At 39.0% G+C, this 119,964-nt stretch overlaps 10 protein-coding genes, 4 long non-coding RNA genes and 1 pseudogene across 17 annotated transcripts; 10 read left to right on the forward strand and 5 right to left on the reverse strand.

Moving 5' to 3' along the window:
- The first annotated feature begins 685 nt into the window (after positions 1 to 685).
- On the forward strand, positions 686 to 2,458 carry LOC103405179 (uncharacterized). Its single transcript, XM_008344144.4, has one exon. The coding sequence runs from the start codon at positions 825 to 827 to the stop codon at positions 2,238 to 2,240; it is 1,416 nt and encodes a 471-aa protein (XP_008342366.1). The 5' UTR covers positions 686 to 824; the 3' UTR covers positions 2,241 to 2,458.
- A 12,567-nt stretch (positions 2,459 to 15,025) lies between these two features.
- Positions 15,026 to 17,302, forward strand: LOC103405178 (uncharacterized). The gene is made up of 2 exons (XR_524403.4): positions 15,026 to 15,273; positions 17,022 to 17,302. It is a non-coding gene; the product is annotated as an uncharacterized lncRNA (long non-coding RNA).
- A 1,333-nt stretch (positions 17,303 to 18,635) lies between these two features.
- LOC103426057 (xyloglucan endotransglucosylase protein 1-like) lies at positions 18,636 to 25,449 on the reverse strand (annotated as a pseudogene).
- Positions 25,450 to 30,651: 5,202 nt separating this feature from the next.
- On the reverse strand, positions 30,652 to 32,071 carry LOC103405181 (brassinosteroid-regulated protein BRU1-like). Its single transcript, NM_001293979.1, is given in 3 exon segments — positions 30,652 to 31,186; positions 31,411 to 31,604; positions 31,715 to 32,071. Coding segments are annotated over 3 exon segments (885 nt in total). The 5' UTR covers positions 32,000 to 32,071; the 3' UTR covers positions 30,652 to 30,780.
- An 11,156-nt stretch (positions 32,072 to 43,227) lies between these two features.
- LOC103417259 (xyloglucan endotransglucosylase protein 1-like) lies at positions 43,228 to 45,629 on the forward strand. Of its 2 annotated transcripts, none has more exons than XM_017327298.3 (3): positions 43,228 to 43,481; positions 43,573 to 43,752; positions 45,289 to 45,629. In XM_017327298.3, the coding sequence occupies exons 1-3, from the start codon at positions 43,228 to 43,230 to the stop codon at positions 45,596 to 45,598; spliced, it is 744 nt and encodes a 247-aa protein (XP_017182787.3). In that variant the 3' UTR covers positions 45,599 to 45,629. The 2 variants fall into 2 exon arrangements, with proteins under 2 accessions (XP_017182787.3, XP_028953297.2); XM_029097464.2 differs by having other exon boundaries at positions 43,228 to 43,456; positions 43,560 to 43,752.
- A 1,192-nt stretch (positions 45,630 to 46,821) lies between these two features.
- Positions 46,822 to 49,701, forward strand: LOC103417228 (phosphatidylglycerophosphate phosphatase 1, chloroplastic/mitochondrial-like). The gene is made up of 5 exons (XM_017327302.3): positions 46,822 to 47,576; positions 47,654 to 47,731; positions 47,900 to 47,973; positions 48,067 to 48,174; positions 49,466 to 49,701. The coding sequence occupies exons 1-5, from the start codon at positions 46,892 to 46,894 to the stop codon at positions 49,580 to 49,582; spliced, it is 1,062 nt and encodes a 353-aa protein (XP_017182791.1). The 5' UTR covers positions 46,822 to 46,891; the 3' UTR covers positions 49,583 to 49,701.
- Positions 49,702 to 49,985: 284 nt separating this feature from the next.
- On the forward strand, positions 49,986 to 52,307 carry LOC103417227 (probable leucine-rich repeat receptor-like protein kinase At1g35710). 2 transcript variants are annotated; one of them, XM_070816751.1, is made up of 2 exons: positions 49,986 to 51,550; positions 51,701 to 52,307. In XM_070816751.1, the coding sequence occupies exons 1-2, from the start codon at positions 51,343 to 51,345 to the stop codon at positions 51,985 to 51,987; spliced, it is 495 nt and encodes a 164-aa protein (XP_070672852.1). In that variant the 5' UTR covers positions 49,986 to 51,342; the 3' UTR covers positions 51,988 to 52,307. The 2 variants fall into 2 exon arrangements, with proteins under 2 accessions (XP_070672852.1, XP_070672851.1); XM_070816750.1 differs by having other exon boundaries at positions 50,830 to 51,574.
- Positions 52,308 to 67,432: 15,125 nt separating this feature from the next.
- On the reverse strand, positions 67,433 to 68,639 carry LOC139193907 (uncharacterized). The gene is made up of 4 exons (XR_011578446.1): positions 68,430 to 68,639; positions 68,015 to 68,225; positions 67,834 to 67,901; positions 67,433 to 67,590 (listed from the first exon to the last, which is right to left on the reverse strand). It is a non-coding gene; the product is annotated as an uncharacterized lncRNA (long non-coding RNA).
- A 4,691-nt stretch (positions 68,640 to 73,330) lies between these two features.
- On the forward strand, positions 73,331 to 74,203 carry LOC139193817 (uncharacterized). Of its 2 annotated transcripts, none has more exons than XR_011578314.1 (3): positions 73,331 to 73,512; positions 73,597 to 73,694; positions 73,870 to 74,203. It is a non-coding gene; the product is annotated as an uncharacterized lncRNA (long non-coding RNA). The 2 variants fall into 2 exon arrangements; XR_011578315.1 differs by having other exon boundaries at positions 73,597 to 73,744; positions 73,870 to 74,016.
- An 8,989-nt stretch (positions 74,204 to 83,192) lies between these two features.
- LOC139193813 (uncharacterized) lies at positions 83,193 to 84,046 on the forward strand. Its single transcript, XR_011578308.1, has 2 exons — positions 83,193 to 83,414; positions 83,551 to 84,046. It is a non-coding gene; the product is annotated as an uncharacterized lncRNA (long non-coding RNA).
- A 167-nt stretch (positions 84,047 to 84,213) lies between these two features.
- LOC103405299 (MDIS1-interacting receptor like kinase 2-like) lies at positions 84,214 to 87,328 on the forward strand. Its single transcript, XM_017324100.3, has 2 exons — positions 84,214 to 86,793; positions 86,882 to 87,328. Exons 1-2 carry the CDS (start codon positions 84,342 to 84,344, stop codon positions 87,181 to 87,183), a joined length of 2,754 nt encoding a protein of 917 aa, XP_017179589.3. The 5' UTR covers positions 84,214 to 84,341; the 3' UTR covers positions 87,184 to 87,328.
- Positions 87,329 to 87,405: 77 nt separating this feature from the next.
- On the reverse strand, positions 87,406 to 89,054 carry LOC103405300 (taxadiene 5-alpha hydroxylase). Its single transcript, XM_008344271.3, is given in 3 exon segments — positions 87,406 to 87,738; positions 87,828 to 88,015; positions 88,094 to 89,054. Coding segments are annotated over 3 exon segments (1,482 nt in total).
- An 8,058-nt stretch (positions 89,055 to 97,112) lies between these two features.
- LOC103405183 (protodermal factor 1) lies at positions 97,113 to 99,106 on the forward strand. The gene is made up of 3 exons (XM_008344150.3): positions 97,113 to 97,824; positions 97,949 to 98,339; positions 98,549 to 99,106. Exons 1-3 carry the CDS (start codon positions 97,665 to 97,667, stop codon positions 98,880 to 98,882), a joined length of 885 nt encoding a protein of 294 aa, XP_008342372.3. The 5' UTR covers positions 97,113 to 97,664; the 3' UTR covers positions 98,883 to 99,106.
- A 3,068-nt stretch (positions 99,107 to 102,174) lies between these two features.
- On the reverse strand, positions 102,175 to 103,215 carry LOC103405301 (uncharacterized). The gene is given in 1 exon segment (XM_017324036.3): positions 102,175 to 103,215. A coding segment is annotated over 1 exon segment (1,041 nt).
- Positions 103,216 to 110,925: 7,710 nt separating this feature from the next.
- On the forward strand, positions 110,926 to 115,481 carry LOC139193371 (uncharacterized). Its single transcript, XM_070816368.1, has 2 exons — positions 110,926 to 111,288; positions 115,062 to 115,481. Exons 1-2 carry the CDS (start codon positions 110,926 to 110,928, stop codon positions 115,479 to 115,481), a joined length of 783 nt encoding a protein of 260 aa, XP_070672469.1.
- Positions 115,482 to 119,964: the final 4,483 nt, after the last annotated feature.

Here is a 119,964-nt window from a genome sequence, read left to right on the forward strand (position 1 = left end):
AACATCTTTTCTCACTCCGTTTCGTCCCGTCTCACGTACCAAACGGTACCTAAGGGACCATGTGAGGGGTCATCTCAAGATTGTGAAATGAGGGACCATGTCCTAAACATTAATGGAAACCTACCAAGTCTAAAGTTGTCCTTTTATTGTATTTTTATATAACAATGTATTTACAATAAAGTATAGAGATAATTATTGGATCGAATTTGTTATTTATAGTAAGGGATGAAGATTTAAACTTAAAATTCTTTCACTTACAACTGAAGATAAATATCACAATGAGAAAGGCTAAGCGGTCCTTCTCAAAAGTAGCACTCTCTATGGACTCTATGGTATCCTATGTTTTTTGCACATTGTTTTATAATGTTGGCACGAAAATTGACGTTAATGTGTGAGATATCGAAGAGTTTCATTTTTGAAAGAATCCTCTTAGCATTTCTCATATCAATACCGTAGTACTAAGTGGCACTCCAAAACTGTCTTAACTAATTTTTCTCCATAACTACCATGATTGGAATTTGAACATACCTTGCCATGATTTGCTTTTTGTATTGAAACCAAACAAGGCCTAAACTTAACCACTTATTTTCTCAGCCCAATTATAATTCGGGCCAAACACAAGAATCAATCAAACCCTACTGAACCCCATTTTTAGAGCCCAAATCAACATTACAATTCTCAATCCCTACTTTCTCCCAAAAACCCTAAACCCCCAAAAAGGTCATATCCTTCCACAGTTTAATCTTCCTTCTCCTTAAAACCCTAGCAAAACATCGTCCCTTTATCTCTTCCTACTCCACTGCTTACTCTCTTCCTCCGCCTCCATGGCCGCCACCACTCCAGCGCCTCCACCTTCCGCCACAAAACCCACCAAATCGATCGCCCAAACTGTGCGGAAAGCCGTAAACGCCCTCATCAAATGGCGGAACGACAAGCTGCAGACCCAGAACCCCGATCTCCTGGAATCCGACGAGTTCGCCTACCTAGTTCTCACCCTTAAGAAAATCCCGCCAAAGGGTCGCGTCAACGCCTACAAAATCCCCCTCCCAAATCCCCTCCACTCCCAACTCTCCGAGCTCTGCCTGATATACGACGACGGACCCAAGTCCGACCTCACCAAGGACTTCATCGAGAAGAAAATCAAGGCCGAAAACATACCCGTGGCGAAAATCTTGAAGCTTTCGAAGCTCAAGAGCGATTACGTGCCCTTTGAGGCCAAGAGGAAGCTGATGTATTCTTATGATATGTTTCTGGCTGATAAGCGGATTGTGCCGTTGCTGCCGAAGTATTTGGGGAAGCACTTCTTTAAGAAGAAGAAGATTCCGGTGCCGGTGGACTTGCAGCACAAGAATTGGAAGGAGCAGGTGGATAAGATTTGTGGGTCGGCTTTGTTGTTCTTGAGTACAGGGACGTGTAGTGTGGTGAGGGTTGCGAAAGTTTCGATGAGCATTGATGAGATTGTGGAGAATGCGGTTGCGGCGATTAATGGGATAGTGGAGATTGTGCCGAAAAATTGGGGAGGTGTGAGGTCGTTTCATTTGAAGTTGTTTGAATCGCTTGCGTTGCCGGTTTATCAGGCGGTTCCAGATGTGACATTGAAGATTGAGGGAGAGAAGGGTGTTGTGGAAGGTGAGAAGGAGGTGAAAGAGGTTGATAAGAGTGAGAGCAAGGATTTGAAGAGTGAGAAGAAGAGTAAGAAGAAGGGTAGGATTCATGAAGTGAGGTATTTGGATAGCCATGTTGGCGAGGTGCTTGATGATGATGATTTCGGTATTGTTGGTGGTGTGGACATTGGGGAAGGTAAGCAAAGCGAGAATGATGAACCAGACAGTGGCGAATTGGGGAAGAAGAAGAGGAAGAAAGAAAAAGTTGCTGGTGAGTTGAAGGGTGAGAAAAGGTTGAAGAAATCAGCTAAGGCGAAAGATGATACTGAGTTAAAGGGGGAAAAGGTTATTGGTGAGAAGAAGTTGAAAAGGTCGGCGAAGGCAGGAGAAGAAGATGGTGCCACTGTCAATCATAAGAAAGATGGGTTGTCCTTGAAAGAGAAGAAAAAAAATCTTACAAAGAAGAAAGTAGATGATTCGTCGGCTCGAGGAAAAGAGTCTATTGGAAAGAAAGAGAAGAGAAAGAGTAAAGAGTCTGTTGGAAAGAAGGAGAAGAGGAAGAGTGAAGATGAAAAGTTGAAGAGCACAGAAGCAAACCTGAAGAAGGCCAAGAGAAGTAAGAAAGCAGCAGAGTGATTCGGGATAACAGGCTGCAGGCGAATGACAGGCTTTGCGGTGGGATTCAATACATCCGGGCAAGTATGGCTATCCATATTGAGTCGTCTGGAAGAATTTTGATTGTTGTGTATTTTATTCTGGTATTGAAATGATGATCTTATTTGTTAGTTTATGAGTTGACATTGCCTATTTACTTAGTTATAACTTATGGAGATCATGCAAAATGTTTACTTTTCCATCGTGGTCTTTCTGCAGTCCCTTAACTCTGAATTTGAACTGAGATTGTGTCTCTATGAGTCTATGACTTAAACTTGCATCCCCATCTCCAGTTATAAATGAAGATTTTGCATCAACTTGCATCTCCATATCATGAAAATCTTTCGTATTGATTAGATTTGATATTCAAATTCAGTCAAAGTTTTCGTGAGTGGGCTGTTGATTTGTTTAAGGTCTACCTGCGGCTTTTGTGAAACCCTTCTATCAGCACTTTCATCTCTGTTTTGTGCTATACTCTAGCAGACAGAAGTGCAGGAACGTGTAGCTTCATATCATCGAGTGATTAGATTCGATAGACAAACTCAGACAGATACTTATTGAAGTCCAAATATCTCTTGATTACACTTAGAAGTAGTTGAACGCATAAATCTTGCAACTTCAAGCAGGAGAGAGCATGCCTTGTCTAGCAGCTTGGACTGTACTGACTATTTTAATCGGATAGGATAAATAGTCACCGATAGTATTGACTAAGGGCTTGTTTGGTATTGCTGTGCTTTGAAAAAAAGCTGCTGTGAGAATAAGCGGTTGTGCTGTGAGAATAAGCGGCTGTGAAATAAATCAGCAGAGTGTTTGGTAAACTTTTTTGTAAAAGTGCTTTTGGAAAAAAAAAACAGTCTGATAGTGGGTCTTTTCATTAAAGGAGCATTGTAGCTTCGTGTGCTTTGAAAAAAAGCCAGTTTTCCAAAGCTGCAAATAACAGCTTTAGCTTTTTCCTTTGATTTCAGCTTATTCTCACAGCAGCTTCCAAAATAAGTCTTTTTTTTTTCAGTTTACCAAACATTTAAAATCCTCACAGTTTTTTTTCCAGGGTGTTTTTTTTTTAAGCACATCATTCCCAAACCACCCCTAAATTAGTCCGGCGTTTGGTATACTATCATACTAATGATTGTATTATTTACACTGTGTTTGGCAATCGGATAAAAAAGAAAAAGAAAAAAAATGGTTTTTGACAGGAAGCACATCCAATCTTCACGATAGGAAGCAAATGAAAAGCCCCCAAATTAGGGCAAAACCTAATGTGAAGAAAGGGGAAATTAAGGATTTTCCTTTGGCAGCGTTCATCCCCCAGTGGTTTGCAGTGGTTCAAAGCAATTGGGTCTTGTGCGATGTGGGGGTGACGCAATTGATTTTATGCTTTCTAGGTTTGGGTTTGTGCAGTGGTTCAAGGCGGCAACAGTTCGCAACCATGGGATCTCGTTTCAAGATACGACAACAATGCATGGCAGACTCAAGTGCAAGATAGGATAAATTTTTTGGGTCAACATGACTCATCACCAACAATATCGATATTATTCATAATTTAATAACTTATTACTATGTGTGAAATTTAATCATAAAGGATTTCGATGATATTAATATTCCCATAATTATAAATTGTATATTATTTTATCCATTTAGTACTTCGGTCCAGTGGTGTTTCTCTTCATTTGTAAGTGAGAGGTCTTAGTTTGTAACGACTTGTCCCTAAATATTACGGTTTTTATAATTTTAAAATGTGAAATTACGAAAATGCCCTTCGAGGTAAAAATGTTGACTTTTGTTAACCACATTGTTGTGTCACGTAAGATCCATTTTCTTGGCATATCCTTATAGTACTCATCGCTACGAACGCGTGGGCGTAAGCGAAATCAAATTTGGAGTTATAACGAAAGAGTTATTAACGAACGAAGGTGTTGAGGGCAAAATGGTCATTTGACCATAAATCTGGAAGGCGCCAGATTTTGTTGGGGCATAATCTAGTGCCATGTGTGTGGCTGTGATAGAAATAAGAGGAGAGAAAGGAGGAGAAAACTGCCCAATAGGGGAAGAAAGGAGGAGAGTGAACCAATGAGAGATGAGAAAAATGAGGGAATGGAGGGAAGGGAAGAAATAGCCAACCCGGACCTCCCTTCGACCTGCGACCTGGCCCGACTCCCCCATCGTGACCCAGTTCTGACCCGAACACCCTGCTTGATTTTTCGACGCCATCTCCAGCGTTTTTCCGACGATTCGCAGCCACCTACCACCTAGAAACTTCACATCGGCCTTCCCTCTCCATTTTCCACCTAAGATTGATGAGGTTTTGGTTCCATATCATAGAGAACGACGAGTGGGGTTTGAGAGCGCCACGAACGGCGATTCACCGATCTTGTAGCCTTCATCGGTGACCACCACCATCAATCCACTCATCTTAAACCCAGGAACAAGTCCCAAGTTTTGGTTGGTGCGTCGGAACATCGGGGAAGATGAATCAACAACCACCCATTTCTAGGGTTTTGATGGATCGAGGGTGTTTTCATGCGTTTCCTTGCTGAATTGGACTTCGGCCTAGGTATGAAAGTTATTCCCCTTGATGAGCTCTACATTCCTGCAAAATTTGGTAATTTTTGGAGTTGGTCGGAAAATCAGATTTTTGTCACTGGAAATTGCCGCTTGCTGCGGTGCGTGGCCTTCCGGGCAGCCGCTTGCTGCGGTGCGTGGCCTTCCGGGCAGCCGCCTCGTGAAGGCTCATACGGCGGCGCGTGTGGGGAAACCAAGGTCCCTTCATAGGTTTTTTGATGTGTTGAATCCGAATCCACTGTCCGTTTTCCCAAATTCTAACGTTTTAGTAGAGTTTTACTAAATGGTCCCTATTTCTGTTTAGGTGTGTCGGTGTGAAGTGACACCAGTTCGAGCGGTTCTCCAGTAGTGGAATACTTGTGAGTGGATCCCTTCTTAATTTGCATGTTTTTATAAAATATTAGGATTGCATTCACGAAAAGTATGATTTCTTGATTTTACACTTATGCATTAATTATGATTTATCGAAATTACGTTTTACTAAAGGTTACGAAATATGGAATTTTTGTATATGAAATTTTATGGATTGCGAATATGATTAATTTTATGGATTTATGATTATGACTTACTATGGATTTATGAAATGATGTTTTGAGCTTTTGAGCTGTGGTGTTTTAAAATAAGATTTTGAGAAATGTTTCTATGCTTAGCTAATGGGTTATCATATGGCACATACACACAACATGGGTATGACGTCTATGGCCATATGACACAATAGAGGAGTAGTGAGATATTTATACCCCTAGCTTCACTGGCGAAACTAGTGTCGGACAGCTTCACTAGCCACGACTAGTTTATGTGTGTATGTTATGCTACATTATTTAGCTTTACCTTCGGGTGATGGATATGTTATTTAGCTTTACCTTTGGCTGATGAACAAGTACTGCCTTCGGGCGACTATTGTACCCCTAGTTGAGTATCTCATTGATGTGATTGACAGAGGTTTTATGGATTTTCCTTCGTGGGGCGATAACACCATTGTTGAGCATTGTATTTCACATACATGATTTATGAATGCTTTTCATGGCATGCCAGAGTTTTCAGAAAACTTACTATGTAGTACTATACACGTGCTTTCAAAACAGGGGGTTAGTATGTTCATAAAGAAAATGATTTTCCTATTATTAGTATTATTATTATAAACTTTGGTCCACTAACCTTTTTGGTTTTGCGCCCCCTCAGGAGTTAGATTCGAGGCAAACGATCTCGGCATCAGGGCATTTCCGCTTAGGTATCTTCGAGTCTCTTCTATGTATGACTCATTCCCTTGTTCATACCTTTTATTATAATTCTTTCATATTATTCGTAATTGGTTGTATGCTCTGAACATGTTCATGCATCAGCATTTGTCTTTCTAATTACATATTTTCTTGTAGGCATGTAGAAAATGGCTTCGTCACCCTCGGGTGTTGGCTAGCACGTGCCCATCCTGATATGAGAGGGATATCGGGATCGGGGCGTGTCAATTTTTGCAAAAGGCGAATTTGAACTACACTATCTTTTGCAAAAATCTAACTACATTATTGCTATCAAAGGTCAATTTAAACCACATTACTGTTTGCCCATTGTGAGGCTAAGCTCACCAAACCTCCTTAGTGTATATACTATCATTTATTAAAAAAATATATATTATTTGTTATATTTTTTTCTCGATAATATTATTTGTTATATTTTTGATGTGAGACTAATACTTAGCCTCTACCTAATAAATATATGTCTTTCTCTCCCCTGTTGAAGTAGCTTTTTTGTTATCTATTTTAATATATCTTTCCCCTTGGATCCAATTAAAGTCTTCTTGCATGTAAGTTTCGTCAAGTTCCCTCTTGTTAGTCATATTGCCTTTGGGCTGAAGCTCATACAAAATCAGCCTGGGCTCCTGCATTCGGCCCAATGATTCTCTTTCTAATGTTAATTCAATTTAGTTTATGTTGCAGTCATATTTAGAATAGGAATGTGATTGTGTAAATCCTAGGGAATCTGGGAATGTATCTTATATTCCTATTAGGATTAGATTACCTATTAAATGTTGTAATCCTAAAGGGAAATGTTTTACCCTTCCTACTACTATAAATAAGAGCACAATGAGGTGAATCAAACACACCTCATAATTAAATCAATCTATCTTCTATCTAATAGTGGCCGACCCCCTCTCTCTCTCTAAACCCTAGATCGTTCAATCAAATAGGCCTACAACACGTTATCAGCATGCTCTTGCCAAAAGCTAAGGGATTGACGCATTGTTAGAGGAGGCTATCATCCACCAAATTCACAAGCTTATTCGTATTCTGCTAATCAGGTACGCTTAAAATAAAAGAAGATATTTGAAACGTCCATGAAGCATGAAAACATTCCCAATGATGCATGAGCCCCTCTATGTTTATATTTTCCTTTCGATATATATATATATATATATATATATATATATTGTATATGTTCATATATTTGTTTCATACATCGCACAATTAAATTGTTATGTGGAATTTGTGAGTCAAAATATAAAATTAAATTATAAGCAAATTAAGGGTTTTCTGAAACCTTAGTTTTGACAATTGGGTATGTTTTTTGTCTCACCATGGGATGGCATCACCCTGATGCCCTTGGACTACTTGCGCAACCCATGTAGGGCTTGATGCTTCACAACCACGGGCTTGTAGCCCTAGTTTCTGGTCCACAGCCCACAAGCCTAGCTTGCTGGGCCCCTTGTGTCACGGCTTACATCATCAGCAGCCAGCCCATGCGCTGGGCTTAGCTTCTTGTGCCCACGACCCAGGTCCTAGCCTTCGCTGGGCCTTCTTGAGTGCTCGCCCACAAGCCAGCGTGTGCTGGGCTTGTTTCCATGCCCCCTTCACGATCCAATTTCAAAACCCAGCTTGCGGCTGGGGTTTCATCCTTTCACCGTGGCCTGCAGACCACCCCAAGGTTTTTTTTTGGGCCTTGCCTTATGCTAAAGGCACCTACACCCGTGCCCTTACCCACGACACCAAGCCCAAATTATTTTGGGGCTATCTTTTTCGATCCAATAATGTTATTTTAATATTATTTAGCTTCTACAATCGACCCCGTATGACCCGATTTAATGAATTAATTAAAAGTGACCTGCAGTCCATTAATCAGATAATGAATCTAAAATTATTGACCTGAAGATCACTTTTGGACATTAACGATTCAATAATTTATTTTTATACTTTGAACCGTCACATACTTTCGTAATAACGAAGCTTTCACAATTGAGTTCCCAAAGAACCTCAAATCCACTATATCCAAATTAGTATATTGCATTCTATGTTTCTTGCAGGAACCTCTCATTATGAACTAATTGTTCATAAAACTAAATTGAACCTGTAGTTTCAATTTTAGTGCCTTTGAAACTCAAAGTTTTCATTCAAAACATATCATATGAAACCAGTAGATTTCATGCATAAATTAAACCACTACATGTCTATAGAACCTGTATGTTCTACGATATATGTCTATAGCTTACCATATGACTAATCACGTTTTCTCCCTCTGTTTTAAGGACATGTTGAACTTGAACAAGCTCAATTTCTTCGTTTTAGAAGTCTATGGAAGAAACTATCTGAAGTGGGTTCAAGACGTGAAGCTCTATCTTATTGCAATTAGAGCCACCATCGAGGCACATATCACTAACAAACCTGTTGACGAAGCTCAGAAGGCTACTGCAATGATCTTCATCCGAAGACACATTCATGATGCACTACAGACTGAGTATCTCGTTAAGAAGGACCCACGCACCCTCTGGCTTGCTCTGGCCTACCGTTTCGATCACTAGAAAAACATATACTTGCCTGAAGCAAGACACGACTGACAGCATCTTCGCTTCCAGGATTTTAAGTCCATGAATGAATACAACTCTAAAGTTTGTAGAATCTGTTCTCTGTTGAAATTTTGCAAAGTGGAACTAACCGAATCAGATCTCCTGGAGAAGACCTATTCAACATTCCATGCCACCAATATTGTCCTGCAACAACAATTTAGGGCATAGAAATTCACCAAGTTTTCAGATTTGATCTCTGTTTTACTTCTCGCTGAAAAGCAAAACCAGCTTTTGATGAAGAATCATCAAGCTCGACCCACTGGCTCCAACGCCGCGCCTGAAGCGTATGCGACCTATTATAGCAGCCTAAACGACAAAAGAACCGTCGTGGCCATGGTAATGGGCGGCAAACCCAACCACATGCTGGTTCTACTGAACTGGACATGTGTTATCGCTGTGGATCAAGGGATCGTTGGTCACGTGTATGCCGAGCTTCCCCTGAGGTTATTGCCAAGTATCATTCTTGTCGTGAGTCTAACTTTGCACATGTGGATCATCCGAAAGATGCAACTACATCAATGGAGATATCGGATTTCCATGAGGCATCAGTACCTATGGATGAATAAATTAGACATGTTTTTAGGGTGTTTACCCCTAGTGACCGAACCCACTAGGAGTGGTCGGCCCTACCCCCTATTTTGCTAGGTTTCTGGTTTAATTTTGAACAATTTTTTTAAGTATTTGGAATAATTTGTTTGGTTTTTGGTTAGTTTTGAATTATGGATTGTTATTTGAATGAATATTATTTTCTCGAATTGCTTAATTGAATGAATGGACTTTTATTTATACATGTGACCAATTCAATCAATTTATTTCTAGGTATGTCTAGTGGGGAAGTTAGTTTTCTGGCAGATAGTGCAACCACGCGAACGACACTATTTTACTAACTTCATACCCAAGAAAACTCATTCAACAACTCTCTCAGGCTCATCCAACCTGATTGAAGGATACGAAAAGGCACGTATCATGTTGTCTAATGGTACAATTCTGACCATTAAGGAGACATTTTATTCTCCACGTTTCGGAAGAACATTGTTGAGTTTTAGAGATATTCGGCATAATTAATATCATCTTGAAACCACTGAAGATCATGGTTCTAAATTTCTTTGTAACACTTCGTATGAATATGACCAGAAGCATATTCACGAGAAGTTGGAACGCTTGTCGAGTGGGTTATACATCACAACCATTTGTGGCATAAAAGCCCACAGCGTGGCCGACCCTATGCCTGAGTTACCGGATACTTTATTGCTTTAGCATGATCGTTTGGGACATTCTGAACGTGACATGATACGTCATATCCTTAAATCTTCACACGGGCATAAGTTACATCTCTATGTTGGACTCCCACCATGCAAAACGTGTTCTTTAGGGAAGTTGAATACTCAACCCTCGTATACAAAGATTATTCACAACCCCCCTCAATTTCTTCAGAGGATTCAAGAGGACATTTGTGGACCTATCCAACCAACTTGTGGACCATTCAGATACTTTATGGTGTTAGTTGATGCATCGACACGATGGTCACATGTTTTCTTGTTATCCACACGCAACGTCGCGTTTGCTAAACTCCTAGCTCAAATCATTAAGCTAAGGGCTCACCACCCCGATTATCTGATCAAGGCGATTCGATTGGATAACGCTGGAGAGTTATGTCACATAATTTTGACGATTATTGCATGTTAGTAGGGATTAATATGGAATATCCTGTACCTCATGTTCACACCCAAAACGGCCTGGCAGAAACTTTCATAAAGCGCATTCAATTGATCGCTCCGACTTTGGTTATGAGAACCAAACTGCCGGTATCTTCCTGGGGCTATGCAATATTACACGCAGCTATGTTGGTCCGCCTGAGGCCTATCGCTACCCAACCACATTCACTGTTACAGTTGGTCACTGGATACGAGCCTGACGTTTTGTATTTACCGGTGTTTGGGTACGTCATTTATGTGCTAATAGCGTCACCGCTACGTACCAAAATGGGTCCTCAGAGAAAAATGGGAATCTATGTCGGTTATGATTCGCCATCAATTGTTCGCTACTTAGAACCTTTGACAGAAGATCTCTTTACCGCATGTTTTACGGATTGTCACTTTGATGAGACAGTCTTCTTGTCGTTAGGGGGATATAAGCATGCTAACGTTCTCGTAGAACGCTGCGAATTGTCGTGGTATGCTTCTACTATGTCTCATTTAGATCCTCGCACTGCCCAGTCTGAAACTGAGGTGTGTCGAATTATAGATCTTTAGAGCTTGCCAGATGTTTTAATGATCTAGTAAAGGTGACAAGATCACACATACCAGCTGCAAACACACCTATAAGGATAGATGTACCCCGCATACGTCAACAACCCGACTGGGAAGGCTGGACCGTCCCCGAAGGTGGGGAGGCCGCACCTTCCACGCAGCAAGGTACATTGGCGGCTAGCCAATCATCTGCTCCGACCCTGAAGCGTGACAGACCCCTTGGTTCAAAGGATTCACAACCCCGGAAGAGGAAAATGACACCAACTAGTGACCCTAGTTTGAATCTGACCATCACTCACTCATCCATTCCAACGCATGAGGTTATTCTAGATTACGGTGATGCTTCATATGAAACCTGCCGGCCTCTCTAGAATTGCGAGATTTCGGTCCACTACACAGTATTGGATGAGATTTGGAATAGGAATGAGATGATAGTCAATGGTGCATTCTCGTACTCTGTAGCTACTGACATCATGTTTAGCGATGACATTGAACCACATTCTGTCGATGAATGCCAACGTAGAATTGATTGGTCAAATTGGAAACAAGCAATCCAGGTCGAACTCAATTCGTTCGTGAAACGTAAGGTATTCGAACCTATCGTTCCTACACCACTACGTGTGAAGCCCGTTGGCTACAAGTGGGTTTTCGTGAGGAAGAGTAATGAGAAGAATGAAATAGTGCGATACAAAACATGCCTCGTAGTGCAAGGTTTCTCTCATCGCCCAGAGATTGATTACGAGAAGACGTATTCCCTCGTAATGGACGTTATAACGTTCTGCTAGCTAATCAGTTTGGTAGTTTTTGAAAAACTAAATATGCAGCTTATGGACGTGGTAACCATGTATCTCTATGGGGATCTAGATATGAAAATTTATATGAAAGTTCCCAAAAGACTTCCATTGATGGGTTCAAATAGTTCTAGACCACGTAACACTCTCTCAATTAGGTTGAGGAGGTCACTCTACGCATTAAAACAATCCGGGCGGATGTGGTATAACCATCTGAGTGAATATTTGACAAGTTAGGGTTATGTGAACAATGAACTATGCCCATGCATGTTCATAAAGAAGTCACATTCCGGATTTGCAATCGTTGCAGTTTATGTCGATGACATGAACCTCATTGGGACTGTCACAGAGCTTGAGGAAATTGCTACACACTTGAAATCGGAATTTGAGATGAAGGATCTTGGGAAAACTCGATACTGTCTCAGCCTGGAGATTGAGCATTGTTCAGATGGAATCCTAGTATATCAATCGAACTACACCCAAAATGTGTTGCGACGTTTTAATGAGAATAAAGTGAAGCCTTCGAGTACACCCATGGTCGTTCGGACTCTAGATGCCAAAGAGATCCCTTCCGTCCAAAGGAGGATGAAGAAGAGATTTTGGAACCCGAAGTTCCTTACCTATGTGCAATTGGGGCTTTATTGTACTTGGCTCAGTGCACTAGACTCGACATTTCCTTCGCTGTGAATCTATTGGCTAGATACAACAATGGACCTATATGCAGGCACTGGAATCATGTTAAAGACATTTTCCGTTACCTTAAAGGTACTACGGAATTAGGTTTGTTCTATACCCGCGAATCTCCAAGTGTTGCCGCCCTTTATGGCCATCATATTGATTCTCGCCTTGTTGGTTATGCAGATGCTGGATATCTGTCTAACCCATATAGAGCACATTCTCAAACGGGTTATGTCCTTACCGTTGGAGACACTGCTATATCTTGGAGTTCTACCAAGCAAACGCTAGTTACGACTTCGTCAAACCATGCTAAGATGCTCGCTCTACATGAAGCATCGCGTGAGTGCTTTTGGCTGAGAGAAGTTATGGAACATATTCGAAGCACTAGTGGTCTTACATCAGTCGTTAACCTTTCTACGACGATCTTTGAAGACAATGCAGCATGTATTGAGCAGTTGAAAAAAGGATACATCAAGGGAGACTAAGGGTGGGCACGGTTTGGTTCAGTGCGGTTTTGAGTGAAACCAAAACCGAAACCAAATTTTTTTACGGTTTGGTTCGGTATGGTTTTGAAGCCAAAACCGAAATGAAACCAAACCGTTTGGTTCGGTTTGGTGCGGTTTCAAATGGTTTCGGTTTGGTTTTTAAGAAAAAATGTACAATTTGCAATTTAACATATTAATAAGCATTTCCCAGTAGCAATAGGAAAAAGACATTTGTTATATAAACAATTAGCATGTTGCATGCAGTTGTGATGTTAAAATATGTTTGTGTAACAAAAGGGTGTCCCGTACAAGGTATAACATAAAACAAGTTGAATAACTTTGAATTCATTAAACATGAGCGAAACTTTCATACTATAATATGTGATATCATGCTTCAAATGAGTGGACTTCATTAGATCATTGTTTGGCTCTTGATAACAAGATTAGTCCACCCTTGTACATATATATGTGTGTGTGTGTGATGGTATAAAATAACAAAGGTCCTTCAAGTTAATAAACGAAAGAAAGTGATGAATGATGATATTCTAGTGTGGTTGTGTCCATACTAAGTGCATGGATTCTAACAAACAACCAATTAAAACATGAAATTTAATATGGACATTTAATTAAATGTTTATTAATATTTACGGTGCGGTTCGGTTTCGATGCGGTTTTCAAAAGCCAAAACCGAAACCGTTCCAAAACCGCAAAACCAAACCGTTCGGTGTGGTTCGATTTTGTTCATGTTTCGGTTCTAAGTGCCCACCCTTAAGGGAGACAACACCAAGCACATAGCGCCGAAATTCTTTTACTCATACCAACAGCAGCATCATCAGAACATTGAAGTCAAGCAAATCCGTTTCCAAGACAACCTGTCCGATCTCTTTACCAAGTCATTGCCCAAGTCTACATTTCAGAAGCTCGTCCAAGGAATCAGTATGCGTAAATTATCTGAGTTGAATTGCTTGTAGTTCTCTTATTTAGAAGTTAAGTCTAACGGGGGAGTATCTAGAAGCATACTCACATGATCTTAATGTACTATTTTTCCTATGATTAGGAGCATTTTTCCCACTGAGTTAAAGAGGTTTTAATGAGGCACCAATCCTGGGATAATCATACTCCGATGAGTTCACTACCTTTGTCCAGTTTGACGAGTGTTTTAGACATTATGCATACTTTCTTACTTTTCTCCTTAGTCTATGGGTTTTCCCCATGCCTTGGGTTTTACCATAGCAAGGTTTTTGTGAGTTTTTGCAAATGCATACTTCACTTAAATTTGAGACTCGTGATCACCCGTTATGCCGATGACTTCATCAACTATTCTACCTTATCTGCTGAAGATCTAATGCGATGGTTTGTTGAGTATTTACACACTCAAGGGAGAGTGTTGCAGTCATATATAGAATATGAATGTGATTGTGTAAATTCTAGGGAATTTGGGAATGTATCTTATATTCCCATTAGGATTAGATTACCTATTAAATGTTGTAATACTAAAGGGAAATGTTTTACCCTTCCTACTACTATAAATAAAGGCACAATGGGGTGAATCAAACACACCTCACAATTAAATCAAAAGAAAACTAATGAAAAAGACTTGAAAACTTTGAATTTTAACGATAATGACAAAATAAATGGTAAAGTGAATAATACCAGGTTTGACTTTTTAGTGTAAAAATGTGGTTTTTCGTTAAAGTGAACAGTACCGCGAGTTTTTCGTTAAAACTTCCTTAAATCAATCTATCTTCTCTCTAATAGTGGTCAACCCCCTCTCTCTCCCTCTAAACCCTAAACCGTTCAATCAAATAAGCCTACAATAATTTAATATTATTCTCATACTTATTTTTATCTCTTATTCCTATTTTCTCAGTTTTTGATAATCGAATTGAATAAATTTGTAAATAGTAATTTCCTTCAATTTATTGATGTAAAAAAGTATTTTAATTTAAAAAAATAAAAACAAACAAAGCGAATGGGTTCGAGGGAAGTTACTGTAGCTTGGACTGGACTAGTCTGAAAACCAGCCGACAAGAAAATTTGGCGGGAGGTGCAGGCAGAGAGAGAGAGAGAGAGAGAGAGAGAGAGAGGAACAGTCATAGTTAGGGAGTCCTCGTGATGCGTGCAAATCCTAAAACCCTCCTTTAAACCCACAGAATACACCACTGAATACACCGACACACTCACTCCTATATATGCATTACACACACTATGGTACGTCCAGTCTAAAGACTCTGGAGAGAGAATACTTTAGAGAGAGAGAGAGAGAGAGAGAGGGGCATCAAATCAAGGGAAACAAAAAGAAGCAATGCTGCGACTTACTGTTGCTGGAGCAGCTCCAACCCGATATCTTTCTGATGGGTCTTGTTCCTCGTACCCAAGGCACGTCTCGTCGGAAATTTGTTTCCACTCCTCAACAAGGTAAACTGATTTTATGTTTCTGTTTTTCAGTTATATATGTTTTTTGATTTGTTTAACGTTGCTGCCGTTTTGGGTTTGCATTGAATCACCCCAGACCCAAATCCCTATACTTTATTTCACACACACCCGTCCCAAATCACGATTTCGTTCCCCTTTTTTTATTTATTTTGAAATGAAAGATTGCATCTTTTGTCGTTTAGGAATTTTTATTTCAAGAAAGTTTCTCTCTTGTTCCGTATGCTGATTTGGGTGCGTATTAGGAGTCACTTTTACAAGGGATTTCCGCACGCTCTTTTTCTCCCTTGCATCCCCTTCTTTTTTATAGCCGTTGCATTCAATAAATCAAATGACAGAAACAAAGAGAGGGGTGAAGAAGGAGAAAACGGTAGTGCGAAAATCGTTTTTGTAAATCCTACCGAATGCTGGAACAATGTTGCATTTTCTAAAATCTGAATTCTTCGCGATATTCCAAGTATTACGAATCTTTGTTTGCATGGGTCAGGGTCGGTACAATCTGGCGTTGTGATTGTTAGTTTTCGTTTCATCTCATTTGATATACGAGCGGGATCGTCTAGCTGTTGCTCTCTGGAGTTATTGTTTGAGAGGCAGATAAATTGTATACACTTCACAAGGCACAAAAACAAGTGTTGTGTAAAGCTAATGAGCGAAATGCCAAATGTGGTAGTGGCTCCTTTGTTTTTCGATTCAAAACTTTGACTCTAGTTAGTGTCCGAGTGATTTCCAAACACGGTGAGGAGCAGTGGAAATTAGTATCTGCACCGAGCGCATCTGACGATACAAATAGTTCTGTAACATTGGGAGCGAAGAGAAAATCACTGTTAAGACTAGAATTACTTGTGTTGGTGATAATAGCAATGGGGACTAAATGCGTCCTTGCTCAGGCATGTCAAGAAGTGCTGCTGTTTTGCTCTTTCCCGTAGGCAGGCTTACAGTCTTGATTTTTTATGATGGACTGTGGTTTGGTAGATAAATAGTTGCAAGAAGTGCTGTTGTTTTGTCTCTTTCCCGTAGGTGGTCCTTGGCACTGGAAAATGGCATTGGATCATAAATTTAATTTTGGATTAAAAGGCCTGTGAGGTTTCAAGCGAAACAGAAGGTTGAGGCTGGAAATAAAGGATCGTCTCAGTGGTGAGGTCCTTGTTTAATCTTGACTAAGTTTTGTCAGGCTTCAGTCATTGCTTCTCTGTTGGGACTACTATTTTACTATTCCGGATGTCCCAACACCAGAAGCAATTTTGCTTTATTTATGTTTTTGAAGATATCGATAGCTGATGGAGATGAAGGAAAGGAAGAAGAGGTTAAGTCTACAAGGGCTACGCTTAAATTTCGTAAAGTTACGGCGGGAATTTCACGTTATGGTTCTTCTTATGCCAGTCTCACTTCCTCTTTTCTCATTGTGTGATTATATGGTTTGTAAGGGAGTGCGAAATGTTAGGCTTTAAGTCATGATTATTGAAACTTATGAAGAACTAAATTAAATGTTCCGCCAAGGTTACTTGTGAATAATGAATTGTGAGTAAGAAACTATAAATCTCAGAGTAATTTCATGAAACAAACATGCGGTAGTTATGTTTTAGAGTTTATGATTATCTGCAAGGGATCATCGTTCCCCTCTTAAGTCTGGATGAAAAGTTACGTTTGAAGCATATGCATTTTGGGCCGCTGAAGGGGCTGCAGATTGTAATTGAAAATTTTCTCTTATTCATTTCTTTTGTCTTCAATGGCAGAGGGAGCAGTGATGCTTGCTTGATGGACTTTGCACCGTTCAAGTTTCATGCAAGGGTGAACTCACCGTTCTGCACATTGCTGCTGGAGTACATTAACCGATAAGCAGTGTGTGGAGTAGGGAATGAAGCTATTGGTCCGTTGAGCATTTAAAAAATGTTCCAACTTGATGATATCTCTTGTGCAAGAATTCACAGATCTTGACATATAGGCTGATTCTGTAACTGTATCTGCTAAGCTTGATCTAATTCATTGCGAAGAAATCTTTAATTTAATTTTCCCATTCAGCGTTGTCTTTTGCTTTAAGTTGGAATAGTTCTTTTCAGTGCCGGCCAAGAAAGTTTCGTTTCGATTTCTTTTTGCGGTGAGATGTCTTGTAAATCATGAAATAGGATTGTTAAACCCTGTTTTTTTTTTCTTTTCTTTTTTCGAAAATAAAAAACCCGGGAGATCCTAATTTGGAAGATGAGGACTGGAAACGCTCGAGCAGTCTAACAGATTTAAGTTGAAACAGAAAGGAAGGAGCAGGAGAAAGCAGAAAAATTACAGACTGGTAACTGGCATTTAAGTTCATGCTTAGTCATGGAACAGTTAATCTTCTGAAGGCAGAAGCAAAAGCATATTTATATGGTCAAAGGATGACATGTTTTAGTTTTCGTTACATAAATAAGCTTACAGAAAGGATGTAGGATTGGAAGAGAACTGTAGAAGTTGAAGTTTGGAGCCATTTTATGCACAAGCAGAAGCCCCTTTGGAAGTTTAGTCGTTGATGACTGTGCAGGTCAAACCCTCAATTGTTAAAAGCTGGAACTATTAGCATAATTTTCTTTGCAGGTTTGCTGCTGATGTATGTGGTCCTCCCTGCTGCTTGCACTGGAAACTCGTGAGTTTATTTAGACCTGGTTTGGTCTTTAGGTATAGAACTCCCCACAAATAGGTATCGCACTTGCAGATCTGTGTGAGTCGAAACTAAGGCCTCCAACCACGTGAAGACAATCTAGCTACATCGTTTGTGGATCATAAATGTCATTGACGATGTGTTTACATAAGGAGAATGAGAACGTGGAGATGGGAGATTTTGGTCAATTGTAAACAGTTATAATGTGAATCAATTTTATTTTCATTCCGATTCCTGATAGTTAATAAACAATTTAATGGGAATGTCTGATTCCAATTCATGCTTACTCCGATTCCTGCTTACTCTGATTCTTAGCTAGTAAACATGCCCATAATGCATGAGATAGCTACTTTCAAGTTTCAATGTCTGTTTCTAAAATTTCACAAAAGTTTCCCATAAAGAATAAAAAAAAAACAAATGGGGAAGAAGAAAATAACAATTAATTTGATGTTATAGTTTACATAATTAGCACAGAGACAGAATATTTTCACATTTACAAACAAGCGGACATGAATTCATGATTATACCCATATAGGCATGAAGAAGTTGGCTATTTATCCAACATCATGCCTACTTATGTTCAAAGTCGTTTTACGAACTAACAATTTGGTTTCATGAATCTACTCACAATTGACTTGTTATTGTCGTTGAAGGAGGAGAGTTCGGTGGTAAAAAGGCTATGACTCGCTGCAGAAAGGGTGGAAATTAATTTGCCTACCGCAGAAATTAAACTCACTTGTACCAGATTACGTTGTGCCACCACAACGGAGAGGGCCAGCTACAACGATCTAGGTATTGAACTCACCTACAGTATGTTTATATCTTACTTACATTCTTGTTTGTTGAACATTAGACATCCTCCAAACCATCGGAGATAAACTTACTATGTCATTTGTGGATAATATATGTCAAAAGAATGCATGGGATGTGCGATCATTTGGCATCTGGTTTCCCTAGAAGCCTTAGATCCTTGAATGCTTGCATTCACGAGGGAGACCTTTGGTGAACTTAATACGGTCAGTGCAGTAGTCATAGACCATGAACTTGTGCTGCACCCATCGAAGCCTATTTCATTCTGCAGCATTGAGCCCTTGGTTTTGTTGATGTTTAAGCCTTGCAGCTGCCTTGTATTTTGGTGTGTTCTGTTTCATTGTAATTCAATGTCTCTTTTCTCTCTTAGTTTTGAAATGTAAGGCTGAGATTAAATCAAAGCTAATAGGCTAAATATATGTGTGTCTCATGGTATCACATCTCACGGACATGTGAGCATGTAAAACACACGTGAGTTTGTGTAATGGGAATGGTAGTGCGCCCTCAAACGGCTATACCTTCCCCACTCTATGTTTGTAGCCAATTAATCATTTCAGTCATAGCTGAATGAAATCAGAAAATACACAGAGCTCTTCATCTTCCTGGCATCTCCATTTTTCTTTTGTGTTCTTGATAGAAATCAAAATATTATTGATTTCTTCTTGTTTTTTGTACTCTGCAATTCCATAGAACGCTAACATGGCCTCAGAGCCTGGTTCATCGTTTTAATCTGGGCGTGAATCTGTGTTTTCTGGGTTCTTCAGTGAATCGCTGAAGAATCGAGTTTCTCAAATCTTCAAATCGAAGATCTGTGTCTAACATGGCTGGATCAATGAGTTCTGAACTTCGTACTCCCATTTTCAATGGCGAGAACTATGAATTCTGGAATATCAGAATGCGAACCATTCTCAGGTCTCATGGACTTTGGGATCTTGTAGAGACTGGGTTTACTATCCCAGAGTCATCGACTGTGGTTGAGATAGCTGATGAAAAGAAGGAGAAGGATGCAGCTACTCAAATGTCAACAAACGTTGCGGAGATCATAATGAAGGATGCTAAGGCCCTTGGGTTGATTCAAGGAGCTGTGTCTGATCAAATTTTTCCCAGGATTTCTAATGAAGAAACCTCCAAAGGAGCTTGGGATATCCTACAACAAGAATTCAGAGGTGATAAACAGGTTAGAAATGTGAAATTACAAGGTTTACGTAGAGAGTTTGAGTATACTAGGATGAGAGATGATGAATCTTTGTCTGCATATCTTACTAAACTGTTTGACATCATGAATCAAATGAGGAGTTATGGTGAAGAACTATCTAGGGAGAGGGTTGTTCAAAAATTACTTATAAGCTTGCCTAGAAGTTATGACTCTATCTGTGCTGTGATTGAACACTCAAAGGATATTGAAACACTTGAAATCCAAGAAGTGGTTGCTTCTCTGAAGGGTTATGAACAAAGGCTTGATATGCATACTGATCATTCCACTGAAAAGGCATTTGCTAGCCTAAATGTTGGGTCTAAGTTTCAAAAACCCAGTGGGTTCTCTAGTACTCAGAAATCAGGGAAAAGTTGGAAGAACAAAGGGAAAAAGTGGGATACTAAGCCTAATTTTATCTCTAAGCAGAATAATTCTCATGATTTGAACAAAACAGCTTGCAAACATTGTGATAAACTGCACTATGGAAAGTGCTGGTTTGAAGGAAAATCTAAATGCACAAATTGCAATAAATTTGGTCATGAAGTCAGAAACTGTAATGGGAACAAAGTGGTGCAGAAGGCTAACTATGCAAATCAAGTTGATGATATGGGAACATTATTTTTTGCTTGCAACTCTGTGTCTCAGGTGAAGGTCAATAACACTTGGTATATTGACAGTGGTTGTAGCAACCACATGACAGGAAATGAAAGCTTGCTGGTGAATGTGAGTAGAAATCTGAATGCAAAAGTAAAAATGGGAACTGGTGAAGTTGTGAGTGTAGCAGGAATAGGCACACTAGTCATTGAAACCAAGATGGGAAGAAAGCACATACAAGAAGTAATGCTAGTGCCTGGTTTGGACGAAAATCTTCTAAGTGTGGGGCAAATGTTGGAACATGGTTACTATCTGCTATTTGGTGGTAATGCAGTTTGTATTTTTGATAGCTGGAACTTGAATGGACTGGTTGCTAAGGTTCAAATGACTAGCAACAGATGCTTTCCTTTAACAATGATGCCTGCCACACCACTAGCATTAAAAGCTAGTGTATCTCATTGCATTCAGATTTGGCACAAGAGGTTAGGGCACTTAAACACAAGGAGTTTGCTGCAACTCAGGGAGCAAGAAATGGTTCATGGGCTACCTCACTTGGAAAATTCCAAGAATGTCTGTGAAGGGTGTATGCTTGGCAAGCAACATAGAGATGAGTTTCCAAGAGAATCTGCTTGGAGAGCTAAATTTCCACTTGAATTGATACATACTGACATCTGTGGTCCAATGCAAATTGCCTCAAATGCTGGAAACAAGTACTTCATTCTGTTCACTGATGATTGTACGAGAATGACATGGGTCTACTTTCTGAGGTACAAATCCGAGGCATTGGAGTATTTCAAAAGGTTCAAAGCAATGACAGAATTGCAGTGTGGGTACAAAATCAAGTATCTAAGAAGTGATAGAGGTGGTGAGTTCTTGTCTTCTGAATTCAGTGACTATTGCAATGTTTCTGGGATTCAAAGGCAACTAACCATGTCATACACACCACAACAGAATGGTGTGTCAGAAAGAAAGAATAGAACTGTGGTGGAGATGGCAAAATCTATGTTACATGAAAAGGGCATGCCATACCAGTTTTGGGCAGAAGCTGTGCACACTGCAGTGTATCTCCTCAATAGATGTCCCACTAAGGCTTTGGATAAAAAGACTCCTTTTGAATCCTATAGTGGAAGAAAACCTGGAATTGCACACTTGAAGATTTTTGGGTCAGTATGCTATGTTCATGTTCCCATGAATTTAAGACACAAACTTGAGTGCAACAGTCACAAATGTGTGTTTGTGGGTTATGGAACCAGTGAGAAAGGATACAGATTATTTGATCCTATCACTAGTAAGATTATATTGTCTAGAGATGTAGTATTTGATGAGAGTGCTAGATGGGATTGGGATTACAGCTCTGGAAAACAGTCCAGTGTATCGATCACTACTGATATGGCAGAATCTGATCTAACTCAAGGATCAAATGTTCAAGATGGCAGTGTATTCCCTGAAGTTATTTCTGATACTTCACTAGATGATTTGAATACTAATGCTGATGATCCAAGCTCAAACATTGATCTATCACAGAGCTATGATTCTACTCCAAAGAAATGGAGATCCTTAAATGAAGTCATTGCACAGTGTAATGTATGCATTATGGAACCCGAGAATTATGAAAAGGCTGCCCTAGATTTGTCTTGGATGAAAGCTATGCAAGCTGAGCTAGACATGATTGAGAAGAATAATACATGGATGCTGGTAGATAGACCATCTAGCAAACCTGTGATAGGTGTGAAGTGGGTATACAAAACAAAACTGAACCTTGATGGAAGCATTCAGAAAAACAAAGCTAGACTGGTTGCAAAAGGTTATTCACAGAAGCCAGGCATTGACTTTAATGAGACCTTTGCACCAGTTGCTAGGCTTGACACCATAAAGACTTTGATCGCACTTGCAGCTCAGAAAGAATGGCAACTATTCCAGTTAGATGTAAAATCTGCATTCCTTAATGGTGTACTCAAAGAGGAAGTTTATGTTGATCAGCCTCAAGGATTTGTCATACAAGGCAAGGAGGATAAAGTGTATAAGTTGAGTAAGGCATTATATGGCCTTAAACAAGCTCCAAGAGCTTGGTATGATGAAATTGATTCTTACTTCACCAAGGCAGGTTTTAAAAGAAGTCCTAATGAAGCCACCTTATATACTAAGGTTGAAAAGTCAGGGATTCTCATAGTCTCTGTCTATGTAGATGATATTGTGTACACTGGAAGCAGTGACACAATGCTTGACAGATTCAAAAACGACATGATGCAGCATTATGAAATGACTGATTTGGGATTGCTACATCATTTTCTTGGTATGGGAATTGTTCAAACCAAGAAAAGCATCTTCATACATCAGAAGAAATATGCAATGAAACTGCTGGAGAAGTTTGGACTACAAGGTTGTAAGTCTGTGGTAACACCACTGGCAGCAAATGAAAGGTTATGCAAGAATGATGGAAGTGAAGCTGCAGATGAGTCAGAATACAGAAAATTGGTGGGAAGTCTTCTGTATCTTACTGCCACTAGACCAGATATAATGTTTGGTACTAGTCTCTTGGCAAGATTCATGCATGGTCCAACTAAGAAACATATGGGAACAGCAAGAAGGGTACTGAGATACATTCAAGGTACTATGGATTTTGGCATTGAATATGTAAAAGGAAAGTCAGCAGTTCTTATTGGATATTGTGACAGTGACTGGGCTGGGAGTATAGATGACATGAAAAGTACATCAGGGTATGCCTTCAATCTTGGCTCAGGTGTGTTATCTTGGGCATCAGTTAAACAAAACACAGTGGCATTATCCACTGCAGAAGCAGAATATGTAAGTGCTGCTGAAGCAACATCTCAGGACAAATGGTTAAGATTTGTATTGGAAGACTTCGGGGAAGAACAAGTTGAACCTACTGTGCTAATATGTGATAACACTTCAGCAATAGCTATTGCCAAGAATCCTGTGTTTCATCAGAAAACAAGACATATTAGCAGGAAATTTCATTTCATCAGAGATGCAATACAAGAGAATGAGATTGAACTTGTTTATTGCAAATCTGAAGAACAAATGGCAGATATTCTGACAAAGGCACTACCAAAGGAGAAGTTCAACTATTTCAGAGGAATGCTAGGAGTAAAGTCAGCTGCTAGCTTAGAGGAGAGTGTTGATGTTTAAGCCTTGCAGCTGCCTTGTATTTTGGTGTGTTCTGTTTCATTGTAATTCAATGTCTCTTTTCTCTCTTAGTTTTGAAATGTAAGGCTGAGATTAAATCAAAGCTAATAGGCTAAATATATGTGTGTCTCATGGTATCACATCTCACGGACATGTGAGCATGTAAAACACACGTGAGTTTGTGTAATGGGAATGGTAGTGCGCCCTCAAACGGCTATACCTTCCCCACTCTATGTTTGTAGCCAATTAATCATTTCAGTCATAGCTGAATGAAATCAGAAAATACACAGAGCTCTTCATCTTCCTAGCATCTCCATTTTTCTTTTGTGTTCTTGATAGAAATCAAAATATTATTGATTTCTTCTTGTTTTTTGTACTCTGCAATTCCATAGAACGCTAACAGGTTTGCCCATGAAGCACCATCCGCTGACCTATTGGTAGATGTGGAGGCACAAGATGGTCCTTATGACCCAAGGCAAGCGTTTATGTTGAGGTTTCTGTAAGAGGCAGTGAAAGGAGCTAGGCTCCAGTCAGTCCTCACATGCCCACCTTGTGTTGCCCAGTGATCGGCATTCCAAAAAGTTGCATAAATCCTCATGGGTTGGTTTTTAGGGAATGGAAGACCAATTGATTCCAAGTTGTTGAACACTCTAATTGGACTATTATCCACCAAGAATCTGCGTAATAGTATGTGTTCAAGGTGAGTACGATGAAAATATTGGTAAAGATTGTCTTCTTCCTTGTACCAACGAACTGTACTTTGTAATCTCAAGTGTAGGAAAGAATTGTAGATCGGTATTTGGTACCACCAATTAAAATTTACAATGTTGTCAAGTTTATGGTACATGTCGGTGAGTGCTACTTACATAATGCGCTTGGTGTTCCAAACAACGGAGTATGTGTGGAAGTCCTGAGTGGGATCGAACCATACGCGGAATTGTTGTTCCTTGAGCCCTTGTCCTTGGGCGTAGACATTAGTATGGATAGTGTAGGGTTCCCCAGTTGAGTTGCCCAGAAACTCAAAGTCAATCTCATCATGATTTGAACCCGAGGAAGATAACTGCCTATGCATGCATGCATATGTTTCAACAATTAGCAATGCGTATTCAATATTTATGGAAATAATACCGATAAAATTAATTAGAGCTAGAGATTGAGAATTGTTACACAAAATGTGGTGACAGTACCAGCTGAGTTTCCAGGTTGCAACTTGATTTGCATATCAAACCTTCCAAATAAGTACTCATTCTTGGATTTGAAACCTGCTCCAGAGGATTTGTCAAGGGAGAGGGTGACAAGTTGTCCATTTTCGAGTACCTTGGCAAGTTGATCGCCGAACATAACCTCAAAGTCTTGATAGAAATTATCGGCTGAGGCAACCACAGCCACCAGAGAAATTGTGATCAAAGAAAGAAAAAACATCATCGACACCTTAGAAGAAGACATTTTTATTTGAAGAATTTTTTATAGGATTTAAAAATAAAATTGAAATTTGTTAGGAGGATAATTTCGAAACAAGACCTTGAAAACTTCTCAGAAACAGAAAATGAGGAAATGTTGTTTACAAAAGTACTTGAATTTTTTTCTAGATTTTAACTTTAAAAAGTAAAACTAAGAATACAATCTAAATTAATCTTCAGATTGTATCTCAATTTGTGAAAATTGTTTCCGAATCACAGAATGTTGTTTATATGTTGTGGGCAGATCAGTGGTGTGCTGCGTTTGAATAGATCATGCTGTTCTTAGAATATTGAGATTGAATTGTTCAATGTGGTTTCCCTTTGCAAATTGGAATTGTGGCCATGCCACAAACTAGCAACATATTTTTTGGATGATGCCGTTGTAATCAGTCTACGTAACTTCACCATAAATGTTGTTCTTATGACTATATTTAGGATACTAATTAGTAACAGTTATGATCTTCATTACGAGATAATGCAAACACCGTTGACAGATTAATTAAAGAGGTTCGACATAGAGTCAACTAAGACTCGTAAAAAATTTGGAATGACACAACATGACTCAATTGCAACAACAATAACAACAACAACAAAGCCTTTTCCCACTAAGTGGGGTCGGCTATATGAATCCTAGAACGCCATTGCGCTCAGTTTTGTGTCATGTCCTCCGTTAGATCCAAGTACTCTAAGTCTTTTCTTAGGGTCTCTTCCAAAGTTTTCCTAGGTCTTCCTCTACCCCTTCGGCCCTGAACCTCTGTCCCGTAGTCACATCTTCGAACCGGAGCGTCAGTAGGCCTTCTTTGCACATGTCCAAACCACCGTAACCGATTTTCTCTCATTTTTCCTTCAATTTCGGCTACTCCTACTTTACCTCGGATATCCTCATTCATAATCTTATCCTTTCTCGTGTGCCCACACATCCAACGAAGCATCCTCATCTCCACTACACCTACGTGTTAATGCTTCACCGCCCAACATTCTGTGCCATACAGCATCGCCGGCCTTATTGCCGTCCTATAAAATTTTCCCTTGAGCTTCAGTGGCCTACGACGGTCACACAACACGCCGGATGCACTTTTCCACTTCATCCATCCAGCTTGTATTCTATGGGTGAGATCTCCATCAAATTCTCCGTTCTTTTGCAAGATAGATCCTAGGTAGCGAAAACGGTCGCTCTTTGGTATTTCCTAATCTCCGATCCTCACCCCTAACTCATTTTGGCCTCCGTTTGCACTGAACTTGCACTCCATATATTCTGTCTTTGATCGGCTTAGGCGAAGACCTTTAGATTCTAACACTTCTCTTTAAAGGTTAAGCTTCGCGTTTACCCCTTCATGCGTTTCATCTATCAACACTATATCATTTGCGAAAAACATACACCAAAGAATATCATCTTAAATATTAAGTTTGTGATCTTAGCTAGATTGCTCCGGTCATTAGTGTGGATAAGTATGTAAATGGATAGAGACAGGAAGCAAACACAAGATGTACGTGGTTCATCCAGATTGGCTACGTCCACGGAGTAAAGGAGTTCTCATTAATTGTGAAGGGTTTACACAGTACATAGGTTCAAGCTCTCCTTTAGTGAGTACAAGTGAATGATTTAGTACAAATGACATTAGGAAATATTATGGGAGAATGATCTCGTAATCACGAAACTTTTAAGTACCGAAGTGTGGTATCGTCTTCACTTGCCTTATTTGTCTCATAGGTAGATGTGGCATCTTCTTTGGAAGTACTCTTCCTCCCTCCAGGGGTGGTATCTTTAACTGGTGGAGATGCACAAGGTAATGTATCAATTTCACTTGACGCTTACTTGTAGTTTCAGGCTTGGTCAAGCGCGATACAAACCATGTAGTAGGAGTCTCCCAAGTCGCCGAGCTAGGGGATCTGTTGAAAGAGGTGATAGACAAGGTAAGCAATCAGAGCTCCAAGCAATCAGTCCCAGATTAAAAGTTTGATTTCGAGTTTTGGCTGATTGTTATCCTTCTCCTTATCTTGCAGGCAGCATGAAGGATAAAGAGAAGAAAAGGAGAAAATGTGATATGAGATACTTTTGCTTTTGAAGAAGTAACTTTCCACAGGCTTATTCTTGAACTGGGCTGGAGGGTTTTCTGGTTTCCTCCAGAGTATAAGGCCGACTGAAGAATTTGAGGGTCAAAACAAGTCTATCAAATCTAGAGTACGTTCGAACCTGCTGATATGGGATACTTTTGCTGTTGACAAAGTAGTGGATGTATCGGCACGTGTTCTGTTGCGCTTGTCTCCACATGCTTCCTTGTATCCTTCTCACTTGCCCTATTTGTTCCTTAGGCAGATGTGGTATCTTCTCAAGAAGCATAAGATGTTGAAGATGAGTACTCAAGAGCAATGCCAGGTAAGTAATCAGGTAAGGGGTTCCAGGCAGTCAGTTCCGGACTGGAAGCTTGATTCCAAGTGCTGACTGATTGCTCTCTTTCTCCTTGTCTTGCAGGTAAGAATAAGGCCATAGGAAAAGACAGGGAAAAAGCATGATATGGGATACTCTTGCTTTTAACCCTGATGATATGATATATTCTTGCTCTGGTGTAGCTTGTTTGCAGAGGTATTCTCGGGGGAAAAGAAAGCTGAGTATTTCGAGAGGCTTCGTGGGGAGTGCCCTGTCAGATATGAGGAAGGGTTGAGCATTTTTGCAGGTCTGCCTGTCCGTTGAGGATGGAGGTCGACATATATAGGAGTCTTCTTAACAACAAGGAGTAATGCTATTCTTTTACCCTGCTTGGTCATAGCACGGTAGTGGGAGCTGCCAGCTTCACGTGTTTTAACTCTGTTAGAGCACTTTGAAAAAGTGGTCTGTGGTATCTGGAAAGCTGATGTTACGTGTGAAGATTACAGACAAGCTTTATCCAAGAAGATCTGGCTCTCGAAGTTGAGAAAGCGGTGTGAGGATTACAGACAAGCTTTATCTAAGGGGCTCTCGAAGTTGAGAAAGTGGTGCCTCTTCGGTTTTCGAACAAGTAATCCTGTCGGGGATCTGTCTCTCGAGATTCGGAGAACGGTGCCTCTTCGATGTTTGAGAAAGCAATCCTGCTAGGAGTCTGGCTCTCGAGATTAGGAAAGCGGTGTCTCGTCGCTTTTTGAGAAAGTAATCATGTTGGGAGTCTGACTCTCGAGATTCGGAGGGCGGTGCCTCTTCGATCTTGAAGCAAGCAATCTTGTTGGGAGTGTTTTCTCGAATGTAAGTAAAGGTTATGCCTGTTTGCTAGTTTACCTTGCCACGGAGCACAGAGGTTGACACACAAGGACTTTCCAATTATCCAGCAGTGGTCCTGTTCCTTTACCCTTGTGGGTAATAATATGGTAGCTAGACCTTCAAAATTTATGTGTCTAAACTTTGTTAGTGCTGTTTCTTTGCTATTCTTTTACCCTTCTTGGTCATAGCGATGTAATGGGAGCTGCAAGCTTCACGTGTCTAAACTTTGTCAGAGATTTTTGGCAAAGTTATCTGTGGTACCCATGAGCTGATGTTGCGTGTGGAAAGTGGATGATTGAACAGTAACATTCACGTGCTTTCTACTTCACCAGAAATCTTCGACAGAATGCCTGTAATTTTCGCAAAGTTGAGTGTGCATGTGACAGGTGCTGACAAGGCTGAAAAAGCAGGTGCCTTTTCGATTTCTGAGATCGACCCTCGTGGTCTCTGAGCAGCCCAACTTTTGAGAAAGCAAGCGCCTCTTCGATTTCTGCGATCGACCTTCGTGGTATTTGAGCAGCCCAGCTTTTGAGAAAGCAAGCGCCTCTTCGATTTCTACGATCGACCTTCGTGGTCTTTGAGCAGCCCAGCTTTTGAGAAAGCAAACGTCTCTTCGTTTCCTGAGATTGGCCCTCGTGGTCTCTGAGCAGCCCAGCTTTTGAGAAAGCAAACGCCTTTTCGATTTCTGAGCAGGCGCCTCTTCGATTTCTGAAGCTCCATCGAGTGCAGATTTTTATAGAGGCTGGTATTAAGTTCCAAAGCACACTTGAATCTCCACCAGTAGAAGCTCTATTCTTGCATTTCTAAGATCTTGATTTATCCGACCTCTTCTCTCTTCAATACCTTTGAAAATGTCTGGCCCATCCGACCGTCGTTTTGACTTGAACCTTGTTGAAGAGGCAGCCACGCCTTCTCCAGACAACATATGGCGCCCATCCTTCTTATCCCCTACTGGTCCTCTTACCGTTGGGGATTCCGTGATGAAAAATGATATGACCGCTGCGGTGGTGGCCAGGAACCTTCTCACTCCCAAAGATAACAGACTACTTTCCAAACGGTCTGATGAGTTGGCTGTTAAGGATTCTCTGGCTCTCAGTGTTCAGTGTGCAGGTTCTGTGTCTAATATGGCCCAACGCCTATTTGCTCGAACCTGCCAAGTTGAATCATTGGCAGCTGAAGTGATGAGTCTCAAACAGGAGATTAGAGGGCTCAAGCATGAGAATAAACAGTTGCACTGGCTCGCACATGACTATGCTACAAACATGAAGAGGAAGCTTGACTAGATGAAGGAATCTGATGGTCAGATTTTACATGATCATCAGAGGTTTGTGGGTTTGTTCCAAATGCATTTATTGCCTTCGTCTTCTGGGGCTGTACCGCGTAATGAAACTCCAAATGATCAACCTCCGATGCCTCCTCCTTCTAAGGTGCTGTCCAGTACTGAGGCTCCGAATGATCCCCCTCCGGTGCCTTCTCTTTCTGGGGCTCTACCGACTGCTGAGGCTTCTCCTAAGCAACCTTTGTGAAGGCTTCCTCTTGTTTGTTTATTTTGACTCATGTATATGTACATATTTGTAACTTATTGGAGATATCAATAAATAAGCTTTGTTTCATTTCAACGTATTATGTTAAATACACCAAAGCCTTCTTCGCTAAGTTCTTTGAATTTTTCTTTTGTTGAAGCTTGTATGTTAAAGCTTTGTGAGTGGAGCATGTAGGTTGAGGTAGTGTTCCCTTAATTTCCCGAGTGGGGAAAACTTCTTGATTTGAGACTTGAAAAAATCCAAGTCACTGAGTGGGGTCGGCTATATGAATCTTAGAACGCCATTGTGCTCGATCCTGTGTTATGTCCTCTGTTAGATCCAAGTACTCTAAGTCTTTTCTTAGAGTCTCTTCCAAAGTTTTCCTAGGTCTTCCTCTACCCCTTCGGCCCTGAACCTCTGTCTCGTAGTCGCATCTTCTAACCGGAGCGTCAGTAGGCCTTCTTTGCACATGTCCAAACCACCGTAACCGATTTTCTCTCAGCTTTCCTTCAATTTCGGCTACTCCTGCTTTACCTCGGATATCCTCATTCCTAATCTTATCCTTTCTCGTGTGCCCACACATCCAACGAAGCATCCTCATCTCCGCTACACCCATTTTGTGTACGTGTTGATACTTCACCGCCCAACATTCTGTGCATGACTCAATTGCAACACGAAATTAAAATTCTACTAAGATGATTTAACAATGAAGTGCTTTATTGCAGAATCTCAATTAAGCTTACGATGAAAGAATACAACCATGGGACAGTAATGTCACATTACAAAATCTTTATTTGCAGAAGGAAAAAGGAGTGCTTCATAAAATGAAGCTAATTACACAAAAGAATGAATGCTGCGTACATGCAAAAGAGGGAACATGTGATGGCACTATATCTGGATCTTTAGAACCTTGATCTTCTGCATTCAGCTGGGAGGCCTTGTGGGAAACGTTTAAGGTCATTGCAGTAGTTGTAGATCATGAACTTTTGTTGCACCCATCGAAGCCGGTTTCGGCCTGCTGCATCAAGACCTTGAGTCTGCCATGCACTGTCTCCTACTGAATTGGTAGATGCAGTGGAGGCACATGAGGATGATGAATCAGCAGTACAAGCATTGGCCTTGAAGTTTCTGTAAGAGGCAGTGAAAGGAGCTTTGGTCCAGTCTGTCTTGACAAGGCCACCTCTTGTTGCCCAGTCATCTGCATTCCACAAGCTTGAGTAAATCCTCATGGGCTGGTTTTTAGGGAATGGGACTCCAACTGATTCCAGGTTGTTGAACACTCTGATTGGAATGTTGTCCACCAAGAATCTGCACAACATTAATTTGTATATGTATTTAGTTAGTTTTTATTCAGTAGCTAGTTAGAACATTGCTTGGCACATGTTACTTATTCATTTCTCATATTGTGATTTGTCTGCAGGGAGGAATGACTTCGTACTTGTACGACCCAAGCATTTTCCGGTTAATTATATATGAGAAACTTTAAATGAAAATAAATGAATTAACTGTAGGTGTGAAAGTTGCAAACTTACATAATGCGTTGGGAGTTCCATACAATGGAGTAAGTGTGGAAGGCATTTGTGGGATCAAACCAAAGTTGAAACTGCTGTTCTCTGTTCCCTTTTCCTTGGCTGAACACATTGGTATGGAGAGTGTAGGGATCTCCAGATACATTTCCCAAAAACTCAAAGTCGATTTCATCATGAGTTGGACCTTCAGAGGATAACTGCAAAGTTGCATTTGGTTTCATAAATTAGCAAATAAATTATACAATATATATCTATAGAATTACAAAGGATACAAACTAGGAGGATATGTAGTAGTAGTACTACTTACATAGTAGGCAGTGACGGTTCCAGCCGAATTCCCAGCGACCAACTTGATCTGCATATCAATCCTTCCAAATAAGTACTCATTTTTGGACTTGAAACCAGACCCTGAAGCCTGGTCAAGGTTGAGCGTGAGAAGCTGTCCTCCATTGAGTATCTTGGCACGTCCATCGCCAAATGTAACGTCAAAGTCTTGGTAGAAATTACCAGCTGAGGCAGCCATGAGCATCAGAGAAGTTGTGAACAAAAAAAGAAAAAGCACCATATTCACTGGGAGCTTGCAAGAACACATTCTGATGAATGTAGTGTGGATACTGTAGACAGACAGACGTAGCAAGAGAATAATGAGCTTCAAGAAGAAATGAGGGTGTGTGTTTGAAGCTATAATTCGAGCTCTGAAGTCCTTTTATATAACCAGTATGCCGCGTCGAATAGATAGCTGGCGTAATAAAAAAAGTAAAGCTCAAAACTGGCAGTAGGGTTTGCAAATAATTACTTATATGCTTCTAGCTTTATTTCAGACTTTGAGTGCGGCGGGCCGCGGTGCCACAGGAATTGACTACTCGCATTGCCAAACTCAATAATATATATATATATATATATATATATGTATATGTATGTATGTATGTATGTTTGTATGTATATGTATGTGTGCATGTGTATATATGTGTATATGTTGCTGGCTGGAGACAGGTACGTAGACGATAGAGGATTAAAAGAGAGTCAGGAAGCCGCATGGAAGCCAGACGTTTGTTATGTGAAAGGGAGAGTTGAGGTTGTGAAGCATTTTTAATTGGTTATTGTGGTGCTACAACACATGTGGACAAAGAGAAAAAGGTATAAGCCGCGTTTGGTTGGTAACAAATTCGTCTCTTTATTAATTTGATTCATCAACAGCTATGGATACACAGGGTGCACCTAACATTATTGAGTTCAGGTCAATAAATTAACAGTGTAGAAACAATGTATTTCTTTGCCGTTCCCTGCATGCATGAAACAACATGGAACATAGACATAAAATCCAATTGAATTGAACAAATCAAAGAAATTGAATGGACAAAAATGAGGGGAGTGATGTAATTTGGTAATTTAATATACTAAAATTTGATAGAAAAATGGATAAGAAGAATAAACAGCCTCAAAGCTTTATTTTGTGTTTCTGAATATTGCTCAAATGGTTGCAGAGCATTACAAGATGTTCTCTTATCAAGATTGAACCACATTTGTGCTTATAGTTGCTGAAAAAATTTGTGAAACAACATAAAAATTTACATAATAAAGGTAAAATAATAACATATTAATTATAGTTTAAATATATTAATAATAAAATGTTATTACCATATTGGCTGGATTATTGCCACTTTAATAAATTTCTTCCGCTTTTGCGATGACTTCTCGCCAAGTTTTCAAATCTTTATGTAGATGTTTGTACCTACTCGGTAGAGATTGCTCGGTCTGAGTGTGCCTTGAAACCGCTCTACAAATTGTGCATGAATCTTCTTTCACATATTCTCGCACTAGATTGTGCCACGTGTCCGAATGGTAACCTTTTCAACTTTTTTTTGTTGGAAATCCAACGGTCTAGATCATCTGGCCGTTGGAAATCCAATGACTCACAGCAAGTCACGTCATTGAGCCATTGGGCTATGCTGTAGAGAGCCCAACCTTGCAGTTTGTTGCCCACTCTCCAGTTTCGCGTAACACGCGCTTGACATAAAAAATAAATAAAAAATAAGGTGGTTGGCGTTAGCTTGATCGCTGACACAAGGCCGAGCTTCAGATGCTCGAGCATTTGGGTGGCTTTGCTTGGCCCACCATACCTGCCCTTGCATCTTTGAACAGGTGGAGGAGTGTTTTGGGGTTGGAGGGCAAGTTTTGGGTCCCTGCCCTTACCTTTCACCAACTGCTGGATATACTCTAATATTATTTCAACTTAATCATCTATTATTAGATATTAAGTTTTATCACATAAGACATTGATGATATTAAGAATAAAAACTCCTACATATTAATGTATATTATTTTATCATATGCTTCGTAGCTTCTACTTTTGTTGCGCTGAATTTGCAAACCCGTGTCCAGCTTTAACACAAGTTGTGGGCTTTTGCAACAAGTCAATTTTCAGAGAACAAAATCATATCATATAACCCCATACCTAATAATTTGTAACCAAATATATGCTGCCAGTTTTGAAACTTTAATTAGTTTATTAAATAATGACAGCCCTATTATTCACGCGGCATACTTTATACTACTCGCTCGAAGGTTTCCAGCATATAAAGGGCTCTCACAACTCTCAATTTATACCATCAAACCACAAACTGCTTCATTTCTAAAGCAATCAAAATGTCTTATTCTTCTAAGAGCAATTCCACTCCTAAGACTTTGCGTTAGCATCCAACGCATTTATCCACTCAAGTGAACAGTAATAGACCTTAGTAAACAGTAATAGGTCAAAGCATCTCCACCCCTAAAAAATGCGCTGGCACCCAGTCTAAAAATGTGCTGGTACAAACAATCTCCACCCCTACAAAATGCGCTGGCACCCAGCCCATTTAATTTTTTTTTAAAATTTTTTATAAAAGAATAAATAAATAAAATAGTTTTAATTTCGGATAAGATTTTTAAGTAATCTTATTTAGTGTGTTTTTTTTTTATTTTTTTAAAGTTTATATGGTGAGGTTATGTAATTTTATTTGGTGTTTTTTTTTTTAAGTTTATTTGGTGAGTTTAATGTAATCTTATTTGGTTAGTTTAATGTAATCTTATTTGGTGTTTTTTACTACTCATGTGAACGCGATAAAAACTCTTATAATACTTGCAAGAATCACAAGGTTGTTGTAGTATAAACGGATCTCGCAAGGTCGTTCTCCACATGGATTATTAAATAATTCGAAATAAACCAAATTCCAATTAATTATTGTAAAGAAGAAATTGAGATGATTGATTTTATAACCTACTTAAATTAAAAACGAATTTAACTATTAAAGATAGGACAATTTGCAATATTAAAACTAGAGGGAAAAGAAAACAGTTTTGGGAGAAATCAAACTAAGAAAGCACTAGGGTTCCACCATCACCTAGCAATCCTATGAACTTTTACCAATTACTCATGATCTACACATGACACTTTGAAGGTTAGATTTTCCTAATTTATATTCTACTTGGAACCTCTAACATAAAACGTATATCTAACATACAACCCGTCCGGACGTTCGGATCAAATCTGAACATGAAAGACTCATTATGCTTTATGAAAATCATTTGAAAAACCATGCAACCCTTAAGACGTGGTGTTCATCCTAAGTGAAATTACAATTATTAATCACAAGAAGCCAGCGTCAATTTCAGGGAACCATCCGACCAAAATTGCATCAAATTACTTTTTTAAAGATCCTAATGGTGATCAGGCATTAAGACAATTAGATAGTTTTAATGCCGGTGATTAATAATTCAAAGTATGCATGCAATCAATCATAAGCAATTAAATAAAAATCACATATTCATGCTAAGGCTCAAGGCTTCGCCCTAGCAAAAGAATTTAGTTATGCATATTCATAATTGAAATCATAGAAAATATTATTAAAAAAATGATTGAAAACACCTTCAAGTAGAAAATCTCCAAAACCCTAGCAATTCTCTCTGTCTCCAAAATTGCATAAAATAAAGCGTAGAGAAATATTGTAGACGGCCAAGCAATCTATCTGCTATGCCCCCCACACAAACCCTAAAAACAGGTCATTTATTCCCACTAGGAAACTAGAAAAATAAAATAAAATAAAATAAGAAACATAACCCTAAATTAAATGGTAAAATTCGATTAAAATCTGAACAGCCACGTTTTAGACCCATAAGCTGCTCCAAAACTGGCCCAATATAACTGGATTTAATGTTTGGAATATTCTGAACACTTCTCCAGAAGGCCACGAACCCATCCGAGGTCATCTTGGGCTCCAAAAACGCAATTTAAGCCAAAAAACGTCATTTTCCCGCACTGCACATCGCTCCTTTATTTTATCACCAGAAAATAACCGCTTGGTGGAAAAATCCCAAAGTTTGATACGATCAAGCTAAGTGACTCATGAATGTTCTACAACTGGAATTACTCCAAAATTCGTCCATTTGGTAATGCTTTGCTCCATAGGAATTCGAAAGTCCTATATTGAAAATACAATTCAAAGTATCAAAATTCTTCCAAAATATTAACCAAAATATACTAAGATTAGGGTAAAATATATAATATAAAATCTAGTCATCAAAATACCCCCAAACTTAGCTTTTTGCTTGTCCTCAAGCAAAACAAGACTCAAACAAAAATAAAAACTTTACAAACTAGACAACTAGCTAAAACTCAACCAAGACAAAACTTCCACCTTCAAGTTGCAATCCATAGCAAATTTTAAAAACTAGAACATCTTTTCAAAAGTTCCAACCAATCCCACCACAGAGTCTAAACCATTTAGAATCAATTAGAAAATAATTCACAAACTTCCTTTGGTGTAAAGTGAACCAACATAGTTAAGGAGACTCGACTAAAACTCTTACCTCTCATCCTTCTTTATTTCACACATACTAACTTTGAATATAACTATCTTTCTTTTTCTTTTTCAATTTTTTTTTTCAGTAACAGTAATGGTCGTGTAATGTCGGTTCACTTAAACTTTCGATCCAACCCATGTAGTGAGCTTTAGGTCAATGACTCCCAAACCACTGGGGCTTTAGGGTACTATGTGTAGAACACCCCTAAGGACTTGTTAACCTGAGCTGAAAAGGTTACGAAACCAACTAACCACCATTCCCCTTGCCAAAACTCTACCGTTTGACGCAAGAATCACTGCTGATTAGGCAGGACTGGCCCGGTTACTAGGCAAAACCTCGGGTGAGACAATTATTACTTTATAACACAATAATAACCGACTTTACTTAAATAAAAAATAAAAAATAAACTTAGACTAAAAGTAAGTGTTTCAATCACACTCCCCACAAACCATGTTGGTGTGATGTGCAAAGTTCAAAGTATAATCATGAATTAGTGTCTAAGCAACGATAAATAGAAAAGACTCTACTGTGGGATGAATCTTTACCATGTCCATTTGTTTTAACGTTTAAAATAATCTATAGATATTAACTTAAAAAGAATGAAAATTCATAGCTGACATAAAAAAAATTAAAAGCCTAAAATTTACTTTCCCACCCCCAAACTTATTTCACACTTTGTCCTCAAGGTGTGGAAAATAAAAGAAACATGACAAAAATGAAATAAACTTAAACTATAATATAATAATTATAAAAGTGAAAATGATTAACAAAACCAAAGAAAAAGAAAGATATTACCTAGGCTTGAAAATGAAGTTGTTGCATGGCTAGACTAGGTGCAAATGTGGGCCACGATGTGGCTCATTCTAGCAAAAGATGAAACAACCCATTTGATTACCAAGCCCAAATCCAAAACGTCTCAGCCAAGCTTGTTTAAGCTTACTCGATGCTCATTTATCTATATATAGAATTACCCTGGCGCCGTCTTCCCATTTCTCATTTCTCCCTCTAGCTGCTTCAGAAAGCTTCTTTCTCTAGATTCTTCTTTTGTCATCCTCGAGCCCACATCCATTTCTATCTCAAAAACCAAACACATACCCCATAGCCGCACTATACCCCCAAACTTAATCTCTGAACCAGGACCATCCAAGCGCATCTACCACTCTTTTACAACATCTTCCTTCATCATCTCGTTGCCTTCAAACCTCAGAAATCGAGCACCCTCAAACAGTAATATCAACAGCCGCGAAGATGACACCGCATATCACATCCTTCTCTGATTCCGACACATTCATGGGTAATTTTTATCCACATCTCCCTTCGATTTTTTTTTAATTTTTTTATATGCTTAGATTTGGGGGAAAAAATGGATGAAAATTATCTAATGCACGTGTGCTTCTGCGGCAGGAGCTACAAAATGCTGATCCGACATAGAAAAGAACGGTAGATGTCTGGAGCTTATCTGAAAAGGAAAGGTACAGAACATAGATGCCTAACTCTTATTTGCGCATCATGCACGATAATGTTCTCCACATGCTCATAAATCTCTATCTGTGTGCTTGCTTGTACCCACTGATGTATATTTGAGCCCAAAAGTGTGGATAACAGAAACTGTATCCTGCCTTGATGAATCGTGTCCTCTGTGCTACTTAGATCCCTCAATTTTGTTTCTGCACTCCGCACTGCCTAATCTCATGAATGTAGAGGAATTGATGATGAATGTGCTGGGGGAATAAAGGTTGATTGCACCCCCTTAGTTGGGATTAGGCCGAATCAGTTTCGAATGCAACCTGCAATAAAAAAAAAAAAACTAATTAGATAAGTAAAGAAAAATAACAAGAATTAAAAATTGCAATTTTTTTTTTCTTTCTGATTTTTGTAATTAGGAATAAAAACAGGAAAATAAATTAAACGAAATAAAAAGAAAAAGTTAGAAAAATTGGGTTGCCTCCCAAAAAGCGCTTTAGTTAAAGTCTATAGCTAAACGTAGCGGAAAGAATTGTTGATCACGTCACTTGTTCTTTCAAAGTTAACCACTCTTTAATAACGTCATAGAGCACTGTGCTTCCAAATTTAATGGTTGAATTCTTCTTATACGCCTTTCTTTTTGAATGAATCTTTGTAAAGATATAGGTTCCTTTCCAGCTATGTTTATTTCTCCATTGAGCTGACTTAAATCGCCCATAGTTTCCGCACTGGCTGAAATTTTCTACAAGGAACTTGGCTGTCAATAAGCTTCCTCTTTTCCATATAGATCTTTGCCTGTTTCCAGGACTCATCTGGCATTTCTTTGAATTTGATGGGCTGTGCAGGTACACTATCCGTTACCGCCGCTAAAATTTTCTGATCAGTAAGCAGCTGTCCTGTAATTAGATTTGTTAGAGTATTCATGCATTCTTGTTGCTTAGCGGGTTGCCTTGGAGTCTCGGGAGAATGCATGAGTGGCACACAGACTTTTGTAGGAGCAGATTCTATGGAAATTTCAAGGTCATTAGGGGCTGTTTCCTCCTTTAGGCGTGAATAATAGGCAGATGGCTCATCGGTTCCTGCACCAACCTTTTGATCATCATAGCTTCTCCCACGGTTTACTGCTTGAATTTGAAATTCTTGATTGGTTATTTCTATGTACAATTCAGTTGATTCCAACAATTTAGATAGTTTGTCCTCCACCGAAAGCTCTTATGGCACATTAAGCCGCTCAAAATACTGCCCAAGACGCTCTTTCAAATTTTGAGTGTGGAACTCTGAATGGGGATTGTTCTAGTTCCATTTTGAATCGTTTCTCATATTTATATACTCCTGGACATAATCTGGAAAATATTCTCTCTCATGACATTGCAAAATATCATGAGTATTTGAATTACAAAGAGCACAAACCGGGCTTAAATCCATAATAACCCGTTTTTGCTAATGAAACCCAAAACTCGTATAAAACTTGCAAGAATCACAAGGTTGTTGTAGTATAAACGGATCTCGCAAGGTCGTTCTCCACAGAGATTTTTAAATAATTCGAAACAAACCAAATTCCAATTAATTATTGTAAAGTAGAAATTGAGATGATTGATTTTATAACCTACTTAAATTAAAAACGAATTTAACTATTAAGGATAGGACAATCTGCAATATTAAAACTAGAGGGAAAAGAAAACAATTTTGGGAGAAATCAAACTAAGAAAGCACTAGGGTTCCACCATCACCTAGCAATCCTATGAACTTGTACCAATTACTCATGATCTACACATGCCACTTTGAATGTTAGATTTTCCTAATTCATATTCTACTTGGAACCTCCAACATAGAACGTATATCTAACATGCAACCCGTCCGGACGTTCGGATCAAATCTGAACATGAAAGACTCATTATACTTTATGAAAACCCTTTGAAAAACCATGCAATCCTTAAGACACGGTGTTCATCCTAAGTGAAATTATAATTATTAATCACAAGAAGCCAGTGTCAATTTCAGGGAACCTTCCAACCAAAATTGCATCAAATTACTTTTCTAAAGATCCTAATGTTGATCAGGCATTAAGACAATTAGATAGTTTTAATCCCAGTAATTAATAATTCAAAGTATGCATGCAATCAATCATAAGCAATTAAATAAAAATCACATATTCATGCTAAGGCTCAAGGTTTCGCCCTAGCAAAAGAATTTAGTTACGCATATTCATAATTGAAATCATAGAAAATATTATTAAGAAAAATATTGAAAACACCTTCAAGTAGAAAATCTTCAAAACCCTAGCAATTATCTCTGTCTCCAAAATTGCATAAAATAAAGCGTCGAGAAATATTGTAGACGGCCAAGCAATCTATCTGCTAAGCCCCCACACAAACCCTAAAAACAGGTCCTTTATTCCCACTAGGAAATTAAAAATAATAATAAAATAAAATAGGAAACATAACCTTAAATTAAAAGGAAAATTAATGAAAAGGGCTTGAAAACTTTGAGTTTTAATGATAAGGACAAAATAAAGGGTAAAGTGAATAGTATCATGATTGACTTTTTAGTGTAAAAATGTGGTTTTTTGTTAAAATGAACAGTATCAGGTGCTTTTCGTTAAAGTTCCCTAAATTAAATGGTAAAATTCGCCTAAAATCTGAACAGCCACGTTTTGGACCCATAAGCTACTCCAAAACTGGCCCAATATAGCTGGATTTAATGTTTGGAATATTCTGAACACTTCTCCAGAAGGCCACGAACCCATCCGAGGTCATCTTGGGCTCCAAAAATGTAATTTAAGCCCAGAAACGTCATTTTCCAGTACTGCGCATCGCTCCTTTATTTTATCGCCAGAAAATAACCGCTTGGTGAAAAATCCCAAAGTTTGATACGATCAAGCTAAGTGACTCACGAACGTCCTCCAAATGGAATTACTCCAAAATTCGTCCATTTGGTCATGCTTTGCTCCAGATGAATTCGAAAGTCCTATATTGAAAATACAATTCAAAGTATCAAAATTCTTCCAAAATATTAACCAAAATATACTAAGATTAGGGTAAAATATATAATATAAAATCTACTCATCACACCCAGCGCATTTATCCACTCAAGTGAACAGTAATAGACCCCAATGAATAGTAATAGGCCAAAACATCTCCACCTCTAAAAAAATGCGCTAGCACCCAGTCTAAAAATGTGCTGATACAAACGATCTCCACCCTTACAAAATGCGCTGGCACCCAGCCCATTTAATTTTTTTTATAAAAGAATAAATAAATAAAATAGTTTTAATTTCGGATAAGATTTTTAAGTAATCTTATTTAGTGTGTTTTTTTTTTAAAGTTTATACGGTGAGGTTATGTAATTTTATTTGGTGTTTTTTTTTAAAGTTTATTTGGTGAGTTTAATGTAATCTTATTTAGTGAGTTTATGTAATCTTATTTGATGTGTTTAAATAAAGTACAAAAAATAAATTTGAAATTGCATAAAGTTCTAAAAATAAATAAGAAATTACATTAAAAATTACATAAGAAATTAAATAAAGTTCTAAAAATAAATAAGAAATTACATAAAAATTAAATAAAGTACTACAAAGAAATACGAAATTATACAAAGTTTGTGGAGTTAGGATATGTGGTGCTAGGATATTCATTGCTAGGATTTCTGTAGCTAGAACCCCCTCGACTTGTTTCGGCATCTCTTGCACGCCTCCTTCGCACGACCTCTTTTTTTTTCCGATGTCCAAAAATATTTTGAATTCGGAGATAGTCCTACTAGAGGCTTGTTCATAATGTCACGATCTGCTTGGGCCATCCTTTATTCTCTAAGCATCTCATTTTCTCGATGAAGTGCTTCTCTAATCATCTCATTCTCTCGATTAACTATTTCTCTTTGTCTCTCAGCCTTGCATCATGAGCCTTAGTAGCTGCTATTATTGCTACAATAACAGCAACTTTTTCCTCATCTCTAGCCTTTTCCCGTGCTATGTTCAGTTCACCTTGGCGAGCAAGTTCTTCCATATATTTAGTGTAGTCATTTTTGGAAGAACTACCTTTTTTCTTTGATGCCTTTTTACCTTGAAGTCTGAGGGACTGACGAGTCGGTTGGGTCTCCGGCACTTGTTCAGGCGTCCTTTTCGTGTCTTCAAATGTGTTGGCTTCTTGTTTAGCTGTGTATGCTTCTGACGAACTGTGTAGACCCATGCCATGCATGACAACTTCTGAACCAGTTGCCACAATTTTGTATCTAGGGCAATCTTTGACAATTTGCCAACATACCCATTTGTTGAATGATTTGTTTTGGTTATTTGCATTGTAGAATGCTTGTGCTTGTAGTGTCTATAAAAATGTGGGATGAGATAGTAATAAAAAATGTGGGTGGAATGCATATAAATTACATAAGAAATTACATAAAAATTACATAAGAAATTAAATAAATTAAAATATTGATGCGGGTGGAATGCATATAAATAAATAAAAATATTGTCACCTGATCCGCTAAACTTGTCCCACTATGCAGATTATCAGAAGCATGCGAGATGGCGTTTTTCCAACAAGTAAAGGATGTGTTGAGTTTTTTCCAACGACCTTGAAGACTTTGATTAGTTCTGGCGTCTTTTCCATGTACATCGCAAAACGCTTTCGTAATTTTACTCCACATTTCTCGCTTATCCATCTCATTACCCGTAATCGGGTCATGAGTAGTGTGAACCGAACATTCACACAACGTAACATCTTCAATGTTCTTCCACGAAGACATTTTTTTCTCTCAAAGTGTAGAAAATATTGAAATGTAGATAGTGTAGAAAGTGTAGAAAATATTGAAATGTGGTGTAAGGTGGAAAATGAGGGTTAGGTATTTATAGAAAAAAATAACTTTTTTTAAAATTTTCTATATTTTTTAAAAAAAATTCTGTATTTTTTAATAATTTTTCTGTATTTTTTCATAATTTTTAATAAATTTTAATATAGTTAATTAATTTGGACCATTGGATTTGAAAAATATTCAAATCCAAGAGTCAAGGCGTTGCCACGTGGTCAACGGTCATAATTCTGACTGTTGGGAATTTTTTAATTATTTTTATTTTTATTTTTTGTGAAAAAAACGTGGACCGTTGATCTGTGATCGGACGATCCATTTTAAAAGTCAAATTAAATTTTTTTTTACTGCTGGAAATCCAACGGTCTACAAAAACTAGCCATTGGAAATCCAACGGCACTGAGGAGGGCCACGTAGCTCTAATATGGGTGAACACAAGTGGGCTGACAAGCGTGCCCCGCCGCTTGCACCCTTGTCTCCTACTCATGCCCAGTCGTGAGTGTGCTACATGCGCCAGCCAAATAGGCCGGCTTCTGGGTCTGTCCGAAATGGGCTGGTCTGTTGCCTAGCTTGGGTTGGGTGCTAGACTGTTTTGCAGGCTGGAGCAGATTGACAGGGTGCTGGGCTGATTTTTGGACAGGGTGCTGGGCAATTTTGTGTCCGGTTGAACTGCTTTCAGCTCTCAATGGTAATTCTTCTTTGTCCATAACTTGTGTCATGGTCATGGCTGCCTCGGCTGACAATTTCTATCAAGACTTTGACGTTACATTTCGCAATGGGCGTGCCAAGATACTCAACGGAGGACAGCTTCTCACACTTAACCTTGATCAGGCTTCCGGTTCCGGTTTCAAATCCAAGAACGAGTACTTATTTGGAAGAATTGATATGCAGATCAAGCTTGTTGCCGGTAACTCAGCGGGAACTGTTACTGCCTACTATGTAAGTAGTACTACTACATACCCTCTTAGTTTGTATCCTTGTAACTCTATAAATATATTTTGTATAATTGCTTTGCTAATTGTGAAACACAATGCATATATGATTTGCAGTTATCCTCCGAAGGTCCACTCATGATGAAATCGACTATGAGTTTTTGGGAAACGTATCCGTAGATCCCTACACACTACATACCAATGTGTTCAGCCAAGGAAAAGGGAACAGAGAACAGCAGTTCCACCTTTGGTTTGATCCCACAAAGGCCTTCCACACCTACTCCATTGTTTGGAACACGCAACGCATTATGTAAGTAGTACATGCATGCACTCACATGAGGGAATGTGTTGAGAATATCATGATAGGAATTTTACCACCTACAAAAGTAGGGATAAAATCACACAAAATACTTGCAAGAGAACAAGGGTGTTGTAGTATAAATGACTCAAGCAAGGTCGTTTCCGTTGGGATTATTTAAAACAATTTATGAGAAACTCTAATCCTAGTTAACTATTTAAAAACAAAGATTGGAAAATGGTGATTTAATGATCTAAATTAAGAAAAATGAAATTAATTAAAAATGCTAATTAAAATATGCAATTCTTAGAGAAAGAAAAAGGAAACAATTTTTTTTTAGATTTCAAAATGAGAAAATACTAGGGTTCCGCCGTTACCCTAACAATCCTGCAGATTTTGAAGGTTAGGTTTTCCTAAAGTATGCCCTAGTTGGAACCCCCAACATAGAACGTATATCTAATCATGCAACCTGTCCGTGGCGTCCAGATCGAATATGAACATGCAAGATTCATTAAGTTTTGTGAAAACCTTTTGAAAAACCATATAACTCCTAAGACGTGTCGTCCATCCTAAATAGTTACACATGTTAACCACAAGAAGTCTTAGTCAATTTTAGGGACATCCCTCCGCCAAAATTGCATCAACTTACTTTTCTAATTATTCTAATGGTCGCGAATCACTAAGACAAATAAATAGTTTAGAGCACAGTGATTAACAATCCAAAACTTGCATGCATAAATTCATAAGAAAATTAAAAAGAGACTACATATTCTTGCTAAGGATCATAGTCTCACCCTAGCAATAGAAAATTTGCTACGCATATTCATAATTAAAATCAACATAATTATATTAAACTAGAAAAAGAATGGAAACACTTGAAAGTATAAGTCTTGAATTCTTTAATTTTTTCCCAAAGTCTTCTCCCAAAAAGTTGCATCCGTCCCCGAGAAACCCTTGGTTTGCCAAAAGGCTTATTTATATTCCTCTAAATAAAATTCTCCTAGTCAAAGGTCTTAGAATAAGACTAGGAAACTAAATAAATTAAAATAAAATAGGAAACATAATCCTAAATTAACTTGGTAAATTCGCCTAGAAATCTGCACAGCCACATTATGGCCCCATATCAGCTCCAAAACTGGCCCAAAATAGTTGGATGTAGAGCTTGGACTATTCTGAACACTTCTCTAGAAGGCCACGAACCTATTTGAGGTCATCTTGGGCTCCAAAAACGCAGAAACGTCACTTTTTAGTAACGCGCACTGCTCCTTCATTTAATCGCCAGAAAATCCCAAATTTTGACACAAACAAGTCAAGAGGCACACGAACGTCCTCCAATTTGAATTGCTCCAAAATTCATCCGTTTGATCATGTTTTGCTCCAGAAGAAGTCGAATATCCTACATTGAATATATAAAGCAAAATATCAAAATTCTACCAAAATAATTACGAAATTATACTAACAATAGGATAAAATATATAATATAATATTGACTCATCATATCACTTGTTATTTTTAGATACTTTCTATTACAATTGCAAATTTATGCAGATTTTTGGAAGATAACATGCCAATCAGAGTGTTCAACAACTTGGAATCAGTTGGAGTCCCATTCCCCAAAAACCAGCCCATGCGGATTTACTCAAGCTTGTGGAATGCAGATGACTGGGCAACAAGAGGTGGCCTTGTCAAGACCGATTGGACTCAAGCTCCCTTCACTGCCTCTTACAGAAACTTCAAGGCCAATGCTTGTACTTCTGGCTCATCATCCTCCTGTGCCTCCACTGCATCTACCAATTCAGTGGGGGACAGTGCATGGCAGACTCAAGGGCTCGATGCAGCTGGCCGTAACCGGCTTTGATGGGTGCAACAAAAGTTCATGGTCTACAACTACTGCAATGACCTTAAACGTTTCCCACAAGGCCTCCCAGCGGAGTGCGGAAGATCAAGGTTCTAGAGATCCAGATATCTTACGATACATACATCATCACATATTCCCCGCTCTATGCAGCATTCATTTGTGTAATTAGATTCAATTTATATGATACATTCTTTCATCGTTTTTCTAATAACGAATGTCTAATGTGACATTATTGTCGCATGTTTTCCTTTACTCTTACAATGTAAGCTGAGTTGAGATTCTGCAATATACATATAGTAGTTCATATTAGGCGATAAAAATTCATAATATTTGATTTTTCTTCTAACAATATCAAGAAAGTGTTCATTACCTGTTTTACATAATTACCAACAGTAGTTTTTTTTTGTTAATTACACAACATAATATGCCCTTCTCCATTACCACGTAGTCTTGTATGCTGAAAAATGGACCAAACCAAAGTTGTCAATCTGGTTTTGCAGTTGTTTTACTTGTTTTGTTTGTGGTTTTGCAGCTTAATTGACACTAAAATTGCCCGAACCGGCAACACTATAGTTTCCATCTCAAGAAAATTGTTGGGGCTTGAATAAAATGTGATTTAATATCTTTTTCTTTCTGGCGTACTCAATCCTGGTCGTTTAGGTTTTACGTTCGTTAAAGAAAAATATCTTATTTTCATTATGTCTCGTCTCTTTATTGTTTTAGGTGTTTTGGTATTTTCTCAAAATGTTTCGTTGCTGATATATATAATCAACATTGTGGTCATTTAGCCTCACAATGAGTTAGTAGTAATGTTGTTCAAATATACTTTTGACAAGAATCAAACATGAAACCTCTTATTTATAAATGTAGAAGAATACCATTAAACTGTAATAGTAAGTGGCGACAAAAATATAAAGCTAACGATAAAAAATTTAACTAACTAAAAATCCATCCATGGGGCAAATGTGTAATTAACCAAAAAAGAAATGAAGTTTTAACGAAACACTCTCGGTACCGTTCACCTTTAACAAAATGACATTTTTACCTTTTCTGGTACTATTCACTTATACATTTATTTGTCATTTTTCATTAAAATTAAAGTTTTTGAAGACTTTTTATTAATTTTCTTAAAAAGAAAAAGGAAATAAGCAGAAGAAAAGAAGTGGCTAGCATTGTGTGGGCTCTCACATTGTTTGGCACCACAGCTTTTTGGGCTTTGTCGCAAACCAAGTCTCACCAAGATCCATTAAGAATGGCACCCATCGCCTTATCCCTGAAAATTAACAAGTAGAAATGCAGTCGACCTCATCAGCTCTACTGCGCAAATGCTCTTACCCTCTCCCCCTTAACCACTTCCTCTTCCACTTCCACCATCGACACCCTCGCAAAACCCTCAACTTCCTTCCCCTCCCCCCAAAACCCCAAACCCACTCCTCAAACCACTGCGCGCTTTCCATCTCTCACACCAACAGTTGCAGCAGAGAGCACCAGGAGCAGAGCCAGAAGCACACCAACGGCGATTCCGACCCTTATCAGAACGATTTGTTGTTTCTGCAGTTGAAATCCTCCGGCGATACCGAGGCGGCCAGTAATCAAAGCCCAGAAGCCCCAAACGACGAACGAGGACGAGACCAAAGAGAGAGCGAAGCCGATAATTCCGAGGGACTTTTGACAAACATGTGGTGGGCAGACGTGAAAGCCGCACTGGGACAAAGGTTCAACTTTGGAGCCATAGTTCGTTCGGCCATGGTGCTCACAAAGGACAAGCACTTGGCGCTGCCGCATGTTTCTGTGCCTGATGTTAGGTACATTGATTGGCCTGAGTTGCATAGAAGGGGTTTCAAGGGTGTTGTGTTCGACAAGGATAATACTATCACTGCGCCGTATTCCTTGACGCTTTGGGGCCCTCTTGGGTCTTCGTTGGAGCAGTGTAAATCAGTTTTCGGACCCGATATCGCGGTGTTCAGTAACTCGGCTGGTAATTTTTGGCAGAAACCATCTGAAAATTTTAGTTGTTTTTATTTGTCAAAGTAATGATTTTGGTTTCATGGTTAGGGCTTTATGAGTATGACCATGATGGTTCAAAAGCTAGGGAGCTTGAAGGGGCAATTGGAATTAAAGTCATAAGACATAGTAAGTGTTTGTTTGTTTGTTCTTTTTTCTGCTGCAAAGTTTTTTAATCTCATTTTTTTAATAAACCAAATTCCATTTGAAAAGAGTAGGTTGGTTAAATACAAGTTTTCCATAGGAATTACAGATTTTATGTAGTATTGATGTGGGTATTATTGTCATATGTTATAGGAGTGAAGAAACCAGCTGGAACATCTGAAGAGATCGAGAAGCATTTTGGTTGTAAATCTTCACACCTAATTATGGTAGATAAGATTCATAGACCTCTTGAATTGTTCCATTTGATCTTTGTCTGAATTATAACATAGTGACTCATGGGGTATTTTTGTTTGTTGTAGGTGGGAGATCGGCCTTTCACTGATATTGTCTATGGAAATCAAAATGGCTTTCTCACTATTTTAACTGAACCGTTGAGTCTCAATGAGGAGCCGTTCATTGTTAGGCAGGTTGGTTTTTGTTTCTTCTCAAATCCTTTTCATACACCGAAAGTGAATGTCATGTCATTTTCTCTTTTCCAAACAAATAAATGTTATAAAATCTGATTAGGCTGTTTTTGAAAGCAAATGGTTGTCTCTTCCTGACTTGGGTAAACAAAAAATCAATCTGCTAAATCTTAATTTGTGAAATACCCTAGTTTGTGGTGTCAGTCCTTGTTCTCCATTTTGTCCGTAATTTTTTCCTTGTGGTTTTTAGGATAGTTTAGAATCCTCTTATGATCTGTCTTGTAGGGTAAGGATGGTGAATAAACCCAGGTTGTAGCAAACCAAATATAAAGAAGATACGGAGGGAAATCAACCTAAAAATCACAATCTTCCAAAGAAAGAATAAAAGGACCATCCAATAGTATAGAGTTCGAATGATTCTTCAGACTCATACAAGAATATCTTGCGGTCTCACCCATTCAAAGGTTTGACTTGTAGGTTCTCTTTAAGTTCACTCAAACAAGAACAAATGAGCAGCTCCCATATTTCCAAATGTTATGAGTCATTTTTCCCAGTTTGTGCCAATTTGAGAGTGACTTGAAAACAGACCGGGCAAAAACAAAGCCACTTCATACCTCATAGTGGCTATGCGGGTGAAGAAAAATAATCTTAAGGGAATCAAGGACTCTGATTCTTGTTCTAAAGAAATAAAAATGGCGCAAAGGCCTTCTATGCTACCTAGAAGGGTTTCTTCTAACATCGTTGTTGCCTGAGATACATTCTGACCAATTTTTATGCCCTCTGATCCTCTCCCTTTTGAACTTATAATCACACGCAAACTTCAAAAACACCTTATGAAGTTTCAAACTCCCAATCATGGCATGGAAACCCCTCTGGAATATGGTGTAACAATGGTCACCATCTTAGTAAAAAGACTAGGCTGTGGAGTGTTTTTAGATTCAGCGTTGGTACTGGAGGCAAATATGATGCAGCAACAACCACCACTTATCCCACTACATGGGGTAGGCTGTAGAACACCACTACGCTCTGTTTTGCGCCAAGTCTTCCGTTAGCTCCAAGTACTCCATGTCTTTTCTTAAGGTCTCTTTCCAAGTCATCCTAGGTTTTCCTCTACCCCTTTTGCCGCGAGCCTTTATGCAAAAGAAATGAAAATTCTTTTTCTTCATAATTTAGACTTATTTTTGTGTTAGATACTTTGACTGTATCTACACTGCGATTTATGTTTTTCTATTGTCGGAATAAAGGTCTAAGGTTCTGTTATTTGTCTCTGAACATTTGCTTGTAACAATTGCAGGTGAGGAAACTAGAAACATCCCTTGTGAATCATTGGTTTAAGAAAGGGTTAAAGCCCACCAGTCATAGGCTGTTGCCTGATGGCAAGCAGTGTGTCAAACATCCACCACCCCTGTAAGAATTATTATTGATATAATTCAAAAACAAAGTTCTTCTGTTTGTCCTAGTGATTTTGTTAGTTTCACCATATGTTGATTCAAAGCAATGAGAAATTATTTATTTTCTTTCTCCAGTAAATTGAGTAATATTTTAACCCGGCTTCATGAAAGGAAAAATAAAGAATAAAAGAGAAATGAAAGTGAAGATAAAAAAGGCCAAAAAATCCAGGCAGTCCAATTCAACCTTTAACTAAGATCACTATTGTCATTGTATTTAGAGTTTGATTAACGACATATATGGCAAGGAATAGAAGTTTGTGGTAGCAGACGTGTATGTCTAAAGTACATCTCTCAAGCTTTTAAGAGTTGAATGAATCCCTAAAATGGTATGGCTCAACAATTAAAGGTGTGCACCATGAGTTTTTAAAGGCAAAACCCTAATTACACCAGGTGTGTAATTATGGAAGATATATGAATATGACACATATTACCCTCTCGACTATTGTATGGCTTGGAAAACTTAATCATGGCCGAGAAGAGGAGAGAAACTTAGCTAGACCGGTTTCATACCCCCTCCCTCTCTATCCCTCCCCTTGTAGAGGACATGAACTCGTGACATGCAAGTTTTTCTCGGATAAGAGAGCCTTCGTGGGCAATTAATAACTTACTAATTGATAGATAATGACTTTCAAGAAAATGGTTACTGGCTAGGTTCCATGAGAGAAGCCAATCAAGATAGTGCTTGTCTTATGCATGGCTCATTTGTGGTCTTTATTTAGGAATTGCAAAGGTTTTGCACTTATGGTAGAAACTTAATTCAATGGCTTGTAGTGCCATTTAGCAAAAAACTTTACCAGCAATGCAAGAAATAGTTTGTGCAGTTTCTACAGCAAGGCATCCTAGTGTTTGGAGTCACTTCTGTATTAGTAAGGAAAAAAAATATGGGGGGAGCAGGACATGGATGGAGAGGTTTTACCGTCTCTTCGGGTCCTCGATCTTCGTCATAATTTACTTAGAGGAGAAATACCACTGCACTTTGGAGAACTGGAAAGCTTAGAAGCAATGTATTTGTCGCACAATGCTCTCTGGTTCCTTCCCATCCAGTTTTGGTAAAATGTTACACTTGACGCTATAGATTTATCCTACAATCAACTGGAGGGTCCTCTTGCAAACATTGAAGCCTTCAACGAGGCTCCAATTGAAGATTTAGAGAATAATAAAGGCTTGTTTGGTAATGCCACTGGCCTGAAGGTGTGCCAATCTACCCTAAGAAACAGGAAAACGAACAACAATAATACCTCTCTGATTGCAGCCCTCGTTTCAGGAGATCTGTTTCTTGGGTTCATTGTAGTTGTGATTCTCTACATTCACCTCCCTCGCCAGATTGTAAAAAATGGACAATGCCAAGAGAATTACAACCGAAGATCTCTACACAGTTTGGAGCTTTGATGGAAGATTAGTGTATGAGGACAATGTTGAAGCTACAGAGGAATTTGACTAGAAACATTGTGTAGGAACATGGGGCCGTGCAAGTGTTTACAAAGCTAAGTTGCAAACAGGCCAGATTATTGCAGAGAAGAAACTTCACACGCTACCAGAGGGTGGGATAGAAAACCTGAAGGCCTTTGAGAGTGAGATTCGTGCACTCTCAGGAATCTGCCATCACAACATTGTGAAGCTGTATGGCTTTTGTGCACATCCACGGCAGTCATTCTTGGTTTACCAGTTTCTGGAAGGAGGAAGCTTAGAAGGGTTACTAAGCAGTGACAAAGAAGCAACTATGTCTGAATGGATTTCAAGGATAAATCTGGACAGAGGTGTGGTGAACGCTTTATCCTACATGAACCATGATTGCTTGCCTCCAATTGTTCATCAGGACACATCAAGCAAGAATATCTTGATGGATTTAGAGCATGCTGCTTATGTCTCCGATTTTGGCACAGCTAGAATATTGAAGCCTGACTCTTCCAATTGGACTTCATTTGCAGGTACATTTGGATACACTGCTCCAGGTAGTTATTTCTTCTTGTTATAATTTGTCACAATAAGCATATAATATCTGAGTGCAACAACAGTTGCACCCATACGTTTTTGTTTACTATGAAATGGAGTTTTGAATTGTCTTGTCGGGTTTGCAGAGTTTGCTTACACAATGGAAGTGAATGAGAAATCTGATGTCTATAGCTTTGGAGTGTTAACTTTGGAAGTGATCTTGGGAAAGCATCCGAGAGATCTCATGATCTCAGTTCTCTCCTCGACAATATCAACTGTGCTTAATACACCGTTGACGAACATTTTGGACCAAAGGCTTTCACCTACAAGAGATCAAGTTGCAGAGAAAGCGGCGTTTCTTGTGAAGCTTGCATTTTCATGCTTGCCAACCCACAATCTCGGTCTGCCAAGCAACAGGTTTCCCAGGAGCTAACAAATATTTCAAGGGCACCTTTACCAATCTCATTTGACAAGGTTACCTTGGGGCATCTTGTTAACAATGCTTAGTTTCCTCAGTATCTGCATCAAATATTTCCCGCAAATTTAAGATTGTGTATCCAAATTTCGCTCTCTCGGACTGTATAGTAATTTCTCTCAATTTACCGTTGTTTATATATGGCTATTGTCTGTTTAGTCTCTTCTAGCTACATTATTGATTAAAAGTTTGTAACCTATTCTAAAACTAGTTCACCTGTCCAATCATTTAGATGGTTTTACCATTTGTAGGCAATGAGATAAACGTTCTCTTGGTCACTATGGGTGTGTTTGAGATGATATAGTAGTTGATAGCTGCGAGTGCATCAGTCATTTTTAATGTCCACTGGGATTGCAGTTTTGTTGTAGCTTTGTATAGTCGTGATACTATATGATGCTTCTACCATTGGCATTGCATAAGTTTTATCTGGTCCCATGGGGTCACAGGGTTAACTTAGTTGTTCGGTTGATGTTTGCGAGAAATTTGTGTTATCCTTGTTGTTTAGAAATACTTTTCGATTTTGATCATAAAGATTGTCAATTTTTGTGGATAATTTTAGTTATTTTCAATTTTATGGTGTTGAGCACTGTAGCAGCATCCTTTCTTTCACTATAATTTTAGCTTTGTATATGCATTCTTCAGATGCTTACTTAAAACCAATTTAGTAAAAAGGATTTAATATTAATAGTTGATCTCATTTTCTTTTAAACAGTTTGATTTGGATTTGATATAAAGAGGAAACAGTGCTTTTGAGCATTTCGTCTCTTGACTTCCTAAGGTTCATTGTTTCTTGTTATCAGACGTACTAGAAGGGTTGACATATAAAAGATAAATACAACAAAGGTCATCAACTGTTTAGAAGCTTTACCTATACTGACAATCTCAATATCGGCTTGTTGACAAGTGACCTAGAACAAGACAATGATTGTTACTCTTGTGTTTGCATGGGGTAAGCTTTTGTTTCTCCCTTCTGATCTTTTTAAGAATAGAAATATGCAAGTTAAAAAGGAACATATTCTATTGAATAAGTTTACAACTAAATGAATCCAAAGCTTGCCTGTGACAACCAGTTCCTAATTTTATGATTTTATAAATTTTAAGTGTGAGTTGACCAAAATGCCCTTAGAAGAGAGATTGTTGACTTTCTTTGACCGTCTCTTTGTCACGTGTACGAGCTATTATTTTAGGGAGCTTTAATGAAAAGGGTTTGGGCCAACAAATATTTAACCAAAAACCATCACAAAATGTTATTTAACCAAAAGGGCTCAAAATTTAACAAAAAACCATCCTTTTCTCACCCTTCTCTGGCTTAAGCGCTGCAAGCTCCGCGCAACACTTGAGTATTTTCAACTTCTCCAACAATGGAAACCCCGACAACAACATCTTCGATGTCGAGTTTGATGTCTTCGCAAACCAAGAGTTCCAGGATCCTGATGACAACCATGTTGGTTTGGACATCAACTCCCTTACGTCTAATGCTTCGAGCACCACAGGGTTTGTTTGTTGACTTTTTTCTGATGGTTTTGTTCATGGGTTTGACAGTGTAGGAGTCGATCGTTTGCCTCAGAGCTTTGGGTTTGGCCATGGCTAAGATTCTAGAGGCGCATCCGCCAAACCAGACACGCATAATTTGGAATAAGAAATGTGGGATACTTCGTTGAGGGGTTGGATTGTAGAATCCTAGGATGGACGCATCTACATAGGACAATAGCTCCTTTATTATAGAGGACTTTTTCTTCTGCATATTGACTAGGGTTTGTTTGTTGATTTTTTTTAGAATGAAATTGTTTTGACTCCCGGAACTGTGAGGTTGGACTTGAAATTTCTGTTTTCTTGGTTTCCCACTTGGTGCAGTTTGTTGAGTCACTCATCCCTTAACATTGTTGAACTAGGCAGAAAAAAGAACCAAAACATAAAACTGTTTCTAGAGAACCCAAAACATAACACTGTTTCTGAAAAAAAAAATTCAGATACAATGTTTGTTTTGTCTGTGCACAAACAAACATTGTGTCTAGAAAGAAAAGAACCAAAACCCAGAAACAGTAACTAAAATTCCAGAAACAATGACTTAAATTTCAGAAACAGTGACTTAAATTCCAGAAACAGTCTATGTTTTAACCTTTGACTGTTTATTTTCTTTCATGCATCAGTTGATTATATTTAAGAAACATGATGCTTAATTTGTTTTGAATCCAAATACAGTGAATTTCACTATTTCTTTTCTAGCTTACATTTAAGAAACAATGTGTCTATTTCATTTGGATCTAGAAACAGTGATTTAGTTCCAGAAACAGTGACTTAGATTCCATAAACAGTAACTTAGGTTCCAGAAACAGTGACTGAGATTCCAGAAACTATGTTACTTAAAATCCAGACAGTTTATTTTTACCTTCGATGGTATAATTCTCATCCTACTTTACTGTACTTTACTTATGCTCTGACATCACTTGTGAAATGGGTTCATTCCCGCTCACAAGCACGCTATTATATTTAGTCACTTTTAGGTTTAAATTTATTCACATTTTCTGAAGAATTTATTTTGAAAAACATGTTCATTTGAGCAACATCATATGGCATGCAATTAACAATTAAAGGCGGAATCATGCTTGCATGTACTCAAAAAACAAAACATTACCATGAAATTCAAAGCCTAGTAGATTGGTGAACCAATAATCAACTCAAAACAAAGTGAGTTGAAATTATTACCTTTGTAGATTCCTCTTTGCATAAGCAAAGGCTAATCACCCAAAGAGATAGGGCCTTCATTCCTTGCTTCTTAGATCCATGGATTTGGATGGAAAATAGGTTTCTCCAAGTTCCCAAAATAGGGAACCTCTAAGTCTCTTCACCAAGGTTTGATTGTAGAAGAAATGAGTGACCTTGGAGTAGTAGGATTGCTAGATGTACCCTCCAAGGTGTTGGCCTCTTTAGAGAGAAAATGGAGAGACAATTCTCACCAATTTTCCCCCAAAATAAACCCTTAATCACTTAATGAATATTTAGTTATAAAGTCATTTATATAGTCACTTCTTTAAGTGACCTAAATAACCAAAACCCTAATTCATCACACTATGGCTTGCCATTTAGGGGATTTTGGGCTTTTGGGCTTTAATGAATCTTCATTCATTAAATTGTCATACAACTTAAGTTAATGGGCTTGACGTTCGAAGCCCATTGGGCCTTAAGGTCCAAAACTATCCCGAAGTCTTTAACGAACTTATTCGTTTGATTAATTAACATATTAATTAATCCTTGCCATAAATAAATGATTAAACCATTTAATCATTCTTACTCATTTCCGTTTAATCTTCAATCTCCACCTTTTATGGTGTGCGATCCATTAGGTTCCTTTTAGCGAGGTAGTGGGCGATTAAAACCATTTTACATCGATTGTGAATTGAAACTATTTTCAATTCTCCCTTTAGTGATTACACACGTTTAGGGCTTCCACAAACCATGAGTGACACCTAGCAGCATATCATGGTTACCCAAGCTAATCAGAAGAGGATAGAGAACTTATTCAGTTTGGGATTACAAATGCAATACGGTCCTTCTCTAATCTAATACTCTTGACCACATTGTTTGGTATGATAGTTTATTTATTCATGTCTACTATCCAATGTGATTCGTGTGCTTATATGATTTCCTTGAATGTGATTTGGAACGCATTCCCTAATCTCATTCATACTCTGGCCAGAGATTCCAAATCATATCATAGAGTATTCTCCCTCAACTGTTTGAAGGTTAGAGATCCCTTGTTGCGCATTCACTTGTCTCCATAGCTAAGTGGCTTAACCCCAACGATGCCGTGGACACCCCGAGGGGGTGACTTTGACATAATCAAAGATCAAGGACTTAACCACAAGACAACTGTGATGCCTCAGGTCAAAGGACTACTTTGCATTATCTCAACCATGAGTTCTCATGTGACATGGAATATAAGAACTCTTCGTTGATCACGTTCAGTGAACTCATTCTCTATTGAGCACCTACGTACTTGTCTTGATGTCACACACACCAATGACTCGAGACTAATCACTCTCCCTGAGAGAAGACATAGTACGTACTGATCTTAACGGACTGTCAACGCCCAATTGACAATCCTATGATCAGGAACGTTTAGGATGTGTCTACGAAAGAATGGTCTCATGAATCTAACTTCATTAGATTACATTCTCCCAATCACATATTCCTTGGACTTTATCGTTTAAGCATATAACATTTATATGAGACGGCTCAAACAATAATGTATGCCCTTTATATGTAAAACTAGATTAGTTTAACATGTGAAATGTCCGTAAAGTATCATCACATGATTGGCTTTAGGGCACATTTCCAACATTTTCTTCATGACTACATTTTATGGCTTCGTCACCTTCCTGGTGTCGGCTAGCACAACTCGATTTGGAGTCCAGATGGACATTCCGAGTTGGGGTGTGTCAATTTGATATTAGCGCATAAGTTTGGGTAGTATTGCGTTCATCACACGCATGATGTAAGCATTCTATGTTCTTGAGCTTATTTTCAAATCTTGCCACCTCATCGAGCATGAAAAATGTATTAGCTTTTTCTAAGTTATTGGCTACTTAGACGACTTATCGACCTTCTAGAAGAGCATTATGGCGACCGCCTCAATATTTTAAACAAGAACCTCCCTGCCAAGGAAATTTCCGATTTGGATTAAGTTGATGGTCCTGATGTAGGGTTAATGTATCGGTAGTTATGCATCACCGGAGATTTACCCGTCAATCCCACTACTACTATCTAATCATTATTACCAACCCTTTCTAGTTAGGAAATTACAAATAGCTTTGATTCCTTGGCAGTACCCATTAGAATACCACATATCAGAATTCCTATGAAGTTTACTTGTCGTCGAAATTTTCGAAAATGTCTCGAGTGTAGATGTGGTGCTAAAGTGGTAACACTAGACGGAAGAACATCTGGGGGACAATCACCTTTGGTCACCGACTTTACAAATCTTTCAAGCGTATTCAAAATTTCAGATCTTCAGGAGGAAGATCGATTTCCATTTAAGTCTATTCTAAAGTAGGTTATTAGTAAATCATTTTTCTGACCTTAGGACAATTTAACCAACACTAGTTCCCAGAAATCCTTTTGATGTTGTATTCATCATTTCGATGAGTATAGGCATGTGAGTACTAGTTATTATACCTTCAGGTAGTAGAAATTCCATAAGTAGTAATTAATTTTCCCTAGAATTAATGAAACCACCTCATATGACCAATTCCTTACCAATCATTCGAAACCATCCACTCGAGCGGGCTCTAACCTGTAATCAGCCTATGGTGGCGCTACTAATTAATGATATTGTCTGATATCCAAAAGCTGTCAACTAGTGTTTAGGCGGTATGATTTATGATACCAAACACATGTACTAGTATCTAGGAGTGATACCTTATGCCAGAATGCCGATTCACGGTTTCAGGGTAACGAACAATATCAAAATATTAAATGTGCGTTAATTAGCTGCGCGACTGATAGACTAATTAACAATGACTACCTCAGTCAAAGAAATTCAAATCGTGGAAACTTAGGAGCAAGCCTTATAGGAGGACAGTAAATTCACAGTTTTATTAACCCTTTTACACATGTAGGTAACCAAAACCTCTTTGACTAGCCATTTTTCCGATCACTTCCATAGGCAAACTTTGGAACCGTAACACAAGTTAAATTCCCGCTGTAAAAGTGAAACTGAGTATCGAGAAAGTTGTGAAAGCCTTTAGTAAATGGGTAGTGACAGGAAGTAGTATGGCACGTTTCGAGGACGTATATCTCTGGCATCATTTCTTAAAATTTTTACTTGGGATACCATTGAAGTGGGAAGTTAAATGCACCATTGATCTACTTTCTTGTACTACACTAGTTTTCCTTATGCCTTTTCGAACGACTCCTTTGACATTGAGGAAACTAAGTTGCGAAAGCTTACCGATTAATAATTTACCCAACCAAACACTTTGTCTTAGGGAACCTCAAACAAAGTCAAGAAGACAAAAGACTAAACCTTAGGATTGTACCTAGATTTTAGTAACTCAATTGGGTGATGATTAAAATTGTTAATACCCATACTTCAAATTGATGGTCTACCCGACCAACTTTTGTAACCCGAGTTTTCTTCCATAGCCTGACGAATTCATAGTAGTCTTATCGACGACTTTCTCATCTACCTCAGCAGTAAGACCAAATTCTCTAAACATTGATAGTTAGCTTTATTCCACATTCTTCAAATGTTAAATTTGTTTAGAACAAGTACTTTTCTTGGGAGACGTGCTCTCAATGGACGATATTCTTTTCTTTTTTCAAAAAGGTTGTTGTGGAAGAAAGTTGAAATTCTCACAAAGTGTTGTGAAATGTGAGATATCTTTGGCTTTATTGATTTTTATCGGTAGTTTGTTAGCGATTTTTCAACTGTAGCATTTTCCTTCCAAGTTGATCGAAGAAAGTTAATTTAAGTTGTGCTGTTAATTATGAATAAAATTTCTGTCAATTGAAGTGTTGTCTTTTCTCGAGCTTTATTCTTATACATTGCAATGGCATCGATAATTTTGAAATCCACGATAACGTTTTGTCTGTGCTGATGTTGCACGACGGAGTATCGTTTATGCCTCCCAACGGGTGGAACCGTATGAAATGAATCATCTTACTCATAACCTTGCGTCAACAATTATCATTCTTACTTGAAAAACCGGATGACACTTCTCTATGGAGAAACGTGTCCAAAATCTTCACTAACCTACAAACTTCTCAAATACACCTTTTCTTGAAAAAAGAGCTAAATTTCTGACAGCAACAATGGAAGAACCAAATCAACGTCTACGATTGCACTAGCGTGTATCACCCCAGTTGTGCAAACGTAATTATTTACCACAGCAAAAGACATATCTACCCTTGAACATTTCTAGCCTTTCTTATCCTATTCAAGTTGGAGTTCATAAGCATCGATTTGACGTTATTTTTGAATTATCAAGAAATCGTTCGAGTGGTTATAATTGCTTCCTGTATATGAATGGAGTTGGGAAATATCATCATAAACTCCCGGTACAAGGTATATTGTACATGTGGAGATTATGATGATGTTTCGATGATTATAGATTGACTTGACAGGTCAACTTACTTTCTGTTGGTCTAGACAGACAACATTATAGATCTCTTAATAAAATTGTTCATTCTTGAATTTATCAGATTTTCTGGCGTTTCGATAAACATCTACTTTGATTGTGATTCCATATTCACCTCTTGGTGCTAGAAGGCATTCCAATCAACCTTGAATACATGTCTAATTTTTAGTTTTGACCATTAATGATTCAATCACCCATGAAATAGTTTGCTGAATGAATTTTACCGTTGGTGATTAAATCTTCTGGAAGCTACCGTTGTAGCAAGATGTCATACATTCACTCCAGTTACCTTGTATCCTAGATCTGATGGACTTGTTTTGACCCTCAAATTCTTGAGTGTTCCTTTAGCCTTCTCGACATAGTTCTTGCTAAACTCGAGAGAAATTCACTATGAATCTACTCCTTAAGGTGTTGTGAACTACATTGTTCGACTACATGGTGTGCGTGTTGCTATTGTATCTCACTGTGATGTGCATTTTACTTCCAAGTCTTTGGTAGTCTTTTTGAAGGCCATGTGTACTAAGTTTATATCAGTACCACATTTCACCCTCAAACTAACAGTTAGTCTGAATGAGTTACTCAGACCTTAGTGGACTTGTTGCATTTTGTCTGTTCTACAATTAGCATGGTTGTAACATACAGTTATCTTTATTTTAGTTGCATGTAACTACGATTACAATTTTGGTTTTGGGTATGACACCGTTGAGATGTAGTATGGAGATTTTATGCATAGCACATGATTGACAGAGGAGTATTACGAATAGGTATTTGAATAATCGAGATTACAATTTAGGAAATTGTGTGCTATTTGCGTTGTCGCCAGAGAAGGTGGTACATGAGCGCGGTCGATATCGCGGGCTACAAACCGTAATATTGATAACTTATTTGTTGTGTTTGTTAAGCAAGTGGACAAATAGGTCATTTTACATTAGAATTTTTAGTTATTTATTTATTGTTTGGGCTTGACCTAAAGATACTACACTTATTTTTAGCTATGTTCAGTTTTGATTTCAGTACCAACTATTTCTACGTTATTGTATATACGTATTTTGACATTATGTTTTTATATATCTATTTTTGACCTTATGTTTTTATAAAAGTATTACATTTTGGTATTGTATTGAAGGAGAATGAAAGTTTGAGATTGGAGGCATGAAAGAGGAATCATTGCAATCCAATCGCGACAGAATGACATTCTCTTTGATGCAACTGCTCTAGCTTGATTTCTTCTTTATATATATATATATATATATATATATATATATATATATATTCTTTCTATCTTAAGCATTTTATGTACAACAACGTATTTCAAATTTCGGTGACAAATTTTTTTTAAGGTGGGTAGATTGTGACAATCCGTCCCTAATTTTACGATTTTATAAATTTTAAAAGTATGAGTTGACTAAAATGCCCTTAGAAGAAAGATTGTTGACTTTCTTTGACTGTCTCTTCGTGACGCGTATGAGCTATTATTTTACCGTATTCTCGAAGTACTCAACAGTACTAACACATAGGCGCAAGCGGAACAGAATTTGGAGTTACGACAAAGATCTTACAAACTACGGAGCATGACGGGCATTTTGGTAAATTCACATTATGGGAGATATTTTTTTGTATTTTCATTAGTGACTTTGAGCTATGTGCCATGTGGGGCCTACACCCCACTCTTTCCCTCTCTCCCGTGTCTCCTAATCCCCAGAAATCCCATTTTTTTCAACTGTCCACTCATTTGCTGCCACCTGATCTCTCATTCCCTCATTTCACCCTCTCTCATCTCTCAGGTCCATCTCATCTCTCTTTCTGCAAGTGCAAGGAAACCGGACCATACCACCCACGCCGTTTTGGCGAACACCACCACCACTAACCTAGGCTAGTCACGAATAGGGGTGGATTTTTTTGCCAAATTGTCATGCCAACCGAATTGCCAACCGTGCCATACCGATTTTGTGTCAAATTTTTTATACCAATCGGTAATGGTACGGTATTGTACCGTACCGAAATTTCATGGTACGGTATTGGTAATGGATACCATTACCACGGTATTACCATACCATACCGAAAATACAATATAATTTATAATTGATAAATTATATAATAGATAACTATATAACACATATTTATAATATTCCAATAATTTGAAAATAAAACCCTACTTATATTAGCATTGTTGTTGGTGACTTTGATCTCTTAAAATTGTGGAAATCAAACACAAAAGAGTTCCTAATTCTTTCACAAATAGCCAAAATATCTTTGTAACCCCCACTTCTACTGTTGCTAGTGAAAATGCATTTAGCCTAGGGAGGAGGGTTGTGGACCTTTTTAGGGTATCCTTGACTCCTAAAATAATGAAGGCAATAGTGCGTACTAGTGGTTGGCTTAGGGCAGATGAAGTAAACTTCTACAAGGAACCAACGGAAGATATGCTTCAATTTTACAAGGAAATGGAAGAAGAGAAAATAAGAAAGATATGCTTTAATTTTTTTAGTAAATTTGTTATTAAATGGTTTTCAACTTTAATTCTTCTTGCTACTAATTAATATGTTTTCTTTGTTTGTAATGTATGCTTGACACAAACTCAATCTTCTACAAGTTCAATGCCTCCTCCAAAAGCTTCGACATCTCAAGCTTGAATAATTGATCAATGAATTCTCATTTTTGAAGTTTACTTCCAATTTTCATTTGGTTTGAAACTTTGATTTCTATTTGGATTGTTAACTTCTATTTCTTTTGGTTCGTAACTTCTATTTGGAATGTAAGCTTAATTTTCATAATGAATCTTGATGCATCATTTGAATTATTATGTGTGTGAATTGTGACTAATGAATAATAGATGAATTTAATCTATAATGTATGAGATAAAGGTACAAAAAAAAGTTTTGCCCTTGAATTGGGTTAAAAAAACAAAAACAGATTTTGTCCCAAAACAAAATGGCAATTACCATTGCCATACCATGCCAACCGAACTTTCGGCAATACCGAACTTTGGTATACTGAAAATTTGGTACGGTAATGGTAATAGATTTTATCAAACCGAAAGTTTGGTACGGTAATTGGTACAAGAGTTTTGGTACGGTAACCGTACCGAACCCACCCCTAGTCACGAACCACTGCCGACTGCCATGATTTCTTTTCCTTCATCCCTCACTTCTCTTTCACCCATTTTCCTCTGCAGTTATATTCTCTAGAGTTATGCAGACATTACCACGACGGAGCATCGTCGTCTTCTGTCGAAACCAGACCACTAGCCTCGAAGAAAGATCACCATTGCCGTCATCTAGTCAGTTCAGTGCACCCTGGTTCGAGATGTGGTTGCACAGTGGCTCTGGCCACTATTCATCGTCTCCTCCAGCGAGTCTTTATTTTTCTGACAAAGGTGAACCTTGAAACCCCAAGTTCTTCGTAGATCATGTTTTGTAGTACGATTATGGTAATTTTAAGGGATTTTGGTGACGTTTGGATGCAGAAAACGCCCTTGGAAATTAACCCAGCTTTCCGGCGAGAGATCCGAGGGCTTTGAGCTGATTTCTGGCCAATTCCAGCCACGGTAGAACCCCATGTTGGTATATTTCTCTTCCTCTCCTTTCGAGCTTCAAATTGGTATATTAGATTGCTAGTTTTAGCTGAGTTTTGAAGCTAGGTAGAGTTGGGAACATTTCCCGGCCAAGTTTCTCAAGTTCCGACGGTTGCAGTGGCAACCGGCGGAAGAAGAAGAAGAAAAAAAAAGAAGGGAAGCCTAGGTCCGTGACCCGGATCCAAATCTGAACCCGAGATCCGGCCCGACTTGGTTCTAAAATGCATATGGAATATTCTTTGTGTTGACTTTTACGAATTTTTTTCGAAAACCCTCATAGGCTCATTTTGACGTCCCGAGTCCATTTTTAACATCCATTTAGGACAATTCCAAAGTTTTAACGTAGCTGATCGCCAGGGCGTCTCGGTTTACTTTTTAGGGTTGGCCATTGACTTTTTACAAAATTTGTCGGGGACCATCCTTACTGTATTACGACGCCCTGATTCCAAATCTGCACTTAGTTTTCCCAAATTTAATTGTCTTAGTAGAGTTTTACTAATGATTCTCAATATTATGCTTAAGTGCGATTACTATCGGAGACTTCAGCTATCCTAGTTCGAATGATTGCGACGTCGCAAGTATCTGTGAGTGGGTCTTTACTTTTAAATATTATATATTTATTTAGTTTCCATTTATATGATTGAAAAGAATTTCTTACATATGCCTAGATTAGTCTAATGTTTATAAAAATTAGCGAAACAATGTAATTTACAAAATTATCCTAAATCTTACGGGATGCACATGTATGCATACTTTTGTGGGATTTTAATTATGGCCATGATTAATATTTATGGAATAGTTTTATGTCGATGTAAATTATTGATTTACCATTGTATGATTTTATTTACGTTATTTGCTCATCGTTGCTGCACCGGTGTTAGTACTCGCCCGGACCAAGGCTAGTCTTTCACATGTATGTTCACATCACACCGTACGCTCACTTTGGATCCATTGCAGGTGCCAGTCCTGACCTAGATTGCTATAGGCAATTAGGACTCGTATATGATGCGCATAGCGCCAGTCTTCACTTGATTGTAGTACTATAGTGTATATCATTATTACACCCAGTCTTGTTCATGTCAGAATAGCTTTGCATGGACTCGTGTGTCAGCATAGGTCGATGAACACTCAATGTGATATATTTATTTCTGCGAGATATTGTGATTACTAGAAGTTATATGCTTATTTACGAATTTGTGACGTATTGAAGTCTTGAGATATTGCAAGCTACAGTAAGTATTTTTCATACTATACATAGTATGTATATTTTGGAAACTACACTTTTTTTACAATGAGGGGTTATTATGTTTTTGAAAAGGTTTTTACAAAACTTTATTTTTAGGCCCACTCACCCTTATTTTTTGCCCCTCCAGGTTTTAGTAGATGAGCTTTCTTATCGATGAGGATTCTTGGCGAATCTTGGTATTAAAGATTACCTTCGATGATATAATTCTCATCATACTTTACTATACTTTACTTATGTTTTGACATCACGTGTGAAATTGGTTCATTCATGCTCACCAGCGCACTCTTATATTTAGGCACTTTTAGGTTTAAATTTGTTCACATTTTTCACATCACTACACTTTATGGTTTTGTCACCCTCCTGGTGTCGGCCAACACAGCTCGATTCGGAGTCCAAGTGGACATTCCAGGTTGGGGTGTGTCATTGCCACTTAGTACTAGAGTCTAGCGGTATTCCTCTTCACTTGTAAGTGAGAGGTCTTAGGTTCGATTCTCGCCAAATGTGAATTTAAACCACATTATTGCTAGCCCATTGTGGGGCTTAGCCCACCTCATTCCTTTTAGTGTAGATAATATCATTTGTTTAAAATAAATAAAAAAACAATCCAAAGCCTTGGTTCTAAAAATATTGTGCTATTGTTAAGACCCCTGCTGATTCTATTGATGGGTTTTAGTTACATATTTTCACATAAAGCAATATACTTAAGACTAGGAAAACATGAAGTTTTGCATCTTTGTATATTTCTCTGAGTTTACTTCTTTTGATATAGTTGCCTTGTATCATGCTTACTTCTTTTGTCTAAGCTTAATTATGATGTCCAATGGAAGAGTTAAGTTTTCTGGGCATGTGGTTTCACATTCTATGTATGTAACAGGGACATTTGTTGGTTTACAGGGAAAGGATACTCATTAGCATTCCTGCAATATGTGAGACGAGTGTTGTTGTTGTGTTAAACTTGGGGAATCTTGAATGCCATACACTCAATTTTGGGACTCAATTTAGCTCATAACTACAAGACTTCGGAAGACATCCCTTAACAACATTTGTGTATGAAGTTTATTGTATTTATTTCTTATTGTAACATTTGTTTGTAAAATATCTTATATATCTTCTACACACGGCTTTTGGTGTAATATTTATTGTATTTATTTTCAAGTAGGCCTTGAAGTTTCAAACATTAGACGTAAATTTTATCAACCGATACAATTTTTTACGGCGTGGTATTCAACATTATCTAGGCATTAGATTTCTTTAGTTTAAAAAATAAGATCTATTTTTCACTTATTTATATTATCCTGTTTCTTAGTCTGACACTGCACCAAACGATTCACTAAGTTAGTCCAGTTTTCTAAACCAGTTTAGCTTAGTCTCTGAAGCTAGTCTAATGCAACAAACGTACCCTAGAGGTGACTAAAGAAAGTATGAATTTTTTGTTACACCAAGAATTCTTATTAAATCTATAGGTGGGTGACCATGAATTCTTAGTCACTAGGTGACTAAGAGAACGACACGCATGAGAGAAAAATGCAGCATTTTCCCCTGTGGATCGAGTAGTTTTTTTTCAAACTCTTGTGTTGAACTTGGAATGATCCCAAAAAAGTGATATGACTTCACCACTAAAGTTAGGCACTTCAAATATTTAAAGGCAAACCCCTAATTACACATGCTAATAAAGCAAGTCATATTATCATATGCTATAATATAACTTGTATACTTAGATTTGTTCTTTTGACTCTAAAGACATAAGAAATGGGTTCGCAAGACTTGGCGCACAATCTCATCGAATCAAAGCTAAAGCACAGCTCTGCAACCAAGTTCAATTTTCTATTCTCGTAATTTAGATGAAGTTAATGTAACTAATATATTGGTAATGTAGGTAATGACTTTGAAGAAACTGGTTTAAGTTCATAAGAGAAGACAAAGTTGTACTCTAGAGATGAAGCATGGTCCATGGATGGCTGATTTGAGATCAACAATTTAATTCATTCTTTATTGGTATTATACTTCTTTTAATTTACATAAAACTCTTAAATTTTATTCACCAATTGTTAAAGTAAGAGGTCTTTTTTTTCTTTTCAACCACAACAGCTCATCCTAAAACTAAATCTAACAACTTACTTTATGAACAAATCAATAACTCTTAAAATTAAAACCTAAAGTCTGATTTAGTTTTATTAAAATATATTATTTACATTGCCAAATGAAGAATAAAAAACTTTGAACTTTTCCTACTTCCCTTTTTGAAATTTCATATATTTTATCCTTCAAATTCCAAACCCATAACAATATTAGGATTGTAAGTTTGTCCATTCTCTTTATCTTTTTACTAGATTTATATATTTCACATATTTTGTTCTCTAAATTCCCATTCCATTCTTCTCATCTTTGTTCGAAAATTCCCAATCTATTTTATATTGACTTGGGGTGATGATAAAAAGACTATCTACTCAGCCATATTTTGAGACCAAATGATAATATAGAAGTTAATAATTGGACTACTTTAAATCATTAGAGAAGGAATCTAATTATCAATCGCCACATCATGTGGTATCCAAAATATGGTCTAAAAACATGGTCTCTCTAACATTTTATATTGATGGTCTCTCTAACATTTTATATTGACTTGATATTGAAAGGTTAATTTCTCTTAATCCTCTTTAATTTTGATTAATAACTCTCTATATTGACTTGATTTTACAAAGGTTAATTTCAACATGAAAAAAAAACATTAGCGCCTCAATAAATTTAACTAGATCACAACTCCAAACATGTGTTATATTCTCTTGTAAATCTATCTATTTATTTTATTTCTTTAACATTTATGTGAGGCTCCTTCTCATGTAATTTCGGCCCTACCAAAAATTCTCTTCATAGACAAAACTTGTTTGTAAAAACCGACCTGTAAATTAAGGAAAGCTATTCAATAGCTCTTAAACAACCTCATATTATGCCGTAACACGTTGTTGTCTCAGCATATTGTTGCCGGGTGCATGCATGCTATGATGGTCTACGTACTGAGGTCAAATGAGGGAGTCGTGCTCGTGCTCGTGCTCGCGCTTGTTGAACGTGCAAAAAGTTAAACTTCTAAGTAATTTCTCTGGCATTATCAATACCAAGACTTTGAAAACCCTGATTTGGCATCGTACAGAGTAGGGCTGGGTTCGGTTTGAAACGGTTCGGTTTTTTGCCAAAACCGAAACCGAACCGAAATTTCGGTTCGGTTCTGTTCGGTTCAATTTTTTTTCAGTTTTTTTCGGTTCGGTTTTTTTTCGGTTCGGTTTTTTTCGGTTCGGTTTCGGTCCGGTTCGGTTATTTTTTATTTTTTATTTTTTTTATAAAATGTAAACTTTCATTAAACTTACATACATATCAAAAGCCCACAACTAAACACAAACAAAAAAATGGGCCAGCACAACAACCCAACCCAAGGGTTAAGCTCGAAAAAGAAAGAAAAAAACTGAAAGCCTAGCTGCCTAGCTGCTTAGTTCCCTTGCTGCCTTCGAAGCAAGCTCCGGCGACCATGAACCAGCAATCCAACAAACACCAGAGGTGAAGACCATGAATCGCGATATCCAATCACGATTTCCTGCCTTTGACGACCCCTGAGCACAAACAAACATAATTTTCCTTCAGCTTATGAATTAACAATCACAAATTTTGCACCTTTATGACAATAAAAACATTATTTCCAGTGTTCAAACAGACTGAAACATATAATAGAACCAACCAACTTCACCCCCACCTACCCTTTTAGAACTTAAACAAAAGGCTAAGGACATTTGTATGTATAACTGTGTCATACAGAAATTCATCCACTGATCAACAAGACGAGGAGTCAAACTTACTGAAGTCCTCTGCTAATTTAGACCACCATTTGCCTCAATGTATATATAACCATTTGACTCAGCCAAACCTACAACGCCGGAACAAAACCAAAGTCATTCAAATCCTTGAACAAGCGAGTTTCGAAAAAATAAATTTAGATTGTATCTTTTTAATACAAAACCAGGAAAGCAAATGAAATACCTCAGCCCTAGTGTCGGTATCTGCAAGCCGTTGCTTTATGTCTCTTGCTATCGAAAAGAAAACTTGCTCCACATTAAGATTCGTCTTTGCACTCTGCGTTACACAATATCTTCAGTAAAGGAAACACTTATTATTCAACTAGTTTCCGGTAGAGTTGGGGGCTGCGGTAGACGGAGCTGGGGGCGAGACGACGTGAGATGACGGGAACGACCTCGAAAGAGGCACGTAGCAGAGATCGAATCAGTAATCCAAATAACAATTGAAACAAATATCCAAATACACAAATCCAAAAACCAAATGCAAAAAAGGGATTATAATTGTCAGATCCAAACAAAAATCAATAAATCATCGAAATCAAAAGCTAAAAAATAAAAGGAAAAACAAGGTTCAGTGAAGGGAGAGAAGATGAAATTACCCTGCTTGTGACCGGTGCCTTTCTCGACGAGTCGACGGTATGGCACTGAGCGCACTTGGTCTTGAAGATTTTCTCACAGAGAGTGATTGAAGTTGAAGACCGAGAGAGAGGGTTACTGGGTTAAAGGGTGTTGCGGCGGCTGTGGCTGCCTAGGGTTAAAGAATTTAACACGAGAGAGAGAAGAGAAGAATGAAAAAAAATAAAAGGTGTGGCTGCTGTGGCTGGCTAGGGTTAAAAGGGTTTTGTAGATTTCTCAAAAAAAATTTAAAAAATTCTCTAAAATCCTAAAGGCATGAGGGTTCGAACCCATGCCTTGCAGTTTGAAAAGCTTCACAGAAACCAACTTGGCAACGAGTTATGTTTTGTTATGATTGTATGACTAAAATATTTATAATATTGAAAATAAATAAATAAATATTTATATCGGTTCGGTTCGGTTTCCGAACCTCAAAAACCGAAACCGAACTGACCAGATTCGGTTCGGTTCGGTTTGACAGTTTCGGTTTGGTTTTTTTTTCGGTTCGGTTTTTTTCGGCCTCGGTCCGGTTTGGTTTTCGGTTTTTTTAACCCACCCCTAGACGGTATGGCACTGAGCGCACTTGGTCTTGAAGATTTTCTCACAGAGAGTGATTGAAGTTGAAGACCGAGAGAGAGGGTTACTGGGTTAAAGGGTGTTGCGGCGGCTGTGGCTGCCTAGGGTTAAAGAATTTAACACGAGAGAGAGAAGAGAAGAATGAAAAAAAATAAAAGGTGTGGCTACTGTGGCTGGCTAGGGTTAAAAGGGTTTTGTAGATTTCTCAAAAAAAATTTAAAAAATTCTCTAAAATCCTAAAGGCATGAGGGTTCGAACCCATGCCTTGCAGTTTGAAAAGCTTCACAGAAACCAACTTGGCAACGAGTTATGTTTTGTTATGATTGTATGACTAAAATATTTATAATATTGAAAATTGTTGATGCACAAAATCAGCGAAGACTTTGGTACAACAGAAAGTGTCAGGTTTTGTGACCTTCGCTTGGTTGCTTCGGTCACTAGTGAGGATAAGTACGTAAATGAATAGAGACAGAGAAGCAAACACATGATGTACGTGGTTCACCCAGATTGGCTACGTCCACGGAGTAGAGGAGTTCGTATTAGTGGTGAAGGGCTTACACAAGTACAAAGGATCAAGCTCTCAATTTAGTGAGTTCTTGTGAATGATTTAACACAAATGGCATTAGGCCATATTATGGGGGAATGACCCCTATTTATAGAAAAACTTGTAGCTTTGTCACATTGACATGTGTCATGTTATGATTGGTTCTTGATGTCGACACGTGCTGCGCTCTGATTGGCTTCTAATCTTGACACGTGTCGAGTAGTGATTGGCCTCCTGGTCGGAGGGGAACTCTTCTGGGTCCTTGACAGTATAGCGTTGGCCGGTGCTCGGTAGTTTCGGGATTGGTCAAGTATGGTACAAACAGTGCTCCCCTAAGTTCCCGAGTGAGGGAAACTCCTCGGTTGGGGACTTGCAAGATCCAATCCCTTGAGTAATCACGAAACTTCTAAGTACCGAAGTGTGGTCTGATCTTCATCTGCCCTTCTCTGGAAGTACCTTTCCTCCATCCGGGAATGGTGTATTTAGCTGATGTTGACGCACAAGGTAATGTATCAATTTCACTTGAAGTTTAGTTGTAGTTTCGGGCTTAGTCAAGTGTGATACAAACCCTATAGTAGGAGTCCCCCAAGTCGCCGAGCTAGGAGATCTACCGAAAGAGGTGACAGACAAGGTAAGCAGTCAAACTTCCAAGTAAGCAACCCAGGATCAGAGGTTTGACTTCGGCTTCCGGTTGATTGTTCTCCTTCTCCTTGTCTCTCATTCAACTGCCAGGATAAGGAGAAGCAAATGGATAAGAGATGATATGAGATACTTTTGCTTTTGAAGAAGTAACTTTCCACAGGCTTATTCTTGAACTGTGCTGGAGGGTTTTCTGGTGCCCTTCAGAGTATAAGGCCGACTCAAAAATTTGAGGGTCAAAACAAGTCCATCAAATCTAGAGTACGTTCGACCTTGATGATATGGGATACTTTTGCTGTTGACGGAATAATGAATGTGGTATGGAAAGGTGTCGTGCTGTAGTGATCTGTTTCAGCTCACCGTTGAACCTTCTGCTTCAATCTTTTGCATGGCAGAAGTGGTGTGCAACCTTTGCATTTAAATGGTCCTTCAGAACATTCCTTCATAGTGACTCATCCACGCTTGGCAGCTTCAGTGTAAAGAGCCAATATCTGATCAACTGTCATGAGGCATTTGCCGGTGGAATTCGTGACCTTGACAGCAGTTGAGGATGAGTACTCGAGAGCAATGCTAAGTAAGCAACCAGGCAAAGGCTCCAGGCAGTCAGTTCCAAATTGGAGGTTTGACTTCAGGTTCCGACTGACTGCTCTCTTTCTCCTTGTCCTGCAGGTGTGGACAAGGACAAAGACAAAGACAGGGAGAAAGCATGATATGGGATACTCTTGCTTTCGACCCTGATGATATGAGATACTCTTGTTCTTGGTGTGGCTTATTTGCTGAGGTATTATCGGGGGGAAATAAAGCTGAGTATTTCGAGAGGTTATGTTGAGGGTGCCTTTTCGAATGCGAGAAAGGGTTGAGCATTTTTGCAGGTTTTCCTGTCCGTTGAGGAGGGAGGTCAATGTATATAGGGATTTCCCAATAACAAGTAGTAATGCTATTCCTTTACCCTTTTTGGTCACAGCAATGTAGTGGGAGCTGTCAGCTTCACGTGTTTTAATTTTGTCAGAGCACTTTGAAAAAGTGGTATGTGGTATCTGGAAAGCTGATGTTACGTGTGAAGATTACAGACAAGCTTTATCTAAGGAAATCTGGCTCTCGAAGTTCTGAGAGTTATGCCTCTTCGGTTTTCGAACAAGCAATCCCGTCGAGGATCTGACTCTCGAGATTCGGAAAGCGGTGCTACTCCGGTTTTTGAGAAAGTAATTATGTTGGGAGTCTTTTCTCGAATGTGAGTAAAGGTTGGACGTTCTTGCCAACTTGTCTTGCCGCAAAACACGGAGGTCGACACACATAGGGACTTTCCAGTTGTCAAGCAGTGGTGCTGTTCCTTTACCCTTATGGGTAATAGTAGGGTAGCTGGAACTTCGAAATTCTCGTGCCTAAACTTTGTCAGAGATCTTTGACAAAGTTATATGTGGTACCCGAGGAGTTGATGGTGCATATGGAGAGCGGTGATTGAACAGTAAGATTCACGTGCTTTCTACTTCACCAGAAATCTTCGACAGATTGCCCGTAATTTCCGCAAAGCTGAGTGTGCATGTGACAGGTGCTGACGAGGCTGAAAAAGCAGGTGCTTCTTCGATTTCTGAGATCGGCCCTCGTGGTCTCTGAGCAGCCCAGCTTTTGAGAAAGCAAACGCCTCTTCGATTTCTGAAGCTCCGTCGAGTGCAGATTTTTATAGAGGCTGGCATTAAGTTCCACAGCACACTTGAATCTCTACCAGTAGAAGCTCATTTCTTGCACTTCTAAGATCTTGATTTGTCTGACCTCTTCCCTCTTCAACACATTTGAAAATGTCTGGACCCTCCGACCGTCGTTTTGACTTGAACCTTGGAGAAGAGACAGCCACGCCTTCTCCAGACAACATATGGCGCCCATCCTTCATATCCCCTACTGGTCCTCTTACCGTTGGGGATTCTGTGATGAAGAATGATATGACCGCTGCAGTGGTGGCCAGGAACCTTCTCACTCCCAAAGATAACAGACTACTTTCCAAACGGTCTGATGAGTTGGCTGTTAAGGACTCTCTGGCTCTTAGTGTTCAGTGTGCAGGTTCTGTGTCTAATATGGCCCAACGCCTATTTGCTAGAACCCGCCAAGTTGAATCATTGGCTGCTGAAGTGATGAGTCTCAAACAGGAGATTAGAGGGCTCAAGCATGAGAATAAGCAGTTGCACCGGCTCGCCCATGACTATGCTACAAACATGAAGAGGAAGCTTGACCAGATGAAGGAATCTGATGGTAAGGTTTTACTTGATCATCAGCGGTTTGTGGGTTTGTTCCAAAGGCATTTATTGCCTTCGTCCTCTGGGGCTGTACCTGGTAATGAAGCTTCAAATGATGAACCTCCAATGCCTCCTCCTTCTGGGGTTTTGTCAAGTACTGAGGCTCCGGATAACCACCCTCCGGTGCTTTCTCTTTCTGGGGCTCTACCGACTGCTGAGACTTCCCCTAAGCAACCTTTGTGAAGGCTCCCTTTTGTTTGTTTATTTTGACTCATGTATATGTACATATTTGTGGCTTATCGAAAATATTAATAAATAAGCTTTGCTTCATTTCAACATATTGTGTTAAATACACCAAAGCCTTCTTCATAAAGTTCTTTGAATTTTTGCTTTTGTTGAAACCTGTATTGTTGAAGCTTTGTGAGTGAAGCATGTAGTTTGAGGTAGTGTTCCCTTAATTTCCCGAGTGAGGAAAACTTCTCGGTTGGAGACTTGAAAAATCCAAGTCACTGAGTGGTTGTGAGACTGCCGAGTATCAAGGTGCAGTAGCATATGGTGGGAGTCCCCCAAGTCTTCAGGCGAAGAGAGTTGCCGAATGAGGTGTCTAGCTAGTAGTCAATGTCATGAGTAGGAAAACTTCACTTGTTTCTTTTCGAAGTGGTAACCCAGGGCTCTTTCTTCATATACTGTTTTTTGTTATGAAGATGTGTTAGGCCCAAAGAAGTGGAGGCCTAGGCCCTTTTTTTTTTTTTTTTTTTTTTTTTTTTTTTGTAATGTTTGTACAGATATCTATAATGTGGCCTTTGTCATGATTTTGGAGGATGGGTGTATTCGAATCCAATGAGGGGTAGGGTATGACTCATTATCATGTGCCATGATTTTGTCTTCCTTTAGCTTTTCTTTTGCTTTGCTTTACCATTTTTGCTTTCCTTTAGTCTTCCTTTAGCTTTTCTTCAATATAACACCATTTTCTGTGGCTCAGATCGCAAAACCATCTTCATGAAAGTTGTTCCTTAGCTCGTGAACTACAACATATCCGAATTGGAGATCCATCGGAGCAGTACAACTCCAGAAATTCAGGTATGATGAGTGATTGTTCGTCATTTGTATATCAACGCGTCAGACTTGTTGTGAGCTTCAAAAACTCCATTTTCTCTTCCTCAGATCAACATACTTTCTTCATCGAAGTTGTTCCTTAACTTGTGAACTACAACATATCCAAATTTGAGGTCCCTCGGAGCAGTATAACTCAAGAAATCCAAGTATGATGAGTGACTGGTTATTATTTTTCTGTCAACCCGTCAGATTTGTTGTGAGCTTCGAAACTCCATTTTCTATTGTTCAGATCAGCATGCTTTCTTCATTGAAGTTGTTCCTCATCGTCTCTTTCATAACATATCAAAAATTCAGAATGAACTAATGGTTAAATACTTCCAGATCTTCGAAACATCACAGCAGCTTCGAAATCTGCAAGAATCCGACTGTCATGTTTGGAGCTTCAACACTTTAATTTCCGTCGCTCAAACAGAAATGGTTCCTTCTTGAAAGTTGTTCATATGCTCAAGAACTATAGGGTGTCCAAAATTCAGCTCCATTGGAGAAGAGCAGAGGTTGCAGAAATTTGATAGATGAAAGGAGGCGGAAGAGGGAGAGAGAGAAAAAGTCTCTTGGGTTGGATTTCTATTTTGGGGCAGATTCCAATTTTTGTAGCACCTTCATTATTGATGAATTGCTTGTACTTTTGTCCATTATGAAACTTGGGACTTTGGCTTGTTGTTGGATCTATTATAATATGTTTGGGAACATATATAAGTGAATAAATAAGAAGGAAAATTTTGGGCCCTTGTGGGTGTAAAACAAAAAATGTTTATGTTTACCCAAGTGTTTTTGTACAAGTTCAAGGGCATCTTGGGTTTTGTGAACAAAATTTGTTTATTTGGAGCAAGGTTTTGTGTTGAAGCTTTGTAGGTGAAGCTTTGGTGTTGAAGCTTTGTAGGTGAAGCTTTGTAGATGAAGCTTTCTAGGTGAAGCTTTGATGGTGAAGCTTTGTAGATGAAGCTTTGTAGATGAAGCTTTCGAGGTGAAGCTTTGATGGTGAAGCTTTGTAGATGAAGCTTTCTGGGTGAAGCTTTGATGGTGAAGCTTTGTAGATGAAGCTTTCTGGGTGAAGCTTTGTAGATGAAGCTTTCTAGGTGAAGCTTTGATGGTGAAGCTTTCTGGGTGAAGCTACGTAGGTGAAGCTTTGTAGATGAAACTTTCTGGGTGAAACTTTTTGGATGAAGCTTTTTTTTTTTTTTTTTTTGGGTGAAGCTGTTTTAAGTGAAGTTTTTTGGCTGTGTATGAATAGATCTATTGTTTGGATATAAGCCATTGTTTGGTTGTTCCTTTCTTTGTATAGTCTTGTCGACACATACTTAGATTTTGTTTCGTGTTGGATATATCTGCTTTGAGGTTTCAACACTTGAGTGTTCCATTGCTAGGAATGTAAAAGAGTGAGGGTCAAGTTGGCTAAATTACCTCTTTAGTGAATTCATTGCCAAATGGCCTTCATTACATAGGATGCCGAACGACTATAGCTCAACACTTGTACATCGTGAGTCTATTTGTAGTAGTACTTCAAGTGATCAGCGTTCCATGGATGGCCAAGGGTCTTGCCATCAGAGCTTCTAAGTGTGTAAGAGCCAGGGCGACTGATGCCAATGACTTCATACGGTCCATCCCAGTTTGGACTAAGTGTGCCTTCACTCGGGACTCTGTCGCAGAGTAATCTTTTCTTTAAGACCCAGTCTCCTATTTTGAAAGAGCGAGGCTTGACCCTAGAGTCATAATAGTTGGAGATGCGCTGCTTGTAGGCGACATTCCTCAAGTGAGCTTGGTTTCTGTGTTCCTCGACTAAATCCAAGTTGAGGGTGAGTTGTTTGTCATTTTCACTTTGAATGTAGTTCTGGACTCGGAATGTTGCTTGCTCGAGCTCAACAGGGACAACCGCCTCTGTGCCAAAGGCAAGTGAGAATGGAGTTTCTCCTGTTGAAGTCCGATATGAAGTGCGATATGACCAAAGAACTTGGGGTACAAATTCTGGCCAACAGCCTTTAGCTTTGTCCAAGCTGGTTTTCAAAGTGCGCTTGATTATTTTGTTGATGGCCTCAACTTGTCCATTAGACTGGGGATGAGCTGGAGAGGCAAAGCATAAGTTGATGTTGAACTTAGAGCAGAACAACCTGAACTTCTTGTTGTCAAACTGTCGCCCATTGTCAGTGACTATCGCATTGGGAATGCCGAATCTACAAAGGATGTTCTTCCACACGAAGTCTTCTATCTTTGCCTCAGTAATGGTTGCCAAGGGTTCTACTTCGGCCCACTTTGTGAAGTAGTCCACTGCAACGACTGCGTAACAGACTTTGCCCTTCCCTGCTGGCATTGGGCCGATCAAATCAAGTCCCCACTGGGCGAAGGGCCAAGGGCTGATCATAGGAGTAAGAGGCTCTGGAGGGGAATGAGGAATAGTCGCATATCGTTGACATTTGTCACATGAGCGGGATACTTTGATGGCATCCTGGTGGAGTGTTGGCCAGTAATATCCTTGGCGAAAAGTCTTGTGTGCTAGGGACCGAGATCCAGCATGATCTCCACAGACTCCCTCATGTATTTCCCGAAGGACGATTTCCGCCTCGGCAGGCGTAAGACACCTTAAGTATAGCAGGCTAAAACCTCGCTTATAGAGTTGATCATTGATGATCAGGTAGCGGGTAGACTTGTATCGAATTTGCTTAGCCTGGACTTTATCATTTGGGAGGGTGCCATGAGCAAGGAAATTATAGATCGGGGTGATCCAACTATCCCCCTGTTGTAAGTTGCATACTTCTGCGGCCATGGTGCTTGGTGTTGCCAACAGTTCGACATGAATTTTTCTTCCAATCTTGTCTTCCACAGTTGAGGCGAGGCGAGCCAGGGCGTCTGCATGACTGTTTGCCGTTCGAGGAACTTGGGTGATCTGGTAGTGGAAGTGCTTGAGCAAAAGTTGTGTTTGCGCAAGATATGCTGCCATGGAGCTGTCCTTAGCATCAAAGTTGTTGGTAACCTGGTTGACCACTAATTGGGAGTCACTGAAAATATCAATTTGTTTAAACCCGAGGTGTTTGGCCAATCGTAATCCTGCTAGAAGGGCTTCATACTCGGCCTCATTGTTTGATGCCTTGAATTTGAAACGAAGAGCATACTCCATTGCTACTTTGTCGGGCGTAGTCAAGACTAGTCCCGCTCCACAGCCCTGTTGGTTGGATGAGCCATCAACATACAGACTCCATGCTGGGGTTGTTGGTTCTATCTTCTGAGCTTCCGGGGGTAATGAAGCCACTGCTTCAGGTGTAGAAGCAATGTCAACCGGATATGTGAAGTCAGCAATGAAGTCTGCCACTGCTTGGCCCTTCTCAGTTGGCTTTGGTTGGTAGGAGATGTCAAACTCACCCAACGCTATTGCCCATTTGATCATTCGCCCTGAGGTGTCAGGACTTTGGAGTATCTGTCGAAGAGGATAATTGGTAAGCACGATGATGGAGTGCGCTTGGAAGTAAGGGCGGAGTTTTCGAGCAGACATGACCAATGCTAGAGCTAATTTCTCAATGTTGGAGTATCGTGTCTCCGCATCTTGTAGGGCCTTGCTAGCGTAGTAGACGGGCCGTTCGACACCACTGTCCATTCGAATAAGAACAGAACTGACTGCTGAAGCTGAAACCGATAGATAGATGATGAGAGTGTCACCAACTTCTGGTTTGGAGAGCAGAGGGGCTTTACTCATGTACTCTTTGAGGTTCCTGAATGCCTTGGCACATTCCTCCGTCCATGTAATGTACTTCTTATTTCCCTTGAGTGCTTTGAAGAAAGGAGCACATCTGTCTGTGGCCTTAGAGATGAATCTGGTTAAGGTTGCCACCTTGCCAGTAAGGCTTTGGATGTCTTTTGAAGTTATTGGCTCTTTCATGTCGAGGATTGCTTTGATCTTTTCAGGGTTAGCTTCAATGCCTCGTTGGCTAATCATGAAGCCTAAGAATTTGCCAGAGCCCACACCGAAGGCACATTTGTTGGGGTTCAACCTCATTCGATACCTCTTTAGAATGGTGAAAGTTTCAGATAGGTTGGTGATGTGTTGGTCAGCATGTTTGCTTTTGACTAGCATATCATCAACGTAAACTTCCATGTTCCTCCCAATTTGTTCGGCGAACATTGAATTGACCAGTCTCTGATAAGTTGCTCCTGCATTCTTTAGGCCGAAAGGCATGACTTTATAGCAATATAGTCCCCTGTCAGTAGTGAAGGCCGTGTGTTCTTGGTCTGAGGGGTTCATGAGGATTTGGTTGTATCCTGAATAAGCGTCCATAAAGCTCAAGAGCTCACACCCTGCCGTAGAGTCTATAAGCCTGTCAATAAGAGGAAGAGGGAAACTATCTTTCGGACACCCTTTGTTTAGGTCGGTGTAGTCAACACACATCCTCCACAAGACCTTTTGAAGTAAAAGACTTTCTTTGGTCAGATTTTTCCTAACAAGGACCACATTTGCTACCCATGTCGGGTAATTGACTTCGCGGACAAAGCCTATCCCTTTGAGTTTTTCAACTTCTGCTTTCATTGCCTCGTATCGTTCAGCGTCATAAGATCTTCGCTTCTGTCTCACCGGCTTGATCTTGGGGTCAATACTCAAACGATGACAGATGACATCGGGAGAGATGCCTGGCATGTCCTCGTATGACCAGGCGAAGACTTCAGTGTTCTCTTTCAAAAAAGATATCAATGCTAACCGAAGGGGTGGTGACAATGTGGTGCCAATATTCACCATGCGGTCTGGATGGTCTTTGGAGATAGAGATCTTCTCTAACTCTTCAGCGGGTTGTGCTTGCTGGGTGAATGAGTCATCTCGAGGGTCGTCGGGTTGACTGTTGCCATCCTGAAGACCCGAGTTGGATTCATCTGGACTGGTCTTTACGACTTGGTTATGTATAAAGAGAGTCTCCTTGGGGACAGGCAGGTGTTGTTGTTTGACTGAAGTGTTGTAACATGATCGAGCACTAAGTTGATCTCCCCTGATGTACCCATTGCCGAAAGGGGTTGGAAACTTCATCAACAACATATGTGTGGATACCATGGCCTTGAGATCATTGATGCCTGTGCGCCCAAAGATGACATTGTATGCCGTCGGGCAGTTGACCACTAGGAAGTTAGTGGTAATGGTAGCCGTGTAAGGGCCTGTACCAATAGTAAAGGGTAAATGTATGCTCCCTAAGGGTTGCACGATATCACCGGAGAAGCTTATCAGAGGAGAAATCGAACGATCGAGCAAGTGTTCATCTACACTGAGTGCCCTGAAAGCTTCGGCAAACATGATATTGACCGAAGCCCCTGTGTCTACGAGGATTCGTCGAACATCAAAGTTGGCTATGTGAGCCTCCACGATCAATGGGTCGTTATGAGGGTAGATGATGCCTCTTTCTTCCTCAGGGTAGAAACATATCGGATCCCAGTTAGGCTTTTGATACTTCCCTCCCCTGATGTCTTCCACGTGAAACACTTGGTGACCAGGCCTCAGAATTCGTTCACTGTTTTTCATGGCCCTATTGGAAGATTCAGATATGGGTGTGCCGCCGCTTATGGAATATATGACATTCACCTGGCGTTGGTTACGGTTATCCCTTTGAGGGTGAAGAAGGAATTGATCAATTTTTCCTTCTCGTGCCAAAGCTTCAATACGATCACGGAGGATGATACATTTCTCGCTATCATGGCCGTTATGCTCATGGTAGCAACAAAACATGCCCGCGTTATTCGGGGGCGTGTAATCTGGGTGCCTTGGCTTTGGCTTTGGTATCAGGTGAGCTATGCTGGGGTAAATGGCCGCGCATGTGGCATTCAAGGGCGTGTATGTCTCATACCTTGGGGTAGGGGGTATCTTGACGCGGGTTTGACCCACTGCATTGACTGCCTGGGGGCGAGCGTTATTGTGGCAATACCCTTGGTTATCGGGATAGTGTCCCTTACTCTTTTTACTGAAAGGAGAGTGGTGAGGATGGAAATCCTTCCTCTTGCCTTGAAATTGATATGTCTGTTGATTCGGCGAAGCATTATGCAAGGCATGGGGAGGTGCCACTGCTGTTTGGAAAGTCGAGGTCTTCTCATTTAGGTGAGTCTGGCTTCCACCTCCCACTTGTTGATAAAGGATGGTTGTAGGGGGTTTCTCCTGATATGTCTTTGCCTCGGCAGAGGCATGGTTATAAGCCTGCGCCATCACCTCAGAGTAAGTCTTCCAAGTATTGGCATTGATCATGTATTTAAAGAAACAATCACGTAGGCCTGCCGTGAAGGCTTTGAGGGCAGTCTTGTCGTCTGCCTCGGCACACCGGGAGTATTCATGGCTGAAGCGGCCAGCATACATACGTAATGACTCGTCTGGCTTCTGGCGGATAGTGTACAAGTCATCTGCAGAGTGCAAGCGATCGGTTTGGAAAATGTGTTGGGAAACAAATAGTTTCCTCAATTCCTCAAATGAGTCTACCGTCTCAGGTGTAAGACGACAATACCAATTTAGAGCTCCACCAGAGAGGGTGGAGGGGAAGAGAAGACATCGCTCTTCGTCGGTGTGCATCCGGTATGCCATGGTGGACTCAAAGAGGTTAAGGTGCTCAATCGGGTCCTCTTTTCCAGTATAAAGTTGCAAGCCAAGCTTTTGCTTTGTCTTTGCTTGAAGGGGGGTGTTGAGGATCCTCCTTGTAAGAGGGTCAGGCCTGGGTTGGTTCCAGTCAGGTATTTCAGCCTGACGTTCAGCCTTCAACTTGTTTACTTCCTCAAGAAGTTGTAGGACAAGGGGGTCCTGAGCGGAGTTATGTGTCACTGGAGCTTTCTTTCGTAAATCTCCATCTCCTCTTGGAATTAGGAAGGTTTGATCAAGGGCATGTGATTTTTCCCTGGACTCGCTGTACTGGCTTCCAGGGTATGTCTGTCGGAACACCTCTGAGTCCCCTGTACCCTCATGTCTTTCTAGGACTTGTTGCCCCTTCCCCAAATTGGTGGCCGGCTTGGGCCGTGGCAGGGGACCGAGTCTCTCAGAAATCCTTGGGTCATTAATCTTTGAGCTTATATGGATGGAATTCTCTCGACGTTGCTTCAGGAAATCCCGACAATCGCGAAAGACGGCTTTCGATCCTTCTGCCCCTTCAGCAAAGAGGTGTCTCCATCCACTTCTCATGGTTCGGGTCGAAGCAACTGGGTTAAGAGAAGCCTCATGTTGATTATCAAGTCGAGGGGTAATCTGTTCCCTATCAGGGATATCTATGTCGAATGCATGTGACCCTCCATGTTGGAGGGCACCCAGTTGATGGTTGACTTCCACGGGGGCAACAAGCTCGCGTGTCTGAGCTTGCCTAGCTTCGTGGAGTGTCTCGAAGAGCTTCTCATATTGCTCCTGGAGGACCTCATTCCTCATTGCTATCTTGTTGTTCTGAGCTTCCAACTCATCAACTTTAGCTTGAAGAAGAACTCGTTTTCCTTCCTTCTTTCGTTGTTTCGCACTATGTGCAAGGGGGGTGTCATTCTGTGTGCTGTGGCTTCCTTCGCTTCCCATGTTGGAGAGGGATGCCTGGTCAAAAGAAAGTGTACGAATGATAGAAACCAGCTTGACACAGCTGAAGACAGTAGGAATAAGTGTCGTTTCCCACAGACGGCGCCAAATGTTGATGCACAAAATCAGCGAAGACTTTGGTACAACAGAAAGTGTCAGGTTTTGTGACCTTCGCTTGGTTGCTTCGGTCACTAGTGAGGATAAGTACGTAAATGAATAGAGACAGAGAAGCAAACACAGGATGTACGTGGTTCACCCAGATTGGCTACGTCCACGGAGTAGAGGAGTTCGTATTAGTAGTGAAGGGCTTACACAAGTACAAATGATCAAGCTCTCAATTTAGTGAGTTCTTGTGAATGATTTAACACAAATGGCATTAGGCCATATTATGGGGGAATGACCCCTATTTATAGAAAAACTTGTAGCTTTGTCACATTGACATGTGTCATGTTATGATTGGTTCTTGATGTCGACACGTGCTGCGCTCTGATTGGCTTCTAATCTTGACACGTGTCGAGTAGTGATTGGCCTCCTAGTCGGAGGGGAACTCTTCTGGGTCCTTGACAGTATAGCGTTGGCCGGTGCTCGGTAGTTTCGGGATTGGTCAAGTATGGTACAAACAAAAATAAATAAATAAATATTTATATCGGTTCGGTTCGGTTCGGTTCGGTTTTCGAACCTCAAAAACCGAAACCGAACTGACCAGATTCGGTTCGGTTCGGTTTGACAGTTTCGGTTCGGTTTTTTTTTCGGTTCGATTTTTTTCGGCCTCGGTCCGGTTTGGTTTTCGGTTTTTTTCGGTTTTCGGTTTTTTGAACCCACCCCTAGTACAGAGTTTACCCTAAGGAGGTAACTTAGATAGTGCAAGTAATGCTTAATACATAACATCGAGAAGTAACTTAGATGGTGCAAGAGGTAACTTAGATGGTGCAGGTATCGTTAACTTTTTAGATTAGAATTAGTCAGATAATTCGAATTTGGCACCTATTTTGACATAAAGTCAAAGGTCAAATTACAAAATCTATTCCGAGGCGGCTAAAATTTGAACCTAATATTTGTCTGTATGGATGAGGCTGCTGCGCTGCCCTAGTGCGTTGCACCTCTCTAATTTGTTAAAGCTAATTAAACACATGTTTTAAGACACCACTAGCATTCGTATTTGGTCCACCTCACGTCTTTCAATGAGAATTTCATGTCTATGTTCTCACTTTTCTCAGCATTCACACGACCACCAGCCAATACTATACTATACACAAAGAAACTTTTTTCTTGCGTTTAATAAAGTAATTGATCGTCATTCAGTACTATGGTCTGGTAGTATTCATCTTCACTTGAAAGTGAAAGATTTTAAGTTTGAATATTGTGGACGGCGAATTCAATACCAAATTAAGTTGTCCATTGTGTAATTTAGCCGAATTCTCATTCTTCTTAGTGTAAAAAATATTGATGTATTAAAAAAAAAAGCAATTGATCATGGACTTGGACGCCCATGGTGATGGTCCCATCGTCTTCTACAGAGGATGCATTTAAAGGTTTCTATCATAAATAGTCTTGGAAATTGACTTGTCCCATCAAGATTGTCTCTAAAATTAAAAATTCTTAACTAAAATCCTTCGTATCAAGATTGTCTTTAAAGTTAAAAATTCTTAACTAAAAAATCCTTCATAAATTACAATGAACAAGTGTCGTGTTAATTTATAATAAATTCAAGACTAACAGACGTGTAATTCAATCATATCACTACCTACATGTTGGCATATATAAATCGCGTATATAATTAGGGTAAATTATATAAAATTATTTTAAATATTAATCAAATCATAATTTCATACCTTATATTTTAAAAATTACAAAATCATACCTTATTTTACGAATATGTTGTAATATCAGACCTCTCTTAGTTTTTATATCAATTTCTCTGTTAAATACTGACAAGGCTTGAGACGGATTAAAAAATTAATTAAATATTAAAAATTTAAAAACAAAATCATTTAAATAATTTTAATTTAAAAATATGGGACCCACCCTCTGCAAACCCCAGTCCCTAACCAAAATTAATCACTGTAGCCAAACACTCCACAATCTCCATGCCAATTTCCTCCATGTCCATCCTCCGTCGCCGCACCATCATCCCACTACCACCGTCGCGAAACTCATCCCAAATCTCAATTCTCCAGTACATCTCTGTCGCTGAAGGCTCGTATTTTTCTCAGACAGACAGAGAGACCGAGGAGAGAGGATGGAGGGTCAGCGGGCAGCTCTGTTTCAATGCCAGCGAATTGGCTGCAACCCCATGTTTTCCGATGACGACAATCCCGAAGGTTCCTGTCAATATCATGATTCAGTCCTCCCCTTCTTACTGTGCTCTGGTTTGGATGTGAGAGAAGCAAAGAAGATAATCGCTTTCCGTTTTTCCTTTGGTTCAATTTGAATAATTAAAATATCCCAACTGAGATTAGTCACAAAATTCTGTTTTTTTAATTCTTATTATTTGCTTGTAATTTGCTTTTTAGTTTAAACAGCACCAGAACCCTAGCAGGCGGTGGATGTCAACCTTACGCGGTCGTCTCCACCGATTCACGTCCCTGCAGTCCGCTGCCTCCCTCTTCCTCTTTCTAGTGCTCACGCTGGCTCTGCTCCTTTCCGAGTGGACCCATCGGTTCTTCCGTTGCCCTCGGATCTGGTGTTCGGGCTGGCCGTGACCCTCTTCTACCTGCAATCGCTGGTGTCCCCCGGGGGGGGGTGAGGGCGTCGGTGCAAATGTCGGATCTCAAATCCAAGGGACTCTCGTTTCTGGGTTTGCAGGGTAGTGGTGGTAGTTTGGCCCCAACGGCAGCGGCAGCAGACGCCGTCATTGATTTTCTGCTTTTGCAGAAAGGAGAAGGACGAGAGAGTTGGGAGAGAAGGAGAGGTTGGGGGACAGAGCAAGAGGGAGAGTGAAAACAGTGTATTGAATAAAAAATAATAATTTTTTATTAATTAATTAATTTTTTTATTCTAGTTGGCGAATTAGTAGATCCCGTTTCTGTTATGTCATCATTTAACAGCTACATTGACAGAAAACTTAACGAATGTCTGATATTGAAACGAATTCATAAATTGAGAATGACATTGCAATATTTAAACATGAAGTATGAGATTGTGATTCGATCTATAGTTGAAGTAGTTTGGTGTAATTTATCCTTTATATATAATAAGAGCACCAAAACTCTTCCTCAATACCAAAACAGCTTAATTTGGCAGATGGTTTTCTTGAGCCATCTTGTGGTTTCCAGAAATGAAATAATCCTCACAACTTAAAATCATGGCATCCAAAGAAGAAAAAACACTTTCTTTCATCCCAATTATACTCATTCTCTTGTTGGATTCTTCAGCTTCAGCAGCAACAGCAGGACAAGAAGCAGAAGCACTTCTGAATTGGAAAGCTAGCCTTGACAACAGCACAAGTCTCTCCCTCTTGCCTTCATGGGTTGGAAACAGCATATGCAATTGGGAAGGAATTGCTTGTAACAATTTTGAAAGCATAACACAAATAAACCTCACTGCTTCTGGCTTAAGAGGTACACTTCATGCGCTTAGTTTCTCCTCTTTCCCAAGTCTCATGAGCCTTAACCTGAGCCACAATGCGATTTTCGGAACAATCCCGTTGGAGATAGGGTTTTTGAAAAGCCTTCAAATCCTTGATCTTGCTGGAAACAACATCAACGGGTCCATTCCACATGAAGTTGGAATGTTGGGCAACTTAACCATTCTGTCCCTCCAACAAAACAATCTCTCTGGAAATCTCCCTGCAGAAATATGCATGCTGAATTCACTCAGTGTGATCAATGTAGCGTTTAACAGTCTCATGGGTTCGATTCCAGAAGCAATCGGAAACCTGTCCAACTTAACTGTTCTTGCCCTTCAACTCAACAATTTCTCCGGCGCAATTCCTTCCACTATAGGCAACCTGAGTAGCCTCAAGGAGATGTATTTGATGGGAAATCAATTAATTGGAAATATCCCACCTGAAATAGGAAAGCTCAAATTTCTTACTCATTTGGGATTGGTGGATAATAAACTCAATGGCTCTCTTCCTTCAGGACTGAATAATTTTACATTTTTGAAGCAGTTGTTTTTTAGCAACAACAACTTTTCTGGCAGCATCCCCCACGATATATGCATCAGCGGAGTCCTTGAACTGTTTACAGCACACAACAATCAGTTGACAGGCCCCATGCCTAGAAGCTTGAGGAACTGCACCAGTTTAGTTAGATTGAGGCTTGAGAGGAACCAGCTGACAGCAAATATAGCTCAAGAGTTCGGCATTTATCCGAAACTAATTTATGTCGATTTAAGTTACAACAAATTCTATGGAGAGCTTTCAGAAAATTGGGAGAGGTGCCAAAACTTACAAAGCTTGAGGCTCGGCAACAACAGAATTTCCGGGGAGATACCTCGGTTTAAGGGATCAATTCAGCTCCATGTGCTTGACCTATCTTCGAATATTCTCACCGGGACAATCCCAAAGGAACTAGGGAAGTTGACATCCTTGTTCAACCTTAACCTAGGTGACAACAAACTTTCAGGCAGTGTGCCTTCGGAGATTGGATTGCTAACCAATCTACAACATCTTAACTTAGCAGCAAATGATTTCAGTGGACTAATTCCGGAAAAATTAGACGGGTGCAGAGAGTTGTTGAACTTGAACTTGAGCAGAAACAAATTTAATGAGAGCATTCCTCTTCAGATGGCAAGCATAAACGCTCTTCAAGTTCTCGATCTCAGTCAAAATTCACTGATGAGTGAAATCCCACCACAACTTGGAAATTTGATGAAGTTGGAAACCTTGAATCTCTCCCACAACAAGCTCTCTGGTTCGATCCCATCTATGTTCGATAACATGTTGAGCTTGACAGTTGTGGACATGTCATACAATCATTTGGAGGGTCCTCTTCCCAACAACAAAGCGTTCCATAAGGCCTTGGCTCTAGCTTTTGCGAATAACACAGGCTTGTGTGGCAATGCCACAGGTTTGAATGTTTGTCCGTCCGAAACAAGAGGGGAGAAAAAGAGCAGCAAATCGGTTATCTTCACTGTAGTCCTTATTTTAGGCATCCTGTTGTTTGTATTTGTGGTAACCGGGATTCTTTGCGTGGTCTGCTATCCACGAAAAGTGCAAAATGAAGACCAGTTTGCGATTTGGAGTTATGATGGAAGACTTGAGTATGAAGACATCATTGAAGCCACAGAGGGATTCAACTCCAAATATTGTGTGGGGGTGGGAGGCAATGCAAGTGTTTATAAGGCTGTGTTGCAAACAGGCCGGATTGTTGCAGTGAAGAAACTCCACATGCTACAGGATAGTGGAGTGGCAAACCTCAAGGCTTTCGAAAGTGAGGTTCGTACTCTATCAGAGATTCGTCACAGAAACATTTTGAAGCTTTATGGTTTCTGTTCGCATCCGCAGCACCCTCTTTTGTTGTATGATTTCGTAGACGGAGGAAGCTTGCAAAAGATACTGACCGACGAAAACCATGCAGTTAAGTTTGGATGGATTGAGAGGGTGAATGCTGTGAAGGATGTTGCTAATGCATTGTTGTATATGCATCATGATTGTTCACCTCCGATATTACATCGAGACATTTCAAGTAAGAACATCTTGCTAGACTTGGAATATGGAGCTTATGTTTCCGATTTTGGTACAGCTAAGCTCTTGAATCTTGAGACTTCAAATTGGACTTCATTTGCAGGCACATTCGGATACAGTGCTCCAGGTACTTATCTTCTGCTTGAATTCTTCCATTTGACATAAGTACTTATTTCCTGCTTTTACTCATCATGACTTGGGTCTTTGTTTTGCAGAGTTAGCATACACGATGGAAACAAATGAGAAATGTGATGTTTATAGCTTTGGAGTGGTAGCACTAGAAATGATCATGGGAAAGCATCCCGGAGACCTCATCTCCTATTTTTTGTCATTTTCATCAACATCAACACCTGAACCTATACAACTGAACGATGTCTTGGACAAGAGGCTCCCGCCTCCTGGAAATCATGTTGTGGAAAAAGTGATCACTGTTGCAAACCTTGCACATGCGTGCTTGCGAACGAATCCACAATCTCGACCAACCATGCGACAAATTTCCCATGAGTTGTTATTTTGAAGGACCTTTTTGGCCAAAGATGTTTGAAATGATTAGCTCATGATTCTTGATTAGGAATCTATGTTATCTTCTTTCAATGTAAATCTTCATATGTTTAATGTATTTACAATAGCTCTTTGAAATATAAGTTACAATGTAGTCTTCACATCTTATGGGATGAAACATTGACTCAGAAAACCGTACTTCACTGCTTATTCGGATACTGTGAGCCTGCTTGGCTATTTATGCATTGAGTTGCAAGAATTCTCGGGTTGCGCTATGGGAAATTTTGGGGTAAATTCTGATAGGCATCCCATGGGAAAGGAATGGAAGAGGATCCATGGTTATGGGCTCGTCGGGATAAAGCAAAGATCAATCATAACACGTAACAACGAAATGCACGATGATAAGGATATTCAACTTGGCCAGTTGGTAGCCTGCACACACTCTTGGCCCTCCCCCGAATGGAAGGAACACATACGGTGGGACTGACTCCTCAAACCAACTTGGATTGAAACTCAGAGGATCTTGAAAGTATTCAGAGTTGTAATGTGTTCCATATGTTGTTCACAACACCTGCATGGAATTAACCACTAGAAATTAGTCCAAGCACTGTAAGTACACACCGGTGTAAAAATGCAAGGCACAAAGCAGAAGGCATATACCTTCCATCCTCTAGGTATGGTAAAACCTTCATACTCAATGTCGGCGATGGCTTTCCTAAAAGAGCCGAAGATTGGAGGGAATATGCGCATGCTTTCACGCGCAACCTGCTAGGTATACTTCATCTTCTTTGTGTCATCCAGTGTCAGATTTTCACCTGGTCTTTTGCTTCTCATTATCTCAGCATGTTCTGATATAATGAAATGCAACTCACCGATAAGTTCGTGATTGAAATCAATGAACTTGGACTGCACGAAATGTTACATACCTTTCAGTAGAATACTATGGCAATAAGGATGCTGAGCCAACATTTTGAAAGTCATAGCAATGGCGAAAGAAGTAGTATTATGAGCTGCAAAAACAAGCAACACCACATTATCAACAACCTCCTCCTCAGTGATTTCTCCTTGAATCATTCCAGCCACCAATTGTGAAAGCAATGTTCCTCCCTGCTCATCCTCTGCTTCTATCTTGCCTTCCATTTGCATCCTCTTCTCTCTCACTACTTCAATCAGCATATTCTCTATCTCCACCCTCGCTTTCTTTGCTCTCCAAAACCTCAAACCAGGAATCTGAACAGGCGCTGCAAAAACCCCTTCCAAAACTCTCTCAAATATTCCCAACATCTCTGCCTCCACACTGATCCCCAAAAAGCACTCAAACACTATGGTAAACGTCAAAATTTTCGTCGAGCGGTAAAGGCTAATCTAGTCCTGGCCTTTCCACTTTGTGTCCAAATGCAACCGCACAGAGTGACATATTTTAGGCACCAACGTCTCAAGCCCCTCCTGGCCAAGGCTCGCCCCTATAAGTCCGCGCAGGTAGCGGTGCCTCTCCCCTTGCTTTTCCATGATGGAGTCCTTTCCCATCAGCTGAACTGACGCCGAAGGCCACGAGCTCACCACCAACTTGAACTCATTGGACAGCAGGAACTTGTTAGCATTGGCTCCATTTACAATCACAGTTGGTGATCCCATCAGATGCGTTGTGAAGATTTTACCATATTTCGTAATCCGAGGTTGAGCGAAATCATCAAACAAACTGTTCTTCCGTTGAGCTTTGTAGAACTCCATTGTCTGGCCTACCCAAGGAAGCCCCATTTCGCCTGGTGGCAGTCTTTTCTTATTCGTGTTACAGCGTTTCTTGTGCTCTAAGAAAACAATGAAAAAGACCGTTGCAGCTAAGAAACAGAACAAACAAAAAGAATGATTGCAAATTTCATTTGCCATCGATGATTTCATGGATTAAAAAAGTTTGAAATTTTATAGTTCTAATTATAATGTGGTATCAGGTGAGCAAATTGTTTTAGCTTTATAGAAGAAAAAAACCAGAAAGTCACACCCCCTGATTTTTTCAGAAAAGTCAACTAATCATGAAGTCGTAAACCGTCCCAGGACTATTTTATCACAAATCAACAACTCAGATTTTCCCGTTACATTGACTCAACGTTAAGTTGCATATTGTCGAAATGGGTGATCGGCCACAGAAAAGAAATCCCAAAAAATTTGGTAGGGTTGCTGATGCAATGATGAAGATTAACAAACACATGATGTAAACCGTGGAATCTTTTCAATCTCTCATGCTTGTTGATTTCAACAAAAGAGACTTGTCACTAGCAATACAGTACATCTTAAGTTTGACTCTTATAATGTTGAGTTCAGCACCAAATTATTGCAAGCTGTTGTGCAGTTTAGTTTAGCCTTTCAACTTAAATAACGATACTAAGAAAAATATAAGAAGAGACCTTGAAAGTCTCCATGCTGGAATTGCTTCACAATAATGTCAGATGTATGCTTAAATCGGACTTAAACAAAGCCTTAATCAAAAATAGAATTCGAGTGACGCAAAACCAACAATGAACAATACACAATGCAATTTAGTTCCCCTTAATTTATTGACGTTTAGTGCCCTTTTATTGACTTTTTAATGCTTCCTCCCTGCATAATGCAATTCAGTAACGAGTTTCATTTGTGTATATTTCGTGTATTATATGTATGGAACAATTTATAAAGAGTGTGGTAAAACCAATGCTATTTATCATCATGCGAAGAGCATGCCTCATGCACAAATTAACCACGTCCATGTTAGGGACCAAAATTTGTGGATCCACGTGTGGATTATTAGTCCAAAAATTTGTGGATCCAAACAATTAACGACGTCCATGGTAAGTTGCATATTTCGAAATGGATGACCGACCACAGAAAAGAAAAGAAATCCCAAAAAATCAAGTAGGGTTGCTGATACGATGATGAAGATTAACTAAGAGGGGATGAAAACCGTGGAATCTTTCCAATTTTGATTTCAACGACAAGAGATACTTGTTATTAGCAAAACGGTCTTAAGTTCGACTCTTATAAGGTTGATTTCAGTATCAAATTATTGGGTAATTTGGCTTTATGCATAAATTGTTACAAACTTTTAGTTAAAAATAGAATATGAGTGACACAATACCAACAATTAACGATACACAAATGTAATTTAGTGCCTCCTTTATCGATGTTTTAGTGTCTCCTCCCTACACAATGCAATTTAGTAACCAAATTTATTTGTGTATATTTTTGTATTGTAGGTATGCAGCAATTTATAAAGATTGTGGTCAAACCAAATGCTAAGAAACCATATTTATCATCATGCGAAGGGGGTGCCTCATGCATAAATTAACCACAGCCATGTTAGGGACCAAATTTTGTGGATCCATTTGTGGAATATTATTCCTAAAGATAAGCTTTATATATGTACACCATGAAAAGATAAGCTTTATAGATACACACCATGAAATGATAACCTCTCCTTAAGTGCATGATCCTCCAATACGGAAGATAAGATAGGTTAGCGTATATAAATCCGAGTAATGTTATTTTGTTACACTTATATTCTAAGAAAAATACTCATATTCAAGCATTGTGAATATGGACTATGCATTTGTAGACATCGAAATTTTAAATAAATGTTCACCAACACATTAAAGTTTCGATATGTCAGGACATACGTGGCATGCGCCATGTGTCTCACAAATTGTACACATGGACGTGACTCATCAAAATCGGATGAGTCATCAAGAAGGACACATGTCAACATTTGGCAGAAATGAATGATTTGATTTTAATTTAATTTAATCAAATATTAATTGGTGGAGTCAAATCACGAATCGACCCACAAATTGAGTCCTGGTTCTTTTGTCAATTAAGCCCACAATCAAGGTCAAATCTATCTGTAGGCAAGACTTGAAGAGTCTATAAATACGAGGCTCCAAGACAAAGAAAGGGGGCCAGAAAAATCATTCACGGCCATACGCTGAAGCTTTAAAACTCTGAAGCTTTGAAGCTCTCAAACCACCCCCCCCCCAAAAAAAACACCCAAGACACTCAACAAGACTCAGAAAACCCTCTGCGTTCTTCTTCAAACCCGTAAAAGAATCATCAAGCACTACTACACTGTGCTGGTTCTTCCATCGCCACAAGTCAAATCCATTTGGCAGTCGTTCATCCTAGATCAATTCATTGCGACTCTTGGATCAACAACACACATCTACACATCTTCGGAGATCAAATCAAAGGATCAACCTTGTAAACAAAGATTGCAACCCTAAACTCATTAATACAAATACAATTATTTTGTACACGTGTTCTTGTTTGATTTGCTACAAAAATTTTGTGTTTACAGCATTCCAACCAGAGTGGACACAATCAATGGTCCATATTCAGTCTGAAAGCATAAGCACCGATCTCACGCTGATTAACTTATCCACTTCATTTGATCATGTAGCCATAAGGCAGTACCTAGTAATTAAGGTTTTGAGTACATTTCCTATTCCAAGAATTTGAACAGAACCAAGAATCCATCCATGCTATGCATATACACAAATATTTTGAGGATGTAGTTTGAGAGGGAGTCGGTTGTTGTAGCAGTTGCTGGTATAAATTATAACCACATTTATTTAAGTGCAGTTTCACCGGGGAACCTTTAGGCCAGCACCCAGCCAATCCACTACAGCCTAGCATATAGGCTGGCACCCAGCCCAAGCTGGTCTCTAGGCCGGCTCAGAATGTGTTGAGCCCTTGCCCGACCTACATGACGCCAGGCGATACCAACATGCCTCCCTGAGCTAAATTCTTAGCTCTCTATTTTCCCTCCACCACCACCCCAACTCGAGCTTCCATATCCAAAACTCTCCCTCTCTATCTTTATCTCTTTCCGCCTCTAGAAAGCTTCAATCTTTCCCCTGCCCTTGAATTTGGGTCGGGCCGAACTTGGCTGATCTCACACGAGTTTTGGCGGTTTGAAGAGAAGAAAAAGAAGGGAAGAAAAAGTGGTGAAACTGTGCTTGACCGCACAGTTGGAAAATCAGGGAAGAAAAAGAAGAAGGGAGTCCAAAGAGACCATTTTGAGAAAAGTGGGAAGAAGAAGAAGGGATCATGTCAGAAATTAAAAATCAAATTATTATTTTATAATAAAAATTTAATAAAATTGACTAGGCTATTTAGTTTTAGGGGTGAAGATGCATTTGGCCTATTATTATTCATTGTGGTATATCATCGTTCACTAAATGGATTAAATGGGCTGGATGCTAGCGTATTTTTTTAGGGGTGGAATTGCTCTGAAAGATTCAGGCTTTTGGACTTTTGCACACAGAACAGCAGCAGTAAAGTCATAATTCTGTAGCAAAAACGAATGGGGGACCTGTGTGTATTTATAATATTTGCGATCTCTCTCTCTCTCTCTCCCCTGTCAGGAAACTGCACAGAAGTAGCACTTGAATACTACAGAGACAATGAAACCCACGCTCTCCTCTCCCAAGAAAACCAAATGGGATCTTAATGGAATTTAAGAAAGGTCTGGGTCAAGAAAAATTGTTTTTACAACATAGCAAATTAGCCTCTGAGTTTAGAATTGATGAATTTGGTTATATCATTAATCTTGATTACCATTGGACAAACCCATTGTTCTTTGACTCATTTGTAATTCAGTATGGGTGTCCGACCCTATTATACGTAGAATATCTCTCATAAGTTATTTATCTATTTTGATCTCACCGGGTGTGAAAATTGCTCTAATTAGATAACCATACTTAACCCAAACTTGTGCAAAGCCTCAACCATATGAGAATATATTTTTCCTAGAAGGAGAGAAAAGTTTTGTAGTATTTCCCACATGAAAAAAGAATCATAAACTTGGGCTTTGATGGCGAAAAAATGTCATTGGCATTCTCAAAATGTGAGACCAAACCAACCAGAGCTGTTGAAATAGCTCAAAGGAGTTTCTCAGGTCATATATTTGTCTGGTTACTGCATCAACTTCCTGGAGAATTTTATGGGATTAATGCTTTCAACGACCACCAGAAACCCTCTTATTATTTCAGTTCACATGAAAGCTTTCATCAGTTTCTAGCTAAGCTAGTTGCTAGCAAGCTCCATAGGCCTTGCCATCGATCACTGGCACTGCTGCTATAAATTTAACTTAGAGCTTCACAGTTCGCTGTTGCACAGCCATTATTTAAGTAGGGCTTTCTCTAAATGTGTGACAACTCAGGATCCCCATTGGCCATGCTGTCTCTCTTACACAGCCATTGAACTTTGGTTGAAAACTTGAAGTGAAATCTCATCACTCTCATGTCGTACTCTCTCTTGGGATTTTCTATATGCTCCAGGTCTTGTACATCAGAATTTTTGGCCGTCATATTCTTGGTCAAGAATTCAACAACCAAACGGTTAAAAATCATGATCTATAGCATACACTAGAGCATAGTAAAATAATCGCTCGGTTCCTTTTGTATGCTTAAAATTTAGAGTAAATTGTCGAGTTACCCCCTGAACTTTCACTTAACTTTCGATTTTCCCCTTGAACTTTTCTATTGGAAAATTAAGGACACAAACTAAATTTTTTAGCCGATTGCCCCCTATTGTTAGTTTTTCATATATTTCATTCATATTTATGTTAAGTGAGACCATGTGCACAACATGTGAGGGTAGTTAAGTCATTTCACTCTTAAAAATGATTAAAAAACTAAAAATAAATAAAAAACAAACTTTCCCTCTATTTTTTCCCGCTAATTCTATCCTCAATTTTATTTTTCCCTCTCATTCCTATGCATGAGAAATGACATATAGTGTTATTGTCTTCATAAGTAGCTAAGTTAGTCTTTTTCTTGAAGCATGTACTACCATTTTTATTTTCTCTAACAAAATAATAATTTGACAAATGCTCATGGTGTTATTGTCTCTAAAGCAATGCATTAATATAAGAAACATGCTCATAATACTCATAAAAAATGCTCAAGATAATTATGTACTTTTCATAATGTCATAATAATCCCAATACAATTCCACATAATGATCCTTAAGAAGTTGGAAAACATAACACCCTCAACCTTACTCAGCCATCAGAAATGAAAATAGGTTTTGGTACAAGATTCCAACCAAATGAGGAAGACCATGGAAAGTGTATTTGATCTCCATGTGTCATGTGCGTTTTGAGCAGAATGTTTGTGCTCTTGTTTTGATAACTAAAACCTTATTTTGCTTGTGTTTGGTTAAGTGGAATGCCCATATTTTGTAATCGAGATTCTATGGGTTATATACCTTATGGATGGTAAAATCTCTTATGTTTTCCAACTTCTTAAGGATCATTTTGTGAAATTGTATTGGGATTATTATGACATTATGAAAAGTATGTAATTATCTTGAGCATTTTTTATGAGTATTATGAACATGTTTCTTATATTAATGCACTGCTTTGGAGACAATAACACCATAAGCATTTGTCAAATTATTAATTTGTTAGAGAAAATAAAATGGTAGTACATGCTTCAACAAAAAGACTAACTTAGCTACTTATGAAGACAATAACACCATATATCATTTCTCATGCATAGGAATGAGAGGATAAAATAAAATTGAGGATAGGAATTAGCTGGAAAAGTTTTTTTATTTATTTTCAGTTTTTTAATCATTTTTAAGAGTGAAATGACTTAACTACTCTCACATGTTGTGCACATGATCTCATTTAACAGAAATATGGATGGAATATATGAAAAACTAAAGGTAGGGGGCAAATCGGCTAAAAAAATTAGTTTGAGTCCTTAATTTTCCAATAGAAAAGTTCAGGAGGGAAATCGAAAGTTAAGTGAAAGTTTGGGGGGTGAATCGATAGTTCACTCTTAAATTTATGGTCAATCGCAGATTTGAAATTTGAAAAGAAATTCAATTGCAAAACCCTATACAATACCCTACTTCGCTGTCTTCTTTACTCTCCCCTCCCCACACATTTGTGCAATCTCACCTACTTCTCTGCAAATCTCATTAACCTTCATACAGAACCCACTTCATCTCTCTCTCTCTCTCTCTCTCTCTCTCTCTCTAGAAATTTTAGTCGTTGCCATCTGTTACACAAATGTACCATACTTGTTGAAGAAAATATTATATACCATACCTTAACATATATATTTTCCTAGCTACAATTTCCACTGCAACATTTTGAGCTAGGTAGCTGCAAATTTATAAGCAGACCAAGGTATGGAATTTGCATGAAACCGTGACCAAATCTTCAAAAATGTGATGCCCGACAAGAAGTCAGTCCAGTTTTAATTTCCTTATCCAACAACAATCACAAAGATCTTCATGTATATGGATTGAATGGTTTCCAATTTTCCAATCCATCACAAATATGAAGATGGTAGAGAGGAGATGGATGTGAAAAGTACTTTGGAAATCTTTCATGTGGCCCATCGCAATTTACACAAATTTATGGGTAGGGCTCCACTATTTCCGAAACAATTTTATGTACCATATTGTAATTAATTTAATGCATAATCTCATGTTTAACACATCATCCGTTCAGGTTGAATTGGGACCAGGATGAGCTAATACAAGTATAATGATATTGGAAAATTGACAGGTTGGTCAAGGCTTGACTTGGTTTTGAGATTATTTCAAATTGGGTTCAGGCTCTATTCAGGGTTTTATCTTTAAATAGCAAAGCAAGACCATGGACCAAAATATCGATAATATATTATTATTTTTTTTAGATGACGATATTTCGTGACTTATCTCCTTAATTATCGTTAATATATAATATCGCGAAATGAAACCCATAAAATACTTGAAAATTTCTGAAAAATCTCAATCTTGAGCATAGAGGGCTTCGAACCCGTCCCATTTGATTCCTTCAACACCTTGACCACCATATCACTTATGTTTTTGTGAAAATATGCTAAAATATTTATATATATGGTTTTGTTTTAAATTCTTTTTGCAAGAAACAAATTTGCACATATTCCAAATTTTTTGTGGTATTATATTTTAAATTGTGTCAATTAATTACTTAGTCAATGGCATGTGGTTTTTAATTTTTCTATTTTTTATTTGGTCACTTACATGTAGGGCTAAAAAAAATTCCCGAAAATCCCAAACCATACCAAAAAACCCAAACCAAAACCATCCCAAAAAATACCAAAATTTTCGATATGGGATTGGTTTCCAAATCCCATTTGTTTGGTAATCCCGAAATCCCAAAAAATACCGAAGTATTCAATTTCCTATTGACTTTTGGGTTTTGGTTCTTGAAAGCCATTGTTATGGTTGCTGACTACTCTTCACAATACACTTACTCTACATATAGAGAGGATGAAGATAGTGAAAATTTTGAACCTCATAGGAACTCTATGTGGTACTAAGTCACTCATGTATCTTACCATGCAATGTATAAAGTGTAAAATATTGTACTAATTCATTATATATAAATGATTATGGTGTGTTTAAACTTCTTTCATTAATTACTACATATTTTATACACTCACAATGTTTGCCAGCTTGCTATATAATCCACTTAAATCAGTTAAATCCATCATGCAATGCATTTCCTTCCAATTTTTTGTGATAAACTAATAGATAATTGACTAAATAAACATCCTGCAAAGTTTCAATAAAAGTTTCCAAGTTTTTCTTACAATTTCCGTGGTTTTTATTCAATTTTTATCGATATCGATAATATCCCGATATTTCCATCAAAATTTCCGTGTTTTTGGACTACCGATATTTTAGACCATGAGCAAGACACACTTCAGCATATTTAGACTTAGCTAAGCTGGTTAGAGCAATGTGCTTCTTTGCTACACTCAAGTTCAAACCTCGCTCCCAATTTTTTATATTGGATAAGAATTTCATTAAAATTAAAAAAAAAAAAAAAAAACAAGCTAGTTGAAGGAGAACGTTCATGTGGCATGGGTACCGATGTACCGTGGTGTCTTCTGACAATCATATAAATGAAGAGAAACCTACTTATATCATTATATCATTTACACGAGACGTTGCAGTGATAGTGTACTTACGTTACAGAAGTCCCCCAGCTGAAGGCCGATCATGCATTGGTTTCCAAATATTGTACTACCCACAATGCTAGGGGAGGGGATATAAGTTTTTTCTTGGTTAAATTTATAATTTTATGTAATATCATGCTCTGTAAACTTCAATTGTGGAAGTAAAGACTTCATCAAGAAAGAAAAAAGCAATGAGCTCTCTAATCCCAGTTATACAATCCGTCCAGATCACAACCAATATTATGTCAACACCCATATCAGAGAGAGAGAGAGAGAGAGAGATTATGGTATGTGTCTCAAAAGCTAGCAACTTGAGAAGTTGATACCATTACTGTATGAAACACAAGGGAGTAAGTAGGAGGAGTAAATGCACCTTCAACACAGCAACTAACTACAACACTCATTCACCTGCTAATATTAACTTCTCCCTTATATATTCACCCTCTTCCTCCTCCCTACACTTACTCCACCACCCTTCTTCCCTTCTTCTCGCTAATTCCTTACTCTCCAAAGCAAGCAGACAAAAATGGGGAGATTGAGAAGCAATGCTGCCTCTTTGATTCTATGGTCTTTGGTTGCTGGGTTACTTTCCCAGAATTTGGTCATCTCTGTCATGTCCTCCACTGTCCAAGACCAGAAGAACTACTACTCTCCACCAGACCCCGACTCCGGCAGCCCCCCTGGAGGTCTCTCTCTCTCTCTCTCTCTCTCTCTCTCTCTCTCTCTCTCTCTCTCTCTCTCTCTCTCTCAAATAATATTATGTCAAGCATTCACTAATATGTGTTCTCATGACCTCTCCTACTAATTCAGGTTCACACGGAACTCCTTCCAGCCCACCATCACACGGTGGCGGCTCTCAAAGCCCCCCGTCTCATGGAGGTGGTGGAAGCTACAACCCTACACCATCACCACCTTCCAACTGTGGCACCCCACCAGCACACCACAACCCAACTCCATCACATGACCCTAGCACTCCATCCACTCCATCAACTCCAAGCGGTGGTGGCTACTACTACTCTCCGCCACCAACTTATGGTGGCAGCCCCCCAACCACACCAGAAATTGGTACCCCTCCCACCCCAGTCATTCTAAGCCCCCCGATCCCAGACATTGGAACCCCACCAATTGACCCAAACACCCCAACCATCCCTTCTCCTCCTTTTCTTCCTGGCCCCAACTCCCTTCCACCCTTCACATGCAAGTAAGTAACTGGTTTAAATAATACGCAGTGATTAGCTGGTAACTAGTATCAATCTACAGTATTTGGCACATTACTATTATTTGGTTGATATTTGACCACATATCAACTATGTACCAGATGTTGTAGATGGTAAAATGAGCACGTACAAAAATGGTACATATTCATAACTTAAATTTCATCCCTAATTCATAAATTGCCTCGTTTTGCAGCTACTGGGGGAGCCACCCCACACTAATATGGGGTCTGTTGGGCTGGTGGGGAACTTTGGGCAATTCTTTTGGCGTGTCTAGTCTTCCAGGGATCGGATCCGGCACCATGAGCCTCCCGCAGGCACTTTCCAACACCCGCACCGACGGGCTAGGAGAGCTCTACAGACAAGGAACTGCTGCCTTGTTGAATGCCATGGTGGATAACAGGTTCCACTTCACCACCAACCAAGTCAGGGACAGCTTCGTCAGTGCACTGGGATCAAACAAGGCTGCAGCAACTCAAGCCCGCGTTTTCAAGCTTGCCAACGAAGGAAAACTCAAGCCCAGAGCCTGATCTCAATCACAATCATCATTTGCTTTCATTTAATTTAAGTTCAAAGTTAATCTTTATGGGTTGTTTAATTACTTATATCTAAGACTACTTAAGAGAGACTTCAGAGTGTTTGTTTGTTATTATTCTAGAACGTTACGGTCTTAGTTTCTAATCAAATTTGCAGCTACAGCATGTTAAGATATGCAAACTTTGGTTTACATTTATTTAATACTTAGCTTTGATCATCTTAATTAGTTTTTAATTTAATATAATTCAAGATTTTGTTGAGTTCATATCTCATGCAGCATAAATAGAAGCAACAGTACTACAAGCGCTAAAACGAATCCCAAATTTTAGATACTCAATTAATGTGAAAATGATATGTCAATGTTAATTTATGAAAAAAAGTAGATGAAATTCACGTAAAAATAACATGTTAATAAAACTATAGTGCTACCTCTGCAGCTCATAGCCTCATACTGCTGAACGCGTCTTTCGTGTTGCAGAAAAGAAAATATGTGAGGACAGCCGTCTTAAATTATCAGTACGGACCATTTCTTGTTAAGTGAAAGCATGAAATCTCCAAGTTGTAATCAATCTCCTTCTCCTAATGACATCTTACTCGCGTGCTAATCATACTCGAACGGATATCTGTAGAAAATGCAAAACACAAGCACAAGAACATAACGGAAATAAAAATGCTAGGACTGTTAACGGGAAGAAGAAACATAACAAAAGTTTTAATCATATACAAATCCTAGTTTCCCTCCCTTTCTAAATGGATCACCATGTTGCATACGTGAGTAAGGCCAATTATTCAGGTCACCAGAGTTCAAATACCCCCTCCCCATAGATTAGAATATTAATTTACAATACGGCTATGTCAAACAAAAGTCTACATCATTAAGTCCACTTTTGATTGAAGAAGTTTAAGAAGGGATAACTAAAAACTAGGGAGTGAAGCAGTTGAATGGGAGTGTCAAGCCATAAAGATGAGAGCAACTTACATGGAATAGGTTCACCGTCACTTAGTGTCACAATCCACTAAAACAATGACTTGTGTTTGAAAAACTTACACATGTCATTGTTTCATTGAAATCAGACACCATGGCGACGGTGAACCCATTCTATATATAAGTCATTTTCCACAAAGATTGATGAGATATATATAGCTTTCCTTGGTCCCCTGTATCTGCAGAATGCCCTCTTAAATGACATGTTCAAACTTTTCTCAACATAATATAATGTTTAAAAGGAGGACACATCCAGCTAAATTAACCAAAAACATTTGAACCAGGAGAACAACTTACATAACATGAGTACATCCCTATATAATATCCCATGCTAATGAAATAAGGACATGTGGTAAAAGCTTACATGTCTTTATTTTACTAGCACAGAACGTCACCGTGACGGTGTACCCATGTCATATAAGTCATTCTCTTTGAACCAGACCACAATTCATTAAATCACAAAACATAACATTACAAAAGCTAGTCTTGGTCAAATGTGTAGCCGTTGCTAAAGCAAATACATGGTACATAATTAAGTAAAAAGGCACATAATACAAACAAAACAAAACTTTGTGAGAGCTAAATGAGCGACAAAGATCATATAATTGAAATTTGAGTTAGATGCAAGTCCCAGCCAAGGTCAAATAGAGAAACAAGCTTAATCAATTAAATCCTCTCCGGATTCTTTGACGGGGATTTTGAGGATTCGTGAATCATGTCCGTTCATCGTATATCTTGTGATCAGTTTTTGTCAAGTACTGTTTATGTTTATTTTTAAATAAAAATATTTAAAATAATTTCTGATCATATGATGTACGATAAACTGACATGATTCACGAAGCTCAAGGATTATCACAAAGAGGATCTGGACTCATATATTAAATGTACTTAATAGTACAATGAAGGATTAAATACAATAATAAATGGATACCCACCCAACTAACAAAAAGGAAATATACGAAATATGTCAAAGGGGGAAAAAAGAATGGCGCCATTATTATCCGCATATTTTTAAAGTTTTTTTTTATTCAAAATGGTTCTTAAATTAACATAATTTTTCACTTTGGTCTATAAGATTTAAAACTGATAGAAGTTGTCCTTAAGGTCAAAATATTTGTTAAAATCAATACTCCGTCAATCATTTTGATCATTCCGTGAAAAATATTTGTTAAATAAAACGATGACAAATATACCTTCAAATTTTTTCAATTCATTTTGGCCCTTTATTTATTAAATTGTGTATTTTTGTCATTTTGGTGCTTATGTACCTGAATTTTTTCACGAAATGACCAAAATGATTTATAGTGAATAAACTCATGGACTACTTCTTTCGATTGCAAATCTCAAATACCAAAATGAGGAGTTATGCCAATTTCAAGGATCATTTTGGCTAAAGCCTATTTTTAGTTTCTGCCCCATGAAAACCAGTTGACTCTTAACTCACCCCTCCAACCTCCAAAATAACATTAAATCTAATAAGGTTTATTTGATGAGAGAGATATGAAGAGTCCACAGAACCGTCCACGGAGGGTTCTCCCGTGGAGATTGCGGAAGGGGTGGAGGAGGGGAGGGTGGAGATGAATCTGCGATGTGATGCTTGTAGCTATGATTTTATGACAGCAGTTGAGTGACCATCCATTGTCCAACCTAGAAAGTGCATGTAAGTTAGTGTCTAAAAATGTTGTAGGGATTAGGGGACAAGGCAACTAAATGCCATCTTCTATTTACTTTAAGAGTTGCGCTTCTGATAATTTCTTGTGCAACCCACGGATGCCTGTCCCAAGATGCATATGTTTGTGCAACCCATTCGATCGCTATACATGTTCCCTCAGTACAAGCAGCATTAATTCCAACATGCACATAATAATTCTCCTGCAATTGGATGTATAAATTTCGACGTGTTTTTTACAAAGCACGTCTAGCAAAAGCATGAGCAAAAGTGCTTCCGACAAAAGTAGTCCCAAACGGGCTCTAATTCTCCCTGAACAACTAGACATAGGTGGTGCATCTCTATCTCGTGCTTGTGATTACATGGTTAGTCAATCAAATATGACACTCAAGATCAACCAGGATACAGTAATACAGAATAGCTATCGAGTTTTTACGCTCTTATTTTCCTACTGGTTATCGTTTGTTCAGATTTATCCAAAAGAACGATTGAGGATGTGTTTTCCTAATCCCTTCCAAGACAAAGTACTGAAAACAAAGCTGGTGCTACGCCGTACGTACCCTCTAAATTACTACAAAGCCGGGGCCAGATCCACCGAATCAGGCAAATCAAGGGAGAATTTGACAAGCAGTTACTTCATATGAGATTCAAACCATTTAAACATCCTGTCAGCGTGCAAGCTAGCCATTTCATGATACGCAAATGCAAGATTTAACTCCTCCTGGATATAATGGGTCAGATGGTCGTCTAGAGAAACAATTTTACTCTCTCTGACAGCTTCTTTCCAACGTGTTTTACGACCATCATTCTTCATATATCCGTTCTCATCGATAAAACCCTTTTTCCGGAAGAGTTCAAACAACTTAGCAGAAACAGACTGATCAAGACCTGGGATTCTATCAGCTAACAAATGTGGCGACAAGGGGAACTCCATGCATTCAATCTCTGCAACATCAACACCTTTCTTTTTCAAAATTTTCATGTGCTTGTCTATCTTTTTCTGCCTAACTATATCTTTGGGCATGTGCATGAAAAGTGTAGGGGGGTAGCTCTCGATTTTCATTTGATCAAACAACCCTTCAGCAATCATGATTGCAATACTATTGAACTTCAACACAGTGGCAAGCACAGAAACAAAGTATCTCCCAGAAGAGGCCCCCTTAGCAACAAGAGGAAGCTTTTCAAGCTTGTTTTTCTCAACCCACCATCTGATGATATCCTTGACAACAATTATCTCCTTCCCCATAGCCCCGCATGTCCCTGCACTTGATATAGTAAGGACAGCAAACTTTCGGGCAAGAGCATGAAGAGCAATTAGCCGTTCCTCTGGCAAACCAATGCAGTCAGGGCAGTGAGAAGATTTATCCCAAAAATATAGAGCTCTACCTCAGCAACCATGAGCCAGAAAAAGAAGTGCTTTAGGCGAATCTGGTATTTGCCATATTACTTCCGTTCCATTTGGAAACTCTAAGGTTGGAGAAAATTTCACCACTGAGTCAAAGCTATTCCACTTTTCCTCTGGAAGTCCAAGCAATGAACTGGTCTTTTGATCAGTGTTGCCAACCGACAATACGAAAACCAGAAGAAATAGTGTAAAACACACTGCCAGAAATGCAACCCAACGTGTTTGAGGCCCATTCCATGCCTTTGACTTGTTTCCTTGCTTCCACATTATTACTGAAAACAAAATATTGGGGAAAAAATCTTCAGATGAAGCTTTCTTTCTTAAATCAGAAGAAAAAAAGTTGGCAAAGTGCAGAAACAGCGGTTGAGAATATGTTCATTGTAATTCAATAAGCATTTCCACAATCCCCATTTCTTCTCTGAGAATACTAGATTAGAAGAAGTGAGTTTTTTCTCTCAGAATTTGGTGTGGTTTTCTAAGTGGAAGACCACCGCTAGGTCGGTTTCAATGGGTTATCAAAGGGGATTTGGGCCGGAAATTTTGGGCTCAGTCCATGATGGCCCGTAAGGGCAAATATGAATATCTAAGATTGTTACAAAATTAGCACTTACAAATTTATCATACAAAATATTTTCTGGTAATTTTGCAACTCTTTTTTCTTTTGACAAGAGACGATAGTAAAATTTCATTATTGAATCACAATTACAAAAAGTCCACAATAATTACAAGAGTTGCAACATGGGTATAATCTCTCGTGACCAAATTAATTGATCTGGAGGTAATTCACACACACTGGAGTTAATAATAACCCCCTAATTAGCAACCACAACCACACGCACTAGCACTGTCAGTATAAATCTGGCAAAAAGACGGCATACATAATTGATCTATACCGCAACCCATGTAATGTCACCGCCAAACAAGCAAGACTACATCAAAACCATAACTTGGCAAAGAGAGGCCACAATGAAAAACCAAGTCTGACAATCGAGGTCACATCAAACCATTGCTCACAAACTGGCCACATCACTCATAAGGTGAGACATTACCCACTAGAAGCAGTACAAACAAACCTACACTAATGCTACACAAATCCGATAAAACAAAATCCGGTAGGCTTGAGTCCATCTATTAACCCATCACCACCTACGAGTGGAGAGGGGTAGGAAGTGGGGAGTGGAGAGGCTAGGAGGAGGGGAACGCTAGAAGGAGGCGGGAGAGGCTATCGCCGACCCCAAGCCAAAGCAAAGGACCGGTGGCTAAAATTTGCAAGGTTTGGGTTTGTGTTTGGAGAGGGGGCGGATTTTGTAACTTTAATGCAAGGATCGATGTATGCCGGAATTCTCCAATGCAAGAACTCAAATTTAGTTTAATAATATTATTTTTTATTTGTAAGCGAGAAGTCCATGTTTTTACTCACTTATGTGGCTTGGGCTGTAAATAAAAAAACTAAATTGCATTATGGTTCATGTACTTTATTTGGAATTTCACCTTCGTTCCTGTGAATTTTTTTTTTTGTTGCATTTTCATACTCGTAGGTATCCTATCAGTTGGCACCATGCGTTTAATAAAACAAATGAGCCAAATTTCTTCCAATGTTTTTGAAAAGAGAAGCTATGGGATTTGCAGTGGGATTTGGTTTGTACAATTTGTTCCTCACAGACAGGGAAGAACCAATTATCCTTGAGAAAGTCGGAAGGAGAATGGATCATTAACCATGGAAGTCAAGGAGCTGGAGTGCAGGCTGTGCAGCACTTGCTAGCAATTAACATATGCCCAATTTTTTTCATGGTCCATGCCGTGACATCGCACTTTCAATATGACTTTGTGGTTAAAAAGCTGTCAATTAATGACATGGTGAGTCCCGTTAGTCATAATAGTCCACACCTAAACTTCCATTAGTTTCCCGTTAAAAGAAAAACAATGAGCCTCACATGTGGGATTAAAATTTTCCTTTCAGTCTAAACTAATTGAGGAGGCTAAAACATTATCGAATGATTTGGTGATGCTTGCTTGTTCGCTGACTACGGTGGGGATGAGTTGGGGACGGTGTTTTATTGATGTTTGATAATTAAGATATGGGGCAAACTTTCTTAAAGGTGAAATGGTAAGGGCATTTCCAGTAGTCTCGAACCCTAATTTGAATTAGAATTTATCCGTTGGAGAAAAAAGAAAAGAATATGTGAAAATTCATTTATTTTATCGACTCCTCTAGAGTTGTTTTGAGATCTAAGTTACAGAATTTTTAGTGGAGATTCCTTTGTTTTACAGAAAATTTAGAGATGGAACTGGCTTATAACATGTACCAAGTGAAAAAATGACCGGATACGAAACTAGAAACTTAAGGTCATCTTCAACGAAAATGGCTAATATAGCCCCGTCTAGAATTATAGCCTTGCAAAATATTTTTTTTTTAATAAACAATATCTGGTCATACTTATATATCATCTCCAATCAAAAGAACTAAACATAGTCTCCTCAATAATTTACTAGTTTTAAGTTTATACTTTAAATTTAGTCAAACTATGACTTCATAGGATTTTAATAGACTTTAAAATCAAGATGTCAATTTTTTTTTAATACATTGATATTTTTACACTAAGGTGAGGAGAAGTTTGGCTATGCCACACGATGGGCAACCTAATTTGGTATCGAATTCGTCATCCACGAGATTCGAACCTAAGACCTTTCACATCGATGGGCAACCTTACTTTACAAACTGAAACTTGATGCATGGCAAAGAAGTAACCAACTAGACAAGAATACAAACAAACAGTTTTGCAAGAAACCAAGACTACATACCAGACTATTCTACCACAAAAAATAATCTATAGTACAAAAACATGATAGAATAAATCTGAAAGAAAGATCATGCCATTATGATCAACTTTTAATTTGTCACGGAAGCATATTATTCTCAAAACAAAAACAGCAATCAAACCAAGAAACTTGTCTTAAGATTGTTGGAAAAATTGGAGTCTAATTGCTATATTAAATCACATAAAAATTTAAGAAATAATTCATGCAATTATATATCAAAATTAATGTAATTCATGCAATTATATATCAAAATTAATGTATGCACATGAGTAACCAATATTAAATGAAAATGACATAATGGATTAGAAAAACCTAGAAAATACGGTCAAGGCAAGTGCTGAACACTTTGTCCTTAAGACAAGTTTACGCCCCGCTACGGTGCTCATAGTGACACACCCCGATCCTAGAATCAAGGCGTGATGGCCGTCACGTGAGCGTGACGTAACCAAAAGTGCGACGCGGAAGCAAAAGATAAGAGAAATACGAATAAACGAAAACCAAATACTAGCAATAATATCCAACTAGCATGCTAGAGTGAGTTTAAGTGTGCAGTACACAATTTCAGAGCATAAATACTAGGTGCAGTCAAGTAGGACTATAATTAAATTACAACACCCGCAGGTGAGTCCTACATGCAGGAAGTCTGTCAGAACGCCGAAGAAAACCTCGTGAGCCACCAACTACCAACTAGAACCTGGAGGGGCGCAAAACAAAATTGAGTGGGTCAGTAAAACCAAAGTTTTCAAAAACATTTCATTTAAAACATTTCTAACCCCTCACTGTAAAACATGTATACTTTCCCAGAAAATAACATAATAGCACAATATTTGTTCAAATCTCTCAAAACACCAATCTTTATCAAAATCCAGCTAGTATGCCATGCTATAAATGTCAATGACAGAATATGGATGTATCAATATAACAGGTGACATAATGAATCAACCGGAGACCCTGCAGTTGGTCCTGCACGGCTAATTCTATAGCTCAATATCCAACCCAGCCGGAGTCACCACGGTGACCTGTACGGCGCTACTCTGCACATAAGTCAGAACTACCTGAAGTAGTCTGTATGACAAGAATGGTGAAATAATACGCTCTAGTGCTTCTCTCATCAATCATCTGCGCGCATAATCTAAGGTCACCTACCAGTCAGAACCACCTCTAGTGATCTATACGACTAGCATGTCGGAACCCTCTCATGATCTGTACGACATGCACCTACTTGGATCCAATGTGAGCGTGCAGTGCGGTGAATACTATAAGCACTAACACCAGGGGTGCAGGTTATGAGCTCTCAACACAATTCACATCATCAATGATTCACATGAATAACATAAAACTTACCTGATACTCACATGCTCGTCCACAGTACCAATTCACATATATATATGCATCAATTATCAATTCATATAATTCACAATATGCATGCATGGCATTTTAAAACATACTTTCATATAAATTCAATTTCTGGGAAAATCAATAGTATATAGGTAAATATAAAAAATAACTGTCCACTCACTGATAAGTCGAAGGGTCGTAACCCCCGTGATGTACCTGGATGCGCTCGTCCTCGGGATAGGTATCACCTATATGCGAAACAACTAAAACAACGTTATTTAAAGCACATAACCGACAATTCGTAATAACTTCTCATACGGTGCTCAATTTGGGTATATGAATATACCACAGTGACCTACTCGACGTCACAAATGTCGGCATATTTTTAGAAAAAATTTCTGAGGCCGCACGCGCCAGGATGGGCACGGGTCCACGCGGCCCCACGCGCATCACCCTTAACCTCCAGTCGCCGAACTGGTTCGCTGGTCGCCGAAAAACTGGAGATTTTTCAATCTCCTTGTTCTCCGTCATTTCTCAACCATTTTTCACGTATTTTGTATCAAAATGAAGCCCTAAGCATGTAGAATCACGTTACACTACTTTAAGGCTCTAAAAACTACGAAATCTCACTGGAGAAATTCCAAGAAAATCGGCCAACTTCGAACTCAACGATCTCGACGTCCAAAACCTTCAAACTAAGCACTCCGAGCTTCCTTAGGACCTCACTAAGCTCACTATAAGCTTAGAATTCCCTGAAAATCAACACATCACGAATGCATGAACAATACTCAAATTGGACCTCGGGTTTTCAACGTGATTTCTAAGGTTTTCCATTCTAAAACTAGTACCAAACGACTTAAGAGGTTGAAAGGATGAAGAATCTTACATTTTTGGCGTTGATCCGTGCAGGTTCTAGGGTTTGGTGCTTTGTTCGTACAATTTCGAGAGGGAGAGAGAGAGACTGAAACGGAGAGGAGAGAGAGAGAGAGCACGGGAAATGAGAGGGTTGTCCCGTGTGTGTGTGTGTGTGGTCCACCTAAAAACAAGTCACAATCCAATTCTTAAAATCCCTAACCACACAAAACATACATACCAACTTTAATCCAACTTAAATTATTTTTCCAAAAGTTTAGGAATGTATGTATTTAGTCCAATAATATGTGACACACACATACCTTAGTAACCGCTAAGGGCATTCCCGTCATTTCACATCCTCGATAAATAAAATCCCGGGACGGGCTATGACACATAGTTGATCGGCGCATGTCTTCCAAAATACAACGACCACGTCCTTGTAAAGGTAGCACTCCAAATTAAAAGGTTCCATAAACCACGATTGTGTTGAAAACCCTCCCTCTCGTATGGACACAATGAGACTCTAATATTTAGTACACTCTATATATGATTATGTAAAATAATGGAAAGTTATTTTGTGATTATAGGGGGCTTCCCTATTTATAGAATATGAGATACCTCTTTGAAAAGCATGTGACTATTCATAAAGAGTCAAAAGTTGCAACTCTTCATTTGAGTAGACACATTTTTCTACCAAAGGACTCCACTTCTAATTTCCATTCAATTAATAAATTTAATATAATATTATCATTAAATTTTCCAACACCATATATGTGCGCACAACCAGCATCCGCATATGGGCAACATGAACATGCCATCGAATTTAGTACCACCACTCGAACATACCTTCAATTTCCTTCCTTGCTGAAAATTCCACCGAGTGCGCCAACATGTAAAATATAGCCACAATTTCTTCTTGAGAAATGCTAAGGAGACTCTCAAACGTGGCTCTTTATGGACTTTCTATCACTTCATATTTTTTGCACAATGTTGTAATGTTGGCACCTATATAAACGTTAAACTATGAGGTAGCACAGAGTCAAGAGAAAGTCTCAATTTAAAAGAATCTCCTTAGCATTTCTCTTTCTTTTTATTTTCTTGGTTTGCTAAAATTTCTAGAGTTCTTTTTGTTTTCATTTTCCTTTTCGGTCAATTTTATGTTATTGGATTTTTTTATATTATTATTTAAACCCTAAAGTTTATGATATTTGATGCTTAAATTTTGTGATATTTATAATGCTTAAATTTTGTAGTTTGATTTTTGTGTTTCTGTCTTATGTATAAACTTTACCAATTCAAATTGTTTAAAAGTTAAACAAAATATATAGTTCTTGTTGCAGTCATATTTAGAATAGGAATGTGATTGTGTAAATCCTAGTAAATATGGGAATGTATCTTATATTTCTATTAGAAGTAGATTACCTATTAAATGTTATAATCCTAAAGGGAAAAGTTTTTACCTATCCTACTACTATAAATAAAGGCACAATGGGGTGAATCAAACACACCTCACAATTAAATCACTCTCTCTTCTCCCACAATGTTGATGGCCCTCTTTCTCTCTCTCTAAACCTTAGATCGTTCAATCAAATAGGCTTGCAACAAGTTATTAGCACGCTCTTCCTCGAAGCTGAGGAATTGACGCATCGTAGGAGGAGGCTATCTTCCACCAAATTCAAAGGCTTATGTTTGTTTTTTTCTAATCAGGTACGCTTAAAATAAAAGAAGATATTTGAAACGTCCGCGAAGCATGAAAACATTCCCTATGATGCATGAACCCCTCTATGTTTATATTTTCCTTACAATATATATATATATATATATATATATATATATATATATATATATATTGTATATGTTCATATATTTGTTTCATGCATCGCACAATTAAATTGTTATGTGGAATATGTAAGTCAATGTATAAAATTAAATTAGAAGCATATTTAGGGTTTCCTCAACCCTAAGGGATTTTGAAAAAAAGGGAAATTAGACATGGTGTGGCACACCCACTGCACCATCACTGTACACGCAAAAACCAGGCCTCGACCTGGGGTCAATCTGATGGGCCTGAAGCCCTTCACCCGTTTGCACCATGGCCCGCACCATTCAACCAGCCCAGATTGGCTGGGTTTTCCCCTGCACGCAACAACCTTTATGGTTGTTGGGTTTTGTGTTGCCCAGACCCACAACCTACACTTGGCCCGCGTCACGACCCGTGTCCTCCACGCCACCTGCGGCCCACTCCACGCATCACTTACAGCCAGCCTATGCAGCTGGGCTTCCCGCCCCAAACCCACAGGCCAACTTTCGCTGGACCTTGAGCCGTGCCCTCTCCTAGGCCAAAATTGAAACCCAACTGCTGCTGGGGTTTCTCCCGCCCCATGGTGGCTTGCAGCCCACTCCTGAGGCCCTTTTGGGCCTTGCCTTTTACTTAAGGCACCCAACCCAAGCCTAAATATTTTTGGGGCTATATTTTCGATCCAATAATATTATTTAGCTTTTACAATTGACCCCGTATAGCCCGATTTATTAAATTAATTAAAAGTGACTTGTAGTCCATTAATTTGATAATGAATCCAAAATTATTGACTTGAATATCACTTTTGGACATTAACGATTCAATAATTTATTTTTATACTTTGAGCCATGACATACTTTCATAGTAACGAAGCTCTCACACTTGAGTTCCCAAAGAATCTCAAATCCACTATATTTAAATTAGTACTGTGTTTCTTGCAGAAACCTCTCATTATGAACTAATTGTTCATAAAAATTATATTGAACCTGTAGTTTCAAATTTAGTGCCTTTGAAACTTGAAGTTTTCATTTAAAACATACCACATGAAACATGTAGTTTTCATGTAAAATTTAAACCAATACATGTCTATAGAACATGCATGTTCTACGATATATGTCTATGACTTACCATATGACTAATCACATTTTTCCCTCTGTTTTAGGGACATGTCAAACTTGAACAAGCTTGATTTTTCCGCTCTAGAAGTCTCTGGAAGAAACTATCTAAAGTGGGTTCAAGACGTGAAGCTCCATCTGATTGCAAAGGGTATTAAAGCCACCATCGAGACATCTATCGCCAACAAACCTGTTGACGAAGCTCAGAAGGCTACTGCAATGATCTTCATTCGAATACACATCCATGATGCACTGCAGACTGAGTATCTCACTGAGGATGACCCACGCACCCTTTGGCTTGCTCTGGTCGATCATTCCGAAAAGCAGAAAAACACATACTTACCTAAAGCAAGACACGACTGGCATTATCTTCACTTCCAGGACTTTAAGTCCGTGAATGAATACAACTCTGAAGTTTGTAGAATCCATTTACTATTGAAATTCTGCAAAGTGGAACTAACCAAATCAAATCTCCTGAAGAATACCTATTCGACCTTCCATGCCACCAATATTGTCCTGCAGCAACAATAAAGGGCACAAAAATTCACCAAGTTTTCAGATTTGATCTCTGTTTTAATTCTCGATGAAAAGCAGAACCAACTTTTGATAAAGAATCATCAAGCTCGACCAATTGGCTCGAATGCCGTGCCTGAAGCGTATGCGATTAATTCTAGCAGCCATAAACGACGAAAGAATCGTCGTAGCCGTGGCAATGGGCGACAAGCCCTACCACGGCCCAAGGTCAACATAGTGCCGCACCTAAGGGAAGAAATGTGACCCAGCAATGTCCACCACTCGCCCCTAAGGCCCTAAACTTCAATAACAAGGGCAAAGCTTCCATTCAACCTACTTCTACTGAATATGTCGAGCTTCCCCTCAGGCTATTGCCAAGTATCATTCCTGTCGTAAGTCTAACTTTGCACATGTGGATCATCTGAAAGATGCAACTACGTCAATGGAGATATCAGATTTTCAGGAGGCGTCAGCTTCTATGGATGAATAAATTAGACATGTTTTTGGGGTGTTTACCCCTAGTGGCCAAACCCACTAGAAGTGGCCGGCCCTACCCCTTTATTTTTCTAGGTTTATGGTTTAATTTTGAATATTTTTTCTAAGTATTTGGAATAATTTGTTTGGTTTTGGTTTGTTTTGAATTATGGATTGTTATTTGAATGGATATTATTTTCTCAAATTGCTTAATTGAATGAATGGACTTATATTTATACATGTGACCAATTCAATCAATTTATTTATAGGTATGTGTAGTGGGGAAGTTAGTTGTTTGGCAGATAATGCAACCACGGACACCATCTTGTGTGAACCACACTATTTTACAAACTTAATACCCAAGAAAACTGATTTGACAACTCTCTCAGGCTCATCCAACCTGATTGAAGGATACGGAAAGGCACATATCATGTTGTCCAATGGTACAATCTTGACCATTAAGGAGGCACTCTATTCTCCACATTCCAGAAGAACGTTGCTGGGTTTTAGAGATATTCGAGATAATCAACATCATATTGAAACCACTGAAGATAATGGTTCTGAATTTCTTTATATCACTTCATACAAATATGGCCAGAAGCGTATTCACGAGAAGTTGGAACGTATGCCGAATGGGTTGTACATCATAACCATTCAAGGCATAGAAGCCCACAGTGTGGCCTGCCCTATGCATGAGTTTCATGACACTTTGTTGCTTTGGCATGACCGTTTGGGACATCCTGGACCTGACATGATGCGCCGTATCCTCAAATCTTCACACGGGCATAAGTTACATCTCTATGTTGGACTTCTGTCATGTAAAGCGTGTTCTTTAGGGAAGTTGAATACTCAACTCTTATATACAAAGATTATTCACGACCCCCCTAAGTTTCTTCAGAGGATTCAAATGGACATTTATGGACCTATCCAACCAACCTACGGACCATTTAGATAATTTATGGTGTTGGTTGATGCATCGACAAGATGGTCACATGTTTACCTGTTGTCCACACATAATACCACGTTTTCTAAACTCCTAGCTCAAATCATTAAGTTTAAGGCTCATCACCCTGATTATCCGATTAAGTCGATTCGACTAGATAACGCTAGAGAGTTTACGTCACATGGTTTTAACGATTATTGCATATCAGTAGAGATTGATGTGGAACATCATGTACCCTATGTTCACACCCAAAATGGCCTGGCAGAAACTTTCACAAAGCGCCTTCAATTGATAAATCAGACTTTGGTTATAAGAACCAAAATGCTGGTATTTGCCTAGGGTTATGCAATATTGCAAGCAGCTATGTTGGTCCACCTAAGGCCCACCGCTACTCAACCACATTCACTGTTACAATTGGTCACTGGATACGAGCCTAATGGCTAGCATTTACGGGTGTTTGGGTGCGCCATTTATGTGTCAATAGTGTCGTCGCTATGTACCAAAATGGGTCCTCAGAGAAAAATGGGAATCTATGTCGGTTATGATTCGCCATAAATAGTTTGTTAATTAGAACCCTTGACAAGAGATCTCTTTACCGCACATTTTGCGGATTGTCACTTTGATGAGACAGTCTTCCCGTCGTTAGGGGGAGATAAGTATGCTAACATTCCCGTAGAATGCCGAGAATTGTCGTGGTATGCTCTCACTATGTCTCATTTAGATCCTCGCACTGCCCAGTCTGAAACTGAGGTGTGACGAATTATAGATCTTCAAAGTATTGCTCAAAGCATGCTGGATGCGTTTAATGATCTAGCAAAGGTAACAAGATCACATGTACCCACTGCAAACGCACATGCAACGATAGATGTACCCCACATACATCCACAACTTGCCTGGGAAGGCCAGACCATCCCCGAAGGTAGGGATGCCTCACCTTCCATGCGACAAGGTACATTGGCAGCTAGCCAATCATTTGCTCCGACCCTAAAGCATGGTATACCCTTTGGTTCAAAGGATTCACAACCCTGGAAGAGGAAGATAACACCAACTAGTGACCCTAGTTTGAATTTGACCATCGCTCACTCATCTGTTCCAACGCATGAGGTTATTCTAGATTACGGTGATGCTTCAAATGAAACATGCCAGCCTTTCGAGAATCGTGAGATTTCGATCCACTACGTAGTATTGGATGAAGTTTGGAATATGAATGAAATGAACATCGACTGCATTCGCGTACTCAGTAGTTACTGACATCATGCTTAGCAATGACATTGAACCACGTTTCATTGATGCATGCCGACGTAGAATCGATTGGTTAAACTGAAAACAAGCAATCCAGGTCGAACTCGATTCGCTCGCGAAACGTAATATGTTTGGACCTATCGTTCATACACCACCACGCATGAAGCCCGTTGACGACAAGTGGGTTTTCGTGAGGAAGCGTAATGAGAATAATGAAATAGTGTGATACAAAGCACACCTCGTAGCGCAAGGCTTCTCTCAGCGTCCTGAGATTGATTACGAGGATACGTATTCCCCCGTCATGGACGTTATAACGTTCCGCTACCTAATCAGTTTGGTAGTTTCTGAAAAACTGAATATGCAGCTTATGGACATGGTAACTGTGTATCTTTATGGGGATCTAGATACGAAAATTTACATGAAAGTTCCATAAGGACTTCCATTGACTAGTTCAAATAGTTCTAGACCACCAAACCCTCTCTCAATTAGGTTGAAAGGTTGGTTAAAAAAAATTAGGTTGAAAGGGTCACTCTACGGATTGAAACAAACTGGGCTGATGTGGTATAACCGTCTGAGTGAATATTTGACAAGTCAGGGTTATGTGAACAACAAATTATGCACATTCGTGTTCATAAAGAAGTCACATTCCGGATTTGCAATCGTTGCAGTTTATGTCGATGACATGAACCTCATCAGGACTCTCGCAAAGCTTAAGGAAATTGCTGCACACTTGAAATCGGAATTTAAGATGAAGGATCTTGGGAAAACTTGATACTGTCTCGGCCTGGAGATCGAGCATTGTTCGGATGAAATCCTAGTACATCAATCGAACTACACCCAAAATGTGTTGTGTCGTTTTAATGAAGATAAAGCGAAGCCTTCGAGTACACCCATGGTTATTCGGACTCTAGATGCTAAATGAGATCCCTTCCATCCAAAGGAGGATGAGGAAGAGATTTTGGAACCTGAAGTTCCTTACCTAAGTGCAATTGGAGCTTTATTGTACTTGGCTTAGTGCACTAGACCCGACATCTCCTTCGCTATGAATCTTTTGGCAAGATATAGCAATGTGCCCACATGCAGGCACTGGAATGGTGTTAAAGACATTTTCTGCTATCTCAAGGGTACTACGGATTTGGGCTTGTTCTATACCCACGAATCTTCAAGTGTTGCCACCTCCTATGGTCCTCGGATTGATTCTCGCCTTGTTGGTTACGTAGATGTTGGATATCTGTCTGACCCACATAGGGCACGTTCTCAAACGGGTTATGTCTTTACCTTTGGAGACACCGCTATATCTTGGAGGTCTACCAAGCAAACGTTAGTTGTGACTTCGTCAAACCATGCTGAGATTCTCGTCTTGCATGAAGCATCGCATGAGTGCTTTTGGCTGAGAGAAGTTATGAAGCACCAGTGGTCTTACATCAGTCGTTGACCTTTCTACGACAATCTTTGAAGACAATGCAACATGTATCGAGCTGTTGAAGAAATGATAAATCAACGGAGACAACACCAAACACATAGCGCTGAAGTTCTTTTACTCACACTAGTAGCAGCAGCATTATCAAAACATTGGAGTCAAGCAAATCCGTTCCCAGGACAACCTAGCCGATCTTTTCACCAAGTCATTGTCCAAGTCTACTTTTCAAAAGCTTATCTAAGGAATCGGTATGTGTAAATTATTTGAGTTGAATCACTTGTAGTTCTCTTATTTAGAAGTTATGTCTAACTTAGGGGGAGTGTCTAGAAGCATACTCACATGTTCTTACTGTACTCTTTTTCCTACGATTAGGAGCATTTTTCCCACTGAGTTTTTGTTACCTAACGAGGTTTTAATGAGGCACCCATCCTGGGATGATCATACAGAGTTCACTAATTTCGTCCTCTTTGACATTTGTTTTAGACATTATGCATACTTCTCAATTTTCTCCTTAGTTTGTGGGTTTTTCCCATGCCTTGGGTTTTACCATAGCGAGGTTTTTGTGAGTTTTACTACAAATGCATACTTCAAATAAATTTGAGACTCGTGATCACCCGTTATGCCGATGACTTCATCAACTATTGTACCTTATCTACTGAAGATCTGATGCGATGGTTTGTTGAGTATTTACACACTCAAGGGGGAGTGTTGCAGTCATATTTAGAATAGCAATGTGATTGTGTAAATCTTAGTAGATATGAGAATGTATCTTATATTTCTATTAGGAGTAAATTACCTATTAAATATTGTAATCCTAAAGGGAAAGGTTTTTGCCTATCCTACTACTATAAATAAAGGCACAATGGGGTGAATCAAACACACCTCACAATTAAATCACTCTCTTTTCTCCCACAATATTGTCGGCCCCTCTCTCTCTCTAAACCCTAGATCGTTAAATCAAATAGGTCTACAACAGTTCTCAATTTATCCCCAAAACTCAAATATTAGATCTCCCTACTTGTTACAAAAAATCCTACTTATTAAATATAATATACAAGGAAAAGTGAGAAAACATCAGCACAAAAAGAGACATGCATATGTATACAGAATGTGAAAATTGTGCAAACATTGACGATGTGTCAAATGCTAATCCCTCGTCCTTATGAACTCTCTGTCACCTCATTTTTTTGCACAATACTTTGTAATGTTAGCACAGAAATAAAGTTAAAATATGAGGTGACAAAGAGTCCATAAAAAGTCTTATTTTGAGAGTCTCCTTAGCATTTCTTATCATAAAATATATTGTGTGACACTGGTATGTCCCTCTTCAATACCAGCCAAGTGAACATATTTTCGAACACAGATTCTTAATTTTTAAATTTATTAACTATGAACATTAATGTTTCTGTCTAATTAATGACTATAATGCAAATTAATTAGATATTTAAAGGTTTGTTGCTGGCTCAAACTTGTTAACATTTAACAATACTAAATACTCTTGCACTTGACATTTTATGTTCGAGCTCTTGTTTTCATTTCTTGCATTACTCCTTTGTGAATTGTGATTAATAGAGTTGTCGAAATTTGCAATTTGTAAACTATTGAAGAATTGGGAAGTTGCAAGTGACACTTTACCAAAGTTGTGAAAAGAAGTTGAGTCCTTGCATGAATGGGTGTGTTCAAAACTCTTCAGTGGCTAACCTAAACATCTAATCTAACAAAACCTATCGTTTGACAAAAAAAGACAAAAAGAATTGGGAAGTTGGGGTTAAGTTTACTCACACCCCTGAAGTTTATCGAATTTTTGTAAAACTCTCTCACGTTTAAGATATTACACTAATACTTCTTTAGAAATTAATTCACCGTCAAATAATTGCTTGAGTAAATAAATTTTAATAATAAAGAGACAACTTTACCATTATTAATTACTTGAAACTAATAAAAAAAAAAAAGCTGTATAATTGTATATAAAAAAATTATAAAACATTAAACACTACAAAAAAGGACAAAAAGAAGACCATCGCATCTTCTTCTTCCCCATGATACATTGTATTCTACAAATCTTACAACCACCCTTGAAACGGCATTGTTCTCCACCCCACGGCCATGCCCCAACGACAGCAAGTACTTCGTCGTCCTCTTATTCAATGGATGGCTGCACCTCCACTCCCATTGCAAACCCGAGAGTTTTGATGTTGTAATTTTAATTCTACATTTAGTTACCGGGGCCATTCAAAAGGAATGAACCTTGGAATTGTCACTTTTAACTTTTCATTTGAACGGATACAAAGCCAAATATCATCTTCTCAATCGTTCATAGGCATAAATTATTATCGTCGTAGTCCATAAAAATTGAATCCTAATTGAATCTCGAATTCAATGTACTAAAACCTACATAGGAACAGTTGAGGCACCAAATCCATTTCCTAGTTAGACAAGAAAGCGCCAACGAAATCCATTTCCTTGTTTTGACCCTCAAATTCTTCAGTCGGCCTTATACTCTGGAGGAAACCAGAAAACCCTCCAGCTCAGTTCAAGAATAAGCCTGTGGAAAGTTACTTCTTCAAAAGCAAAAGTATCTCATATCATCTCTTCTCATTTTTCTTCTCTTTATCCTTCATGCTGCTGCAAGATGGGGAGAAGGTGAACAATCAGTCGGAGCTCTGATTGCTTACCTTGTCTGTCACCTCTTTCAGCAGACCCCCTAGCTCGGCGACTTGGGGGACTCCTACTACATGGTTTGTATCGCGCTTGACCAAGCCTGAAACTACAAGTAAGCTTCAAGTGAAATTGATACATTACCTTGTGCATCTCCACCAGTTAAAGATACCACCCCTGGATGGAGGAAGAGTACTTCCAGAGAAGATGCCACATCTACCTATGAGACAGATAAGGCAAGTCAAGACGACACCACACTCCGATACTTAGAAGTTTCGTGATTACGAGATCATTCTCCCACAATATTTCCTAATGTCATTTGTACTAAATCATTCACTCGTACTCACTAAAGGAGAGCTTGAACCTATGTACTTGTGTAAACCCTTCACAATTAATGAGAACTCTTCTATTCCGTGGACGTAGCCAATCTGGGTGAACCACGTACATCTTGTGTTTGCTTTCCTATCTCTATCCATTTATATACTTATCCACACTAATGACCGGAGCAATCTAGCGAAGATCACAAAAAGCGACCGTTTTCGTTACCTATGATCTATCTTGCAAGAGAACGGAGAATTAGATGGAGATCTCAACCATAGAATACGAGCTGGATGGAAAGAGTGCATCCGGCGTGTTGTGTGACCGTCGTAGGCCACTGAAGCTCAAGGGAAAATTTTATAGGACGGCAATAAGGCCAGCGATGTTGTATGGCAGAGAATGTTGGGTGGTGAAGCATCAACACGTACACAAAATGGGTGTAGCGGAGATGAGGATGCTTCGTGGGATGTGTGGGCACACGAGAAAGGATAAGATTGGGAATGAGGATATCCGAGGTACAGTAGGAGTAGCCGAAATTGTAGGAAAGATGAGAGAAAATCGGCTCTGGTGATTTGGACATGTGCAAAGAAGGCCGACTGACTCTCCGGTTCGAAGATGTGACTACGGGACAGAGGTTCAGGGCCGAAGGGGTAGAGGAAGACCTAGGAAAACTTTGGAAGAGACTCTAAGAAAAGACTTAGAGTACTTGGATCTAACGGAGGACATGACACAAAACCGAGCGCAATGGCGTTCTAGGATTCATATAGCCGACCCCACTTAGTGGGAAAAGGCTTTGTTGTTGTTGTTGTTGTTGTGGCAATATCAACGACTATGTCGTCTCTCCTGCTGACGTTTTGATCTTAATTTTTGTTTTTCTAATATTTAATATTTTAATTTGATATTCTGTTTCTGTATATTTATAAAGATTTTTCTTATTCAACAACAAAAAAATAGCTTTTTTTATAACTATAAGGGTAATTAGTAAATTTACAAGCAAACTTTTTCCTTAAACGGTTATATGAAAGGGAATTAAAATCTTAGAAAGTATTAGTGTAATGTTTGGAACATAAAGAATTTTTTATGAAAACTTGATAAATCTCAAAGAATGTCAACGCATAAACCTGGAAAGTTGCTTTAATTTTTTTTAACTGTTTTTATTTTTTCTGTTTGTTTGTATAAAAGAAATCAAAAGTTCTTTTGTCCTCTTTTTCTTCTTGGAATGTTGCCATGTGTACTAATAATTCTACAGGGTGGAGCCTGTCTTCCCAACTGTCCCTTGTTTAGGTAGCAATTGTGGACAGTATGGGTTTGGTTGTCTTTTTAATTCATCAGAAGTTTTGATGACAAGGATGTAGTAGATCGCGGTCTCTCGCACTTATGATACAATATTACGTAAAAAAATTAACACATGATATAAAAAAAAGTTTCAATAACAGTGTATTCATATTGTACCAGTCGCTTTCTTAAATTATGTACAAAGCATTAAAACAAGGGAACTTTAACGAAAAATTCTCAGTACTGT

Source organism: Malus domestica, chromosome 17 (assembly GCF_042453785.1).
Source record: "Malus domestica chromosome 17, GDT2T_hap1".
NCBI lineage: Eukaryota > Viridiplantae > Streptophyta > Magnoliopsida > Rosales > Rosaceae > Malus > Malus domestica.

Coding starts and splice junctions, on each gene's coding strand:
- LOC103417259 (XM_017327298.3), top strand. CDS start 43,228: ATGGTCATGGCTGCCTCGGCTGACAATTTCTATCAAGACTTTGACGTT. Junction 43,482..43,572: donor ACTACATACCCTCTTAGTTT/GTATCCTTGTAA, acceptor TATCCTCCGAAG/GTCCACTCATGATGAAATCG. Junction 43,753..45,288: donor TGGAACACGCAACGCATTAT/GTAAGTAGTACA, acceptor AAATTTATGCAG/ATTTTTGGAAGATAACATGC.
- LOC103405183 (XM_008344150.3), top strand. CDS start 97,665: ATGGGGAGATTGAGAAGCAATGCTGCCTCTTTGATTCTATGGTCTTTG. Junction 97,825..97,948: donor CTCCGGCAGCCCCCCTGGAG/GTCTCTCTCTCT, acceptor CTACTAATTCAG/GTTCACACGGAACTCCTTCC. Junction 98,340..98,548: donor CTTCCACCCTTCACATGCAA/GTAAGTAACTGG, acceptor CTCGTTTTGCAG/CTACTGGGGGAGCCACCCCA.
- LOC139193371 (XM_070816368.1), top strand. CDS start 110,926: ATGTCAAACTTGAACAAGCTTGATTTTTCCGCTCTAGAAGTCTCTGGA. Junction 111,289..115,061: donor TGAATGAATACAACTCTGAA/GTTTGTAGAATC, acceptor TACTTGGCTTAG/TGCACTAGACCCGACATCTC.
- LOC103417227 (XM_070816750.1), top strand. CDS start 51,343: ATGTCTGAATGGATTTCAAGGATAAATCTGGACAGAGGTGTGGTGAAC. Junction 51,575..51,700: donor ATTTGGATACACTGCTCCAG/GTAGTTATTTCT, acceptor TCGGGTTTGCAG/AGTTTGCTTACACAATGGAA.
- LOC103405179 (XM_008344144.4), top strand. CDS start 825: ATGGCCGCCACCACTCCAGCGCCTCCACCTTCCGCCACAAAACCCACC.
- LOC103405299 (XM_017324100.3), top strand. CDS start 84,342: ATGGCATCCAAAGAAGAAAAAACACTTTCTTTCATCCCAATTATACTC. Junction 86,794..86,881: donor ATTCGGATACAGTGCTCCAG/GTACTTATCTTC, acceptor TTTGTTTTGCAG/AGTTAGCATACACGATGGAA.
- LOC103417228 (XM_017327302.3), top strand. CDS start 46,892: ATGCAGTCGACCTCATCAGCTCTACTGCGCAAATGCTCTTACCCTCTC. Junction 47,732..47,899: donor AATTAAAGTCATAAGACATA/GTAAGTGTTTGT, acceptor CATATGTTATAG/GAGTGAAGAAACCAGCTGGA. Junction 47,974..48,066: donor AATCTTCACACCTAATTATG/GTAGATAAGATT, acceptor TGTTTGTTGTAG/GTGGGAGATCGGCCTTTCAC.